The following is a 144,179-nucleotide window of genomic DNA, read 5'->3' on the forward strand; positions in this document are numbered from 1 at the left end:
ACCATCCAAGGACGGCTGAATATGTGTTTGAGGTTGTGTGAGGCTGGAGATGGAGTGTGTGTGTGTGTGTGCAAAATAACACTCCTTATTCTTGTGTTGTTGTTTTTTTTCTTTTTGACCTGTGGCCTCCATCACCTGATGGTGCACCACATCTGGAGACACATGTGATTAACACCCATCTCCATCTATTAATGCTCTTACAACTGAGCCCTCTGTCACCTGTGTGTGTTAAAGGCATGGGTCACACTTGTGCACTTTGTGAGTCCAGACCTCGGTGTTACAACAAAACCACTGAGCCTATCGTGACAACAGCAAACGACGTTCATATCCTCCACAAATGCTTTTTGGGGTAAGGGCTTCCCAGATTCACGTATGCACAGCAAGCCCAGACCGCAAAAAGATTCGTGACGGACAACTGCTACATCTCCCAAATCCAAGATCCACTCCAGTCCACGACTCCTCGGGGGTCTTCATCATCAAAGTGTTTTCAGGTAAAAACACTCTGCACGTGCAGGAAGGTGTTTATGTACAAACGGCTCGGCTTTTTGGGTTATCATCCGCACTGAAAAGCCACTGGATTGGCATTGCTTTGCAGCAACACGCAGCCTTGTTATTAAAAAGAGCGGCGATGAGGAGAGGCGGCATCTCATTGCCGTTATAGACTTTAACACGCAGCAGAGGGTTGGACGCGATTTCATTGGACACTGGGACTCGTCATCTACCAATAGCGACGCAAAGGAAAAGAGCACCTAACCAGGAGGCCAAAGCACCTGACAGTTTCATTGCTCCCCCTTACATACACCGTGTGTGACTTAATAGCAAACAATAAGTCTTCTAAGATGAGGATATACGAGACTACATCGTTATCTGCTGCATGGTTTCCAATCTGTAGTGGAAAAAACACTAGTTGAAAACGAGCTGTGCCTCCAGTTGTATTAATAGCGTGGCCGAAGTTTTCTTTATTTGCAAAGGGTTAATTTGGCTCCGAACCTCCAGCTGCCGGAGCGAGGGCCCCACCCTCGCTCCGTTTTCATTGGGCCGTCCAGCCTTTCATTCGTGGACGCGTCTCCCAGCCGGTCACGATTCCCCCCATCTGTCTCGAGCGCACCGGAGCCAGACGCCACTGACGCAGCACGCGCCTTACTCACTTTTAGCAGTCACGACTCTAGACTCGCCGTGCACAAAGGCGGAAAAAAAAAAAAATCTGCAAACAAGGATCAAATTGTAAATGTGGCGCTGCTCTGACTGCTTGCCCTTCAGCTTGCATTAGGAAAAAAAGCGAAATCTGAGGCGATGGCAAAGCTTTTAAACGGTTAAAAAATAAAAAAAAATAAAATAGGAGAGCAAGCCTCGAGAAGAAAACATCCTAAAAGCTGAAAGCCTTTCATGCGAAATCTGGTGCATCGAACTTATCAGAAATGCCCACAGTGGTTATTGTAAGGACGCTCCGTGTAAAAGAGCAAACCCAGTCTTAAAGCACTTCAGCACCACAACAAGAGGACAGCTCCCCACTCATCACAGAATCATCCTCAACTCCAAAATGATCCAAATATCTTAGCTTTTTATCGGTCAGTACATGATGAACTAACAGCAAATAAGCGCAACAGTGATCACATTAACTACAGTAAACCGACAGCACACATCCACCCTTTTTAATCAGAACTGAGGGTGATTCCCTTTTAGCTGCAAAGACAGACTGCTTTGAAACACTCATGACATCGCGTTTCTTTCTGCAGACATCTCGCTTTGATCAAACAGTCACATTTACCCTATGTTTTGCAGTGGTATGAATAAAAAAACCCATATAAATATAGCAAAAACCTTGAAGGGAATAGAAAGGAAACAGGTGCAGCAACACAGAGGTTTCCACAACTCACCCATTGTAGCACCGGAGCCTCCTATCAAAACACCAAAAGTACCACACAAAAAGGGACAAAAAAGCCAGTTTCTCCACAAAATAAGCGCTGGCTTCCCGGTTCTTCAAACTGTGCACACACTGTACTCTTGAATGGTGTGCCTTTTATAGGAGTGATGCCCCCTATCTATTTCTGGATCACGATCCAACCCCGTTTCTATTTTTAGCTCGCGCGTGATGAAAAAAGAAAAGCTCGCAGAGGTTCCTTGGAGGAATTTCGAGCGTGCAGCGTTTGAGAACTGGCGCGAGCTCCCGCTTCAACCACCCCCCCCTCAACCCCCCCACCCCTTCTCGGTAAATGCGCGTGCACGACAGCATCTCCCCGATAGTGATTCTGTGGCAAACTGCATGCTCGTTCTCCGCCGATTTAAACGGGATGATGAAAGTGTGCAGAACTCGGCTTTTATTAATTCATGGTTTGCTTCTGAAAGCACGGTGGCACCCTCACTAGCCTCGCGCGCGCGCATGCACACACACACACACACACACACACACACACACACACACAGGCGCCCCCACCCAATCAAATTAGAAGATTGTGACATACACAAAGCTTTAATTCTGAAGCTCAATGGCACACGACATTATTTTTACCCGGCCTGTTTTATATTTAACGCCAAAGGATTGGGAAAATAAAATAGACTTCCTTCTCCTGGGGGCTGCGTCAGTCACTAGGCATTGACGTCAGGTGGAGAATCTCCCACTTTGAAGGTGGAAGCAGGAGCATCCGTTGCCTATACTGTGGCTAAAAAATCTCTGTGTCCAATGAAACATCGGCTAAAAATGTGGAAAAAAAGAGAAGAGGATAGGCTAAAGAAGGCGCAACCCCCTCCTCCTCCTCCAAACTGGAAAGGCCATTGTGTGCTGGTTCTACTCAAACCTCTCTTTCATGTCAGTCAGCGATGCAGTGGTAAATACATTTGTTAATGAAGCTCCAGTTTTGTCACCATGAGACAAACCAACTGCAAACATCAAATAAAAAGCATTTAATTGAACGTGAATCGGCTCTTTTTTTTCAAATCATGGTGCTTAAAATGACTCCAGGTTGGGTTTACCCTCCAGGAGACCCGCGGACTCCAAAGGTGGCCCCTCGGTGTGCTGATGCAGAGCCACACAATAAGGTGGAAGGCTCATTACAGGCTGCCGCGGTCTCAGTCCTGCAGACTCCCCCTGCACAGGGCAGAATGCTGAAACGCGTAGTAACGGAGCGGCGCTTGGCCGACCGATGATGCTATTTTTAACTCCCATACTCAACATGCCTGGCGCTGCGGGTTTCTCTGCTCAAGGTAGCCTACTACTGTACGAGGCAAAACATAAACACAGGACAGCTTCCAGGGCTGCATTTTGTTTTCCCAGAACAAAATAATAATAATAATAACAATCATTATCATCATCATCAGATCGTGAGATGGGGTTTTTCCCCTATCAATGTATCTCTTTAAGAATGAGACGCTCATTCATTAAAGCTGCAACCTGTAGGATTTTCATGTCAATGGCATTACATTTACAAGAGATTAAACTTATCTTTCGCATTATTTGATGCTGTTTTAGAGGTTTTGTGATGAAAATTGATGCATGATGAGTATTATGAATACATGAAAATGCATGTATTCTACATCTTATTTAAGAATATATCCAACACTTGTGATCTGCTTTTTTTTTAAATGTACTGTTTATTTTCTATTAATACAAATATGATACGTCATTGACATAAATAATCAGGACTATTTAAAATGAAGACATGTCACACACATCATGCACACTATGATACTTGGTGTGCTTGCTTGCTTGGTGTGGTGTGATAAGTTGGGTGATATTTCCTGGATAAAGGTTGGTCATACAGTACAAGCTGAGGAAATTTTAGGTTTCTTAGTAGTAGTAGAAAGTCATCCTGTCCTGTTTTTTGGATACATGACCGACAGGGTGGATGACTGGCTGAAATTGGATTTAGAAAAGGAGATAATGTGCAGCTTAAACTTGGAGTGATTAAGATACTGACTTTAACCAACTCATAACAACTTGGCTTTTTTGAATGTTTTCATATTCTTTTTGACTGTGTTGTTACTGTTGTTGGAGACAGGGCCTTATGTCCCAGACATACAGTACATACTGTCATGTGTTTACAAGTCTGGTATCCACTCAGAGTTTGAAGAGCTGATGTTCAGTTTGATCAGTAGTTCAAGGATTATGGTACAAAATGAGGAGCTACAGTTAGACAATCATACAGGTCCTGCTGCACTGAATGCTTTGTTCTAAAGGACTGACTACAACACAATGAGGAGAGGATCAGTGATCAGAGTATAATATGAGCAACTCAAAGGTCTTTCTTACGCATGTGGTTTGTGCAGTTACACAACCTGGCAACTTTTGCGCAAGATTGATAACAGATGGTTCCAGATGAGGAACTGCTAGACATGACTGCAAACAACAAGATCAGCTGTTTGATGCAGAGTGTCCAAAGAAGACTCTATCTGTGCACCTTCTGCCAAAAATGAATAAAAGTGTCCTTAGTGTAAGCTGATCCGTGTTGATATGAACGAATCGGTGATATGAACCAATATGTGGACTCACATCATATGACTTGAATTAAATGCCAGTTGCAAATTTCATAGATTGACAAAATGCTGACAAAATGAAAAAGGACTTGAAACTTGACTTTGACTTCATCACCAATAGCTCCTGATTTCACTTAGACTCAAGGCTTATGGATCAAAAGAACTGATAAAGCAGCTTGTACTTGTTTTGATATGCGTTTGCATGAATGATTATGAATTACTTGGAGGATTTCTTATAGGTGTCTCTGACTATTTGTACAAAATGACAGGGGCAGAGGAGAAAAGACAGGAGAGGGTTATAGAAAGCTTACATTAATGCCCTGAAAATACAGCATGTTTTATTTAATGGGAAATAAATATCCATTTGGTGTGTTTTGTTTCAAAAGCAAATTAGATGCCACTTCATGTGTAATCGAATTACTGTTTTTTGCATACCATACTGTGCGTGTTATACATGTACTATGGGATAAGGTTTGAAAAAGTATAAACACAAATTTTACAGCCCATTTATGATTTACATTAATTTAACATACAACTAACTACCACACTACACTTCTTTAAAGATTCTCCTGGGGCTGCCTGTCTTGATTTTTGACTTGACTTTGGAAATGCTGTTTGGCAGCCGACTTGAGACCTGAGTGCAAAAACTTCTGTCTTACTTGTGGGCTGCAAGAACAACTTTGGAGGAGGATAGACCCACAACCAACACAGATTTACAAAAAGGACTGTAGACATCCAGAATATCAACAAACGTAATGTCCACACAAGATAAAATAACTACATTACTTAGAGGAACATGTCTGTAGCCTTGGTGATCCAGCAGCCTGTTAAGGAGAGTTTAACAGCATGACTATGGAGCTGTCCATGGTACCAAAGCAAGATTGAAGCAGTTAACCCAACTAGGAGTGAATGTCGTAAATAAACAGGGCCACATAGTATTGTCTGCATATATAGACACTGAGGTTGTGAGCAAAGCTTTTTCAGAGTAGACTTTAAGGTAAGGAAATGCTGAAGACAGAGGCAGTTGACCAATTTGTTGAGTGATACTGCCCTGGTTTTGAGTAAAAATTAAATTGCTTTGAAATTATATGTAACACATAAAAAGAAAGAAAGAAAGAAAGAAAGAAAGAAAGAAAGAAAGAAAGAAAGAAAGAAAAGAAATTCTGGCACTGGGAAAAGTAAGACAGTAAAAGGGGTCATGGAGACAAGAAGAAGGGATTGTGGTGCTAATGGCAGTGAAAACTATTGTCCTCTCAGGACTAATACATTTTTATTACACTGAACTGGAAAGAAAAGCCTAGAAAAGCCCTCGAGGATACAGCCAAGCAAAACATAACGCATGCTCTATAAATGTCTACTGAACTGGTGCAGTATTTAGATTGATTTGAGCCAAAAAGTAAAGGGGAAAGAGTCACACTCGTTTTCTACTTCACACTATGGACAACAAGATCTGCAGGTGCACATCTTCGATCCCAAATACAAGAACCCAGATCAGAGCTGGCAAGAGACGCTCTGTTAAAACTGTTATATTATGTACTGATAATTAGCGTTTATAGACTTTAAATTGTTTACACATAATTTAAATCTTATTGTGTACAAAATGTTGCAAATGCAAGTTGCAAGTTTATAGAATTTAAGTTTTATTGATCATATTACACACAATATATATAATTTTGGTATTATTTCAAATTCCACTTAAAATCATATATCATATCTTTATTTGTTGAAGCAATAAAGTCTTGTAGAAATGTAGGAAAATTCACCATATTTTACAAGTCCTGTCTCAAATCAGGTCCAGTGTTATTTTGCTGCAGCAACTGAAAAGTCACCGTCTAACACTCACTTATGTAATATCTTGCAGCAGCATCCATTCAGTGTTACTATATTCAGCTGTGGTGAGCCAAATATATCTACATATTGTGAAGTGAAATAATACATTTCAACACAGAAATCGGTATCAAAATGAGAACCTGAGAACATTCCCCCTTGATCCAAAGGTCTTCAACCCAAACTGATTTTTTTAGCTTATATTTAAAAGCAAGTTTGGCTAACACTTAAATAGATAATTGCAAGCAGTCTTGTATACATCACTTAATACTGACATGAGACTGGAGTAGTGTATGTTAAGACATTGTTAGGTCTAGTCTTGGAAAACAAGAGAGGATCGTCCCCTAAACGGAGATTTTAACATGTGACAACTGAGCAAAAGAAACACAAATCAGTAAAAGTGACACTGTACGGAAACAACCTTAGTGATTCAAGAGTGTTGCACAAACATTGATTATTTAAGTTTTTAGAAAGAAATCAGCGCATCAGATCTATGTGCATGTGAACGTATGCAGCTAGGTTTTCAGGCTGTCAATATTTAAGATGATGAACATACTCTACTGCTTCATACATGCATTGAATAAAGTCAACAAAGTGCATTATTTAGTTGTATAAAAGGTGTATGCAAGTTCATGTTTAGCCAGTGCAGTAACAGAATTAGCTGCCTCAGCTGCAGCAGACTTAACAAAGGACTCCCAGTGAGTATACTATCACTCTGAAAACACTCAATGGGTACAGAGCCTCACACACACTCATTCAATGCAGTGTCTCTGTGGTGTGCCAACTCACATGCCTATTACATAACAAGGCTCCTACTCCCAGGCCTAACGCCCCTGACAAATCCATGCACGCTTTGCTGCACATGAGCTATTTATATACCGCACCCAAGACTGGGGCTGGTCAAAAATACCACTCCAGTCAATTATTCATTGAGAAACATTCCAAAACAGTGGGGGGAGTGGGTTCGGCTGCACTGGAATAGACTGAGGGGCTAACAATAAATAATGTCCATTAGCAATGCAGCAGTCCGTTTGTCCTCAGCGGTACCGAATCTGAAGGGGAAGGGCGGGAAACGCGTAACTGCAAATTTGCCCTCTCATGTGTTGTGCTTGTATTTATAGGATTCTGTGCATACACTTCAGCTTCTCAGCAACCATCTTGTTCCTTTACAGGAGTCTAAAAATAGCAGGCTGCACTGTGCTTGTGCCATTTTTAGCTCTAGTGATTTAAAGGAGGGGGAAAAAAAAGACAGCAGGAAAAAAAAAAGTGCTGTTTCACACTTATACTATGTGGACGCACTCTTTAGTGTGAATGAACACACTGTTCCGTCTTTGTTCTAAGATGCTCCATGTTGCGTCAGCAGGCAGCATCACATTTAAAGAGCTTTGAACTGCCAGGTTTTAATTCATGTCTCCTTAGTGCTTTGTTTGTTACTGTATTTGACTGGCTGGAAAGCTTTTAGTTTTGTGACGTGCTATAAAAATATCCATTATTATCACTTTCAGGTTTTTGACTGCAACACCACAAAGCCAATAAAGATTTTATTTATTCATAATTTGCTTCAGAATATAACTCCAAATAATGAACAGCTGCTATCATAAAATTAAAAACTTTTAAATAAAAGGAAAATACAATAAGTTGTACTGTATATGCATGTTTATATATAGTTGACTGTTTATAGGTGGTAAGAAATTTGGATTGGAAGTGACCAAGTTGGAAAAAGCAGATATTAATTGTCTAAAGGTCTGAATGTCAAATGACAAAAACGTTGAAAACATCTGACCGCAGTTTTGCCATTTAAAATAGACACTGACCACAGATGTGTTTATGTGGTGACTTCATTCAGCATTAAGTTTCTTTCAAGGCTTTTTAAAGCAAGAATGAAGATTTTGACATCTCTGATGCTAATCAGAACTGCTGAAGTATCCATCTGCTCATCTGTTGAGAGTTGAAGCAGATTGTTTCAAAGAGTCTTTTTACACCTTCAAGTCAAACTTTTCAGGATTCCCAAACACAGTTCAGACAAAGCAGAGTCAATGTCTTAATTGACATGATTTATTCATAGCTTTGAATTTCTTTTCTGGATTCTTTTCTGGATTGTGGAGTCACAGTTTAAGTTTATGACAATCCGATTTTTTTTTTTTTTTTTCCCATCCTGAGTTCATCAATGCTGCAGACTGCTTGCTTTGGTAATGTCCACTAGGCTCAGCACAGTAATTACCAGTGTATTCTGCAGTTTCTACAAATGTAATATTTATTTCTATCTTAAATGAATGTTGTTTAAAACTAAAAGTGTCTTTGTTTACTGTTGGATCTAAAGATTTTAACTGGCTTGCTATACTTACTATAGTAGTTGGTGACTGGTGGAAGATGTATTCATTTGAGAAGTTGACAATTATTTTGGTTTCAGTATCTGTATAAATGGCATTAGTAAGATTTGATGCCCAGAAAGCCTTATGAAAGTGGAAGAGCACAAATATAGTGTGACAGAAAGCCTTCACTTAACCTGCCTCTTTAGATTTCAAAGCATTAATCCGAACAGTTAAATTTAAGATTTAGTAAACTGAAATTCAAGATCCTGAATGTGACCTGATGTTATTTTCTGTGGACATTAAGGTGTAGCATGTATAACAGCTGAAGAACAAGTATGAATACACTAGAATTAGAGATTAATGATTGTATGTCATATACATTTGGATGCTGTTTTAGAATTTTGTGAAGTTTTTCTGATATAAAGTCACTTGAGTGTCATTTTCATTCTTCAGTTAGAAAAAAAAAAACTGTCCTGTCAGATATCAGTACCTTGAAAGTATATCCAGTCTTTGAAATAATCTGATTAGAGGTTAAATTTGTTTTACCATCATAACTTAAGACAGAAGTCTATTTCAGGTTATTGTGAAAACTATAAGAAATACTGTTTACAAACTTCAAAAAGGTGTGAACTGTATACTGTTGGATAAAAAAATAGGCAAATCGGACAATAAATCAAAATATTACATAATGGGGTCTGATATCTGGGCTACAATTGTGATTATGTTTGAATCATGAGTGACTCATGACAGAAGTGACCAGATGTGGCTGCTCGCTGTCCTGTAACTACTGAGATACTGAAACCTTTGTGGATCCTTTTTGTGTTTCTGGTGACAATATCTACTTTTAAACCTGATACACTTTGAGCTATTAAAGGAATTGATAAAAGGAGTTTGCCTAAAAAGGTCGGACAGTGCCACCACAAGGCCGGATTTACAAGAAAGGGTTCAGTGTTAATAGTAAAAATACTACTAAACAAAGAACTGACACAGAAAAACAAAGTGATGAAATCCACACATTGCCTTTAATACTGTACATTTAATACAGATTCCACTTTTTTTTTTTTTATAGATGGTCAATGACAAACCTTTTTCTGCCTGATGATTTCCATAAGTTATGAAGCAAATGTAATAGCATATTTCAGTTTCTCTCTTTTGTAGTTAAATTAGCTTGTAGCAAAATCAGTTTGTAGGTCCCATATAAATAGGAATGATATAGAAAAAAAAGTGCAAAAACTGAGAATTCCATCCATTTTATGAAGCAGAAATAGTAGGGCATATATTGTTCAATTCGAACTCATTTAACCTCTGAGTTGAGAAGCACATTCCTTACCATCTCAGCAAAAGACTTAAGAAAAATACTGTATTGCAACCTTTTCAATTAAAACTTCCAATTAAATTAAATTAAAATGCAGCACCATCACCAGGCTTACACCAGGTTTCACACATCAGCAAAGAGACTGTAGTGTTATCCAAGAGAAGAATGGTACAATATACCGGAATTTTAGATGCTACCTCCTCTTATGGAAATGCTGCAATGTCTTCGAGAAGACTGTGAGCTATTCTTCCAATTATAAAAATATTCTAAAAAAAAAAAAACCCAATGCAGAACAATAAACTGTAACTCGAGAGCTTTATGCGATTTTATCCCCTTCCATTTCTGCAAGTTAAGCGAACCTAGAAAAAAAAACAACAAGTTTGACAATTTTAAGTTTGATTGTTTGAGAAACAAGAGATCCTGCATTTGAAATATAAGTTGAGGGGCAAAATTATCTACAGTCGAACTCTGTGACGTTTTAAACATAATTCTTTGGGCAGCTAGAACTTAAAAGAAAAAAACGAACCCAGATCCTACTGGATATGAATTTTGATACCTCACCTTTAACAAAAAATTACGTTTCTTATACTTTTTTGCGCAAGTTATCTGTAGTCTAAAGATGACTGTGTGTCTGTGTGTGTCTGTGTGTGTGTGTGTGTGTGCACATGTGAGTATTCTTTATCTGGTGTGTGCATGATTGCGGGCTACTCCTGGGGTCAAAATGGTTCAGTGGTTTAGGGCTGACGGCGCTCCCTCTTGGTAAGCAGGTAACACTGAATGGTTCTTAGCCGGTCTTTGGCGGGGGCAAACTCCGGCTGCAGCTTCAGAGTAGATTCGTACCAGCGCATGGCTTTCTCAAACTCCTCCTGCCGTCAAGAAACAGAACAACAGCGTCAGCATGAGGGCACATGACCTGCATCACTATGACTACACTACTTTACTTTCTGTAAAAGTGATGACGATCAAATTGATTGTAGCCATTACCATTGCTATATAGACGTTGGCGAGGGTGAAGTGGTTCACGACAAAGTGCGGGGCAATTTCTACCGCCATACGAGCGACTGTAAGAGCGTCCTCCCATAGTCGAGCGTTCTGGAAGATGTTGGCCAAGCTTATGAGGGGCACATCCTGGGTCACAGGCAAGGAGGAAAAACAACAGTGACTTAATTGCTGCAAAACAACCTTTAAAACTACATGAATTACATAAAATGCTACTACTGCACAACTGTAGCAAGAGGTGTCCTGGTGTGGTTAAGGTTATCAGCTGAAAAAAAGTGCAGGGGTGACTTGCCTTCATGTGATGGGGGGCGTAGTTGAGGGCCTGTCGCAGGCAGTCGATGGCTCTCTTGCCTTGACCTTTCACCCTCCAGTACAGTGCAGCCATACTGGATAACACCCATGACGTCTGATTCTGCAGTTTCAGGGAAGAGAGAGAAACACATGTTTAACCTAAATAGGAGATGTGTTACTGTTAAGTGTTGCTAGTAATAATTTATGCACAGTAATAACATCTTATTCAAATTATTTCTATTTTTCCCACAGAAATAAACAAAACAAACAATAACATGATATGCTAAATGCATCATATTTCAGAAAAAAAAACAGCCGCTAATTCATTTTGGCAATCATGGCTGCACTAATAAAAAAATCTGCGAGACTGGGCTGGACTAGCTAACACTTTATAGGCAGCCATGACACCGAGCAGTCTTCTGTAAGTGTCTGAAATGTTACCAAACTGTCCACCTGTTATGTCACTGGTAGACAGTTAAAATGTGGGAAAAAAATCCTGGCCATAACCCTGTCTTTGTTTACTATGATTACCAGCTTTTCTGAAATATCTATATTCTGAGAAAATGTCAGGAAATACTTTGATGAAGAACCAAATGAGATCGCTCATGTTTGTCAGATTTAGTTTAGGAGGACAGCGCTGGTGATATTCTAAAAAGCTGCGACAGAAGAGCTTGAAAATGTTGGTTCATGATGTGTTTATGTTCCAATTGCACATTAACATCAGTGTTCTAATAGTAGTTGACTCTAGCAGGATGCTTGGTATTGTAGGAAGAACTGAAAAACATAAGGTTCCGAATCAAAGCAGAGAAAAAATGCTGTTTTACATGTAGGTGATATTCCAAACTGTCTAAACATTGAGAGCACTTACCTTCTCCAGTACTTTAGCGATGCGTGTGCCCACCTGCTCGAAGGACTGAGGAGAGAACTTATCTTTGCCGAGGTTCTGCAGGACCTGAGGGTTGAGGTAAGGGGAGACACGTTTGAAACTATTTACTAAAAAAAAAGTGGGCCTGTAATTTGGGAATCCCAGGGGTTTTCTCCACTGAGTATAACATACGTCATGCATGCATTATCTACACCTGCTACATTTGATCTTAATAAACCCCTGATGTCTTGGCTGTTAAACCGGGGTCATTGTTAATTGGAGTTTTTGACTACTAGTGGCACTATGGAGCAACGCTCTGAAAAATAAAAAAGCCATATTTTTAGGCTCCTTCTGTCTGTTTTTGGTATACAAAGGGAAGAGTGTGCATGTTATGTCTTGTAATGTTTGACCTCTGCCTCAGCCTACCTCACGCAGCTGGCTCTCTCCTGTGTAGTGGATGGCGGCTCGATTGGCCACCCCTGCCAGGTGGTCGAGGGTGTGCATACTGGCAGCTAGGTTGGCGTTGCATAAAGGCTCGGCAGCTGGTTCCTGGAGCGGAGTGGCGAAGTCTATGTGCTCTGTGATGCTGAGGAAGACAGTGAGGGGAAGGAATTAAGCATCAAAATTGTATTTACTGTATTTTGGTTTTTGATATGCTATGATGCAAGAATGTCAATGAGGCAGCAATGCTTTTTTTTTTTTTCCTTTGTTTTACTGCCTGTTTTCTAACTCTTAACACTACACGGGTATTAAAAAACACTTCGTACATTTCTAATATCTTAAAAAGTTTGTGGATATTATTTTTGTAGATATGCTTTGTTCCAGTTGTTCCATGAGAAACAAAACACAGTGGACCAACTAAATGAATACCAGACAAAAAAATCATCTTTAAGGCTGTTTGTAACTGACTGGTTATAATCTAACTGAAAACGTGACTATGATCAGGACAGTGTTAAGCTTACTCAATGTTCTTGGCAGAGACAGCCAACCAGGTGCTAGCTACAGTGGTAAGGTCTACCCTCCGTGTCCGCTGGCACTCCTCTGGCCCTGGCCAGCCAAGACTTGTGTAGTCCTTCCAGCGACCTGCCCAAAGCAAAAAAAAACAAACAAAAAAAACATCTCTGTCACCTGGGTGGAGTCCAACGCCTCAGTGCTTTTTCTTTGTTCATACTGATGTAAGTAAATAAAATGCAGGTGTATGTGGTACCTGAAGGGCCAGGTGATGGGATAGTCGGTCCACTGATCTCCAAGACAGAGTGTCCTCCAGGTAGCGACTCCCCGTTCTGGTTGTCATCAGAGGTGGCGACACTCTCTGTACCGTCCACCTTTGCCTTCCTGACCCGCTTTACCTGGAAGGTGATCTGATGACGAACAATAAAAAGAAACTCATATTCAGTTCATCTGTGCACACTTCAGAGTTCTGTAATGGTTTTAATTCTATGTTGTGAAATGTGTAAGAATGAGTGCTTACCCATTCTGCTCCTTCATCATCCTCACAGTTTCCAAAGCAGGGCCCTCCGCCGGCCCGAGCCCCCATGACACGGTCGTTCTTTAGCACCCGGATACCTCGCAGGTCACCTCGCTTGCCTCCGACATCCAGGGCCCCTTCAAAAGCTCCCATCAGGTCTTCCTTCAGCTGCCACTCCTCCTCCCCTTCCACTCCTCCACTTCCAAACGGGGTGGCCATTTTAGCGGTTCCTGAGACAGAGGGAGAAGCCCGATGTTGTCCAGCTGCCTCACCTGACCCATTACTGTCTAAGACAACCTCTGTATCAACACAGGAAAAATGAGAAAGAGAAATTAGAATAGTGTTAAACTGAAGGAGCATTTTGTTGACTGAATGGGAGAGAAACACTATTCAGAGATCTTTAAGACATTCAACTCTCAGATGACCATATACTAAGTAGTATTCAAGCCCGCAGCAATTTAACACTAGAACCACCAGGTGTTGCTATATAGCTAAAACCGTCAATAGGTGAGATTTATCCATTCACCTGGCTACTGCATTTCTAACACTAAAAAATATACTCTGTCATTGTTTTAAGGCATCGTCTTCACAAAGGAATGTCTAAAGTTATGAAATGAATTTGTTTAATCATCACCTGTGTTTCGGTCCTGTTCTTTTATAATCTAAGTATCTTTAAGAGCACTAATTGCTTTGCATGGCCGTCAGTATAAATCAGTCTAAAAGGACACTGAAAATCGGTATTAAAAGGAAATATTTGCATATTTGGGTGGTGTGATATTATAAAACAACATTCATCATATAATGAGATAACCCATGTTATTTAAATTACCAAGCCTAAATACTCCAAATAGACAATAACAATCCATAATAATAATAAACAATCATTGCATATATGGGTGATTTAATGTCACAACAAAATTTTACACAATTTTACCTAATCAATTATTAATTTAGGCATTTCAACAATGTGTGAGTAGGATCACCAAGAAATTTGAGGTCACCTTTAAAGCTTTTTTTAAAAATTTATAACATTTATAATGCAAATATATATTTCTCTTTTGATGTTCCATTCATGAAAACAGAGTAAGGCAACGGGCAAATTAGGCTAAGGCACTTGATGAGGGTTTTTTTGCAGGTCATTCTCCTTTACTCTTTTTATAATTTAATTATGACTTGACGAAGTTGTCAAATCACACACTCCAACCGTTGCCTAGCAACTTAGAATGTTTAAACATGAACCTCATGGAAATAAATGCATGTCTTATACAGGTAAATTTTACCGGGTTGGTGGTTATAGGTATAAATGCATGTATTTTTAATCTGGATTCATCTTCGCTATTTTTAACAATAAGGGGTGCTTCACATCATTATTTTAGGAAAAGTCAAAGACTGGAGGACATGAATATTTTATTAAAACATAGTAATGTACAATTGAAAACTGTGGCGGTTGTAGTTTTATTCTATCAAACTGTATACAATGGACGGTATGCCATTGCCGTTAATTGAGTGATTTCTTTTGACCAAACAGTAGAGTATACAGTATAATGAGAAGATTTTACATTGCCACTGAGGGTGTCACTAAATCATATTCTTACTCTCAAAGAGCAAGGAGTCTTCCATGGCAGAAATGGCTGGTGTGTCCTGTTTCTCTTCACTGCCTTCCCACTCCTCCAGCTGTATACCAAGGTCATCCTCAGCCATGCAGGCAGCGCCCTCTGAATCAACACAAGTTATGTACACTTATTAATCAAAACCATACCGCGCTGGTAGACCTGCAGAATAAAAAAAATATTGGTGGCAGTGAGACAAACATGATCAAATTTACAATATTAACAAAGACATGGATAAAAAAACATGTACGGCATGTGACAAACAAATGTTAAATGTATTCTCAAACACTGTTTTTGTATTTTGTAAATATTTTGATAATGTACCTTTTGTGCATTTATACATTTGGAATAAAATGAATATTCTGTGACTTAACATCAAAATAAGATTAGTCTAAAATGAATTATTTTCATGATAAGATTATATTTTATAATTGAACTAATTTTATTACAGATAATTAAGTTAGGATATTTACTTTGGAGATGCAATAGTCGTTAATCCTATAGCAAGATCATAGCTCTTCTCTGGGAACAATCTTCTCCTGGATAAAAAGTGATTCATTTTATATTTTAAAACAGAGCAACTGTGGTTTTATTTTGTTTTTTGGGAACAAACAAATTAGTCCTTTCAGCTGCTCTGTCTCTACACTCTGGCCCACTATTCACTGTCTCGATTTACTCTGGCAGAGCTCAGACATTTTCAACCTTGAGGCTCCCTCTACTGTCTGGAAGACATTAGATCTGTACACTACGTTACTGGATGCCACAATGCTATAGGAACTGTGGGACACCCATGAAGTGTGCAAAAGATGTCATGGGTGGCTAGTTTGCAACAGCCAAGTGTCTATTTTTTTTTTTTTTGTTTTCTAATACTGAAACGTCTAACCCCATAATTATTTTTAATGAGGAATTTGTTTCAGGCTGCACACAGGCTTTTTTCATAAACAACAATAATGACACCTCTCTCAGATAATAAGGGGAAGATGCTGTTTAGATAGTGATGTCGGTCAGAATTGCAGGAATTGTGTCAGTTTCATTCCTATATGGCTTTCTTTTGGACTGTGTTAGGCTGGTGTTACCAAAACAAACATTCATTCACTTCCTACATGGCGTGTGAGTTCTTATTTGTTTATAAAAGTTGCTTCGAATTAACTCCAGTTGTCCTCAAGGATTATATCACAAGAGCTCTGAATAGGCCTGTAGTAATATAACTCAGGTGCAGTTGTTTGCTGCTCTCCACAATTTTGAATCAATGTACTGCATGTTTTCCGGAACCATTAAAAAAAAAAAAAAAAAGAAGAGTGCCCAGATTATTAGCATATGTTTGAAGGTAGCAATACGCCTAACAGGATCAAACATGTGGGAGGAACTGCAGCCATCATAACATTTTATATGAGAAAACAAAAATATTTTTTTGTGTATCTTACAACCTTTACCCTGACTTTAGGTGGGTGTGCGTTTTATAAGTTCTTGTGTGACCAAATGTACTCAATGTGCTTCGTGGGAGCAATATTTAGCTTTGGAGAGTAAAATATAGACCCTTCTAAATTCGGCATCAGCTATTTTCTGCGGCTTAAATTATTGAGTGGCAAAATTTCTCCACTTCAAAGCACTTTTCTCTTCACTCCCACTGATATGAATAACGAAAAAGGTGCACAGTTTCTGTTCACATCAGAAGCGCAACGTACTACTCCTTTCTCACGGCCACTCTTGCAGCTTCAAGGGACAACATCGGGAAGCGGGGGGTGGAGGGTGGGGGGGGGGGGGGTTTCTCAGTGTAAGATTAGAAAACAAGCACAAAACCTGTCTGGGGCCCAAGTGCATTTTAAGTCCATGCCTCAATTCTAGCTCAATATGGCCAACTGGTAGAACAGGGGAAAAACAGAAATAGATATAATAACATTGAGTGCCTGTAAACGCTATAAAAAGGGGATTTTCCTAATTTTTCTAATTAAAACAATCAGCAGCCTTAAATGCTATTAGATTTGCACATTGCAGCACAAACATTCTGCCATTAAACATTAGTAAGACTTTTAGTAATGTTTTAAATAAAATGAGATTAAAACACAAATTTAGAGACAAAAAAAAAGGCAGGTTCTGCAAGCGGCTGTATAGTAGTTCAGTGCGTTATGACCTTCAAAAAAAAACCATGATAAATCTTGTTTTAACATGCAAAGCTCTGCTGCTTGTTTTCATTGCAACTACCAAACAGTACCTCCGAATCCCAAAACTTCCAGGTCACTGCTGATGTTTTGCTGATGCTCTATAGGTAGTAAACTTGAAGAAAAACATGAATTATACTTGGGGGATACAGTGAGTTAAGCGTGTGCATTAGTTACTCACGTGAGCAGGGCTGTCGGTGTGAGAGATTGTAAAGGAAGGGATAGAACTGCAGACAACGCAGCAGAGGTAGGCTGGTGCGACACTGTTCGCAGCCGGCGAAGGACGAGTAGGAAGCGGAGGAGGAAACGGCCGTCACCAGGATGTGGCGGAACAAGGCCAGAGCACCTGTCACGTTGCCCTGGGCCAACTGCACACTCACCGAGCTGAGCAGGGTGTGGGGCTGATGCGGGGAAACAAAACCAGAAAATGTTAGCTGAAGGGAAACATACATGAAAACTGCTGCTTAGCTTTAGAAGATATGTACACATCCTATAGTCCTGCGATTGACATTGCAAGTATTTAATCTGAATAATCTTCCAAGGTTTTGTCACCTCCCCTACACAGGCTGGTTAGTTTATATATTTTATATATTTTTTTCATGTGATGCAAGATTATTGCATTATTACTCGTGGTCATTTTATTGAGTACAACCCTTTGATACCTCTACAACAAGGCTTGATTTAATAAAATGATGGAAATGTTAACAACTGATCTCTGTCAATGCTGACCAGATAGCATCCATCCACATTTCCTGGCCACACATGTTTAAATCTTCCTTATGTACTCTTTTGGGTTGAAATATGGATAGTCTGGAGGCCCCTGGAGAGAAGTGAATTCTTAATCACGTTCCTGGAACCGCCTTGAGATGATGAGTGCTTTCTGACATGGAAATATACCGCTGGAGGCCTCCGTTTGACAAAGGGTACAGTGTGCAGCCATTCAAAGTTGCACTTAAGTCAGCAATGTTTGGGTATGACGTAGTGGTATTCAAATGTGGTTTAACTGGTATTAAGGTCATGGTAATCAACTCGTATGGCTGGTAATGACTCTGGAAAACGACACCTTGTTCTAGACACATGTCATAGAAATGCCAGAGTACATAGCTTTGTACAAAACAAAACAAATGCAGTGATTCAACAGATCACTTTTATTAACATTTGAGCCAATAACGTCCTCATGGCCCATACCCTAGTATCAATTTTATCCTCATATTCCTGTTTGGCTGTCTGCCAGACTGAAACCTACAAGACATTTATTAATTTCTTACAGAATTCAAGCTTTTTTTATTTTGGTTGACCTGATAGATAAGAAAACATTTACACTGACGAAGCACGAGTAAGAGAGGAACATGAAGAGTACAACGGGTACTGTTTCATCGATTATCACACCTGAGGAAGCTGCTTGTTTGTGCTAGCAGACAAGTGTACCTAATAAAGTGTCCAGAAGTGCGAAATAAACAGAGTACACTGTGTAAGTGTGTAAATCTAAGATGGTGAATTCAAACAGTATATGCATTAATGTGCCTTTACCTCTGATGCATTGAGAGCCAATGCTTGTTCCAGTAGTGTTTGTGCGTGGGTGGTCAAGCCGTGGTGTAGCAGCAGGTTAGCAGCATTGGTGAGGGGCAAGTGGCGGTGAGAAGGCGGGGCTGAGCTCAAAACTTGGCGCAGGCACTGCAGGGCACGGCTGCCATTGCCTTTGGCCCGCCAGAATAGAGCTGCCTCATTGTAGACCTGCCAGCGGGGTATAGTGGCCTATATATACAAATAAACTTCTGTTAGCTCTGAAAATGATGGGTTCAGACAACTGCAGTTTGGAGCAATTTAGAAGGGTTAGAGTGATTGATGGTAGTTTGAGTGTATGAGCATTGTCTCACTGATGGGTAAATCCATATTCTATCATTTAAGACAGAAAACATGTGCCACTCTCAACGGATTTGAACTCTCAAGCAGGTCACAATTCATTTGGACACGATAAATCGCTGAGTGGACTGCAGAGAGAGATGCAGCAGTAGCTTTCTGCCCTTGGTGATATGGATGAAATGTACAGTACTGTAACTGTGAGAAGCATTATTTTGCAACAGACTTGTTTCACTGACTTGTTTCATAGCTTGAACTATTCTGGAGCCAATCTGCTCCAAAGTCCATCCTCCACTGCGTAACTGCAGTATCTGTAATCAGACATATTCATGTTAATGCTTGAATATTCTTTTGCACTTACCATAGAAACACGAACACACACTACTACGCTACAACTTGTAGCTTTTCCCATCTTTTTGTTGTTCGACACACACACACATACACACACAAATAAACAGACAGACAAATACCTGGGAGGCAAAGGGATCTGGCAGCTCCTTCTCTTCCAGGGGCCAGTCTAGTGAAGCCGGCAGGAGGGCTGGATGTGGTTGAGGGACAGGACCACAGTCTGGCAGAGAAACCGTCTGAGGAGGACTGCTGCTCCCGTAGAGGAGGGTTGTCACTGGGCTGAATACACACAATGAGATATATTTCACTGATGACATTTTTATGCAGTCGGTTTTGTTCTGGGGTTTCTTTGCTTGGTTTTGTAAAGCAGCTCGAAAATCATTCTGAGGAACTTTAAACTCAAGTGGAAAGTAGCTATGTAGCTATTACATACCCACAAAATACCCCAATCCATGAATGTGTACTGACCTGAGGCCCTGCGTTTCAGGTGGAAGGTAGTATGTCGGCAGCTGGTGAGCAGGGGGAACACTTGGATACTCATTGGCACAGTCAGTTCTCTGAGGCCACAACATCTTCTGCATGTCCTATGGCAAAAGCACAGTTACAGTAAGTCCTTGTTCTCCAAAACAATGATACAGTCTAAGAGTATACTGGTAAGCCAAATGACAGTGTACCTTGCAGTCGTCTAGCTGCCTGGCAAATTTAAAAAAAGAAATAAAACATAAACAATCTACAATCAAATGTAATTCTGTGTCTTGCCTGTGTGTAATCCTGGTGGCTGCCCCAGAGGGCAGCGACAGGATCCTGGTCTCCGGACACAGAGGGATGGATCTGAGGGCTGGATGCTGTCTGATTTGAGTTGCGCTCTGACACAAGTGCTACGCTGGATGCCACGGACACCTCCTCCCCAAACTATGAACATAGAGAAAAACAAAAAGAACTGTGAAACAGAATCTGAAGAAGGATTTCTTTACTGTGTTATGTCTCAAAAACAAAAGTGTAAATTAACATAAAATATAAATATGGTAGTGTTATTCATTTCACCTTTAATTTCTTTATCTGTGAACAACTCTGGACTAATAAAAACTATGCTTCTTATAAACATCCCCTATATTGTAATATTTCAAAGACTTACTTGGACATAGTGGACATGTTCAAATAGATCACCACGGTGATAACGCACAGGCAGGTCAAAGGGGCAGTAGAGGCTGCGCTGCTGCTGGCCCAACCGACACATCTGATGGTTGCCTGGAGTTCACATGACACACAATACTCAGGTGCTGTTGATGTACATGTAGTGATATGCATGAATATCAAAGTCAGCTTGCTCTCTAATGCCATTCTCCAGTTCCAAACAATCATATTTCTTGTGCACTCAACTGCTTTGATACTTCTGTTCTTTTAAAGTGAAACTCTTCTAAAATTTATAATGCCTCACTTTCCGTAACCTTGGATGCACAGCACTTGCCTGATTAACTTAAGCCCCTTTCACACATGCACTGCAACCCTGAAGTTATCCGGGCATTACCCAGAGGAGCCGTATGTGTAAACACAAATGTCTGAATCAGTTGGACTGGACATTAAACAGACTTTACCCTGCCAGCTCCTTAGTATCATGTATCGTATAGTACCATGTGTGAATACAGCAGTGAATTCTCCAGAGAATTCACAGCCAGCGAGTGGGCTACAACTGCTCGCTGCTGTAAGTGCAACAACACCCGGCAGTGAGGGAGACAGTACAAGCAATTTATCAAACAACCACTGAACAAGAAGAACACGAACTTAAATACGAGATCTTTGACTTCCAGCAGTCAACTCCCCTCTCATCCGCAGCTGCTATTTTACATAAAACCTGCGTTGTTTTGACCAGGCCTGAACGCTCCGCTGTGAAGCTAGCAATAATAGGAGAGAGGACTTCCTGTGATTTCTCATAAAATTAAATCCATTTTATTTAGGGTGAAAATCTTAAAAACGCTGAATAACAGCGTACTTTTTGCGTCATATCTTGCCTTCCGCACCCCTTGCCTAAACCAAACAGAGTATTTCCAGTAGGTGAGAACTACATCTGATACAGACAATCTCCTGCTGTGTGCTACATGTGTGAAAGTTCATATATGAAAACGGCTAACACGCTTTCTTTTCTTTGTAATCAATATCAGTATTTATCGAGCTTGTACAAGCTAACTCTCAGCCAATACAGGCTGGTACTTCCTTTCTGGACCAACTAAGCAGTTAGCTCTACGACCATAGCAACATTCTGTATACAAAATTCAAAAAAAATAAATTAACAGAATAGTAAGATTATACAACTTTCATATATCATGATTGTTTTAGGTACACTCAGTACTATCATGCCCTGGACTAGTTACTGTGCCTGGCAATTTACCAAGCTGGGCTTCCTTGGCCATCTGGGTCTCATGGATAATGTTGCGCAGGATCTGCTCTTCCTGCAGCAGCTTGTGTTTGTCCAGTGCCTCCTGCTGGCGAAGGTAGTGGTCATGCTGCTTCTGGTACTCCTTCAGCTCATTCAGTGTCCGCTGCAGCGATCTACAAATGTGGGAAAACGAGGAAGGCGAAATGTAAAATACAGGACAGTTGTCAGAGATGCATAGCAGGGTAATACGGCACATGACACGATAATCCTACAACCACGACACGGAAGTGATACTCTTGCATTTTCCTTGCAGACCACCAAAACGTTTAATTAAAATAGCCTCACACTATCCAAACAGAAATATGTTGGACAGTCCATATTTCTTACCAGCTTAAAAATTAATTTGTAAAGAATAATCATCATCAGTAATAGGAAGAAAAAGAGAGAGGAGAAAAGCTATTTGAATGCGTCCTTTGACAACCTAAACCAGCATCAAACGTGCAGTATAGCGGTAATTTGATAGTTTGCCATTGTTGGTGCGTCACAGTTGCCTGCAATGGGACATGTTTGTAAATGTCTAGACATCTTGGCGAATACCTTACCTCTATAATATTTGATTTTGTGTACATATGTGGTATTTGCAATCAAAGTATTTGGAATGTGAGTGTATGAGTGCTTGTCTACCTGTGCTGGGCTTCTAGGCGCTGCTCCAGCTTTTGCTGACAGAGCACAGCATGTTTCCTCCTCAGGGCCTGCTCAAAGCCTGGCTGGGCCTGCAGTGCCTGCTCATAACACAGCACTGAGTGGTTGTATTCCCCAAGCATCTGGTCAGACAGTGATGGAAGAGGAGACATATGTACCATGGATACAGCAGAGGACAAAGCACTCATTTGTTTCATGTAGAAATCATGTAGCGACATTTTTTTTTTAAAACTACTGCACAACTGAATAAAGTTTTGGAGACTCAAATAGAGGTTTCAGTAAAATGCTGGTTATTTAACTGAATAAATATTAAAAGCTTATTTATAAGTTGACAATACACAAATTATTTAGATTATGAAAATATGAATCTTCTATTTATACGCTGACACGTAAGAAGAAATTGCAAACAGATTGATTTTGTCTCATTAGTGTTATGGGAGCCCTGAAACTCAGGTCCAGGTGGTGAGATAGAAGAAGTCATTATCAATAAAAAAAAGCCAGAACATCACTTTCCAGTGAGCTACTGCATCAATACAAGGAAAGATAAGAACAGGAGCATGCTGTTCAGATCAACTGACATTACATTTTACAGGTGCATTAATCCTGTAATCCAGTTTTTAGTTGAAAAATACATTTTCTGGAGGGAAAAGTAAGCATACTATTAATTTGTTGGCAATTAATCCTTTCTTAGCATTGGTAGGGTAAAACCAGAGAAACTGAAAACACGTATCTAACTAACCTTAGAATGAACTGGATAATTTTACTTTGAAATTGTTTTTTTTATGGCAGACTATTAAAGTGTGTGCGCTGTCCTGTTGCATAAGCTTTTATTTTAACATACGCACACACACATAATGAAATACAGCACCTTACTGGCAAAGAGTTTCAAGCTTAAACAATCTGATTTTTACAGCGTACTGACAAAGTGAAAACAATACTGTTTGAACATTCTTTCTTTTCAACTTACAGCATAAATGTTACCCAATGTGTAGTGGCTGGTGAAGAGATCTGAGGTAAGGTCCAGGGCGGCGTGGGCTAGAATAGCAGCATCTGCTGAAAAATGGGCACGGTGCAGGATGTTGGCCATGTTAACCAGGGCTACATCCTTGTGCTGCCTACAAACATAACACAAATACACGCACACACACACACACACACACACACAAAGAGCGTGAGAATGTGGACATCTGTGTTAAAAAAAAAAAAAAAAGCAGTCTCATACAATAAACAGTGTACTAGTGCAGTTGCCTTCTGTCCAGCCTGGCAGTACCTTGGGGAGAAATGCAGAGCGCGCACTACACAGTCCACTGCCCTCTGTGGCTCGTTCTTCATACGCCAATAAAATGATGCCATGTTGTACAGCACCCAGGATGATGAGTTCTGGAACACACAATCATACAGACATGCATAGGCATGCGCACATACATTTTTTTGATTTCTTGGAAGGACTAAGTGCCAAATGTTAGGTCTCTACAGAGTCTTAGTTTTTTCCCTAAGATAGTTTCAGTCACATGCCTATTTGGGCTGACTTCCTGATACTCTGAATTAGTGCTGGGCGGTATAACCAAAAATTTGTATCATGGTATTTTTTAAGATTTGGGCGGTTTCACAGTATATCATGTTTTTTTTTGTGCATGACTGGGCCTTTCTATAGGTTTATAATAGCTTATTCTACTGGAGTACATAGAGTTTACATGAATTGCTTCAAAAGTTTGTTTCTGAGTCTGAATGAAAGCTGCCTGTAGCAGCATTATGGCAAGCTACATAGAGATCTGTATCCGGGGAAGTTTGCTGGCTAACCGAACCACCCACATATTCATTTGCACACACTAGTTTGTTTACATGTATGAGGCTGGTTTTCACCATGGTTAGATCATTGGGAAACTAAAAGAAACTAAGTGCAATGAGGGATTATCCCGTGGACTATTATGAGGACGATCATGAGTGATGAGTCATGATGAGTGAGTCATGATCACTTGGACTGGCCGAGCGTATTTATTTGAACCAGAGTACGCAGAGAGGAGATGAAGCAACTGAAAGAAGGAAAACAAAGAATGGGGCGACAGGACCGTCAGGAAAGTCAACGTACCATGACGGTTACCTCAGAGAAACTGCTGCTGTTCCTGCAGTCACTGCTCTCCTGAAGAGTGCAGAGGAAAACTTTTTCTGCAGTTGGACCTGTTACTGCCAGACTCGGGAAATCTAGAAGTGCCCGTGGATGAGAGTAACCCCAACTGTGTAAATACTGCACATGGATTTACAGCGTTTATCGACATTGTCGTCCTGGAGACTGATTTATCTCCGCAAAACTAAGCGGGAGAAAAGAGCGAAGCCAGCTGGATCAAACACTCAGCGCCACACTGTAAGAAAAATATGATTACAACACATAACTGCGTGTGGAATTACAGTATGCAGGTCTCTATCATCCGGCAGTAGTCCATGAAAACTGCTCAGTGTGTATCTTGTCATTTTATCCTTGCAATTTGGAAACTTGCAGACGTGGGCCATTTTATTTAATCTACTAAATTTCTACTTCTCTAGCATGAATAGACGCTGAGCTATCCATAGCCTCATAAACAAACCTGCATACAAACTGCCCTGGATGTAGTTCCCTATAGAGTTAGCCATAATAGCTGCTACAGGCGGCTACTTCTTGTGTTTATTTTCGTTCAGACAAACTTTTGAAGCAATTCATGTAAAAATCTTGTTTATTTCTGAAGTAGTAGGAGTGTAATTACACGTGGAGCCTCATTCACCTAAATCTTAATCTTAATCTCCAGATTCTCAATAATGGAACTACCTGGCTAGCTAGCGAGCTGTACCCAGCATGCCGTTCGGCGATGTAATTTTGTAAATGTAAAATTATTAGTGTTTATGCATCACAAAGTTTGGTATGCCATGGTGTTTTGCCCTGTTAAAAGAGTTAGTTGTGGGTTACTACTTGTTGTGTTATTAAGTTATAACTGTTAGTAAGAAGGTTATGTAGTTAATAGGCCCGACCGTATTATATATTTTGCTGCCTATTGAAGAGTTACAGCAATTATTTCAGCTATGCACCAGTATGGCGGTAAATGAAAAATTCTTCTTGTACGGGAAGTTATAACTGGTATACCAGATGAATCAGTATACCAGCCAGCACTACTCTGAGTATGTCTGGGCATGTACAGACAGTGACTATTGCTTGTCATCAACAAATCTACAAAACCACACAGATTTTCCGATGGTGACTGACTGACTGACTAACTAACTTTACCATAACACTTCTCCTAAATCTACCATTTCTATGCCATTTTTAAACACATATTTCATGCTTATGTGCTAAATCTCCAAAGGGGAAAACTTTAACTGCCTTATGAGGCAAAGTTGTCCGGATTGAACTTACCCTCAGTAATCCTTGATGGATGCGATGGCCCACCACATCAATACTGCGGCCCAGCTTCTGAGACAATGAACTAAAAATGGGGTCCTCCTTAGAAAGCAGTGGAGAGGTAAGGTTTGCCCTCTCTTGCACACCCTGGAGGAGACCAAAGTCAAATGATCTTTCAAATTCAACTCTCAAACATTTCTGCTTTCAACTGATCTCACCTGACAGCATGGGAGTAATCAAATGTTTTTCCCAGTTACATAATGTTGCATACCAACTACTGAAGCACAGATTTCAAACGTCTGTGGAGTTACATAAACACAAATCTGATGTTCTGGCCAACCTGTGATCCTCAACCTGATTAAGTTAGAAGACAACAGAAAGACGACCTATTGAAATAAAGCAGAGTTTTGGGGGGTTTCCACTGTCACTGTAAACAATATGCCTTTTTATTGTCACTGGATGACAGAGGGGCCTTCCTTGTAAAATAGTTTTTTGGACTTAGATGCAACCTTAAGATCAAATCATGTTCAAGATCAAGAAACACAGATTACAGTAATTTGTATATTATGTCCACAGAGACCGTTTTTAATACTTAAAGGGTCACAGAATATAAATGTCTTAGCATCTGGTCCAAATAGAAATTTACATTTAAATACCCTACAGACAACTTTGTGTACAACTTTGTACAGACACAAAACCAGTTCTCCTTTGCGATGTAAGAGGATGATTGCTGAAGCAGTTTTTTTTTTCTAAGTTTATGGATTATTGGGAAATCACTCTGTTACCCCAACTCTGGGCCTTTAGATTGCATTTCCCATAACACTCTAATGGTCATTACTGAGGATAATTACAAGACTCCGCTGCATTATATTTGATGAGGTTCATTGGGCTTCCCTGACTGAGAATCTTGATAACCCTGTACCAGAACTGATCTCGATAAGTCAAGACAATTTTATTTATATAGCACCAAATCACAAGAAGTTATCTCACGGCACTTTTCATCGAGCAGGTCTAGATCGTATTCCTTAATTTACAGACACCAAACATCCCCCGTGAGCAAGCACTTGGTGACAGCAGCGAGGAAAAACTCCCCTTTAATGGGAAGAAACCTCAAACAGAACCAGGCTCTAGTTGGGTGGCTATCTGCCTTGATCTACGACTTCTTTTGCTGTTAGCACACTGATTAAAAGGAATAATATGCAAAACCACCAACAAATCAAGATACTTATACCCATAATTTAAGACTCTATCATTCTCGATTATTATCCTGTCCACGTCTATGACTGCTTTATGACTGCTGACAATATTTGGATTATTTTCCAGTGAAACTGTAAGCAGATAATTGCTGTAAGAAAGCATAAGCTCAGCCAAACAAAAGGTTAAAAACATTACCAACAGTATGCTATCATTTGATCAATAAAAACTGTTGAAACCTTATTTAAACAATAACCGTTAAGAACCAATGACTATTGAGAGTTTGAACACAGGTAGTAGAGTACTTTGCAGCATAACTCTGCATCCCTCCTTTCAAAAACAAAGGTGTAAGTCAATACATTATTCCTAACAAACTGTTTGTTCAGTGATGAAGGCAATTATGATAACACTCATGATCTTGACTCATTCCCTTCTTGTTCCGTTCTTAACACAAACCATTGACAAGTATGGCCTCTACTCACCCTGAGATGCTGGAAAGCATGGATACTATAAGGTAGTTCGAAAACTTTGGCGCAGTCAGGCTTTTCTAGGTCTGGGGGTAGAGCTGACCGAGAATCCACATAGTCTTCAGGGCTACAGGCAAGAGGGAAGAAGGAGATGACAACATATTTAAAAAAAAAACAACACAACATTATTTGACTAACTGATCTAGCGTAAAAAAAAAAAAATTATTATATATAAGTTTAATTGGATATAGCGACAAAATCATCAATGAAACACAAGAAAAGTAACATTAACAATGGCAAAAGTCACCTCGGAGTTAGTTTAATTACTTTTGATATGCATGTGTTTAAAGGCAATAACAATAATTATATGCAAAATAAATTACTTGAAAATACAACCCACATTCCTTCATGGTGACACTGAGAGACCAGGTGCAAAACTGTGAGTACCCTCACTTCTGTCATTAGGCTATGTGAAATTTAAATGGTGCCCAGTACCCTTAACACTTTACAAAAAGATCAGCAAGAACATGTTTTCTTCAGGAGAGATGCATTTCTCTTTCCTGACACTAACCTGATGTCTTTGCTTTCCAAGGAGATGTAAGTGCCATCATACAAGTCCAGGTCTCCCAGGGGTACCTTAGCCATAACACAGTCTGCATCCTCTTTGTAGTGTCGCTGCTCAAGCCCTGTGTCCCTGTCCTCGTTCTCCTCAATGTGTATCTTCTGTGCCACTAGCTGCTTCTGCTCAACAATAATCGAGGACAATGAAATCAGTGAGGACGGGTGGGTTCAAGAAATGGACAGGTGACAAATTAAGTAACCCGAAGTTAAGAAGAAGGAAGTGATTAGAAGGTATTTAAATGATATGTGAAATAATCAATGCATGGATAGAAGGTATTTATGTTAAAGCAAAAGAGCATGTTCTTTTTTTGGGAGATCTGAATGACAGTGATAGAGAGGTAAACACCTTTAGGACCAGAATGAAAACCCAAAGTGAAACCCGCTTGCACAACATCATTGCACATGACACAGTCAAAGGAAAACTCACACACCTCTAGCTTCTTGAGGTAGTTAACCCGAGTCTCTTGCCTCATAAAGATCACTACATCATGTGGATGCTTCAGATTTAAAGGGGAGTCAACCTGAAACAGCACAACACAAACAAACAGCATGTTTATATCAGTCCCAGACACTGAGTGCGAAACACATTCAGCCAGCGGATAAATCCGATAATATGACAGTATACACAAGTTTTAAGTCATCTAAGAAATGGACTATCGCTAAGTTTAGTTTTTAATATGTGCAAACTCGCCAGCCACACCGCCTGTCACATAAACATAAACAGGATTTTTCTCTCTAAATGAAGGTAGCAGTTTGCTGACAGTTGGCGCCGACCAACAGCAACGTTAACTCGAGCTCACTGATAAGCCGTTTCCAACGCGGACGCTGACATGGGCCCGAAATATTTTGGTCATCTTGACCTCAAACACCTAGCGATAACGTCAGTTTTAAGGTAGCTGATGGAAGCTAACAGACATAGCCAAACTAAACAAATAAAAAAGGTTATTCTCTCGCTGTATGTAACGTTACCGACGCGGTCAAACGTGTCGTACGGAGTTCAAACGAACTACCAACATTATGTTAACAAACCATAAACCAAAACGTTACTGTTGATGCTAGCAATAATAGCTTTACAAGCTAGCCACCTAACGTAAGCGTTAGCAGGTCAATGAGCTAACTGCCATACTTGTTGTTGAATTTTTCCATCCTCTGTGACAACCCAATGAGTCGTAGCTCCTCCGGAGTCAACTACAAGTATGCAAAGAAGGATGAAAAGCTTCCCCTGAAATGACGGTTTTCGCGGATAGCTGACACGACAGGGCAAAGACTCAGGACAGATTTTCCTGAGGTCCGCCATTTTTTTTTTGCTCTGTGGCAACAAGGCGCAACCTCCGGCCAGGCGGTGTCGCTCACTGGCGCACCACACACACAAAAAAACCCTAACAGGTTATCTTTGATGACGTTTGGAAAAAAAAAACAGGAAATTCTGTAGAAACGAAAAGTTCGAGACGTTTTCAAGGCAAAGGTGAGCATAATATAACGATATATACATGCTTTTATAGACACAGTCAGTGTTTGAATGCTGCTGTTGTTGCTGAGGAGGACGTGTGTGATTGCTGCCTGCTGGTTTGGTCAGTATCTCTCTTTTTTTAATCGTGTTTAGCACTGTCGATTTCAAGTTTTGAGTTCCGCATCCAGGGGCATGACTGGTCCCTTAAGTGACAACGTTGTCATCACTATTTAACGTGTGCAAGAGATTTGATTCAATTTATTTGTACTGAAATAAGTTTGCGACATTCTGCGTCAGTACACCCTAATAGCTGTTGAACCACAGTAGTTAGGGCCTTGATGAGTAGTGCTAATTATGAAAACTAATGACCTTAACGTTATTTCCCTTACAGATGTCGCTTTACCTCATTTTAGAAATTCACAGTGCCAGTGAGCACTGGTCTAAATAACTGTTAGTTACAGTGCCCACTCCTACACGATATATTCTTCAATCTTACGTCATTTAATAACAGTATGAGTAACAGTGGTTTCCATGCCTACACATCTGAAGCTGTGCTTTTACTAAATTGATATAGCTCTTTAATTGTGTTGATATCATTTTTTATCTCGACGCCACAAAGAGATACCATGACCAGAAAAATAAAATTCAACTCAAATTCAAGATTCAATACTATTATTTATATATATATATATATATATATATATATATATATATATATATATATATATATATATATATATATGTATGTATGTATGTATATATATACACTAATAAAACACTTTTTTTTAAAAATCAATACTGTATTGCCGTTTCAATGTAGTTGATAGAAAGTTGATTTGGTGACCTTACTCAAAACAAAAACAAAAACAAAACAGAAACCTCAAGACATCACATCAGCAGACTGAGACAAGTGTTAAAATCATAGTTGAGCTTCATCAATCAATTAAACCTTTATGCGTAGAAATGATAGGCCTAAATGATCAAAACAATTAGTGGATTTATGGAAATTTAAACAGCAAAGTAATTTTTGAGTCATACAAACAAACAGACAAACATTAAGTGTTGTCCATACCAGCACAATAAAATTACATCATAACACCCTGTGATATGGAAAAATGTTCTAAATGTCCTAAAAAGACGAGTCTTTTCTGAGCTTTCTTCAGTTCTGTAATAGTGTTGACCTCACACTAAAAAGAAAAGAGAATAGTTGCTGATGCCAACTTGAAAAAATGATGAATATATACACGTAATACTTTATTTCCTGACATTTTCACCTTTTTGTCCTGCTTTCCACAGATGTCTTGCTTTGTTAGTAATAAGGGGAGTTTGGAGGAGGACAGCTATGAGGGAGCTGTTGGTGGAGAGCTGTCCGGCTGTGCCTTGGCGATGATGGAAAAGGAACAAGAATCGATGCTCAGCCCCTCAGAGAGCCCTGGTACCTTCATCAGCAGCAGCTCCAGTAGTCTTCAGGCTGCTACCCCTGTCCAGGGCTATGACGTTGAGTTTGACCCACCTCTAGAGAGTAAATATGAGTGCCCTATCTGCCTCATGGCTTTAAGGAATGCCATCCAAACACCCTGTGGTCACCGTTTCTGCAAGAACTGCATTGAAAAGTCCATTCGGTATGCTATTGCGTAACTGTCTTGAGAATATTGAGCGCTAATTTAGGTTTGTAATGCAATTTATTAACAACAGCTCATTCTTGAAGTTATTTATTATAACTATTATTTCTTTGTTAGCAATAGCAGCAGAACGATGCCTTATATGCCTTCCACTATAAATAATGTGTAAATATTGTAACATTTTGATTGAATCGCAGGCTTTCCTGCTCAGATATAAGCAAAGGGCACCAAGTGATAATCATAAAGCTAAATCTAAAGGATTGCTTGTCTTCCTCCTGCTATACAGTGATACAGGACAGAAGTGCCCTGTGGACAACGAAATGCTGTCACAAGACCAGCTGTTTCCTGATAACTTCGCAAAACGGGAGATTCTCTCGCTAACTGTTCGCTGTCCGAACGCTGGCTGCGCTGATAAAATGGAGCTCCGACATTTAGAGGTAAGAAATTTAAAGGATACGTTCACAAGTTTTCAAGTTTGTCTTCAAGCAATAGTCAGGTTTCCATATGAACAGTGAAACAGGTTTTGCTCGCTGTAATCATTCCTCCTGTCCATACTGGCTATTAAGAGACACAGACCTTGTTAAATGCTAAAAACATTCCAGAGTTTATTTGAAGTTAATATGAGGTTTCAGCATTCTGAGGTTGAGTTGAGCTGATATATCTTCAAATGTTACAGTCTTTTAAGTACAGAATTGCTTTGTGTTACTCCCTCCTCTGCAGCTCAGTATAAAAACACTGTCTTTGGAAACCATAGAGCGCACTGACTCAGGTGTTGGCTCAGTTTGCCAAAGTGCTTAGCTTTCTATCTAAGCCAAAAGAAATATTTTTTTTTTATGCTTTGATGTATGAATGAAGCACTGTGCAGCAACTGCAGATTGATGCATGTCTCAACATTTTAAGAGGCAGTCAGTACAGTACAGAGGATGTCAAATTTTTATGAATTAGCAAAAAACACTTTCACATCATTTTGTATTTTTCTCTGACATATGGGCACAGTAATGGGGTGAAAGGGACTTCAGGGGCTATGACACTATTTCTTGTTATGGCATGTAATAAGTGAATACCTGCATCTTCCTCTGGTTTAGACGATGACATTATTATATGTGGACCGCTGCTGTCCTACTACTGAATAAAATCAAATGCATTGTTTCAATATATTGTTTTTTCTTCCAGAATCATGTGGCACAGTGTCAGTTTGCAACTGTGCCTTGCCCGCAGTGCCAAAAGTCTGTGAGAAAAAGCCACCTCGAGGAGCATATAACTGTTGAGTGCCAAAGGAGACCTGTGTCGTGTCCAGATTGTGTGGCCTGCTTTGTGTATGAGGAGAGAGAGGTACCGTTGACTCACTCATGACCCACTCCAGCATAGTTCTCCCAAAAAAATGGTTTAGTTTCACTGTGTATCAATGAGGATTAGTTTCCTTACAATCTGGTTTCTGTCGCTTTTTCAGCTTCATGAGCAGCAGTGTCCCTTTGCCAATGTCACGTGCCAGTACTGTGAGATGGTTCTCATCAGAGACCAGGTGAGTGAGCGCTGCATGAGTAATGGCTCCATTCCACCTAGGTGTGTGGTTGTTACCCTGGTATCGGGTATGTAAGCACACTGGCATGGCCTACTGGGACATTACATGTATCAGTTAAAACTGTGTTTTTACAGCAATGAAAAGTCAAAATGTCTGCTGTCAAAAAATGGTAAATCAAAATCTTTACACTTGTGAATTGTTAATCATTTAGCCAACTTCTGTCAACAAGAACTTCTCTTTTGTTTGAACAATGGGGAACCTTTCCTGTGCAGTGTCACAGCTCATGTGGATACACACTGATTCCACAATAGTAACTGTAAGTGATGATGGTTGAATGATTTTCTGTAGGAGACAGGAACTGAGTTGTTTCCAAAAGGTTTCCCTCATTGACTTTGTCCATGACTATGTAGTAATAACATGTTGAAAACCTGATTTGAATAAATAAATATGAATGAAGCTGTTATTTTTTTTCAGATGGAATCTCATTGTGATACAGATTGCCCAAAAGCACCCATCGCCTGTAACTTTAGCACCTTTGGATGCAAGGAAAGGGTAAGTTATCAAATTTACACTGTTGGGACAATCCTTGAGAACCTGCTTGTTACTAAACTACTAGTCCTTTTAGTCAACCAGACCAAATATAAAAAAGAAAAATTGTGTTCCTCCGTAGATGCAGCGCCACAACCTGGCTCAGCACATGCAGGAGTTCACACAGATGCATATGCGCTACATGGCAGAGTTCCTGCGTGGCCTTAGCCTTAATGGCACCACACCAAAATCCCTCTGGGCGCTTGGACATTCTGTTCCCCCTGAAGACCAAGGAGCTGCAGCATCAGCATCAACCTCTAGTGGTTCCAGAGGATCTGCAGGCTGCAGCAGCAACTTTGCCTCATCTCAGCCTAGTGAAGAGATGCAGAGGCTCCGGGAGATGGATAAACGACTGGTAAAACAGGATCACCAGCTGCGTGAGCTCATCATCCTAAAAGAAACGCGGGTATGGGAAGTCCTTTAGCCTCAGAGTAGTAATATGTGTGTGCGGTTTGGTGCCTGAGTGGTTGTACGTAAAGGAATACCTTTAAATATATATTTTGTACTTTCTTTTTTTATTAGCTCTAGTAAAAGAAGACGTGAGCCATGCCTTTATCAGTTATAGATTTATATTTTTCTTCAAGGCAAGAGTTGTGTCTTCTTTTCTTTTCCTTCTGTTACAATTGTATTGCCAGTACATTGTCTCTACCTGTTAAAGCACAGACATTTTAGATCTTCTCATGATTGAAAAACTATTGTCCCATCTCTTCTTCAGGCAGGCCAGCTTGCAGAGCTCCAGCGTAGGGTGTCTGTGCTGGAGGAGACAGTAAAGGAGCTGGAGGTCCAGCAGTGCCACGGTATCTTCATCTGGCGCCTCAAAGGTTTCACTGCCCACTTGCGGAACCAAGAAGCAGGCCTACCAGTAGTTGAACACAGCCCAGGCTTCTACACAGGTCGTCCAGGCTACAAACTGTGCCTGCGCTTACACCTGCAGACCCCCAACGCCCCACGCTGCTCCAACTACATCTCCCTGTTTGTCCACACCATGCAAGGATCTTTTGATGGGCAGCTGACCTGGCCGTTCCAGGGCACCATCCGACTCGCTATCCTAGACCAGGGCCCCGAAGGTCAGCACCACATGGAGGTGATGGAGACTAAGCCAGACCTGCAAGCCTTCCAGAAGCCCACCATCCAGCGCAACCCTAAAGGATTTGGCTACGTGACCTTTCTGCACCTGAATCAGCTGCATCAGAAGGCCTATGTTAAAGATGACACTCTTCTTATCCGCTGTGAGGTCACACCACGTTTCGACAGTATCTTTCACCGTGAGGGACCAACAGTACAACCTAGAGGGCCCGAGGCCTCAGTTTCAAGGGACTAAGGTCAAACTGACATCAATGGGATCACATACTGAACCTTTGTCAGTCATGCTGAATTATCAGTACAGTACATTTCCCAGTGTTTCAATACTGCTTGATTTATTTTAATGGTTGAACATTAGGAGGAAGAAAATTGGTGTTCATACCCATTCAAAATTTTGACAGTGCAAGTATGCTAGTATTTATTTGTTCACCATTTTTTGTTAATGTGATTTTTGTTTTTCAGAAATTTATGCAATCATTATATTTCAAATAATTTTAAATTGTAAATGTACTCACACCTGTATGGTACAAACTTTCAGAAAGCCTTGTATGTTCAGCAGATGAAAATACCTGTTTGAAATGTCCATTTACAACCTGCAGACTGAATAAGATTTTTTTTCTGGGTTTTGGAGACAGCACTGAATGTTAAAGATACCCTGTGGAGTTTTTGACCACTAGTGGCTTGTTCTCAAAAAGATTTTTTTTCCCATTCACAGTTTTTTTTACAAAAAAAATATTACAAAAGACGTTTTTGACCATGTGTGCAGAAAGTCAGTTGGCTTAGCTATTCAGGGACTCTAATGTGCATGCACTGTGGACCCAAAAACATGGAAACCTGGACAACCTTTTTTGTGTATGCGCCAGGTGAGCAACTTCTTTGGAATTAATGAGGTGCCATCTTGGAACACGGTATCCATTTCTCAGTGATTGAACCATGAAGCAGAGGATTATCATGTTAAGTGGAGAGAGTGAAGCTGCGTTTAAAGCAAGAACATATATATGACGTCCCTTCATTTTTACGATATTCCACTGATCGACATTTGATGATTGACATTTTATTGTGGTGGTAAAATGGCAAACAGCATAACAATGTGTTAATAGAAGCTGATGTAAAAATGTTTTATGAAGAAGGAAATGCGTTCAAGACATTTTTGAGCTTCAAGAGTACGCATAGTACATTTTGATGAGAAACACTGTCTGTAAACATAACTGTTTGATTTCAAGAAAATTCCACGGGGTACCTTTAAGTTATTTTATTGTAAGAGAAAGTAACTCAAAACACAAACTGCTTTTGGATTTTAGCATGCCATACTTCATTACTTTTGACTGTACTTGTATTTTGTCATCAGCAAAAAAATGACAGCACTCTTTGAACTCGGTGGGCCCTCTGTCACCAGCTTTCATCACTGCTGTAAATTTTTGCTGAATAGTACAGCTGCTACAGTCAGTGAGTTGCTCTTTTAGCTTTTAATAGAGTTTATGGTGCCTTTCTCACAAGTTCCTGCCTAATGTGATCTGTGTAGAGAAAAAAAAAACATGAAGTTAACTTACTACTGTATTTATCAATAATAGATAAGAGTTAGTAAGCTAACGTCATGCATCAGTACTTTAAAACAATATGCTGCCCAGTTAGGGTTTACAGCTGTAGGTAATAGCCCGAATTGTATTTCCTGTCTTCTTTTTGTGCCTTTAGTATTGTGATGGCCTTCCACTGTGTAAATAATGATCAATATTATCATTGTAATACATGAATGGTTGTTTGCTCTGTAAGAATTAAATATACAATACTGAAAAAAAAACTATTAAAGTATTTACTAATCACAGCCAAGCCTACTTAAACACATACTCACCGTAGTATCTATCATTTAATGTCTTCTACTCACTTGGGCTATATAATATCATATGAGGAAAAAATATTATTATTGATCATTATTAAAAACCAGGAGGACATCTGTCGATACCATATAATTTTATTAAATCAAATTCAAAACCAAAAGTGCCCATTTCCTCCAATTATATCATCATACCTTAGTATATTAAAAAAAAAAGACTTATAGTATTGTAATTGGCTGGCTGTATGCTACCAGCTAATCTTATTGCTTTTATTCATCAATGTAAGGGAACTTTTTGTTAGCTCCATATCCTGGATGACCTGGTCTGGCTTCTGCTCCTTCTTGTTTGGCTTCTTTCTCTGGTTGACTTTGAGGTGCCTCGTTGCTGGGGCTGCTTGCCTTGCAGCCTGCCAAAGACACTGCCATTTTGTAGCACATGAAATAACATTGAATTATATCAAAATACGAGGATATAATCATGCAAGAGTACAATCACATGATGTTACTTATTATGATTCTCATTTATTTTTCCTATTGTTACCAAATTTGTGTTTCTGACTGCCTCTTAACTCACCTGGAGCTCTCGGAGCGTCTTTCCCACACTTCAGTGTGCTCTTAGCAAAGCACTCCGCCATCCAGGACAACACATCTACACAGTATCTGACCTAGAGACAAATCCACAGATGACTTAGGGCTATGTTAACTATCACTGTCTGTCAGATTACTTACAAGCTAGATTTTTATGTGAAATAGGAAATTAGAAAAATGCAACCTGATTATGTGTCAAATGGTGTTCAGCACTTTATAAGTCTTACCTGAGCTTCCAGGGCTGCCAGTCGTTTCTCTTGGTCCTTGAACCCACCAACAATCCTCAGCAAGCTCTGGACCCTTGGTGACAAACAAGCCTTGATCAAAATCTTATAATAATACAAATGTACCAAACAAGTATTAGATTAGACTGACTGGCTGTACCTATCCCTATTTAAAGCTGCATTAATCAATTTGGCCACAAGGGGACAGAAGACCTTGAAATCAAGCTAGAGTTTGATGCTGGGCAGGTAGTGTATAGCTGGTTATCAGAGCTTGTTTTATTTACTGATTAATTCTAATTAACGCAGCTTTAAAGAAACAAACATAGTATCATCTAGTCAATCACCAGGTTATATATCCAGCTCTATGCTATTATGATTATAGTCTATGACCATGACACAGATAACCCAAGGAAACACAACGGCGGTTACTTTGAGGAGGTACTCTTGAGTCTCTCCTCACTGCTCTCCCAGTGCTGCCGCTCCAGTTTGGCCAGGTAGTTTTCTTTCTGCACCGTCTCCCATGTTATCAGCCTCTGGTCTAGTCCTGCTGGCAGCTCTCTCTCTGGTAAAAAAAAATATATATAGATATACATACACACAAACACGGAAGCAGTCCAACAACCAGATAACCAACACGCAATTTCCATGGATAAAGTAGGCAAAGGACACTGTGATAAGATAACCACACTGTGTGTTTGCAAATGTCCCTTGAAAGAAATATGCTGAACTTCATACCAAGATGCTCCTGTTTGGACTCAGGCCGTTTGACAAGGCAGAGGAAGAGCTGAGAGAGGTGGCTGATGATGATGAAGGGTGGAGCCAGTGCTGGGCGGCTGTGGTACTCCACGATCAGGTTGTATCTCTGGAACTTCCAGAAAATGTCCGTGTTGCCCTGCACTACCTGGAAGGTGTAGCTACAATTTGGAAAAGAAGAACAAAAAGCTAATTATTGGCTTCAATAAAATCAGGATATGTGTTTCTTCTGATATACAGTATTTTTCTTTTTTTCCATGAGTAGCTTTTGATTGTATTTCAGGATTCTCAACCCCTGACCTGAACATGGCAATGAGCAGGTTAAGTAGCAGGACATTGGTGACAAGAAGGAAGATGACCAGAAGCAGGATGACCAGCCAGTTGGCATACACGTTGGGACATGGCGGCCGTAGGCCTTTGATAATCTCCTCTGAGTCATCGGTGCAGTTAATTTCAGGCATACGAGCAGCTGTATTCCGTTAAATGAAAGAACAAGGAAATTAGATCATAAGACATGAAATTCAGGCCAACAGAAAGCCAGCCCTGCATCATATTTACAGTGAACAAATATAGAATTTGCAATCTACTGTAATTTACCATCTATTTCCTCCAGTGGGATCTGGCCGAAAATGTGCAGGTAAGGGCGATACAAGGCTCTGCGAAACACCCAGTCAATCCTTGGGTCATTGGGGTGGAGAAGAGCCTGGGTGGCCACGCCGTACGCAATGAGCCACACACTCAGGAAGAAGAGGAAGAAAAAGACGTCCTTCATCTGAAAAGAAACAAAGTTTTCATCGTCTTTATGGGTTACACAAGGTCTTCGCTATCTCGATTTATGAACATACACATCACTTTGTATTGTCATGTCATAAATGCTTTGATAGTAGTGCTTTGTTTTACTCACCATTCTCTCCACAATGATGATCTTTGGGCCCAGCTGCTTATGAATGGCAAAGATGTGGATCAAACGTAGAGTGAATACCATGAAGTCTATTGCCAGAACTGTCCTTCCTGCCTCATAGGTGCCTTCAGCCATCCTGTAAAACCAAAGAAAACAGACATTTCTCACTGTGTGATTTACTTATTTCTACCCTTTTTCTCCTGTTCCCAAATTATTTTTACTTTCTAGTCTCGTGTCTAAATCTTCATACCTTGTAACTTACAGCCTCCAAACTGCTCTGTAATATTGTCTTATAAAAAGTGTCACCTTACCTGCACGATACTCCGACAACAAAGAGTAAGATGGCAACCATGTCGCACTTGTTCCAGTTGTCCTCCACATAGAGTTTGAACTTCTTCAAGATGCTCATCTCTTCATCCGTAAAGAAGCTCTGCATCACAACAGATAGTTTATATATTACTATAAAACATAGTCATTTGTAAATTTTTGAAAAATCAAAAAAGAAATGTAGTGGCATTTTTCTTTCTGTTGTACAGAAAGAAAAATGCCTTGCTTTTATTTTTAATTCTATTTATTTTTTGTTAACAGATGTGTGCTTAGTAGGATTGGTAATTTGAGCAAAATTGACACAACATTTGTTTTGTTATGACATAAATTAAAATATACTGGATACAAAGTATAAGTATACAAGTGTATGGACATCATAAGTCTCTTTCATGCTGTTGGTTCAAGAAAATGGGACTAAAACATATGTTTCATTTGGTACATAATAAATCAGTTTTAAATTTAAGTTTTTAGTTTAAAATTTGTTATAAAAGTTGTGTGCTACTTTAAAATTGGCATTTAACATGTTGAAATACAGTATTCACATCCTGAGCAGTTCTGGCGATGGAAAAAAATCTGCTTTAGTAAACATTATCAACATTTTTTAACCATCAATTTTGTCTGAACTGTTTTTTTTTTCTCTTTTAGAGCTGAGCAATACATTTCTCATGTTTGCATGCCCTCTGGCAGGTCATGCAGTGGAGCCACGTTCAGACACATCTGCAGGGCCAAAAGGGAGTTAGCAAGTACACAGCCTTGCTGCTTTAGTAGCACCTGCAGTGTCATTCTTCTGAAATGCCTTTTACACCTAGAGTGTAAGGTTTACTCTCTCCTGTGGTTTGAACAAGGCACCTGTAAGTGCTCCAAGAATCAGTGCTTGATCCCTAGATGGCATACTTGGTTTGAAAACAAGCTGAAGGCAGTATGATGCTTTTACAAAGTGACACACTGGTGTGTAAGCCCTGACTGTCATACCACAAAGGCCAACATGACAAGAAAATAACTAGCTAACTAATGCCAACTACAGCAACACAAGAATGACCAGGATGCAATGATAAACAACCAAATCACATCTGTTGCACGACTGTATACATTTGAGATCACAGGGTCTTGTCAATGTACTATGGAATATAATTTGTCTTAATCGGCATTATCATAACCGCTAATTCTACTTCTTATAGATTGTTTTCACTTCAGACAAAAAATGTAATTGTAAAGCAGGATGGGACTGTGTTCTTTCTTGCCTGTATACACACAACACTGCTGTCTGACCTTTTCAGGACATAAATGGTTTGTAAATACAGATGGAAGACTGTGAACAAATAATATGATGTAGAATTAGAAACTAAGGGTAGACCAACTATGAGTGAAATTTTAATTACCACAGATGTATTACTATTAGCTAAATTTTAGCCAATAAGGCAAAACTAAATTCTGTATAAATAACAATAAAAATGTATGTCTGGAAACATGCACTGTTGGCACAATGTACAGAATTGAAAATCCTCAACATACATGTGAACCAGCGAGGTCTGCTGATGTAATGAGCAACCTCATTGGTACCAACACACACCAATTCATGCAACAACATATTAGTTGTCACAACTATGTGAGAGTGAGCAGCCTTGCACCAGCCCATCTATCAGATTCAACCCTAACCTTGTTCTAACAGGGGCCCCTGTGGCGTTGTCTTCTTTAGGGACAGGCATGCACCCCAGAGTCATCTCTTTGAAGGCACAGAGGCCCCGCTGGGCTTGGTAAAATGCCATGCCAGCCGAGTATAGCAATGTGGTTCTTTTTTTGGAAACCTGCGCTATAGTTCTGTTCAGCTCAGGGACTTCCTGAGGTGCACAGTGAAAAAGCGACCTGAGGGAACAGTGGTGAAGGCCTGTCTCATCTGGGGCTTTTGTGCCCAAGGGAGGAAGGCTCAGTGGAATCAGCGCAATAAGGGATCATGCTTGTCTGACCTCACAAGCTCACTGGGAGGGAGTCAGGCAGAGAGGTGAAAGGCTCATGAATCCTTAAAGCCCCAGAGAGAATGAGCTTGTTGTAGCAATTCACATCACCTCCTACTCAGATGTGTCTGATGTGTCAGGCCTGAACACTGTCATGCAAACAGAGCTAAAAGAAATGACAATACTTCAAAATGAGTGTCCCAATGCATAGGTAGATAGGTTCCTTAAAAAACACTGAATAATGATCAGAGGACTTAGAATATGTGTGCAAATGCAAAATGGAACCAGTGGGATTGAATGCTTTGACAGTCACCTGTCGAAGTTCCTCCAGCACTAAGGTGAAGACCCAGAAGTAGAGTATAATCTCTGGGGCTCCAGGTCCCAAGGGCGGCGGTAGGCGGAAGTCCAGCAGGAGCACATAAGTGAAGAGGCAGAGGAAGGCAAAGTACATGATGACATTACCAAGGAACACAGTGACAGCAGCACTCCAGAAGCGACGCCAGCGGCGGAGCAAGAAACGCCACCACACTGAGGCACAGCTTTGAGCTGCTGGGCCTCCAGCTGGAGAGTCCCTGGAAAACAAAGAGTGGGAAACACATTTAAGTATTTCTCCAACTCCTTTTACATACAAAACATAACTAACAAGAAATAATGATGTATATCATGTATGTATAGAGTTTATCCTGTCTTCTTAAATTGGAGAATGGGAAGATTTTTGATGTTGTTTAAACCATTGGATGGTTGGTTGGTTGATGAAGGTTGGATATTCAGATTTTATGTTATAGTTTCACTTATGTAGTTTATTTTATTTGTGCCTCTGTGACGGGTTTTAGCATGTCTTCAGCATATTTACGTTATGTAGTTTATTATGCTTATTTTATATTTAATATGCTTATTATTATGTTCAAGTTGTTCTGTGTTGTATGACTATTTTTCCTTGGGGAGAAATGAGAATAAGAGTAAGACATTTAACAATAAAACAACTAAAATTATGCTTAAAGTTAACAATTTAATAAAGATATATTTTAATATTACTTAACTACAATTTCATCATTATTTGTCTACAAACTCACAGAGAATCATCATCATCTCTTAGCAGTAGAGCATCTTCTGTATCCAGACTGTCCAGCTCCACAAACTGCTCTCGACCATTACGATTATCCAGCTCCTCATCGCTAAGAAACACACATGATAGTGTCAGCGCACATAACAAAGAGACACATGGGCACACACTGTATATCCACGTGACTAAGAAAAAGGATGAATCACCTGAACTTTATGAGGTTGGTCCAGATGAGAGGTGGACAGAAAAAAGACACCACAAGTTTGGAGATGGCTGTGTCTGTTGTCATCGCTCCCCACCAAATCTTTGTGAGGAGAGCCTGCAGTAAAAGATGAGTTTTTAATCATAATTTAGCTTCAAATCACAAAGGGTTATGTATCAGTGAAAACCTAACTTGTGTCTACCACAAGAGGGCACTATAAGCCTTAGAATATTTCTGCCTTTCCGTCTTGTGACTAAATCCTTAAAAGTATCTTATGGTGAGTTAGCCTAGCTGCTAAAAAAATGTTATTTCTCCCTTTTGATCAAAACATTTCACATGATGTGTGAGCCATTTCCTTCTCCACAGCTGTACAGTAGCAGTAAGGTCACTTAAATGATGGGACACCTGATGCTGAGTCATGGGTCTTTTATAACAGTAAGATCCAGTAAAATACACATTATCTTGACACATCAAACATGCACTGAATTTTAATTAACAACTACCCATTTTAAAGGCTATATTATTCCAACTGTGTGCTTTAAATGAAATATTACCTGTCTGTCAAGGGTTTGCTGCATACTAACTTTCATTGCTGACACTGAATACCAATTAACTATCAACGATGACTTTGTAATGACAAGGACGTCTGTTGGAGGGATGTTTAAGCAAAACTGTGCACTGAATAGGATCCAGTGAAATGCATATCTAATGACATGCAGTACCCTGAAAAAGTTTTTAATTACTGCAGGGCAACTTATTGCACTTATTAACAAAGTATTCCATTACAAAAAGCAGCAAAATAAACTACTCTTGTCATCAAAGGCACAACATGTTAAAACTGTTGGATGCAAGTTAAATATTTTACAATGGCTGAATCAGTTACACTGGAGCCAAATGAGCATATGGACGTGTCTCCTTGTTACCTGAACTCCATCATGGGCAAAGAAGGATTTGGCATCTGCCTCTGTTGCCAGGTTAAGGACTGTAGATTTGCTCCAGCAGTGTGTTCTCCTCACTAACAAAGCATAAGCCCTGTCTTCACTGTTGGAGTAACACTCTCCAAAGACATCTGCCATGATACAGGAACAGCATGTCAACCATTCAGCTACATTCAAATTCATATTTTATTCCCTTCCGGTGGGATCTGTTTGTGCTTGTGGAAGAAACTGGTTCGAGATCAGTGAAAAAAAAAGACACCTACATCTTTTGCTTGTTTGACCTTTACTTCTGATTACACTGTCAGCTGTTGTCATGGAACAGTTTAAGTACTCACCAAGGGCAAACTGCTCATACTTGGCCTCCTTCATGCTACGTGCAGACTCAGCCTCAGATTCCAGTCGTGCCATCTCTTTCAAAATCTTACAACCCGCCAGCGCTGCTGCAACAGCCTCAGGGCCCTGCAGGATTAAAAGAAAGCTGGATCCAAGAAATGGGTCTGAGAGTGGGATCTGAGAAATCTAGTTTAGAATTTTAGAGAGCTTCATTTTTTGCATCTAAATGGGGTGTGTCATGTGCATCTGGCTGCAATTAATACATTTTCAAGTTCACCTGCTGTTTCTAAAGGCCCGTGTAAATTTAAACTATGCTCACAAACAGTATATAATTAATCTTTCCCCTATGTTTACCAACAGCACTGATGTGAAAAAAAACTTTAACAGTGTCAGAATACATAAATATCTTAGATTTAGTTGTTGTCATGGTACATCTACTAAAGATCTCAGTTTAAGTGGGATAGCAGGTTACAATCCTGTGTTTTTTGGTGTTGCAATTTTTTACAACCTTGGACTCAACCAAATACAGTCTCACTTTGGAAATGACTAATGTGGTGTTTTTCACAGGAACAGAGAAAAACTACCTGTACCAATGTTTTTTCAAATGGAAATCACTGAAAGAAAACAAATCTGAATATATTCTGGAGCTTTTGTAAATGTTTGGTAGTTTGGCAAAGTATATGTGATTTTTAGTCAATAGGCTGAGACATACCCTAAACAACTGATATGCTTCAGAAGTATAAAGAATATTAATAAGGAATATATAATTTGATTTTTTTAGGGTAAGTTTATTCACTTTTTTGCCAAGAACTAAATGAGAAGATTCATACCACTCTCTTATCTGTCCGTTCAGAATAAAGCTAAAGCTAGAATACTGTTAGCTTAATTTAGCCCAAAGACTGGAAACAGGGAGAAACAGCTAGCACTGCTCCCTACCGTGGCACATAACCTCCTATAAAACCACAATTTGTCATTTTTACCCTTTGGTTTTTGTACAGATTAAACACATTGAGTATAATATGTTAATTTGAGAGGTGCTGGTAGGCAGAATATCTTTAATTTTGGAAAAAGCCATGTTAGCTGTTTCCCTCTAGTTTCCAGTCTTTATGCTAAGTTAACCATCTCCTAGCTCCAGCTTCATTTTGAACAGACTAATCTGAGAGTGGTATCGATCTTCTTCTCTCACTCTCAGCAAGAAAGCGAATAAATGTTTATTTTCAAAATGTTAAACTATTTTTTTAAACTCAAACTTAAACTTAAACTTGTTTGTCACATATACATGTGAAGACCAAAGAAGGAGGGTGTTTATAGGAACAAGAGAGCCAAAGGATTCCCAATGTACTCTTTTATATACAAAGAAAATCTTTAGCTGATCCCTTCTGGTAAGATGGCATCATTCTACATTTTGTTTAATGTATTATATTATCATTTTCTAACAGGCAAAGGCCCTACACTTTGTTGCAGAATCATTTGTAGGAATAATATGAAAAATTTGCGCATGAGGAGCAACATACTAAAACAGAAGGCTCTCCATTTGAAGTTACTTTGAGTGGTGTGGACCTAATATCTATTTGCTTGAATCATCAAAGATATTTATACATCACACTGTATAATGTTACTCCTGGGTTCATATTAAATTGAGATATTTTGCTAGCATAAGCCAGGCTGCTAGGATAATTGTGATGAGGCCTTCAACATGAGCTACTTCAAGCAATCAAATTATGAATGCAGATATCCCAGCCAATGTCTGAGTGGTAAAATGATTTGCAGTGAGGGGATGTACACACACTGAATGCAATTACCATATTTTCAAATACTGTTTGAAATAAGACACAGTAAAGGAGCACATCAGGGTGACCACTTGTGAGATAACAGTAGGCTAATTGGTTCCCTTAGTTCGGGGAAGGGCAATAAATAAATGTAAGGTGCCTTGAAATGTTGAAAACAAAGAGCAATTATCATTGATTGATGTCATTTAAACTATTCATAAAGCATCAATCCCATGTCAGGGCATATTTCTCATTAACTTAATCAGGATTTAGATACGCTTGCACTACCTCACCGTCCGTTGAATATACTGCCCCAGCAAGCAGCATGACCTTCATTTGAATAATGTTCATGGAGATAAGATAGCTTTTTAGTTTACCTCAGTTCTTGATAAATATGCCGCTTGCTGGGCCCTTTTATCTAGAGTGACATTTTCATATGGCAGGACTGACCTACACCTGCACTGTGCTGGCCCACATCCCTCTTGTTCACACTGAACACAGAATACAAACAAGAACAATATAATTCAGCTCACTTCAGTATTGGTATGAGTAGTATTTGCCAATGCCAGGCACATTTAGACTTTTATTGATTGAGCTACACAGAATTGAGCTGAAGCTGAACTGCCTAAGAAGCTGACAAGACTGACCATGGCCCAAAAGTAGTTAGCCATCTGCTGTCGGTTCTGAAGGACAGCCCAGAGGAAAAGATCCCTCCAAGGATGTTCGCAGCGCTCCTCTAACTCAGCCAGGTTCTTCTGGCTGTGGAACAGTCGACCCTTCGCCGGCTTCTCCTGGAGCACACACAAAATGCACCACATGTGATAAATATGTATTTAAGAAAGAGCAGTTGCACACAGTTTATATTATGTGCAATTATTACATGAGTCATTAAAATCTGTGCCAGTCATGAATTCAAAATTAATTACTTCCTCTGCCAAGGAGGTCATATTTTTCTGGTAGTCTGTCTGTCTGTGAAAAGGATCTGTAGGTACCTGATGTGTCTTTCCTGCTGCTTGGTTGTTGTTTTTTATGTTAACTTTTAACCAATTTGTTTATCTGTGTAAAGTTTTTTGAGTGCCTTTAAAAGTGCTGTATGAATAAAATGTTTTATTATTATTACTATGTCAAAAATGCATGAACTGATTTTGATGCAACACGTTTTAAACTGGCAGACCTTCAGAAAAAAAAAATGTTTCGATTTTGATTGTGATCTGGAGCTAGAATGATATTTTCTGAATGATCTTTTTTAGCTATACAGCATGACAGCACAATATACAATACACAACATAGAGGAATAAGTAATTGCAAATCCTGGAAGCATATTAACCGAATCATTTCTTTTAACGTAGCAGCATGTTTTGTTTGCAATGATAATTGGTTTTAGATAAGACAACTTCATAGCATGTACATAAAATAACATTAGATTGTTTCATTTATTACATGACTATGTCCACATTGTGAAAAATGGTGTGTTATTTCACTTATTGATTAATTTTTTGTTTTGTTCAATTTCAAGCTGTATTTTTCCATGAGATATAATACCAGCCACCAGTGGTTCCTGACCTGGAGGTCAGGGCCCATTTAGTGAGTTCTGAGGAGTCGTTAGTTAACTAACAGTTACAAATTACATAGTTCTGCTACACAAATGACCCTCATTTTTTCTTGACTTCACTCTCATCACTGTTTTTTTGTGAAAATGGAGATATTTTTACTTCTACCAAGTCTCATGTAATGGTCTCTTGACTTCCTGCTCCTCCCTGTTGAATTACACTATATTTTGGCACAAAAAAACACATAAAGCAAAAGAGAGATCATTCTAAAGTGTTAACCACTGGAATATCAGTTTAGGAGAGAAAGACTGATTTGTTAGGAGGGGCAGAAAGGTAGGATTACATGAAAAATTGTGAGGCCTTATTGATTAGATTTTATGAAGTCACTATCAAAGATTCAGTTTTCCAGGAAGTGAGTTTACCATTAAGTCTGTCTATTGTCTATTTCATTACATGTTTCAGGCCTCTAACACTTACTCAAATGAAATAATCTCAGAGGGTTAGAATGGAAAATCACTCTTTGCTCACAACTCACAGATATATTCTAACTGTGACACAGGGTCACAAATAGACGTTGCTTCATTTTAAGGTGTCACAAGCCAAAAAGGATGGATACCACCGCCAGGAGCAATACAAGATTGGATTTAATTCATCAGTTGAAAGGGTTGCTTATTGAGTGCAGTATTTATGATTGACTTAATCTGTGGAGACACTATATCACTCACTGTGGGAATCTTTTGGTAAAAGCCTTTGCAGGAGTCATGGAGAAAGTCTTTCAGCACTTTGGCGACCTCATACAGGGTGAAGCGGGGTTTCCGGTCCCCCTGCTCAGGCGGGTGGTGCCCAGGAGGGCCGGGTGTCCTGGCAGCACCAAGCAGAAGCTGTTTCTCCTCATACTTTTTGAGGAGCAGGTTGTGGAGGAGGCTCTTCTCTGACACAGACCAGTAGAGCTCCTGTAGACGACCGTAGGTAAGGAACTCACCCAAGTTCACACCGTTGTCCACAAAGAGGCGCACAAAATCAGGCTTGTCATTGATCAATGCATCCATCATCACCTCTTCAAGGTCGCATGCCTGCAGGGATCATGTTTCAATGTTAGAGCGACTCATAAAGCAACTGTCTTCTCTTCTTCCTAGTCAAAAGCTTTTTTAATTGTCAGATTCTACAGTTTACAGTGGTTTGCCACTCTTATATTTGTGATATCTGAAAAGTCATAGTCCCTTTCATACAGCTTGAATACAAATTTTGACAAATAAAAGTAAAACTGAAAGATATGCTCATGCAAAATTGATTTTTTAGGGATGGCAAGGTCGGGCCACCACTCCACACAGAAATTTCTTTTTATAAACTATTGGATGGATAGCCATGAAATTTTGAACAGACATTCATGGTCCCCAGAGGATGATTCCTACTGACTTTGGAAACCCCTGACTTTTCTTCTAGTGCCACCACAAGGTTGACATTTATGGTTTTTAGTTAAATGTCTCGACAACTGTTGGATTATTTGTTGTGAAATTCGGTGCAGAAAATGAATTGTAATGACTTTGGTGGCTTTTCATCAAGCGCCATCATCAGGTCGAAATCTTAATCTGTCTAATACTTTGGTTTATGATCAAATACCTGCAAAAATAATAAGATTCCCATCAAAATCAGCTGAACCTGGTGAATACTACCTGCTACCTGCAAGTTAGCACTGCTGCTGGCATGCAGATGCTAACATTTAGCTCAAACCACTGCTGTTCCTGGCACTCCCATCAGCCTCAGTTGTACTTGTTGTTTTTTTTAAACCTCACTGAATGTTGCACTAGAATGTCTGATGATTTTAATTACCATAATGACAAAAACCTTTTAATTAAATTACCATGTTTTTGTCTCACCTTCCACTCCACATCTCCATTAAAGATATCACTCTTGGCAATGTCCACTCTGTTCCAGGCTACAGCCAGCTTTAGTTCATCAAGGAAGTCTTGGGCTTCCTGACTTTGGCTCTTACAAGCTGACACACACACATGCACACACACACACACACACACACACACACACACACACACACACGCACGCACACACACCACACAAAATGTCAATAGGATCACAAATGCTCAAATGTCAGGGTTCTATATCCACGTGTCAAGTCACAACAACTGTAATTGTACAGCCTCAGAAAATTGCAAGTTTCTTGATAACATATCTCACGAGAAGTACTTTACCCTTGACTAGAGCTTTGAGGATGACCGTGTCCAGCTTGGAGCTCTCCTGTTCAGGGTCATGGACAGTAAGGAGATGCCCGTGATCCAATATCTTCTGGATCTGATTGGCAGGTTGACAGTCAGTCATTACATATCTTATTTCATTTGAGTGAAGTAATATGCAATTTTATAATCGCTAATGAATTGTTTTCTCAAATTACAATCTCTTTGCTGCATGTTTCAGCTTGAAAAAAAACATTATTTGCATTTTTTCCTCCTCATTCATATTCTTAATTAGGTCATCACATACAAATTTTGAAGATAAAGATGAAAATCCCACTATAGCTGCCCTCACAATCTTTCCCAGTCTGCCCCATTTTTCTGGCAATGTTCAAGTCTTGTGATGTGCATATCTGTGTATGTGCCTGCCTCCATGCTGCGCACATCGCTCTCACCAGCTTGACCCAGTTACTGATGTCTGTGCTGTGGTGGGCATTTGGAAAGGTGTCCAGCAGCAGCTCATGAACACTGTCCGTATCCCAGCAGCCCCTATTCATCAGCGTGACGAGGATGTCAGCCACACCTCCTGAGCCTGCCAGAATCAGCCATGGTGTCGAATTGCCAATGCCTTTATACATCCGCTACAGAAAGGGACACAATGTTCAGACTTGTAGACAAATTCACGAACTTCCTCATTTTCACTCAAAATGAAACTTAAACAGAGAATTATATTGATCAGTGTTAGCTGTAGTCTATAATCTCTTCGGTTATGGCTCTCTTTATGCAAATAAATTGGTGGCTCTGACATGCTTTCAAGCCAAAGAGATTACTTTTGTGAGAACAGAGGAACAGAAAGAAATCATTTGTTTCTCAGTCTGGCTTTGGCCTTCTCCTTCATGACATGGCACAACCAAAATTTGATTCAGAGCCTAATTCTCAAGTCTCAGCCACTGTTCAAATCCAGATTGTGCACAGTTATATAGCCAAGAGATATATGAGTTTCAAAAGGTCACTTCGCGGTCATGTTTTTGAAGTTCTTGTATATCTCAAACAGCGTACAGTGAAATGAGACCAACCTTTAGGATCCTGGGTTCCCCGTGTACCAACAGACACAGGACAGGGATCTCAAAACTTCCTGCACCTGCAAGCAACAAAGTCAATTTATAAAAATAACCGTTGTCTGGCCAAAGTATTTTGGTTCGATATAATGACAGAATTCTGCATTTAAATTGGACATAATACTGCCGTCATTTCCAAAATTTTCTCAGATTGCATCATTTGAGCATGGTGAAGAGCAAAAACTATCCAGTATTTCAGTATTAAACAACTTAGAGCAGAGAAAATAAAATAAAATGATTATTTCATGTTTCATATCTTGTCAATCATTTCACAGATCCTAAGACTGGGAAACACTATATTAATTTAAAAGAAAAAAAGTTGATATATAGCTCAGGATATTGCTTGATGTGAAATATTAGACTGGTGAAGTGTGTGCACCCACTAGACTAGCCTTAGCATACTTCCTGACTACTCCCACTGATTCTAATCACTGTCAGTGACAGAGGAGTTTGTCACAAGGTGCATAAAATGTGCTACGGTTTCCCTGGAACAATAAAACTACATTATACAACTTTGCACAATGGTAGCAGACACTACGAGATAAATTGTCCCCATTTTGTTTGTTTTCAGGCTATTTTGCTGATTGACAGTTGGTGGCAGTTACGTGCGAAGAAGCATAGCAGTCTTGCAGGCAATGAAGAAGACTGCAAGCTAGCAAACATGGATGTAAAAGTTGCCAATTTAAAATGTTTACATAATTGAGATGATATGAAAAAGAAAATGCATTCAATGCATTTGTTTGACTTCAAAGATAAACATTTTTTTGGTGAAAATTAGTGGATGCAAACATAATTTCATTTTACAAGAAAACTCCACACAGTACTGTACCTTTGTGATGGAGCACCAGTTATCTGTCTTAACTTTTTATTTTATTTTATTTTAAATCAAAGGATACAAAAGGAGTCTTATACAAACACACACAAAGATCTAACACTGGTGGGACTGGTCAGAAGCCCATAGTTTGTATTTCAATCTTTAAAATTTTTTTTTTTTTTTTTTACTTCACAGGAGCAGTGTCAGAGCATAACTGACATATTAAAAGAACTGAGTAGATGCATTTACTCCACTCTGACAATTTTGAGGCAATGCGAATCTATTTCACAACAACTCATTTGGAAACATTTAGTGGTCGACATTTTATATTGCAAATTAAGATTTTACCATATGAACCATATGAAGAGCTCATAAAATATGAAGCAGGGCTTTTTTTTACTAAAAACTACCAGTGTATGAAGCAGCTACCTGAGCTATGTACCACACCACAGTGAAATAATGCTTTATGCATCTATAATTTAACATTCTCAAAAGGACCATTTGTCAGAATGAGTACTTCTATCCTTTGGATATTTAAGTACATTTTACTGCTTATATTTATTTAAAGTCTGCGTAAGTAAATGTAAAGACAGGATTTTAACATTTAATGGAGTTATTCTTTTTCCATTACTGGTTCCAAGAAGTGGCCGAAAGGGTTTTTACCTCCATAACCAGTGCGCTGAAGAGAGATGTGTTTGAGCAGCTTCATTCTCATTTCGCTGGTGGCTCCTGATCTGTTTGGATCCTCCTCCACCAGCACAAAGTGAGAGTGGTGGCTGTCCAGGGAATACACTGACCCATGGGGTAAGTCTTGTGGCTTGTATACTGCTGGCTCATCCACCTTAAGATCATGAATGCAGGTACGCCAAAAACCACAGGACAGCACAAAACACATAAATGTTAAAGATGTAAATACTTGCTCATACAGTAGACATTGCTGCCAGTTTTTATTAGCTCTATATGAGTTGTGTATGTACAGAAACCTTGGCAGAGAGTAGTGCCTCTCGGTTGTGGATCATGTTCCAGGGTGCGATGCCAATTGCCACTACGCGAACTTTAGAGGAGGTGCTGGCCAAGGAGTGATCTCGCACTGCCTGGCCCAAGTGTTTGGTGATGCCAAAGCGAAGGCCGTTAGTCAAAATCCATGCCCCTGGTGAACAGAAAAGCACTTGCATGTGTGTGTTTATGCGGTATAGATTAGCTTTTCCGCATTTGGTAGCAAGGCCCACAGGGACTAATGAGTCACTATAATGTGTATGTATCAAACTAGATAACTGTGACCAGGGTTACGTAATAAAGCGCTGTGCTATATGTAGTGCTATTTAGAATATTGCCTTATATGGTCATAAACCATGATGGTCTAGTTATCCTAACATGCATTACAATTAATGGGAATATTTTACTAATGATGCAATTACCAAAACACCTCCAAACCATGAATGAAGATTTCCTGACTCTAAGTACTTACAGAAAAAATAAGATTTTATATATTTAAATGAAAGACAGGCCTCAGTCTTGGTGATGTGTATATTTGCTACTAGCAAATAGAGGGCATCAGAGAGCCCATCCTTGATCACTGACTGTTGGTTAGACAAACCAAGGCTCCTTGGTTTTCACCTGTGCTCTGTGCAGCCTTCACAAGTCCTTTTCTGAGAGTGTCCCTGAGCCAGGGCTTCATCTGAAACAGCTCATCTCCTCCCACCAGTTCCACCACCAAGTGTGGAGGAGCAAGACCCCACTCCTGTGTCAGCATCTGGTAGATCAGCACTGGGTCTGTGTTGCTAGACACCCTCATAAACTGCATAGAAGGAGACAAGTCGATATGACAATTATTTTATCATCTATTGCCATGGTGTAACCTACAGCATTATGTCATCTAGTCTGACCTTTCCTCTTGTCTTAGAAGAGCCAATGAAGTCAATGTCGCCCACTCTTCCAGTTGACCAGTGACTCTTCTCCATTTTGATTCTGCTGGCCAGACCCCTGGCTACATTCTCCACAGTCTCGTCCATAGTAGAGCAGCATGAACAGCCCAGGAGGACACTGAAAGTGAAACACATTTTAATTGATGTTTATATTGTATCTTGTAAATCTTTCTTAACCATGATTAAAACATCTCTAATATATCTGGAATCACCTGTAACCTCTCTGGTCTTGCACTCCAATAGTGCTGCGAGCACCTAAAGAGGCCTTGTCATCTTCAAATACAAACTAAAGACCTGCCTCTTAAAGAGTATCTGCACTTACATATTTTTAGTGTCTATTCTTTTTATCAGCTGTAGTTACCTCCACCAAAGAGGTTATAATTGTCCCATTTCCTTCCAAAAACAACTCCTTTCAGTGAAGTTTGTTAGAAAGTAAGCCATGGGTCAAAGATGTAAAGAATACTGTACGAAACACTAAATGTTTTTGATCCTGAACTGCAAGGCGTAGAAGGATTTCTTGTCTCCAGAGGAATCTTTCAGTACAAGTCCATTTCAAGCTAAATCTTTCACCATAATGCATTTTTGCTAAAAAATAAAAACCTTATGTTCTAGGTTTTTCAATATCCCTCCTACTAGTCTTACCCAGTTTTCACTAATATTTGGATGATCCTGAACTAATATTAATCTTCTTTTGTTGTTGTTGTTTTTAATGTCATATAATTTTCTTTATGTTTTAATAAAATTAATTAGATATCATTTAAATATAACCTAACTTTCTTTAATCTAACTTTAACCCTCACTTTCATCCTTGTACAGAGACCTAATATTCAGGGTAAGCAGTTCAATATTATCGTTGAATGTATTGATGCAGATCCAGATTAAAATTATTTTAACTAATTTAAAGGATTTTGCCTTGTTGGATGTATGTCTGAGGCTTTCCAGTTTTGCTGCTGTGTCGCTAATATACTGTATCAAGAATGTAGCACTTTGCTCTGCTTTTTTCTCTGTATTTAACATTTAATTAAGTATTCTTTTCAAGGAAAGTACGACCGGCTCTCATGAATAATTTAAATGGAAAACTATACTTGAAATTAGTTTAGGCTTGTTAGTCCAGTACAAATATTTGCTTCCCATTGCACATCTTCCTGCAGTTAATCACTGAGCTGATCTGGTTCCTTGCAAATGTTTAATTTCAGTTGGATCTGGTAGTGCATTATGCTCAGCACTTTGTTTCAAAGAAGAGCTTTTGTTGTCTTTGATGTCCATAGACACATACACGTATGCGCACGCACCTGTGCTCCTCTGACCACTCCAGTACATCCCCGCATCGCAGGCATCGTGTCTGCGGTTGCAGCGTCCCCTGTAAACAAATGAATACACAGATATTATGCCCATTTTCCACTAAACCCATTATGACTCACTCACCACTCTTTTCACAGATGGAGAAGGTTCTTAGAAGTACTTGTGGTCAATGCAAAGTTGGCAGAATTTTCATCCTCGCTTCATATGCAAAGTGCTGCCTGCCTGATGTTTGAACTAGAAATGCACAAAACACTGCCACTCATATACATGAAACCAAGCAAACTGGGCCACAATACTGCAGGCTCCCACCAGAACCCCTGAGCATAAAATCCCTCTGATACCATATCATTTGACAAAAGAGTATACAGGTTTTTATTAAGCAGTCTGGATTGTTAAGAATGCACTTATGATACTATGACATGGTTTGTATGTAGTTATTGTTTTACAATAAAAAACAGCCACAGTCTGTTTATCTCTGACTGATTCGAAATAAGACAGATTTCAGAAAGGAAGCTCATTCATTATTGATAAGATTATCCCTTTGCCTGAGTGAACACAGGCTTTTATCAGTCAGTCTTATTTGCATGGGCACTTGAGCTGCTTGTGAAAGATGATTAAAACAAAAATGCAACACAAGTGCACATTTCTTTGACAAAAAGCAGCAACCACAATTGTTGCCTTGAATTCAGGAATGTGTTTTAATAGTTGTGGTGCAATGGTTAACACACAGACTGAAAGTCAATTTGTGTTAAGCCATCTGATTTAATGTTAAGGGGAGCAGCCTGTTGTGGAAGCCTTTATTTGACTACAGGTCTGAGTTTGAGAGGGAGAAGTCTATTGGGCATGCAAACAGGACGATTTGCATGTAAAGGTAGAGGAAAGGACGCCCAGCTGTGTGAATGTGTGTGTGTGTGTGTGAGTCTCACCTAAACACACACCCTTTCGTGCACACACACACACACACACTTTACATCTTGCTTGAAGTCTGGCATGATGAACTTCACTTTTCTCAATAACAAGAGAGGATTTTCCTGGATGTCTGAGTCTATTTGTGTACATTAGCACTGCAGTTGCAGTATATAAGTAAGCGTTGAATTGTGCGGCCCCAGAGTCTCTCTTAGACACATATAGAAAAACATTCCTTCTTTTAATTTTAAAAGATATATTCTTGGGGGAAAAAAGTAGAAATATAATTTTTCAACATCATTATTTGTTATTTGATATTTGATATCAACACTTTGCAACATTGTAAAATCCAATAAACCTTGTTGAGAAGCAATATCACTGAATCTGACTGAGCATCTGGTAATAAATATTTTGCTATGAAAATGCATACTGAGGAACAAATAATGTAGAAAGTGAAGTTTTAAAATACAACAAACCCATCTTTTCAGTTTCTGAACTTTTTATCTCATGGTAAAAATTCAATCTTTAACTTAGCTATTAGAAAAGAGAGGTACAATGTTGCAAATAAAAAAGTGCAGGTCTTTGCAGGAATGGATTGATTATGTTTAAGAGGGAAATGCATAAAATATGCATCTACATCTGTAGAACTTGTAAAGAGGACACATAAATAAGTTCATCTCTTTGTTCCAGTTTTTTTCTGCTTGATCTGCAAGTTAAACTATTCAACAGTTTGATTATATTATAAATCTAAATATTCAAATTGATTCCATACTGACACAAAAATATATAAACTATTCTATCATGCAGCATAATCATATGATCATTTTGTTCATTTTCATTAATGCTTGTATTGACTATTCTCATATGGCATTATTTCCTTCGACAATATAGGATTGAACCTGTGTGTGATAACAGATGCACCTTTATGTGAAAACATTTGTCATTATGAACAATACACATTTTAACTTACCTGAGAGCATCTATCTTTCCACATAGCTCTGTTTAGACTCCCTGTTTAGACAGAAAAAAAGTTACATTGTACATACTCACCAGAGGTGTGCCTTGTCTGTCCTGCATGGCTGCAATGAACACTCCTCTCCTCCTGCTTACCTGCACACAGAGGTTTTCTTCACAGCCCTCAGGTGAACCACCTGGGCCATGAGGAAGTGGTGCAAAGGTGGGGCTTTCCCTCCAGCCAATCCAAAACACTGCTGTGCACCATTACTTTGCATGTTAATCAGCTACTGTACATGGCTCTCATCAGCAACACATACTTCCTACCTAATGAAACACTGTTACTGATCAAGAGGAAAGCTGCATATTTATTTTCTACATATTTCGGCATGATCATGTGCAGCTAAAAAATCATACAAAGTCCACATTTCAAAAAGCTAATAGGTGTATTTTTTCCTGTTTGTTTCAGCATTGTTCAATACAGTTCAATAATATATTATATATTATATGAAAATGCTTCATTAAAACATATTGGTTATAATATTAGTGACTTCTATTACTTTTTTTGTCTGCTCATTCATCATTATAGCACAAAGAATTAGAGAACCACAAGTTTTCCTGGGTGAGTATCTCAGTCTTAATGTGGCTCAATATGTAAACCTTTCTGTTTCAATTTGGGCATTTCGTTATGAAATTGCGTCGGAGGAAAGCAGAACTTGAATAAAAATGAGAAAACTCCCGCACACTGTCTCTCTTACTGCTGGAATAATTTATTAGTTTATGCTGTTTTAGTCTGTTTGAGCTTCATCAGGTAAACAGGGAAGCATCACAAGAGTTTCATATACCACAGAAATTAGTTTAACTAGTGAATGAAACATCTTGAGCAAACACATTAATATCCAGGTTTGTAAGTAAAGAAAACATCATACTAAAGATTAGAAAGGGGTTGAAAAATGACAAAATGCAAATTAATCAAATCTTACAATGTTATCATACATGAAACATCACAGCAACATCCATATTACCCCAAATATTTCTTTACGAAAAAGGTACAGTGAAGCTGTGTGTCTAGTCAATGGACAGTGGAGGCAAAGCTTAGAGAAGCAGGCTTGAGCCTGGAAGGTCGCCGGTTTAATCAGCAGGATCACTCTGGGTGGGAAAGTGAAAAGCCCCTTCCCTCATTACCTCTGCTGAGTTTCCCCGGCTGCTTCAATGGAGCTGCTCACTGGCTGCCGGATCAGACTGCAGCTTTATAGGGCAGCTTCCTGCTATGAATGTGAGTAAGAGCAGGATGATCTCAGCAAAACTTCTCTGAATAAATGAAGGTTAAAAAGAGCAAGCTACCAAACAAAATGTTAAATCAAGTAGAAATTATAATATGAATTACGAGGTAAGCAAACAGAACTGGGTTTCTAAAGCATATTTAAAAAATAGAACTCTAATGTGAGAGGAAATCTCTTATTTTCAATACTGTATTGCCTTTTTATTTACTGCACCAAGTCTTAAATAATATCTCATCCCCTGATTTGAACAAGTTTTCATTTTGGACCATATACTTACTTTAATCTCATTTTGGCCACAAGACTTCCTCTCTAGCTGGCAGGCAGCAATGCCAGTAGTGGCTACTCACTTTTCCCTAGTGGCTAAATTTCACTGCTTTATCCAGTGAAATGGTAACACTTTATAATACGGGTACAAATAATGCTTAACTAAAGCATGAGTCCTGATGATTTAATTCATGAATTAATGCAGGGTGAATCATGAATTTCTGTTGCTGACCATTAGCAATTGATCAAATCACCACGACTTTATGTGATTAGTTTACACTTAAAAGATAGTCAATGAATAAATCTAAATTCAGTTACATCATACATTAATTGTCAGTTACTGGGGGTATAATATTAAAGCATATATACAACTTGATCATGTACAATATATCTGTCTAGTGTTGCTAGCTTGTAAACATAGAATAAAGACCATTGAGTCATGCACTAACATGTAGCTGTTTGACCAGTGTGCCTTTTACTATACCTGGAATTCAACTACTTTGGTGATATATCAATTAGGCTGTATTCAGACCATATCAGAGGGTGCGGCCCACCGCTGCAGGGCTGAGCTGATGTTTGTGGGGTTGTGGGCTTGTTTATTTGTACTCTAGAACTTAACCGCTGTGAAAGAAACAGATAATAACGTGTGATGTGTGAAGTAACTTTGAATTGACATTCATTAACTGACTACCTATAAAGTCTTAACTAATCGCCTGGGGGCATTTGTTAATGGTGAGCAACAGGAATTCATGATACATCCTGCATTAATTCATGCATTAAATCATCATGCATTAGTTAAGCATTACTTCAGCATACAGTGTGAGTTGTATCCTTGTTATAAAGTGTTACCAGAAAAACAGCTGCAAGGTCGAGGTTTTTAGGATCCCATGTTGTTTTGCTCTTTCTAAGAATTTGCAACCATTCAAATTGAAAGAAAGATAAACTGTCACAGTGACGAGATTTCTAGAAATTCTCAGGACATTAACACATCACAGCAGATAGAAGGGCACGTTTTTATCTGAAGTAAATAATGACCGTTAAGATGTTTGGGACGGACTTTATCACACTCAGGCTATTTGCATGGGACAAGAGTCTTCTATTGATGGTCTTTGTGAGCTCCACACAATGAACGGATATCTCCCCCTCCTCTCATGCGCCAATTCAGAGAGTTTCAACCAATCAACAGCCTCTGCTCATTGTGTACAAACAGAGCACCGTGCACCCTGCAGTCCTTAAATCTCCCCGCAGCTCTGTGATGACCAGGAGAGACCAGAGGGAGACAGCCAACAGCAGCTTCCCCTTAAACTACACTAAAAGTCCATTAGGAGCATTTGGAGGATGAATCCCATCAGGCGCAGAGAGTCGGTGTGTAGGAGTCTGTTTGGCCCAGTGGACCACGACCAGCTGCGCCGAGACTTGAAGCTGAAGCTGAAGGAAATCACTGAACAGGACAGTCGCCGCTGGAACTTCAACTTCCAGACTGACACGCCACTGCCTGGCAGGTTTCAGTGGGAGGAAATCCCCGCACACTGCGCTGCTGCTCTCTACCAGGAGTCCGAGGAGTTGCAGGACGCAGCTGTCTGTTCTCCAGACACTGAAGGTGATGACAGGCTGGGCGCAGCGACCAACCAGGAGAACTGCTCCAGCATCTCCAACACACCCAAGTGTCCCGCTGAAGTGACGCCCGTCCGGAGGAAGAGGAGGCTCTCAAAGCCGGCAGTCAAGCCCAGAAGCAATGCACGAATTACAGGTAAGGAACAAGTCAGACACAGATTCATAAAGAGTTAATTAGTTCGTGTAATCCACGTTGATTCAGTAATAATTAATTGAATTAACATTTCCTTTTTTTTCTTTTTCTTTGCAGATTTTTTCGTAAAGAGAAGAAGGACTTCAGAAACAAAGAGCGTCCTGAATCATTTTCTCACAAGTTCCAGTGAAGCAGCTCTGTGCAAAACAATAAGATGAACATGATGAAAATGGACTATTTACATTTCTATACATACATTTCCATGGACTGGACCATGGTCTAATTTGCTGCACCAAATGGATTTTATTTTATTTTATTTTATTTCACTTATTTTATGTTCATTTAATTTTATTTTATCATCAATTTTGGCATTTGTGCCAAATTTGTGTGGAAGTTTGAGTTATTTATTTGATTCTATTTATGGACACTTTTATTTAACATTTGTTTTTGTTTTTCATCAGTATTGTTTTGTTTTGTGAGACTGAATATACATTTTTGTTTCTGTATGTTTCATCTCTTTGTCAGCTGTTTACCTTGTTAGTGAATTCTTGTAATATACTGAGCTGCTGCTGTTAACTGTATAGAAAACAACTATTTTGTTCTCGTCATGTTTGCCTAAAGTTAACTGAGATTCAGAACAAATGAGCATGTACATGTCTATAAATGTTGCAGTTTTAATAAACTGTTATATGACTGACACTAACTGCACTTCTGACTGAGTGATTGTGACATTTTCTGCTGTCTGCTTGGGGAAATATACTTTTGCACAACAACATTTTTCATATACAGGCAAAAACATAACAATCCACTGTCCAAATGAATTTGTTGACAAATGTTAATTCAGTGAGTTATTTGCACCCAGCACATCAACCCTGCTTATTCAGTCAATGTGTAGAGCACTCACAGCACTGTAATTTTGTTCCAAAGGACTCTATCTTGAGTTAATTGTGACACAGTTGTTCAGAGAACATCAATCTACAACCAGTACCTCACAAAGCTGAGTCCAGACTTGTTTATGTAAAGCTTTCATGTGAGCTGCAGCCCATAGATAGTATGCAAAAAAACACAGTTTTTTAATTTACTAAGATAATGTTTAAATGACAACATGTCTGTTTTCGCTGTGTGTTTGCCTGAAGCAAATTTAATTCTGGAAGAAATCCTTGCAGCAAACAGATTTCAAGCTTTCTAATCCCATGCTGTCAAACCACATGTCAGCTTTGTATGTTCAACATGGCAACAGTTTTTTCTTAGAATGTTCACCTGCAGTTTTAGGTATTAAAAGTACAAAAACACTCAATCTAAAAGCTGCTGTGATAACTTTATGGCATAAAAAACTCACTCTGGAGTTCTATAATTGCAGACACTTAGGTTTCAGATGACTAGTTTTTCAATATGACCGCAATCTTATGAAAAAGTACATCTTTGGTTTTATGCTGACTTTATGGCAACTACAGATGACTTAGCTAATAATAACTGTCTCTCTAAAGTTGTGGAAAAATCAATTCAAGTTGCGAGTTGGCAATCGAAAGAAGAAAAAAAAAAACGTTTTAAAGTAATTGCATTTTCTGGCTTGTATTATGAGATGTTTCATAATCACAATTATAAGGACTGTGCTGTCAGGCTTAAAATTATATCCGTTAATAAGAACTGTAACTGCCACATTAGCCCATTAGAAAGGTCACATCCCACAGAAAGCATATTCACTCCCACAGTGTTGGGGCTTCAGCTCTAAAGAATTTCAAGCGACCATCTGGCCGGAGAGCAGGACAATGGCCACAAAGCAGAGTGTGCCATCTATTTCACCTGCAAATCAGCCTTTGGAGCTCTTCAACCCCCCAGATCTTTCCTCAACTTTTCTCTTTTCACTTGGGCCCTTTTCATAGTCAAAGCATCTATTATCATTGACATGTGCCCAAACCAATTCTACTAATGTTTATTCTCACTTTGGCTCATGTTTATTCGTGTGCCACCTTCGCAAGAACACTGCATTTATATTTACATACATGCACAAAAGAAAGAGCAAACATCAGATTTACATTTTCAACTATCTAAAGACTAAGGATGACCATGTTAACTACTATTATTTCTGCACTGGTGATCTTATGATCTTAGATCTACAGTCAAACTGTCCCATGGGTCCAAAGGGTCCCATGGGTTCCCAGTTTCCCACCCACTACCTTAATTAAACTCCCTCAGCAATTTATACTACAAGCTGCTCAGTACATCACCAGCAAATAAATCCTACATTAACAATTAATACTGCAGTGATTGTGTTAGCTGATATTGCAGAATGTATGTTACACTCAGCCGTGGAAACAGCGTTAAACCTCAAGATTATAGCTTTTTTTTATCAGGCTTTGATCCAATTGTCAAAAATAATCAGATTTGCAATATGGAAATTGCAGGGAAGGAAGCCATCTAAGTGTAGTTTGGCTGTTCTTTGACATATACATCCAGTCAAGTACCAGTCAATGGCCTTATGTATAAGGCATTCAGGAATCAGGGATCCAAAAGTTTGGAGGATTTAAGTGAAACCCATCAAAAGCATTAAAAATGGTCCACACAGTTGCATCTTTGTACATTTATAGCTTAATAGCATCTTAGTCACCATCTGGAGTTACCCTACCTACTACTGATGAAGTGATGAAGAAGTGTAGTTTATGTATGACAGTATGCTGAACTACTATTGTATAACTTTTCTTTTTCCAGTATGTTTGTTCATTTTTCTTAACATGTTTTCTCTTTTGTTTCTTTGTTTTGTGTGTAAAAAAAATGGAAACCAATACATTTATTCAAGCAAAAGAAAAAAAATAGCATCTCTGTAAATTGTAGCCTTATATCCAAATATTTTTACATGAACTAATCAATGATGCATCTAAGGCAATTTAGTTTTACTGTTTAGATGGATGGATACTCCTCATTGTTTATTGTTTATGACTGCTGTAATGATTTCCTGTCCCAATACCCCAGATAGCACTAATTACCTCAAAAAAAAAAAAAAAAAGTTTTCAAACCTCCACACCCTAATGAAACTCTCCCCTCACCCACCTCCTGATCAACACAAAGGCCAACCACACTCAGCACACTTTAGGAGGGTGGAGCCCATTGCTGTGGACACTAGAGGCAGATGGTCATTTGGGCCTTTTCTCCACATGGCCACTTGTGTGAAGGAATGCCTGGACACCCCATGGATGGCTAGCAGGGAAAAGGTCACCATCTGCCGCCCAAAGGTCACTTGTCTAAAGACCATGGTATTAGCCATGCTTTTGGCTATTTCCATAAGTCAGCGAGGACACAACGTAGCAACCCCCACCTCACAGTGATAAAGGGAAATTCTGCTGCCAACACAAGTGAAGAGTGAATCGAAGAAAACAGCCACTTGAAAGATTCCTTTTGAACTGAAAGGTGAACCATCCATTTGATTGATGACTGAGGAGGAAAAAGTGTAGCTTCATGTTTTCTATCAAACCTCTGGCAATAGAAAAAAAAAAAAAAACTAATTTAAACTGAAATATTTTTCTTATCTGTTATAGTCAGAGTTCCCTAAAGGCACCAGACACATCACACAGAGGCATCATAATTACTACAATCTTTTATTGCTATAGAATATCTCTAAACATTTACAAAAACAAGTGAGACAAAATCAAAACGGTGAAAACAGCTTTTGATTGAACTAAAAGTTTTCAAATGAAATATTGAAATTTAAGGCCTCAGCATGAAGATACATGCATTTAAAATTTAATATTACTTCAAAAGAATATAGCATATTGAATCACAGTTACACAATGCCATGGCAGTGGCAATGTCTTTGGCATTACCCTGAATGAATTTCAAGTAGGTATAATACTCATAAAAGGCATCTAACAATTCCTATCAATTCTAAAGAACTTTGCACTCCAAGAAGATCAAACTAATGCTGATGTGATATGCTGAGAAATGAGTGTCGAAACGTTGGTTATGATGTTTCTCTCACACATATGTCCCATATATTCCACATGCTCTGATGAGACATTCCACATATATATCATGCTGTCAACAATCAGCAAAGCAGCTGCTAGCTGCTTAAATAGATAGATAGATAGATAGATAGATAGATAGATAGATAGATAGATAGATAGATAGATAGATTTGGTTTCAGGTTTCAGCTCTCCTCCTGACTGGTGGTGGGGTTGAGGGGAGGGTTGGGACAGGCAGCGGTGCTGGCAGTGTTAGAGGAGAAGGACGAGGGTGATGAAGACAGCTGGTCATAGCTTGGCAGGCTGTCCTGACTGGGGAGGACGTTGATGGTCCGTCCAAGCCGTGGCCTCGGCCTGCCTCCACCTTCGCCCCCACCGACGTCCCTCTGGTCTAGCAGAAAGGCGAGGGACTCTGCGATGCAGTTCAGCGTCTGGTCCATGTGTGTTATCTACAAGAGTTGAATCAAATATTGATGAAAGAAACCTTTCAAAATTACATGCTGGCCCAGATTTGAATTCACTGCTAATTATGCTTTTTAGTCATTCAAACAAAATTAAATACGTTTGGGAGCATCTGTGAGTTCAAACACAGGAGAATATACCAATTATGTCATTCATGTAATTTAACTGCCTTGTGTGAGACAAAATACATTATAGTACGCATGGTTTATTATGGTGCATTCAAGCAAAATTGAATTTCAAGAATAATTTGTAATTAACATTAAAATTCATTACAGGTTTAACAGACAAAACAGAGCTTTAGGATTATAGTTTTATACATGGTTGCAAGGCAGAAATGTGATACACTCTTGGGGTGGGTGTTGGGGAGGTGGTTGTGATGCAGCATTTTTGTTTGGCATTTTAACATTTCTGTTTTCTCACACCAGAACTAGCAAACTTATAAAGTTTTATATTTAAATTAACAAGAGCAGAGCCACATGTATAGTGGACCTGCAAGTGTACTGTCGATATCCTCTTGAGAGAAAGCTTATTTGTTAGTTTGGCTAAAGCAAAAAATTTGAATAAAAGACAAACCCAGCCAGATTGAAAAGTTCAATGAATATTGTTCTTATTTCCCACTGAGGTTGCACACGTCCCACCTTTTCCTCCATCCTGTTTAGTCTGGATCCAATAGAGTTGGTGCCTTTGTCTTTGGCTCTGTCTTCAGAGGGAGACAATAGTCAAGTAAATAACAAGACATGAGGATTAGGTTGGTGGTTTGCTCCATAGTTAATATATTTTAAGAGAGCAGTGAAGTGATTCATTACCTGTACCCGACTGGAACAAAGTTATCTTCCCTAATGAGTGGTCCAGTCTGAGAGAAACAATGAGAGGCTCAAGTCAGGGGAATATGTTTACATGCTCTCACTGCATCTGCATCTCTCATTTTCTTACTCTCTTCCCTTAATGAGATTTTGCATGCAAAAGAAAAAAAAAAAACATCTGTTCATGCATTACTCAGTTGATGTAATTCATATCAAGCTTATCTAAGTTAAATTATGTACCTTCTCTGCAGCTCCTTGATTCGCACCATGAGGTTGAGGTGACCCTGGGAGTATTGCTCAATCACGTCTCGAACATCATATGGCTTACGAGCTTGCTATAAAAAAGGCTTGGAATTGTTAAATCAAGAAATAAAACCTCCAAAAAATACAGCACTAGGGTTTATGCAATTTTCCTCAGGCACTAGTCAATCTATTTTGTGAACCTCTTCAAAATCCCTGCTTACTTTTTGCACACATGATAAATTAATATAAATGATAAATTAATCAGTCTTAATGAGCATAAGAAAATGATGACACTGAAAAACCTCCAGTTAGTTTCACAAGTACTGTGAAGATGCAGATGGGTTTTTCAATTTCAGCTTATTTTTTAAAAAAATAAAAGATGTCTGAAAAGCAACAGTTTTCCAATGCGCATAAATTAAAAAAGTTATTCACAATACAATACTGTCATACTGACCTGGAAATTTCTCTTAGCCACAAAATAGCGCATTCTCTGGATCACCCGGATGGCTCTTCGGTGAGACTCGGTCAGTCTGTGAAAGGGTTTGATATGACCATTCAGTACACAGTATCCCTTGATTTCTATCTTTGAATTGTTTATGCCAAGGCTAAAAAACGTTGCCAAAGGCTACCTAATAATTATCGGGGTAAATCAACACAAGGTCGTAGCTCTCACCTGTAGCCCCCAAGCTGTGGGCAGACAGCAGGTTGTGTCAGTGGTATTGAAAAGTATCTAAATGGACTTAAGTGGCATTTGCAGTTTACATGTTTACATGCTGTTTAATGTGCTGCAGCTGGGCAGATAATTAGCTATAAACTACAAACTGACATTAATGATGCACTTTTCTCCAGTGAATGTTTATTTGGCGGCTTGTTCAACAAGCTAAGGTGCAGGACAAGACAAGAAGTGTTCCTGTTTGCAAGTTAGATAATAAGGACACTATAGCATGAAAGCTAATGTTAGCTAATGTGCTCTGTTGTGTTGTGTAGTAGGCCGGTTGTCTGGCTGTTAGTCAGTGTGATCACCTGCTCTGTCAATGATAGAACGCTGACGTTATGCACATATGGTTTAAAGGACGGGTTCACAATTGTTCAAGTCTGTCTTAAAACAATAGTCAGGTGCCCATATAAACACTGAAACAGGTTTTGCTTGCTGTAATCATTCCTCCTGTTCATACTGACCATTAGAAGATCCCCTCCTAATGCGCTTTCAATGTAAGTGATGAGAGCCAAAATCCACAGTCCTCATTTTGTGCAAAAAGGTATTAAAACGTTTATCCTAAGCTAATAGGAGGCTCCAGGCTTCAAATTAGTCAAATCCAGTCAATATCTGTCCAATTTACAGCCTTTTTAGTACAAAACTCCCTCTTTTTGTTAATATGCTTCCAAAAAGACTAACTTTGGAAGATATCCACTTGATTTGATTAAATCAGATTGCTGAAGTTTCATATTAACTTCAGATAAACTTTCTGAATACATTTTTGCTCAAACAAGGAGTACATGTTGTCTCCCATCACGTACATGGTGAGCACATTCGGGGAGGATCTTCTAAAGGTCAGTATGAACAGGAGGAATGATTGCAGCAAGCAAAACCTATTTCAGCGTTCTACGTAGATGAAATTCTTTATCTATTAGTTGGTATTCCAACATATTAATGCAAACACAGGTGGTGACATCATGAAAACAAGTTTTTTTGTCTAAAAGGAGAGCACAGAAAATGTGGTATTCAGAGTAGATATGACTGTTAAATAGACTATTTAATTTCATTTGGACTTTTAATAATGGAGCTTAATGCAGTGAAATGAGACCATAAATTACTTTCAGAAAATGAACATATGTCCAATATAGATTAGTAAGTAATCACTCAAATGTTCATATTTTGTAACTTCTCCAAGGGAAAGTATTTTAACAGACTGCAGTGGGTACTGTTGATTTTTGTTTTTCTGCCAAAATTCCTGTATCAGAGAAAGAGTAAGAAAACATAACCCTGTAAAACCCTGTAAAAATTAGGTGAATCTTCCAAAAACACTGTTTAAACTTGTTTTATTTTTCGAGTTTAAAACATCTCAGTGTCTCTGTGGATCAATGAATAGATGGTTGACATGGCCTTCATACCCAAACTGTTACTGTTCCATCTATGTAATTGATTTTAAAATACCACTGGTTGTTTATAAAGCACTGAATGGTTTAGAGCCAAAAAACATCTCTGATCTGCTGTTACGTTATGAACCATCCAGACCTCTTAGGTCGTCTGGGACAGGTCTGCTTTCTGTCCCCAGAGTCAAAACTAAACACAGAGAGGCAACGTTCAGTATTTATGCTCCACATATCTGGAACAAACTCCCAGAGAACTGCAGGTCTGCTGCAACTCTCAGTTGTTTTAAATCAAGACTGAAGACGTTTCCTCCTAAATCCAATAATTATTAATTTCTTACACAGCACGGTAACTTTTATTCTTGCATTTTATACCTGTCTTATTCTATTTTAGCTTGTTTTTGTTTGCTAATCACTTGGCTTTATAATGACTGTTTTTAATTGTATTTAAGTGTTCTTTCTATGATGTGTTTCTTTTGCACTTTGTCTTGATGCTTTTAATGTTTTATGTAAGGCACTTTTACATAAAACATTGCCTTGTTGCTGAAATGTGCTATATAAATAAACTTGCCTTGCCTCGCCTTACATCAAAAGCTTCTCACTTTTGGTTTGTTTGCCTTTGAATATGATCCAAGGTGAGTTACAGTTAGGACAAAGGACTGGTGTTTTGGGGGATCTGTGTGTATATCTGAAAATCATTAGCTAAAAGCCCAGAGTAATTGTAGCACATTTAGCCTCCATTATTATGTTGTGGGGATTATTGAGGTGCTATTACTCATCAGGGTTGATTACCCTGGAAAGCTGTGAATGAGTGTCAAGACTGCAGAGGAGCAAGGTCTGTGTGTCTCATAATGGGTCCATCTATTTTCTTCCACAGGCGATGCTATCATCTCATTTTCAAATGCAGCTTTCATAGTATTTTCTCAAATTACCACTATATCATGAAATGTAAATACTGTGCTCTGTGAGCTACTATACAGTAGAAATCCATTTTCCACCACAAAAGGATTATGTGGTGGTGATATAACCAGAAATAGATAGTGGGTTGAATGGGTACACACATTTTCTTTCCACTTTTATGACAGATGTTTTACAATTACAGAAGAGACTGAAGAGTGAACATGTCTTATCTTTACTCTGATGCTGATGAACATGTGTAAATCTGAACCTAACTCTAAGGTTATTATCTTTGAAGGAATAGTTTGACATTTTGGGAAACATTGTTTCGCTTTTCATTGCTTGCTGGGAGTTAGATGATAAGATAGATACCACAGTCATGTCTGTCATCTGTTTAATATCAAACTGGAGCTAGGAGTCAGTTAGCTCAGCGTACCACCAGTGGTGGAATGTAACTAAGTACATTTACTCAAGTTCAGTTTTGAAGTACTTTTATTTGAGTTTACTTTATACATCCACTCCACTGCATGTCAAAGGAAAATATTGTACTTTTTACTCCACATTTCTACATTTATTTCACAGCTATAGTTAGTAGTTACTTTTCAGATCAATATTTTACATGTAAAACAGATGATGTATTCTATATTTTTTACATTTGTAATTAATTTAGATCTCTTTGTAGAGATCTGTTTTCATCTTGACATTAAAGGGCTGTTGATCAGTGTCAAAAAATCCACATTAAATCCACTTTCAATGTTTCAATGTTTTATGACAATAAAACATGACTTTTTATATGCACTATAAACAATATATGTATACAGTATAATACATACATATAACACTTCGTGGGGATATTTTACATAATGAGTACTTTTATTTTCAATACTCTAAGTACATTTTGCTTACTTTTATATGTTTACTCCAAGAGTAAAAACGTCAACGTGCAGTTTTATGTGGGGTTGTAAGACGAAAAATTTCTTTGCCAGGATCAATAATTTCCTGGAGTCTTTGCTGGTTTTGCCCGGCAACCTCACAGTAATGACAAAACTCCTGGCTCCAGGTTCATATTAAACAGACAAATATTAGAGCGGCATAAATCTTCTAACTCATGGCAAGAAAGCAAGTAAGCATGTTACCCAAAATGTTGAACTTTTCATTATCAATCCCAAAGTTTGATTAGAGTCACGGCATTTTTTTAGCAAAAGTCGTTTAATGTATTTGCACTCTGTAGTTGCCTCTTTATGTAGTAGTCATCATTGTTACTGATGAAGTGGCCTCCAATGCACAAGTGATTCATAGGAAATGATGAATGCATGCACTGGATGTGATGTGAACGCCGATGCGTGCTCGGATTTCATGGGATGTGGAACGCATCATTTGATCTTTAGTTTAGTATTACTGCACCAGTGTTTACCATCTTCTTTACTCTTACTCTCCTTCTTCTTTTAAAACAATTTGATGAATCCTCTCAGTCAAAGCTATTTTTAGATGCACAAGTGGCTCTTCTTCTGTTGTCTGTCTAACAGGGTAGCCTCTCGATGCGTATTTGCTGCCCCCAGTGGTTGATACATGTGTAATTTCAAACAGAAATCTGAAGGATCATAATTTCACAGAGATTAAAAATGTTTTTAGAAGTGTCGACTGTTTAATTTAATTCAGCTACGAAGTTAAAAGTGCATCTGCTGTGTACATCTTGTATGTTTCAGTACTTCTCCTAATCTCTGAAAAGGTACTCTTCTTTTTTCTCTTACTGGTCATTTCCCTATTTGTAGAGCAGGGAGACCTTTAACAGTACCGTTTCTGTTTGATATTAACTAACTTGTTTCCATTGATCAACGGTGGCTGTCATTCTTTGATAGCTCAGAAAGTTAAGTTTATGATCCGTGTTGAGGGTAACACTCTAATCACATCATATTTCTCAGTAAGCACCAACATTTTCAGTACAGTTACGGTCCTAGTAGAAATTACTCTACTCTTGTTTCAACAACTGTGCTTCAATGTATTTTGCCTTTGCTTGTTGCCCCTTCAGTTTCAGCTTTTGTACTGTTTTTTCTCTTGCTTATTGTACAAATGTTTCATTAATAGAAATTAATAGAGACAAACAAAACAACATGAGAAACATGAAATATTTTTCAAGGAAGCTCTAACTTTTACCCCCCACCTACCTACCTACCTACCACAATCCCAACTTTCTGTTTCACTTTAAAGGCCATGTCCACTGTGTTATTGCAGGTGTCACTTCTGTTTGTTTGGTGACCAAAGTGTGGCAGTTTTGTTAAAATTCTCAATTCCCCATTCTTCTTCAATTTAGCAAAACATATTGCACTGTCATGTCAAAACAAAGTAAATAGAGAAATAGGACTTCTGTGAACCATTCCAAATAAGGAACCTATGCTGCATCTTAGATTTACAACAATGTTGTGAGCGTTCTCCACAGTTGTAGACAATTTGGAATTCAATCTGCGTCTCATCTTGAAATTGAAAAGGTTTTCACAGAAATTCGACAAACCTGCTGAAAAGAACCCCATTTTTCAAGCTTATGTTAACTCACTGTTGTCTCGTCATGGATGAAACAAGCAATAGTATTTCACAATGGTTCCATTTAGCATGAGATGTGAGCATTGCTCTATGAGAACAGCTGGTTACGTATTTAGTCAGCAGAGCACAGAGTGATCTTTGCCAACAACGTTGCTGCATGCAAATCCCACCCTGCATCATTACCCCACCGTTTAGACAGGAAGTCCCATGGGTCAAAACTGTCGCACCATTTGTTTCACTTACTGTGCACTTACATTACGATGCAGTTACTTAACACTCATTTCCTCATATCAGTCTCAGTCTCTCACTGTGCAAGTGCTTTAGCAAACATAATGCTGCTTTTCCCAAACAGAGAATCATTATAGAGCAGAGACAGAAGTGCTCAGGGGTTTGACAGATTACAAAAGTTAACACTTGCACGTAAGCACAGCATCATTACAATGGCAGAGTGGTGGTGATAGAACTCACTGTGACACTGAGGTGGCAGGAGCCAGTTCACTTTCTCGCTCCGACTCCAGCTCCAGGTCATCAGCAAAACTGCAGTTTCTCCGGAGGGGACCAGGTGAGTGAACGTCCAAAAGGCCAGGACTTCTTTTCACTGTAGATTCACACACAGGGATACACACACACACGCGCGCACGCACACACGCGCACACAGACAAACACAAACACACGCGCACACACACACACACATATATACTGGACTTTCATAATCAACATATCTGTGCAGCAAAAAATGTACAGTGATGCTACTGATAGAGCTTTGTTTACCAACCTGAGCTGGGTTTTTTGTTATTATTTGGTAATTGTGAAATTCATTCATTATATTGCTCTTTCTAGTTCCAAAGAAGAAATATTTCATACTGAACACTGCACATTCAGTATAAAATAAAGACATAAAATATGCCAAAGCAGCAGCTTTGCAAAGTCCCCAATGATTTGGAGGAGGTTTCCTCATTGTGGGAATGTTATGACCTCTTGTGACCTGTGACTCCTTCTGTGCTGTTTTGGATTATGACAGAACTATTACTTTCAGATGGGAAAACAGTTTTAGAGTTTACAGCCACATTCGTCAGGCCAATACTGGAAAAAAGGTGACACTAAGCCTGAGGCCAGGTAAGGCAGATGGTTTATATTATTAAATATTGTAGATACCATAGTGCCGTAGCTGATTATTTATTCTGTGAAGGCCTGATATATAATACGGTTAATTATTTTGTAGTACAGGAAGAAATTATACATAAACAAACAATAAACACATAAGACATAAACACATAACAAAACATAGACTTCACCTATCTATTAATCCCCCACCCACGAACCAAAAAACAAACACAAGCACAAAAACAAACACAGGAAATGCGCATAACAGAGCTTTGGTACACTATGTCTCTAATTTTGGTTTCCAAATCAGTTATTTTATATCTGCAAGAAAACATTTCTGTGTTGCCAAAGCAAGCATATAATTTTCTCTTTGAAGAAGCAATAACTAAAATATAAGGCTGAGGTTTGAATCCCAAATTTGGCAACATGTGTCAAGCTCAGTTAGGGCCTGTATCACGAAGTGAGATTAGAAGGTTAACCAGCTATCTTTGGGCTTAACTTCCAGTATCACAAAACTGGCTAATTTTTAACTGGGATAAATCACCATGGCAACTAATGCTGAACAGCTAACCTGCTCCAGAGCAGCCTGTCAACACCCTGACCATGGACCGATCAGAGTCATCATTCCTACAGGATCCTGACGATCCTGTGATATATATTTTTATAGGTCGGTAGAAACATTTTATTGTTTCAGGCTTTCTATTTCCACTCTGGTTTTAAAACAGAGCTTCTAAGAAATGGAGAGATTGTTTACAACGTTAATCACATGATGATGATTTTACATTTTAATCTTGCAAAGTTTATTTTATCCCCAGAGTGATAGCTGACAGATTCCATCACTGCAGCTCAGAGTAACATGAGACAACTGTCTGATGATAATGGAAAATAAAAATGAAAGATTTGTCTTTTATTAGAAAAATAATCCACACACTGTTAATTGGCTCCCATGATTATAAATGCATCATTTTGCTCAGATAGACCTCATCAGTGATTAACTACTTTTCCACACTTTGCTTCGGTAGCAGAAAGTCTGGCATTACTTTTAAGATTTTTTATGTGCATGACAAATTCAAAATGGTTTCTTCAGCATCCAACTAAATAGTAAATAACACTAACTCTATACTGAAGTACATATAAAATAATACCTACATGTATTTTAAGCCTTAGCCTACTTTTAATATGTGGAAATCGTTTCTAGTGTTTCTATATCTTCTTATTCTGTTGTATGATTTCAGACTATTGTTTACATGGTATCACTGTTTCATCTCATATCATATGAAGTACATAATTCATGGTTTTGATAAGGTGGCTCATAATTAACAACCCTGCCTCTATCACATGAACACACTCATTAGCTGGATAAGAAAACCCAGAGTTGACTGAACTAGTTGATAGCCAACTTCATGATACTGGTTATTCAGGTAGAGCTACATGAGGTCACAAAGATATCCATATTTTATGTATGCAACAAAAATAAAGAGGGGTAATATCAAAAATAAATATAAGGTAACTACTATATTTACTGCACAATAAAGGGGATATTTTTAAATCTCAGAGAGAACCAGGGAATCTCACTGACATCCAGAACTTTCTGAATGTCGTAGCCCTCTGCAGCGGTGAGAAGATGGCACAGTTGTTGTGGACGCCTGCTGTGTGTTTGAATCTGTCACTGCAGTGTTTTGAAACTGCGTCAGCTAGCGTGTGTGTGATACAACTGGTCTTGATTTTGCTTCAATTTCAATATGTGAATATACAAACATGGTTTGAAAGGCGTCCGCTGTAAATGGACTTTGAATGGAATGGACTTAATTAGCGCTGTCAACCAGGACAGATGTGACACGACAAGCCATGACAAGCCAGTTTCTCAGTAACAGAATACACAGAGATCCTTTAATCATGGTTAATGTACTGGGTTTGTGACACTGTGATACTACACTAAACATATGGATATATAAATGACTTACTTTTTAAAAACAGATTTAAATTTGAGTACATTTTTGACTGTGAATGTTTTTTTTTTCCTGAGAGAAAATAAAGATTGTTAATTTGTGTCCAATAATAACTAACCACATTCACCCTCTGAAATATTAGTGAGTTTTGACAAGGTCCTAGTATTTTTTTCTACCATTTATCAAATACCAACTTAAACTGTCATTAAATACCACCTGAATTATCACCTTCAACCTTTTAGTCCTACCCAGAACTCTCTAAACCACAGATGGCCTGACATCTTTCCCATGTGACGCAATTATTCGCTTCTGGAGAGAGAAAGCAGCATAAAAACACTCATGTCAAGACATGCGAGTTACCTGGAGATGGTGAGCTGAACTGAAGGGAGGACAAAGACGTCCAGGACTGCTGGCGATCTGAAACACACATTCAGAGAAACACAAACAAAATCTATGCTTTCTAAGGCAACAAAAAGGAAAATAACAGTGATATTAGTCAAAAATATGGTGCTGATATTATCTTATTTAAAGGGGACATATCATGCACATTTCCAGGTCTATACTTTTATTCTGGGACTCAACTGGAATATCTTTGCATGATTTACTGTTTTAAAAAATTCCTTATTTATCTCATACTGGCTTTTTGCAGCCTTTCAGTTCAGCCTCTGTTTGAAACAGGCTGTTTTATCTCCCGTCTCTTTAAGGCCTCCCTCCTGATGAGCCCACTCTGTGTTGATTGGTGCTGTGCAGCTGGGAAGCTGCCTCTCGGCCAACTTCCAGAAGCACCGAAGGCTACATAAAACAAACAGCAGGAGGTGAACTTCACTTGTTTTTCTTCTCAAACACACCAGTACATGTTCAAGCCTGAATCTGATCCAAAATATGGAATTGGACATTGCAGTTTTTCTGTTGAATGTAATGGAACAAAGATACAGGACAAATGCTCTATTACTAATCTTGGATGTGAACTGGAACAGTCTATGTCCGATGAGTCTATGGCCCTCCCTGTCATTGGGAAGGTTCATTAAAAACAAAATATCTGGCAAGATTATCCAAGTTCCTAGATAAGGAAACTAAGAGAACATAATAGCAACATCATTAGTTCAATGCCACTATGATTATACCTGCATAACCTGGTACAGTAGTATAACTAAAAGAACAAAAGATAAACTTCAAAAAGCTCAGAACAAACTAATGAGGGTCATCCTTAACCTCAGTCCACATGAGCCGAAACCATTTTAAAGATCTGAATTGGCTCCCCGTTGAATGTAGAGTTCAACAGTTAAAACTCATTATGGTCTATAAGATTTTACAAGGTTTATGTCCAATATTTTATCCACTATTTTCAGTTTGTTTGGGACTCTCATATGCCTGAATACGAGGACTAGTGAATTTAACCTGAAACAACCCAATCTAAAAAGTAAAGTAGGGAGAAGTACATTCCTCTACACGCGGGGGAGGAATGGAATAAAATCCCAAACAAAATTAACTCATTCTCTGAGTAGATAAGTTAAGTTAATAGATAAGTTAGTATAATGACACATCTTTTTTAGGATGTGTGGTGACGTTATTGCGATATCTTAATGAATTTTTAATACTGTTTGCACATTCTGTGTATTGTATTTTAATTTATCGAAAAAATTAATCAATTGCAAACAACCCATAGAAGAACCTTAGCAACAGATGGCTGTTTGTGGGCGTGCGTGAACGTTCTGACTGGGAAGTAGAGGACATTGTAAACAAAGTGTTCAGAGCAAGATGAAGCCTGGGCTTCTGACTTGCAGGGAGCATTTCTACATACGTTCATCTCAAGTTTTGGAACTTTGACCATAACATTTTAACATAGACATCCAACATTGCCAGTATGTAAATGAAAGGAAATCTCAAATAGCATGATATCTCCCCTTTAAAACACCAACATAACACATCACGACAAGATCATGCACTGATAAGTAACATGCTATTGGAGTAATTGAAGTGATAAAGTGATTGAATAGGAGGCTGTTAAAACTGACAGTAAGAGAGGACAGTGATTATACTGAGGACGTGTGCAGGATGTGGACACTAACAGCAGCTCACCACATCCTCCCAGAGTGTGGGATCCCGCTAAACCGGGGAGACACACAGAATATCGACAGAGGGAAAGAGAACAGAGAGGAAATAAGCAGTGAAGTTGGATAAGAGAGGCCCAGGAGATATACATCAGAAAGACATGAAATGGTAAAAGAGTTTGTCGTATCACCAAATCTGTGACCTATACTATACAGATACCTACAGATATACTTCTACTAAGAGCTGACAAGGAACAGTGGGTAAAGAAGTATTCAGATCTTTTACTTAAAGGTGCCTTGTGGGGTTTTGTGGTAAACAAACAAAACATATGTTTACCTCCTCCACTCAAAAATTAGTTTTGCTTCTTGTTCCTTCAATTGGATATTTGAGCTTCATTGCGCAGAATGTTTATGTGTATTTGCAGAGTTTGACACTGTTTTCACATTCATCTGTTTAAAGTGGAAAGTGTTTCTGTGTAAAAAAAGGCCAGCACCACTTGGACCAATCCTTCTTCCCCCTCTTAAAGTGGTATGTTCCATCTAAGAGAATGAAGGAGGACTGAATGAAGGATTGAAACTAATGAAGTCCAAAGAGGTGTGTTACTGCCTTTGGTTTTGGCTGTTGTGTGCGTTCATCAAATTGTTAGTACATTTAATATATTTACATACATATTGCTAAAATGATTATAGCTGTTTTTGTTGGCTGTTACTGCTGGTCATGCTAGTAAGGCTAGTTTTAGTTTAAGTAAAAAAAAAAAAAAAGATTTAATTTACGTGTTGTACAAGGTTTTCTTACTTTGTCTTTTTATTTCCCCTTTTAGAAACCACACACACACATGTAGACACACTTGTGACATACACCCTGTCAAGCCTCCTTTTTGGCAATAAAGCTTTTAAAACAGTCGCCTCAGTGGTGGGATGTGATCTTTCTGTCAGTCATTCTCTTTGCGCTCACCTTATATCTAAGTTTCAGGCATGTACGTACAAGCATGATTTGTGACATCACAACTAGTTTGGAAGATGATCATGGTTCAATATGCAAATTACACGAACATAAAGAGGAAACTTGAAGCTTTCAATGCACATATGCTGAGATTGCACTTCTCAATAAAGTAGTAGGAGTAAAGTAGGAGACATCTTGTTCAGTAGCAAAACTTTTGTAATGGAAAATATTCTCATATTCACAGATTCTGGATTTTTCAGTGAGGGAGAAAATATTATTTTATGAATTTCTTCTAGTAATTATTTTTTTTGTGTAAAAACCACACACAACAGACACAAATTATTATTGAAAGCTGTTGTTTTCTATGTCTTAAATAGAGCTGCGATGATTAGTCAATTAATCGAGTATTCAATTGACAAATAATTAATCTGAAACAATAATGATAATTGAATTATCGTTTCAGGCATTTTTAAAGCAAAAATGCCCAAAAAATTTGCTGGTTGCAGCTTCTCAAAAGTGAGGATTTCATGCTTATTTGTGTGTTTTCTAGGTTTTGGACTGTTCGTCCCACAAAACAAGACATTTGAAGATGTCCTTTTGGGCTCTAAGAAATTATAACAGGCATTTTTCACTATTTCTTATAGACAATTAATCGATGAATCAAGAAAGTAATCTGCAGATTAATAAATAATGAAAATTATCGTTAGTTGAAGCCCTATGGCCCTATTTTCCTGCAGGCGCAAGGCCAGCACTGGGCCAAACACAGTCTTTATGCAATTTTCCTCAGGCGCAAATCTATTTTTTTGCATCTCTGCCTGTTTTGGTTCTTTTCCCAACACCAAAGGAACGCGCTTGCACCGATGTGGGAGTAGAGGCGCAGCTGAGGCTGTGTTTATGCAGATTAGGCAACGGAGTGCAATTTTGCTGCTCATTTCGGCATGAAATTGCGTTTGCAATAAAACCTGCTCAGACCACCTCTTATTGCACAAGCAAACGCAGGGCAATTCACATGGCTTCAGTTGGCGGAGGTGCATGGACACGATGTCTCCAAAATCACAAAACACCTTTCATTTATATGAAATTTTGCCCCTTTCAGTTTGCTGCACATTTTTTTTCATTTACTGCAGATTGATATGAAAATCAAAACACAATTTTTAAGGAAGATTATTGCCAATAATATCCATGAGTGTAATCTAATGACCTGGAGTTCAGAAATAGGCCACCTTCTGCTGGATCAGTGAGTTTCCCACAATAACTTGTAGAATGTTGGATCTTTTCCATGTTTATTAAAAAGCTGTAGTCATCACACAGAAACTGGAATGATACGTTCGTTTCATCTACCATCTCTGATTTGAGAGAGGGGCTGTGCATCATTATAAACAGGGAAGGCACAGCAGAGGAAACTTCATAAATTATTTAAATCTTCTGACACAGCGATAGGATCGGGCAGGATCTAAGGTAATTAATGTTCTGTATTTTCTGAACATCAGTCTGGAAAGCTGTTACATACAGATAAAATGATCTGAAATAACGCGTCTGTCCTCAGGATTCATCCTGAACCCCATCAAATCTGTCTGGACATTTTTATCAAATAAAAGTTCAAACTGAGTTTAGAGAATTAAATTATTTTTCTCTGTCATGTAACATGGATTATTACAGTGAGTTTTCAGCTTTGCTACTTGCAGTCAGAATATTTGCAGTTGTCAGTTCTGCCCATTGTATCCATATAATCAGTGTGTAAAATAGCCTCTGACAGCCAGAGGTCCTGTCCTGTGCACACACTTTCCTAAACAGAGTATCAACATCCTATCTGCCATGAAGTAATAAAACATGTTTGTGAAAACATTTTAAAACAGGTTTAAACAAAATCCTGTTCACTTTCTGCACAGCTGGCACAGCATGGATACCGTCATCCATCATTTAAAAAATTTGGATGAAACAGTGATAACTCTTCAAACACTATCCAGCAAATTTCCAAACCTGATTTTGTATTTGTTTATTTAAGCATATTGTATATACTTTAAAGCTATACTTTATAAATGAAGGCTTTCAAATATGCAGATTAGGAGTAGACCTACAGAGTTTAAATGTATTAATTATCCTATATTAATTGTTTGCATAAAATAAAGAGCAGCACACTTGAAAACACATCAACTTTGTTTTCTTTCTAGCATTGCCATCATATTTGGATTGATGTATATTAATATTCGGGGTGTCCTGAATCTGTGTTTTGGTGCTTCGCACAGGTGTTTGGCTCTCACTCAGCCTCTCTCCCCTGTTTAACCTGTTACTGCGTTTAAAAGGGATCGGAGGAGCTCATGTGATCGGTCATTACTAAAGCTCGCCCCGACACCACCTGCTGATTCTGAATTCCTCCTACTAATAATGTATTCAGTCTCTCCTACACGTTGCGCCTGGCTGAGCCCAGAGTGCGCCAGTGCTGATGGCCAGGAAAAATTTCAAAGATGTGTTGGTCACACACACACGCCATGTGCTAGGATTTAAGACTTGAAACTGTGCCTGCGCCCTATTTCAGGAAAATAGGGCCTCTAGTCTTAAAACATGTCTGGAGGAGAGCTTTAAATAACTCGCAGTCGACATGAAACCCTCTCAACAATATGAAGTCACACTAGATTAAACCAACAATATTTAATCAGTATTGAAATTAATTAAATTAAATTTGAAAGACACAGGTTGCGTTTTCTAGAAATCCATCCACAACAATGTTAACCTGACAACACTATAAGCAGCTGAGCATTTGAGCCACCGTCACTGTGTGCATCCAGTCAATACATCCACACGCCAGATGGCAACATGGAAATTCAGTTAAATTATTCATAGTTAAAAGCAGCATGCCGTAGATGTACGATGTGCAGTAAGACCTGTAGAATCAATTTAGCTTCAAATCAAAGACACTGATTTTCATTGAACATGAAGCAAACTGATATGCATACATCTGTACAACCTGGCAAATTAAATCCTGCTGTTCTACTGAGAACCGGGTGCAAAGCAAAGCCATTTGCACAGTTACATGTCGGTGGCAGCACAGCAGTCACGCATTTAGCCAGCTTTTCAGGTTGGTGGCTGGTGTAAAAAGAAAAAGGTTATGTAACTGAGGATAACAAAGAGTATGATCCAATTAGATGTTTACATGTTACAGGCATTCACGAGTAAATGGATAAAAGTGTCCATATTTATCTCCTTTTGAAAAGTACTGTCCTCTCCAGTGTCTCATTTTGTTCGTCTAGTCTTGCATTGAACAGAGTATTCATTAATGACCTCTATGCAGCATTGATGGTAATAATTATAATGATTCATATAATTCTTATAAAGCTTTTTGAAAGGTAGGCTATCTAGTTGAAGATGACATTGTTAATATTTGGTACATCAGTTATATAAAGGTTTGGGACGTTCAAGAGAAACATAGTTTTTATCTTCAAAAAGCTATTCAGTTGTGTCTTTTCTCTCTTCTGTCAGCAAGTAAGTGAAAATTTAAGAGGAACTCACTCATATTTTCATTGTCCTCACAAATCATCCTGATCTTTTCACAAATTGTCTTTTGAAAAAAAAATGTTTTATGTAACTAAAATATAGATGTAATATGTAAAGTGTATGGTACAGGGAAGCAGACCCAGATGTGTTTCTTTGAGTCATTACTGCATTAGGGACAAAGAAAGAAAAAGATATTCTGTTAGGCTTTTTTTTAAAGTGGCTATAATCAATATTTCCTATAATAACAATGTATGGAACATTGTCGCTCATAGTAATGAACCTATAGAAAATGATCAGAGACTCTGCAGCTCCTCCCGACTTTAGCGAGTTTCAGCTCATTGTTTAGCTGTCCAGCTGCAACTTTACTGTTTCGGTTCACTCTCTCTGCTCTATAGCAAGAATGAGGCGCCAAACCAGACAGTAGCTGAGCAAAGATTGCGAGAGGAAACGAATTTATGCGAGAGATGCCGAAGGACTGTTAAGGTGTGTGAGAAAGAATAAGTCATTAACGTGTGCAAGAGAGGATGAGTTTCACATCGTGAGGATGTTAAGATGCACGGGAGAGAACGAGTTCCATGTGAGAGAGGTTGAAGGACCGTGTAGTTCTTGTGAAGGGTGGAACAGCTGAACCAGAGCCTTGAAGTGCCTCCGGTTACTCATTCTAATTCTATTTTACATGGTACAATGCAATGATTTGCAACAGTATTTAATTGAAATTAAAACCTGTGTGCTGTTTGCTGAAGAGAGTGTGCAAACACGCAATTATAATGATCTTGAGCACAGCCATTGTTTCTTATGACACATTGAAATGCTGTCAAAAACCCTTGACCACCTGCTGCAGAATCAGGTAAGGCAGTAAGGGTTCTTGATAACAGGCTTGTCATTTGAACCAGCTGCAGGACAAGGTCTAACCCACCACTTTGATAATCCATGTCTCATTTATTCTTTTTATATTCAAATTGGGAATCGAAATCGGAAAATGGAAAAATTATTCATTATTTCATGATTCATTTTTGAATCTAACACAAAAAAACTAATAACAACTTGTTTCCCTACTTCAATTTTAAAAAAAACAGGCGACAGATCGAATTTGATTTTGATATTTAAAGGACCAGTGTTTAAGATTCAGTGGCATCTAGCAGTGAGGTTTCAGATTGCAACCGACTGAGTACCCCTCACCCTCCCCTTCCAAGCGAGTGGGATATATTATATATTATATTCCATTTCTGCCAAGTCTGTTATGTTTTTTCAAACATCCAAGTGAAATAAGAATAAGCAAAACATATTCTTAAGTAGTAATTTTTACCTTCTAAAAACTGAAGTAGCCTAAGTTTAAATTGACTTGATAAGAGTATACAGAATGAGCAGCACACAGGCTACCTCAACTGACACTGAGAAGATTCAGTATATGATTTGATTTGCTTCTTCCCATCTCTCTCAGCTCTTCATTATTGATCCTGCAGTACTGTACATTGTGTGAAGTTTTGTAAGTTCAGCAGTGTACTACTGGAATTCATACTCATCAATGCAATCTCATGTTTTATTGCTGCAATGTGCTCCTCCATTTTTAATGTCTGGACTTTGTCCCGTGACCATCCTACAGCTACAACCCCACAACTAAATATGGAATTTTCTCTAAATGTGTGGTTTGCAACCAATACAGCATCAGCCAGTTCTCTTCTATGCTTATTTGCATCTTTAGTGTTATCACTGATGATCATTCAAATCAGCTGTTACAGTGATAAACACATTTGTTTTATGGAACCACATGGAAAGGCTCCACAGGTTTAACATCTGTGTTGCATAAGTGGATATTTAAATGTGTTGTTCTGTTTTAGACAAAGTTTTTACGCACTGTAGTGTAGCAGTTTGTCTCTTTTTCAGTACCTGTGCCCACAGTGCTGTAAACGTCTGAGCTCATCTCCTTCCCATTGTCGAACACAGACTCGAAGGTGATGGTGGGAATTGTGGGAGAAGTTGGACCGTTGTCCTTGTCAATGCTCTTCAACTTCCTCTTTATCTTTACCTGTGCAAGAAATGCAAACATGTCAGCTTAACAAAACGTTCCTGAGGAAAAGAAGGGTTCAGACTTGAGTGACACACCAGTCAGACTGTGTGCTGCCTGATGTCGGAAACAGTTTGCTAATGTGGTTTTCAACTTTTGTGGTCAGATGGATGCATGAACACGGTATAACAATTCGATTGAGAGTCTTAGTGCAGCAGCACAAGAATCAAAGTACTATTTTATGTTGGTGTATTTTACCTTATTTATCTATTTTGCTGTTTTTGTCATATTTCACAACTTTAAGATGAGGCCCTGTAAAGTTTGGAGAGAACACGTCTGACACATAAACAGTATTTTTAAATATTTGCATTAGTATGGGCATGGATTTTATCCTACTAGCAGTGACATTGAATTATCAAAAATCTACTACTAGCTGTTGACTTGGTTTCACTTTTTTTGTTTTTGTGCTTTTCTGTCTTCATTTCTATTCTCACACCAACATGGACCTTTATTCCACTGATAATAATAACTTTTGTCTTTTAACTTTCAAACCAGCAAAGAAAGATGAGAAGTCCTTTAAGTGCTCAGGGGAAATTGACTTTCTAAAATTTCACGCCAACTGGGCAACTCCCATCAGCCGAAGAGGATTGTGTGATACAGTTGAAAGCTCCAGAACAGCCGCTGCATAGACATTGTGGTGAGATACTTTGTCACTGATTATCAAAGTCTGGCTTTCAATCCTTCCAATCATAAATAAATTGTGATACGCTGATAATCACAAACCCCAAACTCCCATGTGGCATTATCTTTTATCACAAACACAAACAAATCAACTCCGTTCTCAGCACCAGTTTCTTCCATCTCAGATCTTGCCAAACTAAAATCATTTCTGTCTGTTAAGGATTTGGAGACCATATGCTTTTCTTCCCGTGGTGACTATTGCAATTCTTTGTATATAGGAATTAGTCAGTCAGCTTTGTTTTGCCTGCAGCTGGTTCAAAACACAGCAGTGAGACTCCTCACTGGTTCCAAGAAGAAAGACCACATATCTCCCCTGTACTGGCCTCTTTTCACTGGTTACCAGTGGAATACAGAATTGATTCTAAGATTCTTTTATTTATTTTTAAAGCACTGAACGGACTGGCATCAATTTATCTTTCTGAACTCCTCTCTGCTTTTGCTTTTTATTTGTTCTCTGCGCAATAAGACTGTTTTAATGATTTTATCCCAATTTCATTCATTCCATTTTACATTTTATTCATTTTCTTTTGATCCTCATAAGTATGTCTGTGATTTTATTTGATTGTAATTGTCATCTCTCTGTTAAGGACTTTTAATTGTTGTTTTGCACTATAAATAAAGTGACTTGACTAATTAAATGTTGATTACTATCATCTTGTCAGACACTGGACTGTTCTATCCATTACACACACTTTCAACACCTTAGAAATGCTATCAGCGTGAAAACGTAGAACAGTGGTTACAGTGAAACCTATAAAAATCATTACCAACCGATTTCTTGGGCTTTGGGGTGTTCAGAGAGGAGGCAGGGATGTTGGGTCTCTTTCTCAAAAACATCTTGAATGTGGCGGAATCAAAGTTTTCCACTGCGAAACTTCTCCATGATGTCTGGAGGGGCAGGAAAATAGCAATATATCGGTTGGACAGGACAGATTTCATGCCAACATGTCTGCTTTGCAAGAAAAAGGAAGGGTTACATGAAAGGATGGTCTCAATAACAAGACCAGGGCCCTGAGACAGTTCTGTCCCTCAGCTGTGTTGTGGTTTGGTTTCAGTATTTCTTGGTCAAATACCTGGATGAGACAGGCAGCTGCAGGGATCTGTCTGTTGAAATGCTTCTGCCGTTGTTTCTGCTGCACCTTCAAGGCGAAGCCTGAACCCAAGATTCCCTGTGAGCAACATCACAGAAGAGTGACTGATTATGAATTCAGTCCTAATGATACACTTACAGGCAGTAGCATGATCCAAAAGACAGAAATCAACACTAAATTAAACAAAAATTTGTCTATTAATCAAGAAACTAATCAATAGAAAATTAATAAATGACAGTTTGAATGAGGGACTGAAGTAATTTTGTTGGTATCAGCAGTGGTTGCTTGCATTTCTCCATTTCATGTCACAGTAAATTGAAAACTTTTCTTATTTGACTGCTTTCCAGTTCAAAGTAAGCAGGATGTGACTTCCAGTAACAATTTGTGACATTTCATACACTAAACAATTACCAAATCAATCAGAATAATCTATGAAGATGTTTTCTGCTTTGTCCCAATACTGTTACTTTATAATTGTATCTGCCATTGTTGATCTATATCTCTGGACTTTAAGGTCTTTTGACTCTGCTCTGGCTCGTGCACCACTATACGACCTTAGATGTTGCAAGGGGACAGATCTCGCCCAGCATCAACAATCAGTTAATCAGAAAAGTTTTAAAATATATGATAAGACAGCTCCATTGTAATACTGTGAGCTGCAGGTCATCAATAACCTTCACTCTGAAGTACAGTATAGAATATATATATATAGTATTTTATGGCTTGTCAAGGTCTTTACAGCCGTGAAGACACAATATTACGAAAGCACGTATAAAGCTCAACACTATTTAACAGTAATCCTTTCAGTTCTTTGCAGAGGGTGGCAAAACATGACAGAACCAGCTTTGTTACATGATGTTTACACACAAATCCTGAATATGCTGAAGTCTAAGTAATATCTGCTAATAAAAGGTGTGACTCATGTCTACCTCCAAACATTAAAGCAGGTTGTACAATGTTTGGTTTTGACACATGCGGAGTGTTGCTTAGCAATATGGTTTAGTGCAGCTCAACAGGAACTCCAGAAGCTTCGGATAGTTCAGGATCGAACAGAGCGTCTGGTCCTGAACTATTCATTCAGACAGGAGGTTGAGGGGATGCATGCCAGTCTCAACAGGCTGAAGGTGAAAGAGAGGCTGCTGTGTAGTCTTTTAACCTTTTTTTGGGGAATACATGTTCTAAAACTGCCAAATTGTCTTTTCTCAAGAATAATCTATACAGGGAATAAGATCTATTACAAAAATAGACAAGTGACAATGAGTAAGATCGCTCTTCCACAACCCAGAATTAACGTTTCGAAGGAAACTTCTGTACAGGGCAGGGATTTACCATCATCTGTCAGAAAATCCCTGAATAACATGACCTTTAAAAAACAACTGAAGAATTTCCTGATGAGTCAAAGATAGATCTAAAGCTATCCTGACTGACACAATGTTTATTTAGTTTGTAGGGAAGCTTATTATTCTGTATTGTTTTTGGAGACACGGTTGTTACGGACATTTGGGGGCAGTGTGTATGCTGCATTGCTGCTGACTATGTTATGAACTGTGCCTGATATCAGACAGAATTATCAGTCAACTCGACTTGGTGGAGTGGGCGAATGTCTGGACCTAGGCAGTTACAAACTAGTACTGTACCATTTTTTACTCTATTTTACTAACTGTTTTATATGTAAATACACATATTTGTGTCTGTGCATATATAAGTGTGTATGTAATATTATTTCTAAAGACTCCAGGAAAAGTAACTGTTGCGCTGGTAACAGCTAATGGGAATCCAAATAAATAAATAAATAAAGTGCTAAAGTGGTGCTTTATGTACGGCAATGCTATAGATAGTTGAAGGACCAAAGTAATTATGGTTTTAGGTCAGTTGGAATTAATTTAAAATAAAAAAGTGCCCTATTTAAAACCATCATTTTATGAGGGATTGGCCAACTTTGCATGTAATAGGAAACATTAGAGAGGGATTAATAATGTTAAGAAACTGAATACACAACATAGAGAGCACATGGCAGACACTTCAGCCTATAAAAAGATGTCTCGCTTCAGTAATTTCTCTCTCCACTTACTGCAGGCAGTGCAAAGAAGGAAATGGCAAAGACAGAGAAACAGGATGCAATGGTCTTCCCAATCCATGTCTGAGGCACTTTGTCTCCATAGCCGATGGTAGTCACTGTTACCTTGGAAACAGAAAAAACATGCAAGAGACTTTATTTGTCAACCACTCTTTTGATTGTTGCATAGTTCCAGCCTGTCCTCACAAGAAGAATGACAGTATAGGTCTAAAACTCAGAAGGGCAAAAACAACCTGTAGTTACATTTACGCCATCTAGCGGCTGTAGTAATTATGACCCGGGAAGTGACGCAGTCAATGTAAGTTGACTTGATAAGATGATTTTCCCTTATTAGGAGGAGGCAGGTTGGGTGGATGGCTAGATAGTTAGATGGCAAAAAGTGGACTTTGCTACCGCAAGTGTCATGTTTCCAACCGCGAGTCAGGACATTTCTTTAAAAACTGTAACATTGTGGGTTTACTGTTGCTATAACAACAAAGTTTGCGTAACTTAAAGTATAAACCATGTTTCAAGTGATCATTTTAACCCAAACCATGATTTTCCCCTAACCAAGTGGTTTTTGTGCCTAAACCTAAACAGACCTTAACCACAGCATTGTCACTTCATAAACATAACTTTTTTTTAATGTTTTGTAGCATTTGTAAGGGTTTTGGAAAACAGCACATTATGGTCCTGTGGGTTGTTCTGGAGCGCATTACTACTGTCACTAGATTAGTTCACATGTGGACATGTTCAATGTTGAGATCAAAGAATCGGGATAAAGGGTTCAGATATGATTCAGATCATTTTGAACTATAGCAGTAGCTCTATAATATGCAATAAATTTAGCTCAATACATTTCAGATTTTTTTTTTGTTTGATTCTGTAAAAACTATATTTGGGAGAATAAAAAAGAAAACTAAGAGAACAGCATCATGATCCTTAACATTTTAAATGAATTAGCTGCAGAGCTGCAGAACTGAGACTTTCTTGAGATGTACTTAAGTCACAAAAAATAGGACGTGAGATCTGACTTGTGTGAGATTTGGCCTCTTAAAGACTTGACAAGACTTAATTTGAGGTGAAATCACAGATAAATAAAAATAAATAAGATAGCAATAGACCAACAGACATCATTTTAGGTATATAAAGACACTTTTTGCTCAGCTTTAGAAGGAAATTGTTCAAATGCTGCATCCTTTCATGTAACTGTTGGCATGACTGACTTAAAAAGACAAAAAACAGCTCTGGTTTATTGTAATCAATCATCTTTTTTTCTGTTGTAGCCCATGTTTTTCTTCACCTCCAACCAGAACTTTAACCTTTCCACCTGTGTGACACACATTTTTATGCACTGAGAATACCTGATACATGATGTAAGTGTGAGAGACTGATACAAATCTCGTGTAGCATGTAGTGCGTAAATAGAGTAAACAAGCCTCCAAGAGAAGTTGTTTTGACTCTTCTCTGTGTGTTTGTTTTTTAATATCAGTCCCTGAAGTTCCCAAGAAGCAAGAAGAGTGGGTGGTGACTTATTGTCTGAAAATAAAACTTCATCCCATATTCTCTACACTACTTGTTTTGCTTCTTGCATTAGCAGCCCACTGGATGTGCCCAAGGGTTGTAACAGAACTCCTACTGTAACAACAGAAGTAAAAGATATCTTCTGCAATATGGGAAAGCTACTAAAACAATATTTAGAAGACAAGACCTTGAAACTTTCATTGGAGCAAAATACAATTAGTGTTCATGTTAATGTCACAAATATACTTAAACTTAACAATTGATCTATGGAGTCTGATCACAACTGTGACATTAGAGTCGATTCAGGTTAAAGAACCCTGAGGCAAACGTGTGATTTGTGATATTTGGCTATACAAATAAAATTGACTCAACAGGTTAAGTTAAACAACCAGTTGACACAACTGAGTAGCCTGAGTCTAAGTCGCATGTTGAGGTAAATGTTAGCATCAGCATCAGCATGCTAACACGCTTACAATGTTACAGTACAGCATATTTACAGCATATTAGTACAACAGTACTAATATGCTGATGTTTAGCAGGTAATATAAACAAGGTTCCCTTTGTGTAAACACCAAATACAACTGATGTCAGAAACTAAAGTAGCAAATAACTCGGGAGCTCAGGGGCTCGGGGGTCCTGACTGGTTTGGACGGCCTGGTGTCTGAGGGCCTATTCCCCCTTATATCCCCCTTCAAGTAGAAAGAAGATGCTCCTCAGACCCAAATGAACGGACCCCTCCTGTAGCGTTGGGGGCTGTTCTAGAGGGTATCTGACCTGCAATAGGCCAGCACCCTCCTACAGGTCTGGGAGCAACCTAAAGCAGGAGAGAGCAATGAGAGCTAGGAGGGGGGAGGAGGAGAGCAACAGACAGACAAGCAAACAAACTATAAAAAGAAGTGGTTGGATAGGAGTGGAGAGGGCGAGAGGGAAAAAAAAAAAACTCTGTCCTGAATCATCCTGGTTTCACCTTGGCGCCTAACCAGAGACCCCCCCCCCCACCACCACCACCACCACCCAGCTTTCCTTTGTTATTTTCTTTCTCTCTTCCTTCTCTTTCCTCCCTTCTGCTCTCTTCCCTCTATATCCTTACACACACACACACACACACACACACACACACCATGTGCATTTTGTATTAAGCCAATTTATTATTTACTTTTTTTTCATGTTATTGTTTTCCTGGGGCTAGTGTCTGGTCTTCTTTGCTTCTCCCGTTTGTACTGCCCCGTGTCATACGTGTTTTTTCATGTTAATCACTTATCCTGCACTCAATTTGTGCTAATCACATATCTTGCAATAAATAAAGGAAAAACCCAAAAAGTTAGCAAATAACGTGTGAATTTAACATCAATTTAATAATTTATAATATATAAATATATGAATGAAATAATAGAAAATTGGCTGAAATGAAAAGCACTTTTGACTGACTGAGCCCTTAAGAGACTCACTCTTAAAGGAAAACACACACCCACACTCTCTCTCTCTCTCTCTCTCTCTCTCTCTCTCTCACACACACACACACACACACATATTCTTACCACTCCCCACCACAGAGCATCAGCGTAGTTTCCAAACTCTGTGGAGCCGCTGCTGTCGACTGCATCTTTCTCTGCCAGGTAGACAAAGTACGAGGAGAAGATCAGGCTCAAAAAGCCAATGTACAAGGTAGTGATCAGCTCCTGAAATACACATGCACAAACGCATGACACAACTCAAACAACAACACATGGATCATTTCAAAAAACATCATACGATTATATAACTGATGCCTAGATATCTGTAAATATTTATACTGACTATTTACTCATGTATTAAATGCCTCCTGATTGCCACAAAATATCAATTACACCAGTTCACCAGTGAGCAGGCTTGATGTATTGTGGCTGTGTTTTGCTAATAATATGACATATGGATGTGAATATTCATGCAAATGTGCTGTGAATATGATGATTGAAATCTTTTTTTAGAATTCTGCTATCCGTTCTGGCTTGTGTCATTTGTGAACGGATGTGTGGCTTCACACTCATTTTAAGCTCAGTATGTATTTGTTAGTTTGGTAGGATGATGTACTTTAAGGATAAGGCTGAAATTATTCTGTAATACCATCACTTTACTATCAACAAATCCCACAAAAAGACCAAAACTAACAATGCTCTAGTCTTTTTCTCCATACTTTCCAACGTCCCTACCCTGTCTGTGGCACTCAGCCCTAAGACCACTAGTTCTTACTGAAGATGTAAATCTATATATATATATATATATATAAATATATATATATACATTTTTTTTTTTTTTAAAAGAAGAAAGAAAAGCTCTAATTTAGAAGAGCAGGGCACTGTTTAGCAAGCTTTACTCAAACAACAGTAATTGGTACTTTGTTGGGGACTATTTTCAGCCACAGATTACATGTAACATGCATTTAGTGTGATAGTGATGGCAGCAGGACAGTGTATGTGAAATTGACTCATTGATCGATGATCATTATAGCAAAGGAACCCAGTGAAAACAGTGTGGCTCACTGATGTGGTTTTAATAGTTTTTGGACAACAAAGGAGCTCTATGGCACTAATGAATACAATATATCAGGCTATGGACACACAGTCCATTGTTCATAGGATTCATTCGTTGCTAGTTTCGATCTTTTCATGGGATTTGTTGACTATAAGAAAAGCAACCTTATTCTTTAACTTTAGGGGGCAAACATGGCCTGCAGTCATAAGGTAATCATGAAGTAATGATGCAGTATGACTCATTATGGTTATCCACTTAATAAGAAAGTAATTATTAGTTATCGGTTTTCACCTTAAATTAAGAAAATGGGTAACAATTTACTTTAAGTCTCCCCATTTAGCATATATATAAACATTTAATGAATGGTTTACAACACACTATCTTAAAGTTGTAAGCAGATATAAGTATTTATTAATGTATCTGTCAACAGCTGTAAGTCTTGTAGACACCAATAATTGGAGGCTGGTGTATAAACAGATATGAATGATAGCATAGGAAAACACACTTAACATAATATAAAATATGTCTTCAAAGGAGAAGTTATGATTGATGATAAATATTGTACATTAATAAACAATTAAACATGTTCTTATATCTGATTATAAATGCTAAATAGAACTTTAAAATATAGTGTTGCCAAAAAGGGTATATAATGAAGATTCAGACACATCTAGGAACTAATCGATCAGTCTGTTCTCAAGTATCTTCTCATTATTTATACATTATTTCTTCGTAACAGAAAAAATCTATATCATTATGCTCTTTGCAGCCATAAATGCAGCAGAGTTTAAATGAAGTGTAATTTTAATAAAATCACTGGTGGTGTGTTAAATGCTTGAATTCAGATGGCCAGTAAATCACCATAAATCAATCTAAATCCCAGGCAGTTGATCCCTCCTGCTGTGTTTAAAATAACTATGAGGCATCTTGTTGCAGATTCAGTAAGGAGCTGTCTGTGATTTAATCAGGAGGTCTAATTGGGCTTGGCTCTTATCCTGTCTGACTGTAATTGGACTACTGCTTTGTGAAAGAGCTCTTTAAGTGAATGTTCTCTTTGCACTCACCTACTACGTGATTTAAACTGTGTTTAACCACTCAAAGTGCGGGAGCACTCACTGCACTAAATTGGACTGAATTCCTGATGAGTGGAATTCTTATTCGGTCACTCCCAGATTTTTCTAAGTGTCACAGAGAAGCAGCAGCAGATTATTGCAAAAATGATCCAGGAAAAGGCTGTTTGCCTCCCTTGAAACAGTGTAAAACTATCCTTTACATTACTCTACTCAAATAGTACTTATGGTCCATTGGTGCTCTGCATTTCTTCATACGGCTAAACAAATTTTTCTTAATGTTTCTTGGCATCAAACGGTGTTAGTGGATGTGAGAACCTGTAAAACCTTCAACTAACATCATAGCTTACAACTTATAAGTTCATGATTCTTGAAAATAACAGCTTTTAATGCATTTAGGTACAGCTGCCTTGAGTCAATACCAGAAGTTTAGTAGATCTGGTGCTGCTGCTGTGACATGGCAACCACGTTCAAGAGTCAATACTTTCCATCTGCCACTGAGCCAGCCAGGAGCAACTGTGCAAATTGTGTTTACAAGCCACAAGCACTAGTATGCTACTCAGTGTGTATTTAAATGCTGTTGTAACACAAAGACTGGACAGTAATTGGAGTAAATGAAACTCACTTTAAGGACTCCAGCTGTTAACACAGAAGGGCTACAGTTGCACAAGTCCATGTTACAGTCTTGTGTTGACTTCACCGTCTCAGCTAGAAAATCACAAAGTAACAAATACTGAGGATACAACACACCAGTATCCAGATGGCTGAAAGCAGTGTGGCCTCTGCTGTACAGGCTGTTGTATGAGTCCACACTGTATTTTTCCTTAGGGCTGTTGGGGCTGTGTGGGGCCTAAACAGAACATATAATAACTCTCTAGCCACAATAAGAAGTCGACAGTACAGAAAACAAACAAGAAGAGCCCAGTTCTAATGGAGAAGTTGATGACTCACAGACCTCTGATGCCTTCAAAGTCCAATCAGACTTAGTATAACCAGGCCTAATCTCATTCCAATCCCTATACGCTCACTCTTCCCAATCTCCCACCTGTCTGCCTTTCCCAAACCAGCTAGAGTGGAGTGGAAGTGGACAACAAAACCCACCAACAGCAAATCTTGTTATTCTCCACTACACCAGACGAGAAACATACATACATACAAACATACATGGACATGTTTATGTCCATGTATGTTTGCATTTAAAGGGGGACTAATCATGCATATTTCAAGGTCTATATTTGCATTCTGGGGCTCTACTGGAATATCTTTGCATGATTTACTCCTTATGTATCTTATACTGGCCCGTTATGCAGCCCCACAGTTCAGCCTCTGTCTGAAATGGGCTGTTTTAGCTCCTGCTTCTTTAAGGCCCCCCTCCTGATGAGCCCACTCTGTTATGATTGGGCAGCTCTGGAAGCTACCTAAATGAACATTAGTAGTAGGATATCACTCCTTTTTCTCGTTCTTTACTCGAAATGAAAACTTCTCAAATACATATGTATACGTTCAAGCCCAAATCTGATCCTAATTATGCAAGTGGACAACGTCAACAGCCCCCGGAACAACCTTAACAACCAGTGGACGACTGTTTGTGGGTATACACGAACAATCTAACGTCATTACAAGGAGAAAGTAGAGGTGACACCAAGCATTCAGAGCAGGTTAGAGCCTGGGCTTTTGATTTGCAGGGAGAATTTTTACATTCACCTCATGTTTTGGACCTTCACTATGTTTAACATAGTCTTCTGACATCTTAACAGCATATAAATAACAGGAAATTGCAAAAAACATTTACCTCTTTAAGATATGGCTTACCGATATCCAATTTTTTTGCTTTCAAGTGACACCGATGTGAATTTTTTAACAGAAGTTTGAACAAACCAAATCTGATTTTTTTCATATTAGATCTGGAACACTTCCATATGTGGTCTTCATTCATATGCAATGCTGTCAGAATGGTCAGATAGGAATTCATGTGTTTTTTTTTTTTTTTTTTTTTTTTTTTTTTAACGTCTCACTTCGCTTGCGCGTATTACCTGTTATCATCATTCATTGTTGGCACAGGTAAAAATAAATGCCTTCTCATTCTCATTCTCATCCTCATCATCTGTATCGTCTGCCAAGCTGCACAACAGATAATCCTGGAAATGTATGCTAGCACAGCCGTTTCATCCATGTTTATGATTTGACTGCACAAATGACATTATTGTTGTCATTCTTTCATACATACAGCTCACATTTCAGTTAAATCTGCGCATGCACGGCATTTTATGACTTCAACGGTGTTCACACTGGAGCCGGATACATGTCACTTACAAACATGGATGTGAACCATCAACACAAAAAGATCGGATCTGACTAAAACTTTGGAATTGGCCATTAAGACCTGTGATGTGAACGTAGCCATAATTATGGTTGAGAGTGGCAGGTGCGTCTCAGTGTTTATTGGATATTCTACACTCTTTCCCTTAATACAGAGTGCCCTCCACAGCTGTTGGAGTGATTTTATACACTCCGGAGAGAAGCTCTAGCTGGCAGGGATCAGTTTGGCAAAGGGTCCCAATATCTCACTGCTCGACACTCTCTTTCCTTACAGCTGAGGTCAATGGCTGTTGATGACCAGCCTCAGCCAGGAGCAATGTGGTCATCAGCCAAGGCCAATACAAGAAAGCACAGCGGGCGGCACTGGATGAGAAACATCCCTATTGCTCTGTTCACCTTCATCAACTCTCTTTTTACACAGACATTGAAGACAACTACCGTTCCCACTGGGGATAATCACAACCACCCCTGTCTCTCAGCTGAATGATACCCTGGAGGAAACTGCAGCCCTCTCTGGCAAAAGAGCCTATTACCCTAACCTACTGCACATCAGCTCTTTTCTTCTGGCTCTGCTGAATATCCTTTTTTCTGTTATGTGTATTCCCTCGTGGAGACTCTCTCTACGTGCATAGTAATGAAAAAAATAATACATGATGTGGAGCGGCTATAAATCCCCCGACAGAAAGCATCCTGCTTACTTATAATAATCAGAAGGCTTCATGGTTTTGGAGCTGGAATGTGATGTGCTTTTAAAAGCTCTGATTGTGTACCTGCCGATGGATGAAGACAACAGAGCCCAGGAGACGCCAAGTGCCTCCTTGACGGTCCACGTGGAGCATACGCAGGATCTGCAGGAAGCGAATCCCTCTGGAAAATAATACGGTGTTTTAATGCTGACATTACATGTACACCAAATGCAAGTGGTTATGTATGTATACACATACACACTGCAAGGACAAATGTATGTGGACACCCAAACATTGCATCCATACTGCACGTGACTGTTGAACATCCCATTCTAAAACCCTGGGCATTAATCTGATGCTATAACAGGCTCCACTCTTCTGGTTTCAGGCTTTCCACAAGATTTTGGAGCTTGGCTACAGAGATTTGCTCTAATTCAGCAACAAGAGCATTAGTGGGGTTGGCCATTGATTTTGAGTGATAAGGCCTGGCTCTCAATCGGAGCTCTAGATCATTCCAAAAATCAGGGCTCTGTGCAGGCCAGTCAAGTTCTTCCTCACCAAACTCAGAAAACAATTTCTTTATGGCTTTGAGCACAAGGGGCATTTTCATTCTATGCTTTATCATTAAGATTTCCCTGAATTGAAACTGTGAAAAACAGCCCCAGTCCAAAGTACACAATGTGTGGTTTGGCCATAAAGTGCATGCCTCAATATATACTTTCTTACCTTACAGCAGAGGTGGCAAACACCTGGCCTTTGGATCCCACTGACAGCACAACTATTGAGGCAATGACTACAATCAGGTCTGTATTGACAGAGATTGAGAGCCGTTAATTATAAATATGGTATAAATATGCAGATGATGTACAACAAGAGCAAATGTTGTCCTCCTTATCTGGTTTGAAAAGTTAAAGAGGAAAGTGCAGATATTAGAAAGCAGAGGGAGAGTGCTCCATTAACAAATGAGCACTGGTTTTCATTACAAAATGATTCTATAAATCAATTGAGGGTAGAGAGGTTACAAATAATGTGAACACTAATATTCATTGTGGAATATTTAAAAAACACCTGGAGGTTGCAATTTTAAGAATACAAAGCTGAAGATAGAGGGAGAAAATTGCAGTGACAGTTTTAATTTCATGCAGAATTTCGTCATATGTCATTTTGGGAGGAAGCTCAGGATATTACAGATATTGTTTAAATATTGTGTGTGTGGGAGTAGAGTGATATGTCTGTTTGTGTTCATTTGTATAGAAGAGTGTGTGTGTGTTTGTGTGGAGTTCCCACCTATAATGGATATTGGCTTCCTGGCAAAGCGTAGTCGGCCCAAGATGCCAACATATTTACTGCGGCAACCTGCTGACCAGAGGCGGACAAAATATTCCACACCAAAGAACACCACAAGGACGATTTCCTGTCAGAAAAGTGCAGGGAGGAGAACAGACAAAAGATGGAGAAGGACAGGTTGGAGGAGGACAGGTGGGGGGGGGGGGGGGACCAAACATCAGATGTTGTTGCAGGTTATTTAGGGCAACAACACCTGAACAGCTGGTCAGACTTGGGCAAAGTGGGCTTTAAAACAGACACCGTTTTTAGAATTATAAATGTAACTGTTGCGCACCTGTTCTCTTTTTGGTAAAGTGTGGCTTGTTTTACAAACTTGATTGTGTTGCAGCAATTCATTAAGGATTATTGACTCTCACTCAGCAGATACACCATTTGTCACTGTTTAATTTGCACCACATCATTGATTCATTCTTTAATTCACTACATGGACCTGATAGATGGAAAAAGTATTATGTAATTATGTAATAATTGTGTATCCTGACAAACAGTTTCAGGATATTTATCTGTATTTTGTTCATTTCAATGTGTTTACTTAAGAGAATAATTTGAAATTTTGGTGGGGAAGAGAGTTAGATATGATGATTTATACCACTCTCAGTTCAAATATGAAGCTACTGGCAGCAGCCAGTTAGCATAGCTTAGTCCAAAGACTGAAAACAGGGAAACAGCTTGCCTGGCTCTCTCCAAAGATAACAAAATCCACCTAGTAGCACCTGTGGCGCTCACTAAATGAACATGTGACATGTTGTTTGAGTAATCCTCACAGAAAAAAATGTGAAAATGGCCCATTGTGGTTTTATGACTGAGATTATTTCTTGGCTTCCCCCCGTGAAACTACACACTACAATTTTTGTATGGATTAGGCAATTTAAGCAAAATATAATGTGTTAATTTGTGGGCTTTAGTGGAGCCGCCAGGCAGATTTTGTTACCATATCTTGATTACTTTCTAATTTTCGTCTTGTTTTTATTCTCCTAATTATTTTTCTAATTTACAAGACAATCACTAAAATAAGGCACCGCAGCATGTGTCCAATGCTAAACATGAAGCTCATACAATCAAAGCTTCTCAATTAAGGCTGCTCTATTTCGATTCCATGCAAGTTTCCTCCAGTGCTCCTTGAGGACAAATGGATAAAAAAAAATCAATTACAGCACACAATTACACCAACATGTGGAAATTAATGAACTGGTGTGAATGAGAATGCAATTACCTCCACACGACTCTTAATCATTGACAAGCATTTGGAAATGAAGCTGTCTGAAAGTGAATCAATAGCCTTTCATAGATTTTGAATGGTGACATGATCCTTTTGCAGTGAATGATGGGGAGAGCCAACTGGGGGATTCAGATGAAGATGTTTGCCATTTTGTTCTGTGGGAGACACTTTCAGCTCGGAATTATTGGAAGAGTTTTTCCTCATCAGAGCCAAAGATTAGAACATCAGTGATTATAAACTAGCACATCTTGTAAAATGAAAATTGGATTAATAATATGTTAAATTCTGCTCTTGGAATCTAAAATGTAAAATTTTGTATTTATTTATTTATTAACTGAGGATTTCTACTTCAAGGTTGAAAAAAAGGTCTATCAAAAGAAGCAACGCATTAATAATCAGAAGGGAAGCTGTTGTGTTTTTAGTTAAGCTTGACGGTTCCCTCTGACCTTGGAAACAGCAGTTGACAAACTAATCTCGTCTCAATGTCCACTTACTCACTTGATCCAGAGCTTTAGACTGTATAACATGATCTTCATCCACAAATGGAGTTTTCTTAGTTGTCATCATCAAACTGTCGACATTTGTTTAAAAGGGTGAGCTTGACAGTTCATTATTGACCTTGGAAACAGAAAGCCATGTGATATGGTCAGAAGCTCCTGAACTAGAAAGTAAGTGGAGCTTGAGTTAACTGTTGTTTCCATGATCAAGAAGAAACTGCAGGCATCATGCAGTTAGTAGTAAAAAAAAAGGTAGTAAAAGTGCTCTAATGGAAAGTTTCAAAATTTGCTGGGCTTATTATTAAAAAAAATGAATGAGCCTAATGTGATAAAGATGACATGTCTGTGAGTCAACTTTGATATGTATCTCAAAGAGAAGGCACAGTGTTTCAGTTTAGAATATTAATTGTAACTCTCATTAACCCTGAAATGAAACTAAAGGCCAAAAAAGCCTTTTTGACCTTCGTCACTTGTGTATCTCTCAGAACAGATACACTTCCATTTTATCAAATGTATCAATCTCCGATGACTCGGAGACACTCCAGGACCCCCCACATTTTTTTACGCCCCTACAAAAGATAATGGGATTTAATTAAGGGACAGAAGCAGTTGAGACGCCTAAATCTATAGAAGAACTGTGGCAAGTTCTCCAAGATGCTTGCAACAACCCACCTGCCAAGTACCTTGAAAAATTGTGTGCAGGTGTACCGAAGAGAACTGCTGCTGTTTTAAAGGCAGAGCGTGCTCACACCAAATATTGATTTCATTCAGGTTTCTTCTGTTTACTGAACTTTGTATGAAGTTTTGTTCTGTTAATTTCTGCTGTCAGCTTGCCTGGTGAAGACAGCTCCAGGGGCTACATTACGTGCTGCTGACAGGACAGCTGGTCCTGTGGACAGTGACGGCCGTATGGAGGTTGGAGTCAGTGTGGATTGAACGGATAGAACACTTCAATAGTGCTTACATGCATCTCACTTTTGATGTGGATTCTCAGTAAGCCTGAAAACTAGCCTGACCGGGACCAGGGTAGTCTGGAGGGAGAAGTTTCCATGGTAACTTACATCTGGCTTAATTATGTAAACCACCTTTAAAATAACTTCAAACATTTCCTGAAAATAAGCCTGATTTATTGAAGTAAGCCTGTCTTGCTGTAACTGGTAATCTTGCTGCATGAAACACCACTAAGGTCATAAATTATAAATGAGTTATAAATTAGGATCAGCAACAAAGACCACACATAACTCCCACCCAACTTTCTGTGTCTACCTATATCAGTGGACACCCCCCCATCCTCCTTTCTCCTTCCTCACCTTCTTCTCTCATTACAGGAATCACAAGGGGGGCGATAAAACTAGAATAATTCATGTAGTCATTTCCTCACACTGAGTCACAGTCCTTGGGTTCCTCTCTGCGACACTTTCTGTCCTACACTCCATCATCAATCCCTTTTGTTCATCTCCTCATGCACAACCCTAATTTCATCCCTCTCTTCAATCTTAACCCCTTTCATGTCTTCTTTTCCCTAACTCTCGTTCATCCTCCCACTTTATATGTCCTTCCAATAAAGTAATTAGCATTCAAAAGTGACTTGATGGTCTTTGACTAAAAGTAAAACATGCTATGTTGCCAGGATTTCTTTGCAGTGTGACCCAGAATGAAATAAAATGTAGCAAAACCTTTTCGTAGCTAACAGTCATTTGGGATCCAACAAACAAACATATTCTTTGGAGAATTTGAATCTTTTGGGCAAACTGCCAAGCATCTGACCAAATACACTGTCAGCCTGTGCTGCATCTCCAAGTAAAGAACAGCGTAGTCTCTGTTAACCTTGAGTATGCAGGAAGAAAGAAACAAGACAAAGAAGATGCTTCTGTGGTGGGGGAGGAGAGAAAGAAAGATTGGCAGGGTCAGAGCAAATCTCAATACTAGAAAGCACAAAGTACAAAATAGTCCCTTTGGGATGGAGGACGAAAAAGATTAATGTTTGAGATTTTGGAAGGTTTAGTAGCAGTGCAAATATTAATTATTCATTATCTGTGTAGAAGCGAATAATAAGAAGATTAAGTATCTCCAGAGGGTGAACTTAAGGCAGAAAAACATTTTGCCATGAAATGTATATTTCATGATTTTGTGGTATTTATTAACACAATTCATGCTTTTCTTTTTAATTGTTTTGAGTCATACGCAGGAGTCTCTGGCACCAGACGGAATCTCTCTGGATCCAACAATGAACCTGGAGGATTTGAGATTCTGATGTGCCAGCTCATGAAGCACCATGACCATTTCATCCCATTATCCTCAGGCCAAGGTGAACTTGTCATATGTGGCACACTCTAGTCCTCCTCAAAGAAAATCCTCAAGTCCTTTTTTATCCTTTCTAGGGGTTTTCTTTTGTCTGAGCCTGAGTGATTCACCCATCACCCAAACAGTGCCTGTGCTCCACAGCTGGTGCCTCAGGGTTAAGTTTATCCTATTTACTATTGATTTTAGAGGAGGAGCCTTCGCCCTCTTAGGCCAGCGGGACACCCCGAAATTGTTTGTCGAAAAAAAGTCTATGTGGTTCCAAAGTAAGTTTCCCAAAATTGTTTTTTTGTGAGGCAGCAGTTAGGTCACTCTACCCATGAAATTGCTTTTCAAACAACAGAAACTGAGGGCTTATATTTGTTGTTAAAGAAACATCTTCACAATCATGGTGCTTACTGTTGCAGCACCAGCAACACAAAAAATTAAAATTATACAAACATTATAAAAACTGTGATAGAAATTAATTAAGCATATTTGTTTACTCTCAAATTGTTTTGTGCTTTAATGAATTATATCCAATATATGAGTCATTTCAAAGACTCAATGTCTAGTTATTACGTTGTTTTATATTAAGAGCATTATTATAATCTCTTAATTCATTTAAATTAGTTGTTTGACAATAAAAAGTTGAAATGGGAACAAAACTACCTCTTAACTACTTCATATATCAGAATCAAGCCTCCAAATATCAGAATCCAACAAAAATAGACAAGACAAAAGTGCTGAACGGATGGGCAGGTCAGATCAGGATACAGCAGAGGGAGCAAAGGCTACAAGCTGAAACTACAATGTAAACAGTTCTTTTATAGAGTGAAAAAAGGTACAGCTTCTTTCTGAGATTCTTCAAAACTACAATCGCTCTACTTGTATCTTTCAGACACATGTACTTCATGGACCAATGATCAGGATACACTGTGGAGTTTTCTGGATGGTGGATTTATTAATTATAAAAATTTAACTTGTAATGAAAGCACAGAGGTGATAAAAAATCTAAAAAGTATGAACCTGTCAGGGAGCATTAGGGATGTTCGCTGGCTGACATCTGTGGGGAGACTTCCTGTTAGAGCTGTTATGTCTTGGAGTTGTTATGTTACTACAAAAAAATGCCCAATGGTTTTCTGCAATGATGATGAGACACAGCAGCATCTCTTAATGGACTGTTACAAAGCTCAAGAAGTCTGGGATAAAGTGAAAGCTGTTGGTGTGCACTTTAATTTATGTTGCAAAATGGTAATTTATTGTATTATTGATGAAAAAACTGCCATCTAAACATACAGACCTGATACAATTAATTATATGTGTCGTATGTTCAAAATTATGGAAAACAAGATGTGCCGTGATAATACAGCAGACTGTAATCCAACACTGATACTTACTGACCTCCGGAGGAGGAGAAGTATGGACAAATCTCAGCACCTCCCCTGGAACATACTGGACTTATGAACTGACAGCACTTTAAACAAGAGAGTCTATGAGTCTGAGAGATGATGCACTTTATTGGTGTTTTGCACTTTGGGACTGGTTGCACTTTATTGTTAATGTAAATTATTGTTTCTTTGTTTTATTGTTTTGTTTGGTTGTTTTTTTGTGAATTTTAATTATGTGAAATTCAATAAAGATCATAAAAAAATGTGATATTTCTCACCCAATAACATTCAGTGAATCCTTAAGGCATAACCAACATGTGGGATGCATCCTACCTCATAAAATATCTATAAAGCTGATTGTTTTTTTTTTTTTTTTATGTTTTGAAACCTGCATTATTTACATTGGCTGGCTGTCTTCCTTTTCTCTTCTTGTACTGGTGCATGCCTTTTATGTAACATACTGGTAGATACTATCATTGGTACATACAGCTAGTGCGTGTGAAACTGCATGAAAGTGAAGCATACACCTGTTATCCTCATTTTCATTTGGCAGATGAGCAGCTTTGACTTGTTATGCACCACACATGAGGTAGTTTCATATGCAGGCCTCCCTAGAAGCTGAATACATGTTTCCAGCTTGAGTAAAACGGTCCATAAAATATTTAATGTAGGAGATGAATTTGCCTTATTAGCACAAAAACAGTGTTTCCTAGTTTTATGCTCACACTTTATCTCATGTTAACATTCATAAAATAATGCAGATTAATTATTTTGTAAATGTATTCTCCAAAACGGAACACACTCAGATGATATTCACTGCTGCTACCTGTGGAGCAGTTTCAAGGTAAAATCATGTCCAAAGGGGGCCGCCAGGAATGTAAGCCTATTTGAGACTGTTTTAGTCTTTCCCAAAAACACAGTCTGGACATATGAATATATTCTAAAGTGACATTTCAAGACTACAGTTAGGAATTGGGAATCTACACTGTTGGAAAGATTAATCTCATTGCTTTTCTACGATGTGTGCACACGGTCACACTGAGCCTGAACAAATCCAACACACTAGAAGAGATCATTTAGGGATCTTCAACCTTAACATCCCTGCATTTAAAACAGTAACATTTCTGAGCAAAATCCATTCATATTCATTAAATAGACTCACCACTATCAGTGGATTCACTCTTACAGGCAAAGTAAATTGTTGGCCCATTCAAACCCTCTTGAAAGTGTCGACCTTTGAGGGAACACAGACTCAGAGAGTCCATATATATCATGCTAGTTGTGTCATTTTATATCCCCAATCTTGTCAGAGTATAAACTGCCTGCTTTCAGTATCACCTTTATTTTGTGAGGATAAACACATTAATCTTGCAGTTCCACTTTCTGGTCTTATTGTGGCTTTAAAGTCTCTAGTTTTGCAAAATAGTCATCACTCATCAGACCCAAAACTCAGCTCTCAACTCTGAGGGTTGGGATGGTCCAGTAGGTGCTAAAGTCATGTAATGTGATCTTTAACTTTTTGTCTTAGAGGTAGATCAAATCTGACAGACAATCCAATGAAAAAACGTTTTACGGTTAATCTCAGGTGTTACTTTTCTACTTGATCAAATTTCACACTCACCACCCAGAAGAGAGTTGTGTGAGCCAGAGCCTGGTACTGCTCGATGGTAGAGAGGACGCTGAGGATCAGACAGGCGAGAACTATGAGAAACCTGTAGGAAACAAAGCAGATTATACTGTAGTCTTAAATTTGTTTTACATTGGTGGTCATTCTTATTGTCTTGTAGTTATTTATTCTATTTGGATAATGATGCTCTTGGTTACTTATCAACTTAATTTTCCTCAAATCAAAGCTTTACATAACTTTGTCATCATTCAAGTCACTCAAACACTTTTCATCATTCCACCTCATATTTATGTCAACATCTCAGATTTTGATTTAAACAGCGACAGCTTCACTTAAGTTTGGTGTCTGATTCAAGTCTGAGCTTTTGAACAACTTTCCAAATAAAGTTTCTAGACAGCATAACATTACTTTGTATTTTTGTCATGAAAAGTATCTGACTCAATTTGAGCAAACATTCAAGGACAGCCCTTCAGAGGAAATACTGTGAAACCTTTTGAACTCAACCATATGAATGTGAAACGCATGATAAACTCGTCAAATAATGAGCGCACAGGTTCGTACACACGTCTGAGGACCACACACACACACACACACACGCACGCACACACAGTATTAACAAACACTAAATTGCTCCTTAACATTCTCCTTATTCCCCCTCAAGGTCACAAGTGTTTCAGCTGCAGCAACAATAAGACGTCTGTAACTCCTCAACTTGCGTAAGATAAAGATATTTTATTTCTTTGAGATAAGGCTTCAAGCTGCAATGGCACTATACCAGAAAAAAATAACACTCACTTGCGTGGCCTTGTCTTTCTCCTGAGGTTTTGACTTCAAATCTTTCTCAACGCAAATTATAATTTTGAAGCACACCAGGAATCTTTTGACGACTGTGCTTCTGTTACTTGAAAAGACAACAGTTCATACTTAAAACAAAGGCTTAAACACTGTCTTGTAAAACAAAATTAATTATAGTAATCATTTTTTCACTGCTGTTCATACTGTAAAAGACAAATGGTGAAATTCAGTTCAATTTGATAGTAGTGGAGATCTCTTTGCAATATATGTAGGTGATGAGCCATTCTCAAACCCTTGACCCTAACATGTGCTTCAGTCCGCCCAGTTCCTGTTTTTATTTCATTGCATCATTGCTTCCACTACCAGAGTTGAAGATGAGGTTATCCTTTCACCCCATTCCATCTGATCATGTTTGTCTGTTAGCAGGGTAAGTCAGAAAATTAAGAAAGAATCTGCATTAAACTTTGAGGGAAGGTTGGTGCTGAGGCAAGGACAAACTGATTAACTTTTCATTTCAGTTGGCAGGCGACGTGGTGGTGAAAGGCATATTTTCTGAATGGAGTCATATGGCACCATCTGAGTTTATCAGCTTATAGAAGAGTAGCATATTCCAATGCTTGGTAAAAACCAAACAACATGGAGGCATGGAAAAGCTTATTCTTTAAAAGCTAAATGCATTGCCAATATTTCAAAACTTGGGACAGTGACAGAAGTCTAATGCCTACTAAACAAAAATTGAGTTAACTGAATCAAATTTGATCATTTTTCTGTGTTTTGCTGTCATCCATATATGTTTGTCTATGTTGATATAAGTATGTGGTTAGTATGGAATTATGAGAACTTGAGAAAACTAATATTTTCTTAAACTACAACAACAACAACAACATTAAATTAAATATTTTAATGTAATAATTAAATATTAACCAAACAAAATATGGACATAACTGGCATTACTAAAGAAGTAAAAATTTTTCAGTATTTCTGGGGGCTTTTTTTGTTTATTGTATAGGAGACTGTATACATGAGACAGGAAAGAAAGATGGGGAATGACATGCAACTAGACTCGCATCACCAGTAACACTAAAACCGAGGACATTGCAATTACATGGTCAGCGTCTTAAAACCTCAGGCCATCAGGGCACTTCATGAGCCATGATAACTCATGTCAAAATGTAACCATTCATTGCAACATTATGCATTGTAGTTTGGCAGTTAGGCTAATTATGGTTCTGCTCATGTGAAGCTCTGGAGAAAATCTGAGCAAGCTTGACACAGACTGTCCCTGAGCTCACAAACACCCCCTGGCAGAACCTGAAATAAACAACATTTGATGGACATGAGCACATTAAAAGAATTGTGCCCAACATGTTGAGTGCCAAATGTTTATTTGGAACAGAGAGACAGTTCATGGACATACATGATTGGAGGTTGTATGAAACATGAAACAAAAACATGAGCCTGTCTGTTCTGCAAGACTCAATGTCCTGTTGAAACAAGTTGATACTGGGGCATGAAGGAAATCCATAGTGGAATTGGCCTCATCTTAACAATACTGCACGCTGGAAGTATTTTCTCTACTGTCTCTAGTGTTCAACTATTGTTCGTAAAACCATTAAGCCCTTACGAATCACTCCCTTGTTCCTATATGAGCAGACTTGATGGAAACTATGTGTAGGGGGAGTTATAGTTTCCAGTCAGTGTTTGCACCATGAAGACTCTTATCACCTCATACTACAGCTTGAGTTTATTGAAGACTGGCCAGGAATCCAAATACACCCGCTTGTGCGTGCACGCCACACGTCAACACAGATAAAAGACAGAGGGGAGACCTTCTCAGGGAAGATGGGCCGGTGCGTGACACAGCTAACAAAGCAGCTGGTCCTGTCTGAAAGAACACAACAAGTACACGATACAACGAAATGTCTCAGTAGTTTGGTACCTGTCTCTTTTGCAAAGTTACATCTACAGTCTGGAAATAGAAGCAAATCTGTCTATTTAGAAAAGCAGGGCACATTGGGCAAAAGATAACACAACTCACAAGTTAGGGAAGCAGCAAGTAATTTAAAATATTATGTTCAAATGTGACAGAGGCAGATAAAAAGAGGATCAAAAGAAAAATAATATCAAACTTTCCCAACCAAACACCCCGGTATGCTAATGGTTGTAATTTGTCAATGAAGTTCTGCTTAAATTATTTCAGAGCATTGGAAATGCCAGTAAACATACATACTCAATATGCTGACCCATTCACTTCAGCTTTATTTTTAATCCATCTGAGACTATCTGACTCGTCAGACCCTCTTTACTAACTGCACCATCATATTTCACTTCCTTTACCTCAAGGCCTATTAGATAATACAAGCTCTGTGTCACTGTGGCACCCATGGGCTTGGTGTAGGAACAGACAAAATAATACATTGGCTCTGCTACACAGACACAACTGAACTCTAAACAAAAGCTCAAAGCATTCCTCCTATCTATTATTGATGGACAGATTCACTTGCAGTCTGTTGTGCAGCCAGTGTAGAGACAAAGCTGGGGACAGGATAAGAGTTAGTAATGACGCTGCTGACCATGTCACTGGCTGTTACCATCAAATATTCTGTTTGGAACAACAACAGCAACAATCATACTTTATTTTTATCACTGTTATGAAGTGCTTTAGAGTGATAAAGAGGGAAAAAAATCAACACTGCAAAGTAAATCAACCAAAAGAAATGCAATTCACCCCTTGTCTTGATAGCCAATTGGAACCTTCCTCAGTTTATAGGTCTTGTCAGTGTTCTCCACTGACAATCAGTTTTGTAAAACAAGGTTGAAAGAAAGATGTTGGACTGAGGCAAGAGCAGTGAAGTGATTGTCTAAGACTGCTTTTTTCATAAAAGCACAGATCCCTTTTTCCCACAGTTACTTAAATACAGGACATGATACAAACAGCTATAGTCAAAAATTCTGCTCAAATTGAAAAGAATAACAACACATGAGCGCTTGGCTTGTTTGTTAAATAATTAAAAATTGTGTCTGAATTTATTTCCTACAGCTTGATACTGTTAGACAGAATGTCTAGTTCAGTTTAATGGGGCTTGGTCTGAAACAACACTTTCTGATTTATCTGAACTCTCCTGGCAGACTCATCTACAACCAGCATGTGGGGTGGATCCAAGCTGCTCCAGACCCAAATACTGCATTTACTGTTTGACTGTAGCAGACAAACATCAAGGAAATGTGTTAAGGCAGAGAAGAAAATCATAAATGAACCGTGGATAAATGCTCTGTCTTTCTAAAGTGAGCATGGAATATACTTTGTTAGAAGTGTAAAGATAAATATATATTGTGCTCCTTTTCAGAGAAGTGCAGTGTGATTTTTTTCCCTACCATAATAGACCTGACTCCCCTGTAAGCATACTGTATAAGCACACACACACACACACAAATGGACATACATATGCATGCGCAAACACGCACACACAAGGGTATTTCTGATAAGGACTTGGGTCACGCTGACGTTCTAGTTCTGGGTCAATGATAAGGCCATGCTTGTTCTTAACTGCTTTTCTCCCACTCAAACACTTGCAAAACAAGGTAACACACTGACCCCAAAAACCTGCTTCATAGTTAAATATCCATACAACATGCTCTTGCAACAAGCACCTGGCTGTATTGTCGAATTGAGACAAATCTGGAGAGAGTTTTGTCTATCTTCAGCTTTGGAAAGACCAGTGCTAAAATTAATGAATTGGCACTTTATATTCTGTGCTTAAAACTGAACATACAAACAAAATTACAACTGTGAACACACTGCAGATCAGTGTCCTTTTTCATTTTCATTTATTTTCATTCAGTGCCAATATCCAGTGCCAATGCAGGAAGTCGTGTGCTCTATATATAGAGTGTGTGTGAGTGGAGTGGTAGTCGCCTTTTAAAGCATCAGATTTTCATGCAGGAGACCTGAGTTTGTGTCCCATCATCATTTTTTTGCGTATTTATTTGCTCAACTGTAACCAGATGTTTTATTTGCCCTACCCAAAGCATAGCTTATTGGTAATTTTATATCTGTATCTAATTTTGTATTTTTGTCTTGTAAGTTTGTATATATTGTGCTTATAGTTTACATTTTCATAGTTTTCATAGATTTATATTTAATCCCCTACTCTGTTTAGTTATCTATCTATTAGGGATGTGCAGAGCGCCCAGTATTTGTATTTGTATCTATATTTGTTGAGGAAAATTATTTGTATTTGTATTTGTGTTCTAAAAAAAAAGTGGAGAGAGGCTTAAAAATCCTGTTTTTTTATTACACTTTTAATTTTAGAAAATTAAAATGTTACAATAAGTCTTCATGAATAAACTAGCTTACGAAGGAGGTCCCCACACTGGGTCTTGAACTGGAGTCTCCCAGATCATAGACGACTGCACTGACTACTGTGCTAAAACTTTACTAATCGCCTCATTGCAGACAGACCTCTTCCTATTTATACACCCATAACAGAGACAGCACAGCATGTGGAACTTCAAAGGCGATTCTCGCTTTACACTTTTCATTTATTGCCTATTTTTTACAACATAACTTTGTGGAAAGGAGAAAGAGAACAACAGATTATGAAGTGTCCCTTGGGAGCACTTTCCGTGTGTCAGTAGCTCAGTTTTATCTCTGGGGAACACCACCAACTCCAGGAGTGATGTCCAAATTAGGAAATGTGCGTCATGCAGCAGGTGGATGTGACTCCCCTTGATGAGACCTGCTGATAGACATAACAGCGGAGCAGAGGAGAGAGACTGAGATAGCGATGTAACCGACCTGACATGGGTTTTTTTTTCTTCCTGAAAACAAATAAATAATTAAATATTTGTATGAAACAAATATTCGAAGAAAAAAAAAAACACTATTTATGCTTTGCCGAATAACGTATTTGTATTCGGGCACACCCCTACTAACTATCTATCTATTGTTGTGGAAAATCCATAGTGTAATGCAATTGTTTTTGATTATGTGTTGAAGATTTATGATGTAATACATATATATATTTTTAAGCTTACATATATTCTTTAAGTGCACATATACTCACGTATTCTTAATGTATTAGACATATGTTCTTTATTTGATTGCTCTGTACATGTCCTTTAAAGCTCATATTCTCTTGTTTTTGAGACTGTTTAGCTGATTGACACAGAAGGGCAGTTGGTGAGGGGCAGGGTGCCCCCACCACTAGCATAAACAGACAAAGTAAATAAACCTGTGAGCTCCTCTTTAGTATTATAACCAGTGATATTTTAGGGGAGTTACTGGGATAAATAGGAAAAGACCAATGAGGATCAGGAGATCAGGAAATGATCATATCATTTTCAAGTATAAATGTGATGAATAAAAGTGTTTGCCACTTGTCAATTCAATAAAGACCTTGTACTTTTTTGACAAATGCGCCTCTGAATGATTTTTGTTTTCCTTAAGTTCATTTATTTGCGTTTACAAACAAGGATTGGGCAAAGTAGGCTGCAGTACCGGAGGACATGGGACCTTGGAGCCTGTCGCTATACAGACGTGGCCACAAAAATAGGTAAGCAGTTTTGCTTTATAATATAAATCTGTGTGGTGATATCGCTCCGGGTCCTAGTGCCATCCGGCTGGTAAGGTAGCATGAAAGCTCACCAATAAAGAACCAGAAGAAGTTATAATCGATTGTAACAAACAGGGGTAAGTTGTCAGAAAACTAACCAGTCATAACGTGTGAATGGTGAATTGGTGTGAATGGTCATGACTAGCTGCTTTCACCAGAATAAGAGTGAAGTGAAACTATTGCAATAGGAACCTTTAACCCGAAGGTACTGAGGGTGTCAATAAACCTGTTAGACTGGTGAGTCTAAGAAAGTGAAGACTGCAAAGCCAACCCATAATTGTGAACTTGGGTTGAACCGCTCATAAATTTAACTTGAGCCAGGAAGTAAACATTATTCGCGAATACTGCTCCTTTGGCCCGGGAGGTCTGCACGGGCAAATAAAAAGAGTTTATCTAATATAAAATATCTTTGGGGTAACCCACTATGAGTAAGAGAAACACACTCAGTAACAATAATAAAAATAATAACAATAAGAAGAACGCTAATAAGAAATAGGATAATTATGGTAAGATAAACTGTGGTTGTGTATCTAGAGTGCAACTCTATAAAGTATATTTGCAGTCTCCATGAGCGGGTCCTACTAAATATAAAATAACTAGTATTATATGATAACTAACCTAGAAGATCAGGAGTTTCAAGTATAGGAGAGATGAGGAACACATTGTTTGTGTTTCTACTGAATCTTTTAAATTGTTTGAAAAGCTATTTTTGAGTTTATTATTGAAGTGATATTACACATTGTTAATTTCAACTGGATACTTTAAATTGTTTGAAAGCTTTCGCTTGAGCTGTGTTGAAGTTGACAACACATTGCTAATTTCTGCTAAATATTTCAAATTGTTTGAAAAGCTATTGTTGAGTTATTGAATTGATACACATTGCTAATTCCTATTGAATATTTTAAATTGTCTGAGTTTATTGCTGAAGTTGATAACACACTGCTACTTTGTGCTGGATATTTTAAATTGTTTAATAAGCTATTTTGTAGCTTTGTTGTTGAAATTGACACAAACACACTGCTCGGTTCTGCTGAATAGTTGGAATCGCTTAGAGATTTATTGTTTTGGGATTGTTACTGAATTGGCATAGTACAGTGCCTTTTGCTGAATATATACATATATATATATATATATATATATATATATGCCCTTATTGGTTACTAAATTGACACAGCACAGTCACCTATTTTTGAACTGGGGTACAGTTTTGGATTACACTAAACACATTTGTCTTTCCCTAATTAAAGTATTGGGCCGTTCTAAATGCAGTTTTGAACTGTTTTACAGACTTTGGTGTACTTTAAGCACAGTCTTGATTATTGGTAAAATTAAAAATAATAACACAGTTGCGCTCTGATTAATTAAATTGCTTTAAGCTTGTTATTTGTCTGTTGTCAGTTAAATTAGAAACACACAGTTACCCTCTAAACTTTTCTGCTGAATATTTTGAATTGTTTTGAAAGCTATCTTTGGGCTTTTTGTTGAGTTGACAAATACATGCTAGTTTCTGCTGAATATTTTGAATTCCTTGGAAGGTTATTTATTATAACACACTGCAGGAATACGGTAGAGGGTAATAGAAGAAAGGTTAAAAGTGCTGGTTAAAAGCTTAAACTAACTTATCTAAATTTCCTTGTATGGCTTGATCGTTACGTCACATTCCGTACACAATATCACAACATCGAAGGCCTGACTAAAAGTACGTAGAGGTCAAGTGCAGACTGAGGAGCAGAGGAAAAAAAAAAAAAGAACTTGACTGATCAATCTGAACTTCCCTGTCCAGATTGATTGACACATTACTCCAAAGCTCGAGGCCCGAATGGAGAGTGGGAAAGTCAGTGTAGGTTGGGGAATGAAGCAAGATCGGAAGAGCAAAATCACAACTACTCAATAGATAATCTCCTGAGAAGGCCTGCATAAATTAAACACAGTCTATTAGATAATTAAAACTCTTTCTGTCTCTTACTTCTAAAAATCTTTAAATTTGCCTTTTACTGTCACAGATACCCTTTAAATATTCTGATTGCTGTTAAATCAAACAGACACACAGATTGGAAACCATAGCCATGATTGGAACCTGCAAACTAGATTCCACAAGCATCGATTTATTCTTCAACATAGGGTGTAAAAAATATTATGTTCTAAAATAGTGGATCAGGGTAAATGGATAAGTTCTGTACTGTACAAATGGAAACAAGGCATTGCTTAGCCAACTAAAAACATTTGTACAATTTAAAAACAGACTATTATCCATTAAAGCCAAATAATCTTACAGTCACGCATGAAATGAAGAATTGTCTACTGGCAGAAATTGTAATAATGATCCATAATAAACACATTAATAATGTTTGCAGACTCCAGGGGATGCTGTATAGAGACGATAGTCAAGGAACGCAGACCATTGCACTCCAGACCCCTTCTGGGCACTGGACATTAGATCAACTCAGCTAGAAAGATGCATACCTCCCAAACCAGGTAATCAAATCTATTCCTTGTAAGTGGCTACAAAAATGAATGCTTGTACGATAGACTAGATCAATGGTGGATGTCTAACGTTAGGTAGAGTTCAGGATCTTAAAAATTGTGTGTTAACCTCCTATACTGATAAATTGCAAAAGAGAGGATTAGGCAAAAGCATCTTAACCTCTTGCATATCACCTCAAGATCTCAGAGCCCTGTTGTTGTCCACATCCTTTGTTCAACATACTCTGACAGTAAAATTAGGACACACTCAATAATGCGTAAGTATAAAAGTAGAGCAGACCCCGCAGAAGTACAGAGGTCACACTTGGGCTTGGGCCTCAGTGGGACCAAGCTTTTGGCTATTCACTAGAAGTAATCACCACTCAATTCCCACAGGTTAACTCAAAAGTAAACACCAAAGACTCATTAAGAACTCCAATGTATAGTGTAAAGAAGATAGCTACAGTAATCGGACCCCCACACCTAGCGAACCGCAAATCTACTCCACACTTGAACCAATTACTCCTACCGCATTAACTCACACTGAAGTTGTTCAAGTTCAAGTAAGAAGACCCAGCCAACAGTCTAATGAGAGACCAAAAAGAAACACTAGTTCTAATAACCTTATTCCTGCATTTACAGAAGATAATGTAGGAAGAATATTACAAGAAATAGCTAATAACATGTAGAACTAAATGATTTCTTAGATAGAGTCACGTCTTTTTTTCTCTAAAAGAAATAAAAACATAGCATCTTGAAATAGATGTAATTTACCAAAAGGCACAGGCTAATTATTGGTACCAATGGACTCACTACACAGGTACACAAAATAGAATGAGCAATTGTTATGTCTGTTCAAAAGCGTGATAAGTTATATGTCACCAATACTAAATTTAGTTGGGAAAAATTTAACAAAGACATGGCTAAGTATGCATGTGAAGTAAAGCAACAACCTACATCCACCAAAAGGTCCACCTCAGATTTTGCTTTGCCAGATTGCGCTACTTTCTCACCGGAGAGACCTTGGGAGGAGACAGAATGCCTCATGTCTTTAGGATCCAGAGAATATCTGTATATCAGTAATTACTCCTCAGGAGACGCAACAGGTAACATGGGAGAATATTGTCACAAATTAGATATCCGGCTGCCCACGTCACTAGAAAATAACCATTCCAGACAACATATCATCATCCGCAGTAGGAAAGTTTGAATGTTTTCCAAAGCAGGGACAGATACCAGTTGGGAGTGTTCCAGTGCACCAATGTGATTTGATATGGGATGCAACTGAGAATTGCACTGAAGCTGGGTTGAAACATTCTATCACAGTGAAAGGAGATGTAATTCTAATGTCACCTCCACTTTGCCCTTATCATCATCAGACTCAGGCAGTGGCTGACCAGTTTTGGATGTGTAGACAACAGTGCCTGCGTTCCACCCTTCCTACAGAGATCTATTAACCACACAGATGGCGCTCTAAGCGCTTTGGGAGAACAACTACCAGCGACTAGCACTGCGACGTGGCAGAACAGGCAGGCCCAAGATTGGGTGTTGGCAGAACGAGGTGTGCGTTTATAGGTATATACATTCACGAGAACAAAGAAATGGACAATGACATTAAAAGATGTAGATGTGTCTAACTCAGAACGCACATTCTGAATTAAGTAATTGTACATAAGATAATTTATCGTGACTGATGGAAGTCCAGGAGGGGGGAATGTTGTGGAAAATTCATAGTGTAATGCAGTTGTTTTTGATTATGTGTTGAAGCTTTATGATGTAATACATATATATTTTCTAAGCTTACATATATTCTTTAAGTGCATATGTACTCACGCATTCTTAATGTACTAGATATATGTTCTTTATTTTATTGCTCTGTACATGTCCTTTAAAGCTCATATTCTCTTGTTTTTGAGACTGTTTTGCTGATTGACACAGAAGGGGAGTTGGTTAGGGGCAGGGTGCCCCCACCACTAGACAAAATCAATAGTCTGCCAAGCATAAACAGACAAAGTAAATAAACCTGTGAGCTCCTCTTTAGTATTATAACCAGTGATATTTTAGGGGAGTTGCTGGGATAAATAAGGAAAGACCAATGAGAGATGTAAGAGGGATCAGGATGTGCTCATATATCATTTTCAAGTATAAATGACACTGTATTGCTTGACATGTCAGTTGCTCTGCTCAGAATAACTCAAGGTCTTTGCCACTTGTCAATTCAATGAAGACCTTCTACTTTTTTGACAACTTCGCCTCTGAATGATTTTTGTTTTCCTAAAGTTCATTTATTTGCCACCACACTATCTATCAGCCCATCCTGAAAATATAAACCACAGTATAGGTTGAAAATGAAGCCAGCAAAAACAACCTATAGTTACGTTTAAGTGACAGATGCCATCTAGCAGACATGGTAATTATGACCTGGAGACGTGATGCGGTTCAGATGACGTCAATATAAGGTGACAAATTTCCATAATTGGAAGTGGCGGGTTGGGTGCATGGCTAGATAGATAGATGGAAAAAAGTGGGCTTAGCTGAAGGACATCGCTGTTCACTTCCTGTTTCCAACCGCAAGTGTCACGTTTCCAACTGCGAGTCAGGACACTTTTTTAAAAATTGTAACTACGATTGTCTCGGTGTCTATTGATGATGAAGGTTGGGTAATTTTAAAGAAATTGTAACTTTAACCCACACCACGTTTCAAGTGATCATTTTAACCCAAACCATGATCTTTCCCTAACCAAGTGGTTTTTGTGCCTAAACCTAACCAGACCTTAACCACAGTGTTGTCGCATCATAAATATAATTACTTTTTAACAGTGATTTGTAATGGTTTTGGAAAGCATCGATAGAGGCGGCATATTAGAAAATGTTTACTATAGATATACTGTAGGTTTCTAAAAATATGATTTTCTTAGCCAGACAGCAACCATCATGCCAATGACAGGCTGGAAAAACTCAAGGCAAATACAACCTCAAAACATACTTCTATCATCTACTATAATCTTATTTTTCAAATTATCAAGAGCAAACACACCAGCGGAAGTGACATTTGCTACTGATACCATGGCTTGTGCAAAATAATATTGATTTTGTACGTTAAGAGACGCTCTGTGGTCTTTCCACCCATTTTGTGCAGTCTAAGCTTTCTTGGATCCAGCATGAGGTGGTCATTAGAGGAAGGTTACAGCACTTCTTCATGCTTGCTTGCACTTACATGATATTTGAATTGTTGATATTAAACCTAAGATGTTCCCGTAATCATAGCAGCCACTGACTTTCCTATTATTGTGTATTGTGCATATTCAGGGTGATGTTCTAATGTGTTTCAGTTGCACTGTGAAATGCTCCCTCTGAGTCACTGAGACTCTAACCTGCTCCGACAGGCTGCGTTCCCCTGCGTCCCCTCCGACACTGTAGGGTCACAGGGTGGCAGCGCCAGACAGGGCCGCTGCCTCCTCCACAGCACACACACTGCCAAGTTTAGCTGCCTGCTATCAGTGCCAGCAAGTGGGGACAGACAACACACATGAGGGTGAGCTGGAAGATCATATCCTACATTCCTAAACCACTGCCTGAAAATGCCAGTCTGGTTCCACTGGACCGTCAGATTCACAAACGTGGGTGGAAAAACAAACTGTGAAATGTCTCTTTTGGCAGTGGGTAGGGAACCCTCACTACTAACCACATTTCATTTGTCAAAAAAGACAGCTCTTCAAGCTACCTGACAGAGCTGTCACATTGATTTTTTGGTGGTGAAACAATCTGACATCTTCATGATATTGGAGCTTTAGTAGATAAAATCCGCCTCATTCTGGACTAAGTCACATACCTGTCAGACTGTCAGAAAAAGAAAAGAATACTAAAACATTTATTGTAAGGTTGAATAGGTTGTAAATGTTCTGTCGTCATAGACTCACTGAATGCAAACCCCAAACACCTCTGTGTTGCTGCGCTCAAACTGTTTTGCAAAATGAAATACTCACTGATGCTAAGGAAAATACTTTCCCAAATGAAAAATATGTATAATATTCCTTTAGTGTTCCTAAGAGAGCGTATTTTATACGATATTCTCTTCTCTGTGGTGAGTTATATGGTATTTTTTAATCTGCTATGGCTCTTATAAAATATCGCTATAATATTCCTAGAGGGACCCCCAGTTGTGCTGTGATATCTGTGCAGCATCTCTCAAAAATTCACAGGATTAACAGTTCTTTGTAGTGCGGGCTTCCAAGGCTCCGCACGCGCAATTAACTCCCTGTTTAATTAGGATCTTAGAGTTGCAATTATACCCTTGAATACCCCATGGATCTGGATGATTATGAAAATAAAAACACTCACACTGTGAAGTGATACACGAAGCATTTCCAGCCAGATGGCCTTTCCAAAAAGTTATACACGCGTCCTTGGATGAGGGCGCGGGTGAGGACTGGACGGACCCCGGTACTGTACACCGACATCCGCACTGACATCCGGGGATGAGATAAGTACGGGTGAAGGTGAACTTGGGGTATCTCGGTGATTGTGTTACCTTCCTCTTGCATGTTGTCTCTTTCAGAAAACGTGTCGTTGCCCACAGGTGTCCCCAGTTCAGGCGCGTTAAAAGTGGTTTCCGACAGCTCCAAATCCGGTGGTCTTTTTCCACGTGCCACACCAGAAGACCTCCGTGTGTTACCCTCATAGGGGGCGGAATTAGACATTGCAGCTTCCCGGCTTTCTTCTGTCGCTGGGTTAACTTTTTCACAGTTAGGCTATTTTTCGGTCACTGACTCAAACGGACAAATGTTCGCCCATGTGCGCCCACCTTCTGTTGCGCGCCTGATCGCACCAGGGCGCATAAAATTGCAACATAAACTGGGTTATTAATGCTCTAGATCACCAGGATGGTGTTTCTTTAACTTAACTTTACTGCTCTCTGGGTTGTTGAGGATATGGCGAGTCTCAGCCCTGAATGAATTTCCCCTACCTCTTGCAGAGCACTTATCAGCCTGGAGAGCTGTGGGCGCCAGGCGGTGCGCTGTAAGTCGCCAGCTGTTCAGACATTGTACTGTTTTGCAAAACCGCTTTAAAAGCAATGTGCAACTGATGAACTCAAGCCTCAGCTCTGTGTGAAAAAACAACACACCATTAACTTTGTTTTGCCCACGATGCACTATTTTCGCCCATATGCAAACACTGAATATTTTTGAGTTTGAGTTTATTAGCATTCATGCTCACAGTAACTGAACTGAGAAGCAGACTTTACATTAATAAAAAATAGAAATATATCTATGAATGATTGTACACCATAAAAGTATTAAACTATACATATATCTATATGCACACATCCACCCATACATTTACACTCATCCATGTGTATTTGCAAATACAACCATACACTTACATACAACAATGCATACATTATTAAAATGCCATAAAACAATAATATAAAATACAAACAAACAAAAAACAAACCCAAGAGTTGTGGGGAATGGGGTGAGTAACTGAATAAGTTTGCACCAGCACTTGATGTTGCCCCAGCCACTTCCAATATATTTAAAACAAAAAGCACTAAACGCACAAAAGACACTTGACTTTGCTAATTTTTTGCAAACTTGTTAACTCAAATGTCAGTTGATATTATACATATATAATTAAAGCCTTGCTAGTCAAAATAGATTAGCTGATATATTGACTTTAGTGAAATTCTATCACTGTCACATTTATGTATATAATCATTATGCATATTAAGATATTGTATATAATATCTACAATATATAATGGTCTCTCTTGCAAAAGAGATCTTGATTTCAATGAGATTACCTGATTAAATAAAGGTTATGTAAGATATTAAGATGCACACATAAGTAGCAACCAAAGCTCCTACATACTGCATGGTGTTGCAACACTGTAGAAAAAGCTTTTGCAGCATTTGGGTAATCATACACTAAAAGAAACTAAAGGCACAGCCCTAAGCCAAATGTTATCAAACAGGTGACCCCACCACCAAACTTCAAAACACAAGATAGGGACCTGCTCTCATTCTTGCACTTATTTACAAGTCTGTCAATAGAAAACTGACATTTCAGTTATTACTGTTTTCTGATGCTGTTAAAGGATTGTTTACATTACTGTAATTTCAGTTATGACTAATATGTTTTTAATTTGTATTCAAGCTGTGCAACAATTTATGTGAATAACCCTCTTATTTATTTTGTCAAAAATGGCAGATTGGGATTTTAGTGTTAAATCAGAAAAAAATGAGGGTTTTTGTCTGTTTGTGTGTGTGTGAAGAATAACTTGTTCTGTTATGACACCAGCTAACAGTACATAGATTGTATATACATGGTCAGATAGAATGCATTTGGAGTTAAAAGTCATATTTTTCATAGTTGTATGTGATGTGAAGGACACATTTTCATTTGTTAATGCTGCTGTTTTCAGTGACAGATTCAAGCATAAGCTTCCTGTTCTGAAAGGGCTTTTTGTACTATACCTATAGTGTTGCAGACATAGACATGTATCACAGTTTTCATTCTGAAATGCATTTGTAATTTCCTTTGCATCTATAATATATTTTCACATCATTTTTTAATTTTTGTACGTGTTTTCATTAAATTATTTATTATCAAGAAAAGACAAATCTCTGAGAGGAAAGAGTCGACTGGCAGAATTCACTTGTGCAGAAGTGTATAGAACAGCCTCCCATTGTTTGAGATGACGTACAGACTGAGTTATTTTCTCTCATTAAGCTGTCAGCCGGAAGTAAGTTGGAAGTTACTGTGTGAAAGTCTCTGGTATGTTTGGGAATCATATCCAGTTTCCTTTTACATACCTGTCACCAACAATACTAAGAGGTGCAACTGCTGAGACTGTAAATATGATTTCAGATGGTGCAACTTGGGTAACTAAGTAACTTTGGCATTGTGTGCATACCTTTCCATACTGTTTCCCACCTAAAATGTTTCCTATCTCTTACTTCCATCCACTATGTGCTGTTCAAAATAAGAAATAATAGAAGCTCACAAATGCATGATAAAATATAGATCTAGTATATTTGCATTGTTGCATACCTGGAGCAATACAACATGTTACAGCTTATAATTTCAAGTCTGTTCCTTGACTCATGTGTGATTTATTACAGTTTGGAAGTTACATCTTCAACCCTGGTGTCAGTGTAATCCACAGAAACTCTGGGGACACATGCAGCTTAGTTTGACAAGGTTACCCTGTGGATTTCTTTTTTCTTTTTTTTTGCAGTGACCTTGGCCAAGCTAGTCCAAGGAGGAGGACACAAGTCAGCCGGAGCAGATTTTAATAAGAGTCGAGTGGCATCCATGTGATGACAGCTTCTGTTACCGGGTAGATATTAACCACAGCTCCAACTGGTCGTTGCTGTTAGAGGCAACCCACTACATTAATGTTTTTGTTATTAGTAAAGGAAGGGCAGTTATTGCTGTGTATGTTATTGAAGGTCACCCATCTTCCCATATTTGATAGTGTGAAAGAAATTCAACATTTAATTTCTATTAATTTCTAAGGGTATTCCCTATTTCAAAACAAGAATTGATTTTTGAATTAATTGATTAGTCAGCTGACACAAACAATACATTACAGTAAAGTAATAAGCAACAATTTTGATAATTGATTAATTGTTTAAGTCCTTTTTTTAAACAAACGCACCAAAAACATTCACTGCATCAAGCTTTTTAATTGTGAAGATGTGTTGGTTTTCTTCTTTGATGGAAGTTAGTACTGTTGGCAGACAGAACAAGCTATTTTATTACCAACAAGTCCTTCAAATTAAACAACCAAATTAGGCTCTTTACCACTGTATATCAACTTGGATTCAGGCATTTTTACTATTTTCTGACATTTTACTGATCAAACAAAGAAATAATAAATAAAGAAAATAATTGGTACATTAATAGATAATGAAAATACTCATTAGTTGTATCCCTTTGCCAGCTAAATATGTAATAGGAAAAGTATTTTATTTAAAAAGAGTAGATTCAGGTTGGTATGTATATCCGTGTTGCCCAAAAGAAGAAAATTGCAATGGTAAGATTTCTCAAATCAAACCAAAGCCGTGCTGTATTTGACCTTTTTTCACCCAGGACATGTGTTGAGAATACGTCTATTTGACAACTCTACACTGCTCTCCACACATCACCTATAACATTCACTTTGCATCATCCTTAACTCATTCTCCCATGAGGCGAATAATATTATGCATATTAACCCGTATCCAACAAGCAATTTGGAAAACTGACTTTCACCTGTAGAGGAGAACGCCCTCTATTGAAGTTGACACCAGAGGGCAGTCAGAAAGCTATTGGAGTCTGGAGTCATTCATTGAGATAAGGTGGAGAAATGCTGGAGCCCATGTGTTTCTCATCCCCCCTCCACAAGGGCATACTGTTTAGAGCAGGCAGTTTTTTTATTAACTGTTATTTACCCAGGCTGATCCAGATGAGATTAAGGGAGTCTTTTTTGCAAGGCCCGGCTGACAAAGCAGCAACTCATAATTTAGTTGCAGGGAAAAACACACTGTAACACTCCATAATAATTAATTGATGACCTCAAGTAAAAGAAAATGGAAGCCAGAAAGAAAGAGAGACAATGAGAAGGAGAGGAAAAACACAGTCAGAATTCAAAGTTTTACAAATGAAATATCAACAGTTTTCAGTAGATTCAGCTTCCTTCTCATAAATACTTTGAACTCATAGGCAGTTACATACAGTTGAAATGTTTCTGCAGGGGACTCAACAGACAGCCTTTCCTAGCAAGCTCTGTCCAAGCGTTCGGGCCAGTCAGTAGAAATTAGTCATGGGATCTCAGACTGTATTGTCCTCCATATTTATGAGTAATATAAACGCATAAAGGGAAGGGGAGCCATCACTCGATGGCCTTATAAACAAATGATCAGTGACTAAGCCTGTTCATGTAAAGACGTGGCTAATCACGCAACAGCACATAATGTGTAAAGATGGGTGAGGGTTTTGCATTTTGTGATATAACCCAATTAATAATGATGAAGAGTCTCCAGCATGTGCGTCACTGAGTCGATGCTGTTGTACACATATTCACTGTGGCCCAATTCAAAGGCTGCATCCTTTGAAGTCTGCGTTTCTAGACCAAATATGACAAGGCTGTCCCCTTCCAAAAGCTCCTTTGAATGCAGCCCGAGAAATGGGTCCCGCTTTCGCCTGAATGTGAATGACACAATTGGTGTATTCCTTTGCGACCTTTATTCTACGTGCAGATAATTGAAGCTGAAATGCGCTGAAGACTGTAAAACAAAGAGTCAACTGTCATTTACTTCCTTTGAAATTGTAAAAAAACTATTTTGGTGCCCATCTTGTACAGCTTGTACAATGACTTGCATTGGCTATAGAATAAAGAACTATGTCCCCCCTTTTTTGTTGTAAGTTGACTTTCAGAAATAACAATATAAATAACAATAAAATAACAATACCAATTTATTTTTTTAACTTTTTGAAAAATGTTAATTGCTCCTAGCAATTACTGCAACTTTGTGATAAATGGAAATTAAGTCAACTGGACGGATAAATTACTCACTTTGATGGCTGATGGTAAAACCAAACAAAGTAACTCTCCCTCCCAACCATAGACCGCATATAAAGATGGACGTAGCGAGGTGTGACATCACACATTGCTTTGCATTGGAACCAGTTTGAAGCCCAGAGTTGCAATTTATGATCGGCGCCATCTTTTCTGTTTGGAGCCAGGACCTTCCAAATAAGGAGTACGGGGTGTTACCTTTCACACTCTGGAAACACTCCCCGCTACGTCAGACCAAAGCAAACGCTACACATTAAAATCACTGGGTTAAAATTTTACCCAGTTTGAGTCAATATACATTAGCACGAATACAGCACTGGGTTAACTTTACCAAGTGGCAATCTGTTATTTTGACCCAGTGTTACACACAACAAGTTTTAGCTAAAAACTCACATATTGTGTCTTGTACAAAACGATGTGCATGAGACATTCAAAATATATGCCTTCACAAGTTATTAACAACTAGTGCAGTGCCCGTTCAAAACATGCCTGTTCAGAACGGGCCGATTGATTATTATTTCTTGAGAACTGCATATGTATGTATCAAGTGACAAACGTATCAATTAAAATGATAATGAATTAATAAATTAAATGGTTTGAATCCAGACAGAAACTTCACCAGTGAGACTAAAGAGCGGTTGAACCGTAGAAGCAGTTTACAGCCTTCCATTGGTTGATTCTGCTGCCAATCAAACATGTCTGCACTCCTATTGGCTTGTTTTACTGCCTCCGCCTTTGTTTTTTTCTCCCGTATATGCTCGTTCTTCTCTCTAGGGCAGTTTAACTGAGCGGGATGTGTGCCTTTGTCCTGCTCAGCAAGTTAGAGCCCAGAAGCCCCGTCCCACTGTAATGTGACAGTGTTTATATCAAGCAGCCCCTGGCACTCAGACACAGAGCTGAGAGGTTAGCTGTTCACTTGTTTATTCAAAGATTATTAATATTAAATGTGTCGCGTGTCCATATTGCACCAAATTCAACACTGCACATCCTTGAGTCCCCACATGAGTGTGAAGTTGATCGGATGAGATGTTCTTGAGATGTGCAAAGGACGCAAATACATACAGACAGACGGAGATTCCTTGATTTTTAGTTAGATGAACTGCAGTGCCCGTTCAAAACATGACATCCTGCAGTAAGTCTTGAACATACTTGCCAAGTTTCGTTCACAGTACACTTTTCAATAGTAGTGCTTAAGTCTCTTAAACTTTTTCAAGTCATTAACATTATGGATGTAATCCAACCTCCGACCACAATGTGGGTTGCAATGGCAGAGTGGCGCTGTCTGTATTTCCGCTCGTTGACTCCACGGGCAGAAGAAGAAGCAAATCAACATTGTTTATGAGGTATTCTTATTTATTTCTTGAGAACTACTCATCCAAAGAATTTCACACTCGACACTGTACTTCAGCAATACATCTTCCAGGTATGAAGTAGATCGGATGAATGATTTTTGAGATGTGACGGACAATCATACATACAGACAAACAGTTGAGATTACTTGCTTTATATAGAGAGGCTAATAACAAATCATGACATTTAAGTTTAAAAAGAGTAGATTAGATTATAACAAGCTTTAGTTTGGGCAAATAACCCAACAGTAAAATAAAAAATAACACTAAAACTGAAAATTTTAAACCAGTGATTTTTAATATGTAGCTTACTGGGAACACTGAGTAGTGCACTAACTAGCTAACTAGCTAAACTGTGCTAACAGGGCAGGTTTCATAATCAAGTAACATTAGACTTACCAAAATATTGCAACAATAATCCAACTCAGTGTGAGTCCCGGAGCGGGGAGAGCAGCAGGTGAGTGACTGACAATCACAGCTGTCAATCAACGCAATGCAATGAACCGCACATCTTGCCCAGTGCAGGGCTCAGTTTAACGTTTGGAAATGCATTTTGTTGGTTTGGTGTTGTAGCTCCACTGCTGTAATGTCTAAGCATCAACAGTCAACTTCTGTCTCCAGAGATCCAGCATCCTCTTTACACAGCTGTGTGACCTCAGGCCCAATAAAGAGCATACAGCCTGAGCACCATTTAACTCTAGTCCTCCTGTGTCCACCAGTTTTCTGAGGTGCACTGTTCCTGTTCTACACAGCACTGCAGTTGGCTCAGGGGCCGCACTGTCACTTATTTCCATTCTTGCACCGTGAACAAGAGGCTCCTGCAGCAATCAGTACGAAGAGTTAGTAGTAGCAGTCATTACACATTTGAAAAATGTCCATGATTTAAAGATTACCTGATAAAAAAGAGATAGTGCATTCAGTCTTAAATTAATTAGATCTGTTAGAAACAAAGATGCATCAAGATCAAGATTATTAACTCTTCTAAAGATAAAAGCAGCTACTTCTCTCCAAAGTAAATCTTTTGATCCTGTCAAGTATCTCTGTATAAACTGTAACCGTAGCGTTGCTGTCCTACTGGCTAAGTGAATCAGGCCTTGCCCTCCCTCTTCTCTGGGCAGAAACAGTACACTCTGAGGAACCCAATGTAAATGATCCCAGAAAAAATTAACCATCCTTGCCTGCAGTTGCACTAACATGCCAGAGGGAGGCTCTACACATGCCAGCCTATGTCACAAGGCAGAAGCTACAAGTTTGTTTATTATCAGGACTCTGAGGCAACAGCCATCTCCACTTAAAAAATCCTTCCCTCTACTTTTTCTACCACATTTTCCCATTTTTTTGATACAAAAGTGTCATTTCCAAGATACACCCATAAATATCTAAAGCCATCCCTTTTCCAGGTCAGGTTCTGAGGTAACAAAGGTAAGCTGTTAAAGCAGTTACCAACAGCTAAAGCTTCATTCTTTCTCCAATTTATTTTGGCAGCCGACACGGCCTCAAAATTATCAGCAATTCTCTCCAATATAGTTTTATCATTTTGATTATTTACAAAAACAACCACATAATCAGCATATGTAGATAAAACAATGTTATTTTTGAAACCAGGTATGGTTAACCCCCTAATATGATTCCATTTTTTGTAACATAGGTTCAAAAAAGATTGCATAAAGCATTCCAGAAAGAGTACAACCTTGTCTAATATACCTTCGCACTTCAAATGGAGCACATAAACCACCACTAAGCTTTAGCACACTCTCAATGTTCTGATACAACACTTTAATTTTACCAATCAGACCATTGCTGAAGCCGAAACTCTCCATGACCTTTCAGAGATAGTGATGTTCAATTCAATCCTGGCGTCTTGCAAATTCCCCTTTTTTGGCAGCAAAGTAATCACTACTCTGTGACAGGAAAGTGGTAAAACACCCTCAGCCAGGCTTTCATTGAAGACTTCTAGAAGATTGTCTATTAAAATGTCCCAAAAAACTTTACTCCACAGTCAAACCGTCAATACCAGGAGTCTTCCTACCATCCATGCTCTATAAGGCAAAGTGGAGCTCTGGTACATCCAAAGGTCTTTCAGGCAGCAAATTTGTGTGACTTGACACTTTGGGTAATCCTTCACAATAGGTTTGTAGAAGGTCTTCATTTTTGGTGTGCTCACTGTTACAGAATAAATCTGGACAGCTGGCCTTCAGATCTGACTGGGATCAGTGATTTCCTGCCCTGTGTCTGAAAGAAGAGAGTGAATGAATTTATTCTCCAGGCTGAAGAAGAAACAAGAAGACATATCCATTTCAGTAGCATTCAGGAAATGTGACCTCACTAAAGTTGAAATTATACCTTCCACGTCCGCAAGAATGTGAGGGTCTGCTAGGGTCCGTGTGACATAAATTTCATTATCAGAGGGTGTACGCATAGGGTTGCAAAGACATCTGCGTACCTGCAATTTGACCGCACGGACCTGTCCACACCATTCCGCGCAGTCACAACGCTGTCTTCCTGTAGACGCTGATCTACTGCGCATGTGTGGAACGCATCCTCCAAGCAGACTCCAGAGAGTAGTATAAACAGAGCTACTATGTGTCTGTGGTGTCCGCAGCTGTTTGTGTCGGCTCGGGACTATATCTGTGGCTTAAAGCTCCATGAGCCTTCATACCTTGCATGTCTGTTAAGGCCATTTTTTAGAATCAAGGACTTCAAAATGTCTTTGATTTCCTGTGGACTCAAACATTTTCTCAAGGTCCACTATCTTTGTCTCTCTTTTTCTTTCATAGAGTTAGTGATGTCTCAAGTAACATTGAGAGTATGCTGTTGACAAAACGATTTAATTTCTATTTTACCACAGTCCCACCACTATATAAAAGATGAAAATTCTTCCTGGCTGAGTTTTTCCTACTCCTTTTCCAAAAATTGCTAAAAGCATTTTTTAAGTTTTTTTCATGGAATAAAGCTGAATTAAAATGCCAATATGCACTTCTAGGCAAAAACAATTCTTATGAAAACATTGCACATGACTAGTGAATGCTCTTTCAAGCCAACAGGCAATACTTTACACAATTTAAAAACATTAAAATGATGTTTGAAACAATGAAAACAGTGAAGCTAAGGAGAAAACATCCCTACAATGAAACCATATATACTGTTGCTCATTCACATGTATGTGTACAAGCTGTCATAGTGCTCTTTTAGAAGCTGGATGGGGTTTATTATGATTCTTGTCTAAACTGCTATTCTCTGTACAATTTAAATCACCACCAACAAATAAAAAAATCTCCTGGTTTAAAGTCTGTCAACTTGGTACACGCTACATCCAGAAAAACCTTCCTTTCAGCCTCTTTAGAAGGAGCATAAATGTTCAACAAAACCACATTAAATTGAGTTAAGTTCTCTTTTGACCTACAGCACTAGTTTTTCTAACCTGTACACCTCCTAATCAGTAAAATCAGTCATCTTTGTTTCACTGGCTGATGTGTAAAAAGCTTCTTAATGAGAAAAATCCTCAATTTCCATGCCCTTCATCATTTTTGTTTCTTGCATAAAATATTTGATCCTTTTGGCTGAGCATGCCCTCCTCTCTTGACTAAGTTTTTTAATATCAAGCATATCACCGATGTCAGGCACAAACTCCTCACTATCACTAATGTCTGACTGTGGTGCCACTTTCTCTGTCTGGCTATTATTGGTATCTTGACCCTTTTTTGCTTGAATTGCCCAGTTGTCATTCTTTGTTTTACATTTATGAGGTACAGGTTTCAGGACTACATTCTCATCTACCATGATCTGTCTACACCTCATCTCCCTTTATCTGTTCACCTGCCGCTGCAGTTTTGTCAATGCCCTGTTTATCACACACACACCACTGTTACTTGTCTCCTGTGTGTTACCCTCACACACAGCACTGTCTGCCTCTGTTTGTTTCTCACACCCAGCACTTCTGTCGGCTCTTCGCACACAGCACTGCCTGCTTCTGTTTGTTTCTCATACACAGCACTGTCCACTTCTGTCTGCTCTTCACACTCACCACTGTTATTTGTTTTCGCCGTCTCAGTATTTGATGCTTCTTTTATCTTTCTTTCCTGTCTTTCCTTCCTTCCTCCATCTGTCTGTCCACCAGTTTTAGCAGTATAGCTGCCGTCAGCTTTACCAGCCTGTCCCTGACCACTAGTTCCCTATCCTGGGTCATCATCTCTCTCTTGACCCTTCTTACTTGGACATGCTCTAATCACATTCCCCTCTTCTCCACAACCAAAGCACTTCATAGTCCCTGATGTCGCATACAATATATATTCATAATCATCCACTTTAACGTGAAATCTCATGTTGAACTCCTCATTCCTGTTGTTTAGAATCTTGTACAACTGCCGTCTATGAGATACATATTTCATCAAGGGCGACTTACACCCTGTGAGTACTTTCTTGATGGGAGAGACTATCTTTCCATGTCTGGACAGTTCTATTTTTAGAAATTCATCGGAAATAATGAATGGAGAGGCATTAGACAGTGTGATTTTAGTTGACGGTAGTGAAAGTGGCAAAATGGGAATGTGCAGATCCTTAACAGTAATACCGCGTTCAGTTACATCATTAATTTTCTCAACTCGATCCAGAAAGATAACCACAGCGCTATTCATCCTTTGCAGCAGATTTAACGCTGCTGTAGCAAACCACTTCTCCCAGCGCTAAACTAAAATCCTCCACTGAGCAGGGAAACGCGGTGCTGACCTTAATACCGTGTCTCCTACTCAGCTTGCTCAAATCATCAGCCATGCTGCCAACACTTGGCTGGCCGGAGGAAAACTACAAAGAGAACTCTAACTCTGTTTAGCACAACACAACATAAAACTAACAAAGACTAAGTTTCCAACACAAATCCACATAAACGAAAGAATTTAAAAAAGTAACAATAGGAAAAAAAAACACTCACTCAGAGTCGCTCCCGCATTCACTCCACACACTCACCATCCACTCAGAGACAGAGAGAGAGTGAGAGAGAGAGAGAGAGAGAGCAGTGGTTGAGTGAGCTAGAGAGTGATTGAAGAGAGGGAGCGGCACTAGCGAGAATGAAGCAGTGAATCAGATAAATAAACACTTTCTGATTGTTTCACATTTACATTGTAAAGCACAAATAAACATGCCCACACCTCCGCACTACCCTGTAGGAAAGAGACACACAGACAGAGAGCAGAGGAGAGAGACGGAGACGGCGATGTAACCTGGTCGCTACACTATGAGACCCGACCTCACACCCTGTACGCTTTTATTGGCTGGGGGCTACACACTGCCCAAAGGTTGATGCCCAGAAACGTCCCAAACACAGAAAATTTAATAAGAAAATGCAGGCAGAGTCTCTGTAGATACATACACTGTCACACACTTCTAGTGGGTCATAAGTGATGATTGAGAGGGATTATTTTTGTATGAGTCTTGACATTAATTTTTTAGGGAAATCCCACATAGTATGACTTTAACATCACCACTCAATAGCCCTTGATTTATGAGAGATACTTCAAATAAAGGATTCAACAAAGAGCTGTAAACTCATCCCAAAGTTCTTGCTGACTTTTGCACATTTCCGGCAGATTTTCTCAATCTGTTTTAACTCTTCCCGACGGTTCTTTGTTGGGTTTAAATCAAGGGATTGTAGAGGCCATTGGAGTACACTTAAGTCAACGTCATGTTACATTTTCCACATGAAAGTATCCACTTGGAAAAGGCTAAACTGTGGCTCAGAGTGGATGCTCCTGGTTAGAATGTTGAGTTATGCAGTTGAATTCAGTATATATACTACTGATATAGTGACAAAAAAACATTCTCCGTGTTATAACAACCATCCTTTACTATTTATTTCAGTCAAGATAAATTAGTAGATCATCAAGTAATTTCCTGTGATCCCTTTGCACTATTTCCCCTCTTCTTTGTAAATGGAAACAACATACTCCTGAGTCTCTTCAAACTGAAGATTGGAAAACATGAAAGAAGTCCACTTTCATGTCATGTAACAGAAAGAGACAACAAAATAACTCCATTAAAGACCTGCATCATCCAAACATGTTTTCACAATCCTTCTTCTGCTCTACAATACTTCCTTTTATATCACTATAAATAACATGGGCACTGAAAACACTTGTTTTCTGATTGGCTTGCAGTTAAATATACCTTCTTTTGTCCATCGTGAATGCAGTACATACTCAAACAACATTCAGAATTGTATATAATATGCTATTAAGATACAGCACAGGAGATTAGTACCAGCTGTGCGGGAAGGCAGGCACAAGGGGCATCACAGTGAGAGTGACTAGTGGACATTTGGGAAATGTCAGCATCTGAAAAGACATAAACAGAAACACAAAGAGAGGCAGGGGATGTGAGTGATGCAGGAGCTGTGACATTATTACTGCATTGTGAGAACTAAAGAAATCATTGTAAGCATGGACATTACAGTATGTGTGAGTTTAATCATTCAGCATATCTGCATGTAATGTGGGCATTACATCTTTAATCGACTTTTAATTTAAAGTCATAGTAAGTAAATTCAGTAAAATTTATTCATAATGTGCCTTTCGAAACAAGAGTTACAAAGTGCTGTACAATAAAAACCATTAAAGAAAATAAAAATAGAAAGTTAGAAATAGAAAACAATATAAACTGTACAGAAGGTAAACACACATTACAAAACAAAGTGCATACAAAACAAGTGAGTTTTTAATAGCTTCTTAAAACTCTCCACTGACTCTGTGTTTCTTCTTATTTCTAACTAAGGGAAGACAGTTCCAGACACTGAGAGCTACAACTGCAAAAGCTCGGTCACCCTTAGTTTTTAGCCTACATTTTGGGACAGCCAGAGGGCCTTGGTCAGAAGACCTGAGGGATCTCAGAGATCTCACTGGACACAAGAGACCAAGAGACAGGATAATTCAGAAACGTAAAGTGGAGGCAGCCCATGTAGTGCTTTATAGGTGATTAAGAGAATCTTAAAATCAATTCTGCGGTCAATGGGCAAACATTTTAGAGTGGCCAACACTGGTGTAACGTGTGACCTATGTTGTGTCTTGGTTTAAATTCTACCTGCCACACTTTGGACCCACTGGAGGTGAGACACAGAGGAACAACTCAGGTTGATGAATAGTGCATTGCAATAATCAAGATGGGAGGAGACAAAAAATGTGTGACTTTTTTCCAGATCTTGAAAGGATAATAGAGATTTGATTTTGGCATTGTTTCATAGTTGAAAGAAACAGGATTGAACCACTTTCTTTACATGCAGCTCAAAGTTCATGTGTTGGTCAAAGAAGACTCCTAGGTTTTTTTGCTGCTAAAGGACTGATACACTGTTGTATTTTATCAGAAATGCTCTCAGGGCCTATAATAAGGACTTCTGTTTTGTCAGAGTTAAGCTGGAGGAAGTTATATGATGTCCAGTCTTTGATAGCACTTAAGCAGTCTTACAAGTTAGCAAACTTACTAAGGTCATTCGGTTTGAATGATAGGAACAGCTGTGTGTAGTCCACATAACAATGATAAGAAATGCACTTAAAATGACTGAAACCAAGGGGAAGCATGGGAGAAAAGAATGGGACCAAGGATTGAGCCCTGGGGCACACCCCAAGTCAACAGAGCAGATGAGGAGACATAATCATCAATAGCCACAGAAAAACTCCCATCTGACAAATAGGAGGCAAAACAGCCCAGGGCAGTCCAAATTGTATCCACCAATTGCTGAGGCCTACTTAGGAGAATAGAATGGTCATCAGTGTCAAAAGCTACACTTAGGTCAAGCAGCAAGAGAACTGAACACTCCCAGAATCAGCACGCATTACGGTATCATTTGAAACTCTGGGAAGAGCAGTTTCAGTACTGTGCCTCAGACAAAAACCAGACTGGAACTTCAAAGATCAAAGATGTCATTGTTGTCCAGGATGTACATAGCTACTTTCTCCAAGAAAATGAAAGTTTAGATGTAGGTCTATAGTTACTGGTCATGGGTCAAGGCTTGTTTTTTTTTTGGCTGAAATCCCGAAGTGGGGTTTTTGTGTTTCCTTATAAACTCAAGTAAATATATGGACCTGGACTGAGTTATAAAGAATCTTGCTTTCTTATTACCTTCACCTTAATATAATCTTTTGAAAATTAAACTGGTGGTGTGATGAAGATTATTTCAACTAAGTGTTCTCTTCCTTTGCTTTACAATAATTTACAAATTAACTTGTGCTCTGAAACATCACCTGGGGTCATGTGTAGGCTAAATGCATGTAGAGTGGCTGAATAACAGCTTTTTAAAGTAATCAGGCAGACAGCCACAGCTAAGAGAGCTATTCATAATGAAGAGTATGATTGGTCCTAAGGAGCTGAAAAAAAAATTTAAAAAGAGAGGTCGGACCAATGTCAAGAGGACTAGAGGAGGGATGCATTTGGAGACAGTGGCTGTGAGGTCTTTCAAAGAAATTGGGCTAAACTGGTTCAATAGAAAAACACTGGCCAGATAGTCAACCACAGGAAAGAAGGCAAAGGAAGGTAATATATTTGACCTTATGTCAGTGGCCTTATCCACAAAGAATGATAAAACATTTCACAGTTGTCATTTGAAAAGACCAGTATAGGAAGAGGGCTAGGGTTCACCAGTCTATCGATTGTGCTAAACAAAGCTCTAGGATTTCTCATATTACAGTGAATTGGAAAAATAGGCAGTTCTTGCCTCTTTCACTTTTTGATTAAAAGATGAAAGTAATTGCTTCATGTTAGTAAAGTTAACCGCCAGCTTAGTCTTTCTCCACCTACACTCTACCCTTCTGCACTCTCTTTTTAGACAACATGTTACTAATCATCCAAGGCGATGAGTTGACAGTACAAATCGATTTGTTTTTAAAAAGAGTGACCAAATATAAGGTTGATAAACAGAGGTTGTTAAAGAAGCAGACTATTGAGAGGAGATTTGCAGTGGCCAATGGAGAGCACCTTACAGCAGGCAACTGTGAGCCAGGTGATATGGCAGATGGACGTTGGGGCGGACTGGTCAGAGCATGGCAGATGGAGGATGGGTTCACAGGCAGCCTAGGGGAAACGGCTAATGAGGTGGGAGGACGGCCATCTAAGTTAGGATGGACAGGGGAAAGTGGACAGTCTAGGACTGAGGCTTAAGGGTGCAGGGCTGGCTGGCAAAACCTGACTTTCTGAGAAGGGAACGATACTTAGCCCGGGCTGTTGCTACAGTTGAAAGCTCCAGGATTCACCTGTCCTTCTCTCTGAGTTCAGCCTGCAAGCAAGTGACATCTTCGTTTCTGAAAAGGTAAGATGGCAGTTTCCAAACACAGCCATAGTTGTTGGCAGGACTGCATGCAAAGTTAACTTAGCCGCCAGGTGAAGGCAAGCTGTACAACTAATGGCTGTTACAGGTAGGGCAGGGGTTAGGTGTATCCTCTGTGTTCAGGAGTAGACACAATTAAGGAAAAGAAGTCCATAGGCAGCAGGAATCTGGAGTAATATGCACAGGTACACACGCAGCTGAATTATGGACTTCATGAACATCATGGACTTTTTAAACCGTAAACTGACTTAAGCATAGCTTCAGGCAATATGTTTTAAAATATCACTTTTCCATGCTACCCTTTTGCATGTTTTTGCACATGTAGATTAGATATACAGCCATTTCAGCAAGAACCACTGCCACTGAGAAGAGATTTCAGTCTCAACAGACTCCCAGTAAAACAAAGCTTAAAAAATATATCTATAGTTCTCACCAAGTCTGTGTCACATGTTGGTCATTGATTAAACCACATTTCCATATTTCTGCATGGTGATAAGCATTTGTGACATAGTGTGCACTGCTCATACAACTTGCAGTGCAGGAACAATAGATATCTGTTTATTGGCCTTCCAGTCCATTGTATGGATATTTTCAGTCCCCAAATAGCCATTTTAGGAATTACTGGGGAATTAACCTCTGTTTTCTTTTACTATACCCTGATTGTGTCAATAAAGCACATAAAACATCTACACAATGTGGGAGCTTGCCCCTACCCAGAGCAATCCATGTACCTGATTAAGCTGTAGAGTGTGAATCAATTTCAAAAGGGATGATTTTTAACATCCTGCCCTTGAAATCAAACCTGAAGAACTGCCTGTATCTGCTCCACAGCTGGAGACTTAGCAGTGGTAAACCCATAGTCCACGCTGATATGTTGTCTCATCTAATTAGCATGCTGTGTCTCAGAAAGCAGATTACCAAATTTGTTGAGCCCTCTGAAATGCACACAGTCTCTGTTCAAAATACTAACTCAACTTGCTTGTTGTACTGGCCCAACTCCCTGATATCCCCCTCAGGCAAAGATTTTGGCACTTGACACTGCTTTGTGCTACAGGTTATTTCTGAATAAGTTTTCTTGTCACTCAAATGCCAAGAGTTAAGTGTAATTGCTGCTGCTGTGTCCTCAGGGTGCTAGTGCTCACCATGCCGCCCGCGCTGCGTGGCCTGCAGACAGAAAGAAAGGGCAGCCTGGGTTTATGATTTTGTCAGGAGAGAGACAGCAGCTGTTGAAGCATGTTGCTAAAGCTGGTGTAAAACTACAACTAATGTACATTTCAGATGCAGCTTCAAACACCTGGAACGTGTAAGGATAGTGACTCTCCAAATTCATGCTACAAATTCCCACAACATCTCTAGATTCTTCAGTGTGAAGTATGTAAGACGATTTTTAAAAGGCAGCAAGATTGCAAATTTAGAAAATACACATTAAGTAATAAACACAGTCCATATCACATATACAGTATCTATCAAATAATTGTCATGACCCCTCCGCTCCACTAGGTGTCTATGTGTCCTTTATTTTGCTGATTCTTCTTTGTTTTGCAGGAGCCAGGTCAGGGCGGAGGGTCGCCATTAACTTCATGAGCCACACCTGGGCCCGGTGTGGTTTCTCAGATAAAGGCTCACCACCTTGCCACGGAGTCCTGTCTCTCTCTTTCCCATTGTGGGTGCAGCTGTTGTTTTGTTTGCTGCAGACGTTTTCACACATCCATACATGCTCACAAGACTGATTACTAACTTTCATGTTTTTTTTTCCATTCTTTATTGTCATTTTGTATATAAATATGCTTATTCACACTTGTAAATTCATCTGGTCTCCCATTTTTGTTGCAGCCTAGACGCCCGGCTGTGACATTGTTTAATATTACTTTGTGTGCTTGACAAGTTCTGAAATTTCCAGATTCCCTTAGCTACAACTGTCTTATCTTATTATTTTCTCTAGACTAGTACAACATTGCAAAATTGGACCCTGCCTAAAAATATATTCTTCTTCTTCTTTTGGCTGCTGCTGTTAGGGGTCGTCACAGTGGATCATCCATTTCCATACCTTACTGTCCTCTGCATCGTCTTCTGTCACGCCAACCACCTGCATGTCTTCCCTCACCTTATCCATAAATCTCCTCTTTGGCCTTCCTCTTGTCCTCTTGACTGGTAGCTCCATCTTCAGCATCTTTCTCCCAATATAACCAGCATCTCTCCTCTGCACATGTCCAAACCATCTCAATCTCGCCTCCCTTGCTTTGTCTCCAAACCAACCAGCCTGAGCTGTCCCTCTAATATACTCATTCCTAATCCTGTCCATCCTCATCACTCCCAATGAAAATCTTAGCATTTTCAACTCTGCCACCTCCAGCTCCTGTCTTTTCACCAGTGCCACCGCCTCCAAACCATACAACATAGCTGGTCTCACTACTCTCTTGTAAACCTTCCCTTTCACTCTTGCTGGTACCTTTCAGTTGCAGATCAGTGCTGACACTCTTCTCCATCCACTCCACCCCACTTGCACTCTCTTCTTCACCTTTATTCTGCACTCCCTGTTCGTTTGAACATTTGACCCTAAGTATTTAAAGTCATCCACCTCCATCACCTCTACTCATTGCATCCTCACCATTCTGCTGTCATCCCTCCCATTAATGCACATGTATTCCATCTTGCTCCTACTGACTTTCATTCCTCTTCTCTCCAATGCATACCTCCACCTCTCCATGCTCTCCTCTCCCTACTCTCACCACAGATCACATTGTCATCCGCAAACATCATAGTACCGACTCCTGCCTGATCTCATCCGTCAACCTGTCCATCACTATTGCAAACAAGAAAGGGCTCAGAGCCAATCCTTGATGTAATCCCATCTCCACCTTGAACTCATCCGTCACTCCAACCGCACACCTCACCGCTGTCACACTGCCTTCATACATATTCTGCACCACTCTTACATATTTCTCTGCAACTCCCAACTTCCTCATACAGTACCATACCTCTTCTCTCAGCACCCTGTCATAAGCTTTCTCTAGATCCACAAAGACACAATGCAACTTCTTCCTACCTTCTCTATGCTTCTCCATCAAAATTCACATTCACAACACATTCAAAGCAAGCATCACATCTGGAGTGCTCTTTCCTGGCATGAAACCATACTGCTGCTCACTAATCATCACCTCTCCTCTTAACCAAGTTTCTACTACTTCTCTTTCCCATAACTTCATGCTGTGGCTGATCAACTTTATACCTCTATAGTTACTACAGCTCTGCACATCACCCTTATTCTTGAAAATCTGTAACAGCACACTTGTTCTCCACTCCTCAGGCATCCTCTCACTTTCCAAGATTGTGTTAAACAGTCTATGTAAGAACTCCACTGCCATCTCTCCTAAACATCTCCATGCCTCCACAGGTATGTCATCTGGACCAACCCCCTTTTCATTCTTCATCCTCTTCATAGCTGCCTTTACTTCATCCTTGCTAATCCACTGCACTTCCTGATTCACTATCCCCACATCATCCAACCTTCTCTCTATGTCATTTTCTTCATTCATCAGCCCATTATTCATCAGCCTTATGCCACATCTCCTTGTACTCTTGTCTACTTTCTTCATCTCTCTGGCTATCCCACTTCTTCTTTGCCAGTCTCTTCCTCTGTATGCTTTCCTGTACTTCCTCATTCCAGCACCAAGTCTCCTTGTCTTCTCTCCTTTGTCCAGATGACACACCAAGTACCTTCTTAGCTGTCTCCATCACCACTTCTGCAGTAGTTACCCAGCCATTCGGCAACTGTTCTTAACTCCTCCCTGAACTCCTCACAACAGTCTTCCTTCTCCAACTTCCACCATTTGATTCTTGGCTTTTCCTTCACTTTCTTCCTCTTCTTGGTCTCTAAGGTCATCGTACAGACCACTTTCTGATGCTGCCTAACTATGTTCTTCCCTGCCACCACCTTGCAGTCTCCAATCTCTTTCAGATTGCACCTCCTGCATAAGACATAGTCCACTTGTGTGCACCTTCCTCCACTCTTATACGTCATCCTGTGCTCCTCCCTCTTCTTGAAATATGTATTCACCACAGCCATTTCCATCCTTTTCATAAAATCCACCACCATCTTTCCTTCCACATTCCTCTCCTTGACACCATACCCGCTCATCACCTCCTCCTCACCTCTGTTTCCTTCACCAATATGCCCATTGAAGTCCACTCCAATCACTATTCTCTCCTCCTTGGGTACATTCTCCACAACTTCATCCAACTCACTCCAGAATTATTCTTTCTCTCCCAGATAGCAAAATTGCTGTGGCCCAGATCCAGCCCACACCCAACACTTTCTGCACTTTCATCTGGACCACATACCATGTGGAATGATGGCACTTGGGCAGTCCGCTCCTGTTTCCCAGATCTGGTGATGGAGGCAGCTAAGAAGGTACTTGGTGTGTCATCTGGACAAAGGAGAGAAGACAAGGAGGCTTGGTGCTGGAATGAGGAAGTACAGGAAAGCATACAGAGGAAGAGACTGGCAAAGAAGAAGTGGGATAGCTGTATGTGAACCAAGAACAAACCAGATAAACCAGAACTGGCCCACATCAAGAATACACATACCTGAGAGCACCGCATCTTTACCAAAGAAGACCTACATTTGATTTGGGATATTTGGGCCATATTTGCTATTTTACATGGGCCGACATTCAGAGTTCCGATTCTCACCTCCACACTCCTTCCCTTCCTCCTCTGGTAACCCGGGTCTTGACTGATCCAGCGTGGAAATCAGATTTATGGTCCGAATATTTGATTTGACATAGGTTTTATGCTGGATGCCTTTCCTGATGCAACCTCCCCATTTATCCGGGCTTGGGACCGGCACTAAGAATCACTGATTTGTGCATCCCCAGTGGCTGGGTTCCTACCTAAAAATATATAGTTGATACAAAAAAATTGATGAATGGACACCTTCAAGCACATGTAAGCCAACTAGTCATCAGGCTTGAGAATGTCTCCTCTGCTATCATTGATCAACTGTATTGTAAAACCGGCACCCTGCAGTTATGATGATAGTATACAGCTATCATCATAACAACATAACTGGTAGAGAATATTGCCATTTCCTTTTTTTCAAACCAGTTCTATATTTAGCTTGTGCCTTGTGTTCTGCAATACAGTTTTATGTAATATGAATCCCATAGAAATGTGCCATAAGAAAAGATGGAAAGAGTAAATACTAGCACCTATATGTTTTTACACAATAGTACAATATGTTTATATATTCAAAGGGAACAAAATAGTCATGTTTACTGCTGATTTTCATATATTTTATCAAGACCTGTGAAAGCCACAAGTCAGTGGAATGCCCTACCTGATGATATGAAGAACTGTAGTTCTCTCAATGCATTCAAGACCAGACTGAAACATGTACTAAAGACCAATCAGCTGTGTGACCATTGAGGGGGTTGTTTGTTGTTTGGCTGTTGTATGCTTTTTGTCGGGGACTACAGATGCAAATTAGCTTAAAGCCAACTCTGGTGCAGTGCATCTTTAATATTTCAAACTGCACATTGTCCCATTCAATTAATAAATAAATCAAATCAAGATATGGGAGCCTGTCCTCCTGATTATCTCAAAATCTAATACTATGCATGATATTAAATATAACTTGTGTCAAAATAATTATGCTATATTTGCAATACCAGTGTCTGATCACTGTGCTTTGCTATGACTCATAACCAATGAAAAGACCACTGTCTGGGGATTTCAGGCTGTGCACAACCTCATGTTCAGAACGAGACAGATAGAGAACTGTATGAAAGATATTGGTGGGGGCCCCATCGATTCAAGCATTAAAAGTGATCAGTCAAATACTGAAATCAAATCTAAACCTAACAAGGAGTTATTATCAGTAATAATACCAGTGTCGCATTACCTACTTACTGCAGAGCAGTCAAGATTAATCAGATCAAGATGACTTTAAAGCATTAGTTTGTGTTTTTAAAAGACACAACTAATCTAATCATTACCAGGTTTCCAGGATGATAGAATGTTCTGTATCTGAATTAGCCCTTTAGTATATTGGTCAAAGATTAAACATGACCATGAGCAGCACTGGGATATGGATGTGGAGAGGGGTGGAGGTTTACAAGACTGTGAATCACTATATAATTTTTGCATGTAGGGCACTCAGATTGCACAGTTATATGAATGGTTTATCAGCTGTATAGTGGCTTTTTATGACATCTCACTGATTCAGCTTGTCAGGTTCTGGCATGTTAACAACTCGCATGTGACTCACACTGTTGACAACATAAGCAGGAATTATGCTTCTCCAAAGATATATGTAAATGCCTCTACGCAGAAAAGGATATATAACACTTATTTAGTCAGGTAATCTCATTGAGATCAAGATCTCTTTTGCGAGAGAAACCGGAGAGAAAACAAGCATGGCCGGGCATAACAAAAAGGACTAAGACACACTGTACCACACACATAGCTGGACAAACAAAAACACATATAGCGTCACTAAATTGACTCAAAGTTTAAAATTGGCCAGTGGGATGAGACATTCAAGTTTTAAAATCCTATGTAATTCATTCCATTTTTTTAAGGTGCAAAGTAATGAAGGCCTTCTTCTGCAAGTTCACTATTTAACTGAGGGGTAACTAGGATCCCTCCCAGAAGAGCCAATGCTCACTCCTAAATCTCTACAATGTGTTGTTCAGACCTGAACATCAAGTTAGTTGACTGGTTGATTCAGTTCCTGTCCAGAGGTACACATTTGCCTATGTGCAGCCTGAAGAAGCATAATACCAGCTTCACATGTCATTATACACATAACTGCAACCCAAAGCATCTTCCAAGTACATGACAGTGTATTGGGCTGTGAGTTTAGTCGAAAGCTTCCAATGTACAACGGCACTGTATCTGTGTGCACATGAACAAAGGACTAGTGAGTGGAGCTTAGTTATCTGAGTTCAATAAGAAACAATCTTATGACGAGCTTGGCTCTAGAAATATTATTGCCTGAGTTGCCAGTCCTTATCGGTGGTTATAGGATTAAAATACATTTGACTTGCACTGTTTTTTCCCTTATGTGACATTGATTTTGTTTGTCCAGATTACTGTGGTCAACAACTGAATATCAAATTCATACTCTCTAACAGTAAGAAATGCAAGATATTACCATAACAATTAAGATATTTCTCTTAAAACATGTTTTCAGGCATAATGTCCACTCTCAGTATGTCACAGATTTCATTTCATTGTCCTGTTTGCAAGACAGGACAATGCCTCAGCTGCTTGGCAGAGCAATTTGTAAGACTCTGGTCTTCAGCCCAGTGCAAGCCTAGTCAATATGCTCAGCACTCCGAGCTGTGCATTGTGTGGGGCTTTTGTCTTGTGCTATGGAGCAGAAGTGGTCCCTTCCTATCCTGACATCACACAGCACTGTCCTGTCTTGGGTGGAAGATGAGCAACTGTGGGAAGGAAAGTGAGAGCCAGAGAGAAAGGGAGCAAGACGAAAACAAAGAAATGGAGAGAGTTATGTATAATGAATAGTGTAAAATGGAACAAAAAATGAAATGAGAATTTTTTAAAGAGAGAAGACAGGGAAAAGGCAAGAGCAGCAGATTGTTTGTATGAGATAGCTACAGGGAGAAACTGCAGTAAGAGAACAAGGGACTGACTGAAGTGACTGTGACTCACTGTGTTTTTATTGCGATCCCTTTATTCAAAACTGCTAAACTAATTGGATCAAGTCTATAAGTGGATCACAGACCAAACCTTGACGAAATCTCTGATAATCCGAGGTGCTGCTGTAACTGAATATTTTCAAGCCTGTGGGTTGTTCAGTGTTCACTGCCTCTACCATTAATACCTAATAAACGTGTTTGGTTTTGATGCTACCTATAAATGTGACCAACAATCTGAAAACAAAAATCAGTCCACCTCATGAGTCTAAAGGTACTAATGCCCCTAGAGGATATTGAAGTAGGTTGAGGATGTGATGCATTTAAATAAAAAGCAGCTGAGGATCTAGGGAGGGTTGATACTGACTCATTTGTTTTGTTTTCAATGGATGTTGGAAAAGTGAGAGCTCTATATTTATATTTTGAAAGTAGTGTTGTGTATCTTTTACTTATTTAAACCAAGCACATGGCAAGTGGGAACAAAGACCTGGAAAATGTGGTTCAACTGTGGTTCAGACAATTATCTGAGACACCAGAAGTGAGAAACTCTACTGTATGGGCACACAGAGGGGTGGACAAAATAACATGTACCATAGACCATCTACAATAAAGATACAAAATTATAATTTGGGAGAAAACTCAAGAATTGTCAGGTGGCATCCAGCATTACTATTCCAATATTAACTTAAGCCATAGGAAACATTATTGTTTTGCAGTCTATAGTGGCCATTTTGCCATGCCCACCTAGTCTGCAAAGGTATATTTTAGTTTTTAAAGCATCTTTGTGTTCCATTTATTTAAGTGCAACATTACAGTGGATTAAACCATTGCACTGACATGTCCAGGAGGCTGTGAAAACATTGAATATATATATATATATATATATATATATATATATATATATATATATATATATATATATATATATATATATATATATATATATATATATATATATATATATATATATATATTTTAAGATTTAGATCATAACATCAGGGCAGGTGAATCCCATCACAAATTTACATCTCAGACGGTCCATTACTGATTTAAATGTTCTATTCCTTATTACATTATGTTATTAACATAAAATTACACTATAGTACAGAGCCAAAAGCTTGTTTTAATCAAGCAGCAACTCCCACGCCTTGAGGCTGAAGCCAGTGCGAAAGTACCTTATACAGTCTATGGTTTCAATCCAATTTGCAGACTTCTTCACATCTTAACTAGTACCAACTTTTTCTATACCTGCATACCAGACTGCTTTACAGCACCACCACTTGTCATAAATAATGAAATATGTGGTGTGTACCTATATTCTAGCACCAAAAGAAAGAATAACATCAGATGTAAACATCACTTTAGTGCACCTATAATTCACTATTCAAAATATACATAAGACTATCGTATAACTTCAGTGATATCTGATTATACAGTATACAACAAGTGATGATATAAACAATTTACTAAATACAAGTATGTGCTTAACTGGCAAAGACCAAAATCCTCTTTGACGAATCTATACTGAAAACTCCTTTTCACTGCTGACTTCATAAGATGCCCCCAATTTGCAGACTTAAGAACCCTAAAAAATATGCCATTATGTCCATATAATGAAGGGTCACAAGTTAACATTTACATTACCCACTATGCAGGATTCTGTGATGATTAAAGGCAGTTCTGTCCTTTTGTCAGCTGTCACTGGCTATTTAAGATACTATTCACTGTTCTTTTTGGAAGTGGCTTCCTCAGAGTTGAAAAGATCAGTTAATAGAAATAAAAAATTTTTGCTCAAATTTGTGTGAATAAAAGCTTTGAATGCTCATTCATTCTGTCCTCTCTGTGAGTGCATTACATTATAAAGCATATCTTACCAAGGAAAGACTTCCCATGGGGTTAATGTGTGCTAAAAATGTGCATGTATTTGAGGCATGTATTCATTTTAAAATGTTTGAGTTTAATGCTGAAAGTAACAAAGATTAGTGTAATCAAGAAAAATGTTGTAGCCTTTTAACATTAAAGTCATGTTCATGTTCAGTTTTTTGCACATTTCCCTGTCTGTTTTCTAGAAGCTGTTACAAAACCAATGGTATTCATCTGCTTATAATGTAGGAGACAAACAAGTATTGTTTCAAAGTGATGGTCATGCATCCTGAGCTGTGGAATCAGCTAAAAATATTCCATGTGAATAAATTGTGAGAATTTATACTTCTCATTAATGGGGTTAAAAGGTTCAAGATTTATTTTGTCATTATATAATACAGGATTGCAACATGAAATTCACTTGTAGCCCTCTCCCTGTTACACACACAGACAATGTATTTATCCATCCATAGATCCATTTTCCACCACTTATCTGGGACCAGGTCACAGTGTCATCAAGCTGAGTAAGTAACAATGTATTCAGAAATATTAAAATATTTAAAATTAGAATAGAACAAAACAATCAATTTGGTAATAAAATATGACAAAATATATAAAAGTAGCACTAAAGAAGAAATTAAAAAAGAAAATCTATATTATATATACAAGGAATATACAGTTACATGCAGTATGTATACTGTATATACCCACAATTTTCTAGAGCAGTGATTTCCTTGAAGGGATTCCAGGGGGTCCCCAGAAAATGGGGAATATTTCAATTTCACTATTATTTCATTTACTAGAAGTTAACCCAATGAGAGAATGTATAAGAATGAGTATTCTGTCCATAGGTTTTATACTCTTCACTGTTGATCTACCAATCTACAGTATAGACAGTTATGGAATAAATTAATCTTATCACATGGGAATCCCTGAGACTACATCTTATCAAATATGGGTCTGCAGCCTGATGTTTATTAATTTGTGGGTCCTTGACACCAAAAAGTTTGAGAACCACTGCTCTAGAGGAGCTGATCTCAGCTGACATGCGGTGAGAGGTGGGCTACACTCTGGACAAGTCACCAGTCTATCACAGGGCTGACTTACAGAGACAGACAACCATTCACACTCACGTTCAAAATTAATTAGAGTCACCAATTAACCTAACCTGCATGCTTTTGGTCTGTTGGAAGAAGCTGGAGCACCCAGAAAGAACCCACACAGGCACAGGGAGAACATGCACACTCCACACAGAAAGGGCGGTGGGTTCAAACCCAGAATCCTCTTGCTGTGAGGCAACAGTGCTAACCACTGCACCACTGTGCCATTTTAGAATATGTGCAAAATAAACCAAATATGCAAGTTATAGTGCAAAACTAGAAATACTGCCTCATGGTTGTATGCCTCTGCCAACCAGTCAAGTTGCAGTTTACATCCATGTCTGTCCAGACTCATATTTGTAGTGAAGACTTTGAAGGAATCTAATAAAAGGTATTAAGTGTAGTTTCCTTGTATGTGTTCATATTCTTGGCCAATAAAGCTGATTCTGATAGAACACAAAGTGGTAGCCATGACAGTAGACAATGCTTCAGATATGATGTTGCTGCAAAGAAGCTATGAATTCTAAAACGTGGATGCTTCACACACATCTTCAACCCAGCAGCACAGAAGATCAATACAATCATCACAGTTTCAAGGTGGGCGCCCAAGATTAGTGTCACCAATTCAGTAACCAACCAAATGTGAAATATGGTCACAATCTCCCCTTCTGTTCCTGAGTTATGGCGTTGAATAATGGACAGAAAAGTGTTTTTGCAGAACATTAAGGTGTCACAGTAAAGTTGACCTTTGACCTTTTGGATATAAAATGTCATCACTTCATCATTTTATCCTATTACACATTTGTGTGAAACTTTGTCATACTTAGCATATGAATACTTGTTATGGCCAAAAACGTGTCTTGTGTACTTTCTACTCCTTTGACCTTTGACCACCAAATTCTAATCAGTTCATCTTTGAGTCCAAGTGGATGTTTGTGCCACATTTGAAGAAATTCTCTCAAAGTGTTACTGAGATATCGCGTTCATGAGAATGGGACGGAGGAACAGACAGGGTATGTATGGATGGAGAACTCAAAAAACAATGCCTGCGGCCATGGCTGTTGTCAGTAGTCGTGGGAGTGTGGGTAGTACAAAGGTAATGGTATGTAATATGCATAAGAATACCAAAAATAACAGAATGTAATGTAAATTCCAAAGATGCAGTGCAACATGTATAGAGGTGCAGAAGAATGCGGTGGAATTGAGGAGCCTCACAGCCTGAGGAAAGAAGCTGCTCTCTAGTCTGGTGGAACAGCAGCAGATACTTCTGTATTACGTGCCAGACGGCAGCAGGGTGAACAGGCTGTGGCTGGGCTGGCTCTTGTCTTTGAGAATCATTTGGGCTCTGTGTAGGCACCTCATCTCACTGATACCACTTATCCTCAGTAGATGTGTACCAATGATGTACTGAGCGGTTTTAATCACTCAGTGCAGAGCCTTCTGGTCCTGAGCTGTGCACATCCAATGCCAGTTTGTTATGTTTCCAGTCAGGATGCTTTCTATTGTTCCTCTATGAAAGTGAACAAGAACTTATGAATTTTGCCTTTTTAAGTTTCCTTAAAAAGCACAGCCATTGCTGAGCCTTCTTTTCCAGTGTGGATATATATGATGTCCATGACAGGCAGTGGTGGAAAGTAACTAGGTACATTTACTCAAGCACTATACTTAAGTGCAGTTTTGAGGTATTTTTACTTTACTTGAGTATCTCCATTTGATGCTACTTTATACTTCCACTTTATTACATTTCAGAGGGAAATATTGTACTGTCTACTCCACTACATTTATTTAACAGTTTTAGTTACTTTTTACATATGAGGATTTGACACAATGGATAATATAACAAGCTGTCATTTTTAATGATGAAACCAGTGGTTTTCAACCTTTTTGGCTTTTTTTGACATCTTACAAAAAGCAGTGTGTAGTCGGGTCACATTGAAGGTATGAGTTGTTAACAGCTCCACCAAATAGTGATTTTTCCCTCTAAACTTCTCACATGGTTTCATTTCAATACATTTTCAAATGATCCAATATTTCACTAAAGTCAAAGATTAGAGAAAAAGTCTAAAGGTCAGGAAGCACTGGACTAAACTAGCTAATTGTGTGTTAAGTCGTTCAAACTAGCTCCACC

At 38.9% G+C, this 144,179-nt stretch overlaps 5 protein-coding genes across 8 annotated transcripts; 2 read left to right on the top strand and 3 right to left on the bottom strand.

The window, feature by feature from the left end:
* Positions 1-9,612: 9,612 nt before the first annotated feature.
* On the bottom strand, positions 9,613-29,546 carry ttc17 (tetratricopeptide repeat domain 17). 2 transcript variants are annotated; one of them, XM_067574609.1, is made up of 25 exons: positions 29,376-29,546; positions 28,681-28,770; positions 28,200-28,369; positions 27,644-27,755; positions 25,983-26,114; positions 23,871-23,980; positions 23,568-23,715; positions 22,583-22,722; positions 21,911-22,071; positions 20,660-20,772; positions 20,284-20,436; positions 19,993-20,108; positions 19,647-19,803; positions 19,416-19,487; positions 18,847-19,071; positions 17,498-17,717; positions 15,143-15,262; positions 13,551-13,846; positions 13,287-13,440; positions 13,042-13,162; positions 12,506-12,665; positions 12,083-12,166; positions 11,216-11,335; positions 10,909-11,052; positions 9,613-10,790 (listed from the first exon to the last, which is right to left on the bottom strand). In XM_067574609.1, exons 1-25 carry the CDS (start codon positions 29,544-29,546, stop codon positions 10,659-10,661), a joined length of 3,621 nt encoding a protein of 1,206 aa, XP_067430710.1. In that variant the 3' UTR covers positions 9,613-10,658. The 2 variants fall into 2 exon arrangements, with proteins under 2 accessions (XP_067430710.1, XP_067430789.1); XM_067574688.1 differs by lacking the exon at positions 18,847-19,071.
* Positions 29,547-29,605: 59 nt separating this feature from the next.
* Positions 29,606-36,336, top strand: traf6 (TNF receptor-associated factor 6). Of its 2 annotated transcripts, none has more exons than XM_067574805.1 (8): positions 29,606-29,714; positions 30,996-31,321; positions 31,608-31,758; positions 32,495-32,653; positions 32,772-32,843; positions 33,318-33,395; positions 33,514-33,837; positions 34,147-36,336. In XM_067574805.1, the coding sequence occupies exons 2-8, from the start codon at positions 30,996-30,998 to the stop codon at positions 34,750-34,752; spliced, it is 1,716 nt and encodes a 571-aa protein (XP_067430906.1). In that variant the 5' UTR covers positions 29,606-29,714; the 3' UTR covers positions 34,753-36,336. The 2 variants fall into 2 exon arrangements, with proteins under 2 accessions (XP_067430906.1, XP_067430983.1); XM_067574882.1 differs by having other exon boundaries at positions 29,683-29,820.
* A 114-nt stretch (positions 36,337-36,450) lies between these two features.
* Positions 36,451-56,318, bottom strand: trpm5 (transient receptor potential cation channel, subfamily M, member 5). Its single transcript, XM_067574483.1, has 26 exons — positions 56,247-56,318; positions 54,281-54,348; positions 52,950-53,106; positions 52,681-52,861; positions 52,047-52,213; positions 51,727-51,904; positions 50,208-50,272; positions 49,587-49,772; positions 49,153-49,252; positions 48,823-48,941; positions 47,671-48,018; positions 46,043-46,186; positions 43,629-43,752; positions 43,279-43,424; positions 42,360-42,472; positions 42,164-42,265; positions 41,404-41,662; positions 39,123-39,241; positions 38,815-38,947; positions 38,508-38,682; positions 38,211-38,379; positions 37,893-38,071; positions 37,587-37,719; positions 37,161-37,233; positions 36,920-37,010; positions 36,451-36,764 (listed from the first exon to the last, which is right to left on the bottom strand). The coding sequence occupies exons 1-26, from the start codon at positions 56,271-56,273 to the stop codon at positions 36,616-36,618; spliced, it is 3,705 nt and encodes a 1,234-aa protein (XP_067430584.1). The 5' UTR covers positions 56,274-56,318; the 3' UTR covers positions 36,451-36,615.
* A 2,189-nt stretch (positions 56,319-58,507) lies between these two features.
* Positions 58,508-60,109, top strand: cdkn1ca (cyclin dependent kinase inhibitor 1Ca). Its single transcript, XM_067598969.1, has 2 exons — positions 58,508-59,447; positions 59,562-60,109. The coding sequence occupies exons 1-2, from the start codon at positions 59,036-59,038 to the stop codon at positions 59,660-59,662; spliced, it is 513 nt and encodes a 170-aa protein (XP_067455070.1). The 5' UTR covers positions 58,508-59,035; the 3' UTR covers positions 59,663-60,109.
* Positions 60,110-63,551: 3,442 nt separating this feature from the next.
* Positions 63,552-116,232, bottom strand: kcnq1.1 (potassium voltage-gated channel, KQT-like subfamily, member 1.1). Of its 2 annotated transcripts, XM_067575004.1 has the most exons (18): positions 115,552-116,232; positions 102,332-102,422; positions 95,264-95,390; positions 94,703-94,781; positions 94,061-94,157; positions 88,929-89,069; positions 85,882-85,992; positions 83,793-83,888; positions 83,491-83,607; positions 81,861-81,999; positions 75,567-75,593; positions 73,848-73,904; positions 70,903-71,032; positions 65,363-65,438; positions 64,906-65,000; positions 64,669-64,715; positions 64,501-64,562; positions 63,552-63,849 (listed from the first exon to the last, which is right to left on the bottom strand). In XM_067575004.1, the coding sequence occupies exons 1-18, from the start codon at positions 115,908-115,910 to the stop codon at positions 63,586-63,588; spliced, it is 2,115 nt and encodes a 704-aa protein (XP_067431105.1). In that variant the 5' UTR covers positions 115,911-116,232; the 3' UTR covers positions 63,552-63,585. The 2 variants fall into 2 exon arrangements, with proteins under 2 accessions (XP_067431105.1, XP_067431190.1); XM_067575089.1 differs by lacking the exon at positions 75,567-75,593.
* Between the last annotated feature and the right edge of the window lie 27,947 nt (positions 116,233-144,179).

This window comes from Thunnus thynnus, chromosome 1 (assembly GCF_963924715.1).
Source record: "Thunnus thynnus chromosome 1, fThuThy2.1, whole genome shotgun sequence".
NCBI classification, from domain to species: domain Eukaryota; kingdom Metazoa; phylum Chordata; class Actinopteri; order Scombriformes; family Scombridae; genus Thunnus; species Thunnus thynnus.

Coding starts and splice junctions, on each gene's coding strand:
- trpm5 (XM_067574483.1), bottom strand. CDS start 56,273: ATGCAGGACAGACAAGGCACACCTCTG. Junction 42,266..42,359: donor ACCAACCTCATAAAGTTCAG/GTGATTCATCCT, acceptor TGTGTTTCTTAG/CGATGAGGAGCTGGATAATC. Junction 37,234..37,586: donor CTCAAGAGTACCTCCTCAAA/GTAACCGCCGTT, acceptor TTTGTCACCAAG/GGTCCAGAGCTTGCTGAGGA.
- ttc17 (XM_067574609.1), bottom strand. CDS start 29,546: ATGGCGGACCTCAGGAAAATCTGTCCTGAGTCTTTGCCCTGTCGTGTC. Junction 17,718..18,846: donor TGGCTCTCAATGCATCAGAG/GTAAAGGCACAT, acceptor TCCCCGCATCAG/CCCCACACCCTGCTCAGCTC. Junction 12,666..13,041: donor GTCTCTGCCAAGAACATTGA/GTAAGCTTAACA, acceptor TGTCTTCCTCAG/CATCACAGAGCACATAGACT.
- traf6 (XM_067574805.1), top strand. CDS start 30,996: ATGTCTTGCTTTGTTAGTAATAAGGGGAGTTTGGAGGAGGACAGCTAT. Junction 31,759..32,494: donor TGGAGCTCCGACATTTAGAG/GTAAGAAATTTA, acceptor TTTTTCTTCCAG/AATCATGTGGCACAGTGTCA. Junction 33,838..34,146: donor TCATCCTAAAAGAAACGCGG/GTATGGGAAGTC, acceptor TCTCTTCTTCAG/GCAGGCCAGCTTGCAGAGCT.
- cdkn1ca (XM_067598969.1), top strand. CDS start 59,036: ATGAATCCCATCAGGCGCAGAGAGTCGGTGTGTAGGAGTCTGTTTGGC. Junction 59,448..59,561: donor AAGCAATGCACGAATTACAG/GTAAGGAACAAG, acceptor TTTTCTTTGCAG/ATTTTTTCGTAAAGAGAAGA.
- kcnq1.1 (XM_067575004.1), bottom strand. CDS start 115,910: ATGTCTAATTCCGCCCCCTATGAGGGTAACACACGGAGGTCTTCTGGT. Junction 94,158..94,702: donor TTTGCCACCTCTGCTGTAAG/GTAAGAAAGTAT, acceptor ATTATTTTCCAG/AGGGATTCGCTTCCTGCAGA. Junction 89,070..94,060: donor TTGTCTTCATCCATCGGCAG/GTACACAATCAG, acceptor TGTGTATTTCAG/GAGCTGATCACTACCTTGTA.